Below are 144,179 nucleotides of genomic sequence, written 5' to 3'. Positions count from 1 at the left end.
TTTTACTTTACTTCCTCATCTCCTCCCCCTCTCTGTGCTATAAAAGAAACTGGCATCCAAACCCCGATAAGATGGTTTTTGGGGTCACTAGTCTGCCATCTTCTTTGTCTGCCAGCTTTCCAAATAAAGTCGTATTCCTTGCCTCAACACCTCGTCTCCGATTTATTGGCCTGTTGTGGGGCAAGCAGAGCGAGCTTGGACTTGGTAACACTGCCAGGTTCCTAGAGGCACTACTACTGAGGATCACTCCATTTAAATTAATATTCTTCTTCGGGTACTTTGAGGCATCCAAGTAGTATGGACACTGGCCTCTTACCAGCAGACAGCTAATTATTTTCAGGGGAGATTTTCTTTTTCTTGACCAAGAGATAAAGTAGGTAGGTAGTCTCACTTCCTTCCTCCTCTTCAAACAGTCTACTTGACCCTAAGGATATGCAAGGTATCACTTTTTAGGAGTTCTGGTTTTATGTCTGTGTGGGTATATTTGATTCAAACTTCCATGTCATCCAGGACCTCAGATTTTGACTTTTGTCTGCAAAAGTCCTTTCAGTCCCAGTGTGTAAGCCACCTCGGATGGGCACACACCTTCAAGGTAAATGCCAGAGTAGTAGTTGCTTGCTTCTATAGATTTTCTCTTTCTTGGACTTTTTAATAACCCATGAAACATTGACTGTGCCACCAATTCATTTAAAACCTCTAAGTGTCATATTTTTCATCTTAAAATAAAGGAAAGTTACAGTAGGTGATCTTCTATATTGTGACTCTGAAATATTTCAAAAATAATTTTAAGTATGGTTTTTCAATTACCTTCAAATTATATATTTTAGGGATGGATTAGCAGGTGACCTTAATTGTAAAGAGAGGAAGTTGGCTTGCCAGCCCTTATGAAGAGTGCTCTGGAGGACTTCAATGATAAAGTCCCAGTAAGGGGCTGACCTCACTGGCTAGTGCTCAATGCTTGAGAACAATTGCTTCATCCTGAACTGAGGAAGTATTCTCCATGGAATGACTTGCAGCTTTGTCATTTCATAAACAAACTCCATATGCTAGTGACAGCTACTGTGTCGCTTCTCCCAGGTAACACCTTGCATATTAAAAGAAATCAAGACAATGTTTTCACACAAAGTAGAGAGTTAAAATGTGGAAACGGCCAGCACTCCAGCAAAATTTTCATGCTGAGAAAGCTTATTTGATATTATTCCAGTTATGTCTATAGGGTAAAAACAGTCCATAGATATTAGTGCTGAGGCAGAGATGCCAATATGTCTTCATGTGGGGCCAAAAGATGTTGACCCACTGTTTCTAGAAAAAGAGCAGCTTCATTCTTTCAGCTGTCTCCAGGAATTAGTGACAGTAGTTAACAGGGTGTCAAAAAGTATACCCCCATATTGGTACATAAAAGAAAATTTAAATAAATTGAACGAAAGAATTGTCATTGTAATCATTTTATTATTCTCCCTTTATCAACCTTCAGTAAATGAAACTGCTTTCTTTGCTCTGTGAAGATAAGTGATTTCACTCCCCAGTCTGAATACCATGGCACTGATGAACAGCTGGGAATGAATCAAGTACAGGGTAAATATACAAGACAGCAAGTGATTTTTAAGCTCAACAGCCCATGAATAATAACTGTAATTAAACTCAATAAAGAACAAGAAAAGAGAAAAGAAGCAGAGTTAAAAAAAACCACCACCACAACTGTAAAACAGCCTGTAGTGATTGAGGGAAACCAGCAGAGCACCAGAGAATTGCTGAAGCCACTTTGCTTGGCATTCACCATAATTGATCATTTTATATGTCAAATATCATTTTCCCCAAGGGATCTAAAGGCCAAATTCAGGGTCAATATGTCCTTGAATATATTTACTGGATTTTGGAGTGTATAAAAAAATGACTGGGAGAGATAAAGCATACCTCAAATCCTCAAATTTCTTTCATCTCCTTCTTTTTGGTAGTCATTTTAGCAGGCAATTTTCTGCATTTAATAGAAACACAGCATCTGAAAGTGTCTTTACTAGGATAGTTTGTCATTTCCCTTGTTTGCTCCCAGCTTCTTCTTATTCAACACTTTTGACTGACATTATTTATCTGGTGTTTTTCTCCCTGGTCTCATTTTCTTGTCTTCCTCTTATTCTTTGTGGGATGGGCCTGACAGTTCATTGATGTTCTTATAGAACCTGACCATTGTATTTTCCAGAAGCAACATTTAGAGCATATTGAGAAGTCACAAGAAACATATGCACACAGCAGGGTAGTTTGTTCCATAAGATTGCATGGAAATAGAAGGTTAATATGCCAATTTAAATAGCCACCTCTGTCTTATTACTATGAAAGAAAAAGGTTTTCATGTTTCTTCTCTCTTTAAAAACATCTTGCCCAATATAAACTTGATCAATTTCAGGAAACTATAATAATCCAGCTGTAACTAATGGATTGTGTGAGAAAGATGTGACCAAAAATCAAATCAATGCACTGCAAAGGGTGATGACCCTATTTTGTTCATAAGCGATGGTAAATATAAAGCTGCTTTTCTCTTCTGTGAAGTAAATCAAATAAATCAAGTAAAGTCATTTTATATTAGTCAATGATAATCTCTTTCTGACATGGCCATGACATGAGCAGAAATGATAGAAAAAGGGATTCATCCAAATTCAAGACAGTCTGAACCAATGAGTATTTTATTGTCATTAAATTTTCTGTTTTGCAAGAGGCTGGCACACACCTCTGCAGTACACTGAAGGACTGCCACAGATTTTTGTCAGGGTTTTATCATCACTTTGGAGACAAGGTATCACAAAAAGGGACAAGTTTCTTGACACCCCTGATCCTAGATTCAAATTCCCATGGGACCTGTATGACTCTAGTCAAGCTATTTACAATCCCCGAGATTCCTGTTCCAAAAATGAGGCTGATAGTAACCATTTGAGAATGGTGCAGAGAATGCAAGATCATATGTATAGATCATCATACAGAGGATGCAAGAGCATATATAGTTTGTATAGCATATAATACATACAGCATGGTAAATTTTAAGAGCTCAGTATGTGTTTTAAACCCCAGTCCTACCCCCTCTTCCTACTTGCATACTAACAATAATAACTAATGTCAACCAAACAACTTTTATGTGCAAAGCATTGTACTCTCATTATCTCATTTATTTCTCAGAACATTTTTTATATCCATTTTAGATATTAAGCCACTTTGCTTTTCATTCATTACTTTGCATTCACTTTTATTGTAAAGTGATTTGCCCAGGGATGGACTGTTAGTAAGTGTCAGAGGGATTTGAATTCAGGTTTGTCTGACTTTGCAACCCTACCTTCTCAACCACGCTTAAGCTTCTCTGCTTCCATAGCATACTGAGGAGAAGCAGCAGGTTTGCTTCAGTCAAAACCATGCTTTTTATTCCTGCACAGTGTGTTTGCCTGATTCCTGGCCTCCATGGATGACCTACTGCTTTTCAGGACTCCTACTGCTCTGTATTAACTATCTATTGCATCTATTGCTGTCTAACGCCAAAACTGAGTGGTTTAAAACAATTTATTTATCATCTTGTAGTATCTGTTAAGTCAAGAATCTTGGCATGGTTTATATGCATCCTTTGTTTCACAGTTTCTCTCAACCCTGCAGTCAAGATGTTAACCCAGGGTCTGCAGTCTCACCTGAAGTCTCAACTGGGGAAGGATCTGATTCCAAGCTCCCTCATTGATTGTTGGTGGCATTCAGAGTTTCATTAGCTGTTGCACTGATGATCTCACATCCTCACTGGCTGTTTCCCTCTACCGACTCATATATTAAAGTTCTAACCCTGAATGTGCATTTGGAGATGGGACTTTTAAGGAGGTGATTAAAGTTAAGTGAGGCCATCAGGGTGGGGCTCTAATCCAATAGGACTGGTGTCCTTATAAGATGAGGAAGAAATGCCAGATCTCTCTCTCTCTCTTCACATAAGCACAGAGGAAAGGCCATGTGAGCCCAGTGAGAAGGAAACCATCAACAACACAAGGAGAGTAGTCTCACCAGAAACCAACCCTGATGGCATCTTGATCTTACATTTCCAGTCTCCAGAAGTGTGATAAGATAATTTTCTGTTATTTAAAGCACTCAGTCTGTGGCATTGTTATGACACCCGGGCAGACTACTACAGCTACCCTTTGCTTCCTGCCATGTGGGCTTCTTCTACATGGCAGTTTCCTTCATTAAAGTATAACACTGAGGCAACAATAGAGAGAATCTGCTACCAAGACAGAAGTCCCAGTATTGGAAACCTAATCACAGAATTGACATCCCCTTCAGGTTACTCCATTTGTTGGTTAGAAGCAAGTTATTCAAACAAGGAAGCTCCACACGGCTTTGAATACCAGGAGGTGGGGATCACTGGGCACATCTTAGAAGCTGTTGACTATACCCCCTCACTCTTATGAAGCATGCAAGACCTTCTGGTTATTTCCATCAGTTTAGAGCTAATGACCAATGGCAGCTCTTGAGTGCTGAATAATTTCCCCTTCAATCTGACTATGTTATCACTCCCTCTTTGTTTACTCTTTTGGATTATCTTATGAAGTTATAGGGAAACGCTTCCCAGGAGTCTCTTCCTTGCCTCCAAATGAGAAGTGATGTAGATGTTTGTTTTCTCTGAAGATTCCTTTCCACCTACCTCATATCATGTGCTTTCTTCTTTATGACCTTGACCTTGACCTTGACAGGCAAAATCCAGCATATTTCTCTTTCTCTCCCTTCCTTAGCTCTCCTCTTTCCCTCTTCTCAACCTGTCAGGACTGGAAATAGCTTCCCTTCTTTTTTCTTCCTATTTAGGAAAGAATTCCATTTTGTAACATTCTGTGACTACATTGACAAAGATTACCTCTCGATATTTCAAGTGGAAGAAAGATGATAAAAAAATCAACACAAGCCCTTTTTTAAAGACAATTCCTAGTTTTCACTATTGTCTTGCTGAAGACTTTAAAATTCAATTGAGATGGCAGGTGCCAAACCTTAACTGTTCATAGTCATGTTGTAACTGCTGTCTTTCTGTCTCTCTTGGTACATCCCCCACGCTTGGCCTTGAAGTAGGGACATACCTCAGCATGACAAGGAAAAAAGTCACCTATAAGGAAATACAAAGATTAAAAAACACATGAATATTTTTGAAAACATTTTTTGTTGCAAGGGTTTTCTTATCCAGAGAAGGTAGAAAAGATCTATAACCTAAGGAATTTATCTAATTTTTTGTGTACAAAGCTTTTCTCTAACAAAATTGGTATGTACGTAGGGCACAGTTTGAAGCAAAGCCAAACCACTCAGATTCTGGCAATTTGTAGCAGTACATCTGTTCCCAGGCTAATAGAGAGACTCGTGAAATCGGAATATCATGTTTGAATCAATTGCAGTTTCTTAATCAGTGATTAGGAGAAGAAGTGTCAGGATTTTAGCAGCACTATTTCAGAAAGTGTTGGAACACATCACCCTCCAGGCCACATGGACCTGAGCCAGAACCACCAAGCTGCTCATTACCTGGAACATTCACAATCACCTTGGAAGCACAGATGCTGGGGCACCTGACCAACGCAAACGACATTGCCTTCCAGTCTGCTTCCTTACAGATGCAGAGGCAGACTTGCATGCATTAGTCTGTAGTCTCCGGGGAGCATGACAGGTTCTTCTGTCCAGAAACAGGATCAAAATGGAAATTATGTCTTAGAAAGATCTTTGGAGGATTTGTATTAGAGACCTGATTTTCCACTATCTACTGAGTTTGTAAGTTCATTATCTGACTCAAAGCATCCAGAGTTCTTTTGAACCTTAGGAATACAATGGGGAAATGGCCCCTGGGGTCTGGGTTATGAGTATGACATGCAGCTCCATACAATAAAGATCAGAAATTATGAATCTAGCTGCACTATGCTATTGGAATGTCACATAAATTATTATTCTATGTTTGCATCTATGCAAATAGAATTCAGAATATATTTGTCCTTCCTAGGATCTGAGGAACACATTTCCCTGCTATTTCAGAGAGTGCCAATGTATAATGCATTCTTTCAAGCACTCAAGATTCAACAAAAATTTATTGAGTAGTAACTACATTACAGGCATTGTTGAAGGCAACAAAAACTCAGGCAGCTATGTACTAGATAGGAATTCTGAGACAATAATAGCAGAAATTTCTTACTTCATTTAAAACACGGTTTTCTGGGATTTCCCTGGTGGTCCAGTGGTTAAGACTCTGTCCTTCCAATGCAGGAAGCACGGGTTTGATCCCTATTGAGGGAACTAAAATCCCGTGTGCCATCCAGCATGGCCAAAAAAATCTAAAAAAATAAAAATAAAAATAAATAATTAAAACAATTTCCTACAGGGTGAATTCCTTAAATGATGAGCTAATTATTTCAAAAAGGAGAAGGTACCTCTGATACTATTTGATTTTTTTTTTTTAAACAGGAAAATTTATGTAATTATCTACACAACACATCATTGGAATGGATTTTAAAGGCTATTTACTTGAGCTCTGTAGAGGGCAGAGTTCAACAGATTCTATGAGGTTCAGAGAGAAAGGTTAGGCTCATTTTATTTAATTTTGTTATTGATTAGGTCCAGAATTGACATGGCGGGAAGAAAATCAACCTTGATCTATTATTTCCCACCCTAAATAATCCCCCTAATGCCAACAAGAGGAGATTAAAGGGAGGAAAGTCGGGCAATAGAACTGCCAAGAAAAACTTCACCTGATCTAATTCCATACAAAGGAGAGATGTCTTGGTAGATATTCTCCAAAGCTGACCACCACCAATCCCTTTCCTCCTTATGTGCACATTAAAAGATGGAGTCGAATTTTCCTTCCTTTGAATTTGGGGTGGATTTAGTAAGGTGATTGACCAACAGATGGTGATTAAATGATATCACAGTTTGTAGTACAGTAAGAAGCAAATTTGAGAACTGCAGAATATTATTGTACATGGACAATGATTTTTATTTATATTCAATTTCCACTACTAAATTCAGTATACCAAAATCTAGGATGTCAGTCATTTACGTATTGGTAGCTTTTCAGTCATCTTCTTTACTATAAGCTTGCTTGATTCTTTCCACCTTTAAACACACGTCATATACAAAAGAGACTTTAAAATAAAGACGATTACAAGAGACAAAGAAGGACACTACATAATGAACAAGGGATCAATCAAAGAAGAAGATATACAAACTGTAAATAATTATGCACCTAATACAGGAGCACCACAATACATAAGGCAAATGCTAATAGCCATAAAAGGGGAAATTGACAGTAACACAATAGAAGGGAACTCTACCACCCTACTTTCACCAATGGACAGATCATCCAAAATGAAAATAAATAAGGAAAAAAAGCTTTAAATGATATATTAAACATGATGGGCTTAATTGATATTTATGGGACATTCCATTCAAAAACAGCAGATTACATTTTATTCTCAAGTGCTCATGGAACATTCCCCATGATAGATCATACCTTGGGTCACAAAATAAGCCTTGGTAAATTTAAGAAAATTAAAATCATATCAAGTATCTTTTCCAACAACAATGCTATGAGACTAGATATCAATTATAGGAAAAAAACCTGTAAAAAATACAACATATGGTGGATAAACAACACACTAATAAATAACCAAGAGATCACTGAAGAAATTGAAGAGGAAATTAAAAAATACCTAGAAACAAATGACAAAGAAAACACAATGACCAAAAACCTATGGGATGCAGCAAAAGCAGTTCTAAGAGGGAAGTTTATACCAATACAATCCTACCTCAAGAAACAAGAAAAGTCTCAAAATAAACAACCTAAGCTTACACCTAAAGCAATTAGAGAAAGAAGAACCAAAAAAAAAAAACCCCAAAGTTAGCAGAAGGAAAGAAATCATAAGATCAGATCAGAAATAAATGAAAAAGAAATGAAGAAAATGATAGCAAAGATCAATAACACTAAAAGCTGGTTCTTTGAGGACATAAGCAAAATTGATAAACCATTAGTGAGACTCATCAAGAAGAAAGGGGAGAAGACTCAAATCAACAGAATTAGAAATGGAAAAGGAGAAGTAACAACTGACACTGCAGAAATACAAAGGATCATGAGAGATTACTACAAGCAACTCTACGCCCATAAAATGGACAACATGGAAGAAATGGAGAAATTCTTAGAAAAGCACAACCTTCCGACTGAACCAGGAAGAAACAAAAAATATAAACAGACCAATCAGAAGCACTGAAATTGAAACTGTGATAAAAATTCTTCCAACAAACAAAAGCCCAGGACCGTATGGCTTTACAGGTGAATTCTATCAATCATTTAGAGAAGAGCTAACCCCTATCCTGCTCAAAATCTTCCAAAATATAGCAGAGGGAGGAACACTCCCAAATGCATTCTAAGAGGCCATACATCACTCTGATACCAAAACCAGACAAAGATGTCACAAAGAAAGAAAACTACAGGCCAATATCACTGATGAACATAGATGCAAAAATCCTCAACAAAATACTAGCAAACAGAATCCAACAGCACATTAAAAGGATCATATATCATGATCAAGTGGGGTTTATCCCAGGAATGCAAGGATTCTTCAGTATAGGCAAATCAATCAATGTGATACAGCATAGTAACACACTGAAGGATAAAAACCGTATGATAATCTCAATAGATGCAGAAAAAGCTTTTCACAAAATTCAACACCCATTTATGATAAAAACCCTCCAGAGGGCAGACATAGAGGGAACTTACCTCAACATAATAAAGGCCTTATATAACAAACCCATAGCCAACATCATTCTCAATGGTGAAAGACTGAAACCATTTCCACTAAGATCAGGAACATACAAGGTTGCCCACTCTCACCACTATTATTCAACATAATTTTGGAAGTTTTAGCCACAACAATCAAAGAACAAAAAGAAATAAAAGGAATACAAAATGGAAAAGAAGAAATAAAACTGTCACTGTTTGCAGATGACATGATACTATACATAGAGAATCCTAAAGGTGCTACCAGAAAACTACTAGAGCTAATCAATGAATTTGGCAAAGTAGCAGGATACAAAATTAATGCACAGAAATCTCTTTCATTCCTATACACTTATGATGAAAAATCTGCAAGAGAAATTAAGGAAACACTCGCATTTACCATTGCAACAAAGAGAAAAAAATACCGAGGAATAAAGCTACATAAGGAGACAAAAGACCTGTATGCAGAAAACTGTAAGATACTGATGAAAGAAACTAAAGGTGATACACACAGATAGAGAGATATACCATGTCCTTGGATTGGAAGAATCAACATTGTGAAAATGACTATACTACCCAAAGCAATCTACAGATTCAATGCAATCCCTAACAAACTACCAATGGCATTTTTCACAAAAGTAGAACAAACAATTTGACCTTTTGTATGGAAACACAAAAGACCCCAAATAGCCAAAGCAATCTTGAGAAATAAAAACGGAGCTGGAGGAATCAGGCTCCCTGACTTCAGACTATAGTACAAAGCTACAGTAATCAAGACAGTATGGTATTGGCACAAAAACAGAAATATAGACCATTGGAACAGGATAGAAAGCACAGAGATAAACCAATGCACATATGGTCACCTTCTCTTTGATACAGGAGGCAAGAATATACAATAGAGAAAAGACAGCATGTTCAATAAGTGGTGCTGGGAAAACTGGACAGCTGTAAGTAACAGAATGAAATTAGAACACTCCCTAACACCACACACAAAAATAAACTCAAAATGAATTAAAGACCTAAATGTTAGACCAGACACTATAAAACTCTTAGAGGAAAACAGAACACTCTATGACATAAATCACAACAAGATCCTTTTTTACCCACCTCCTAGTAAATGGAAATAAAAACAAAAATAAACAAATGGGACATAATGAAACCTAAAACGTTTTGCACAGCAAATGAAACCATAAACAAGACAAAACACAACCCTCAGAATGGGAGAAAATATTTGCAAACGGAGCAAATGACAAAAAAGATTAACCTCCAAAATATACAAGCAGCTCATGCAGCTCAATATCAAAAAAGCTAACAATGCAATCCAAAAATGGGCAGAAGATCTAAATAGACATTTCTCCAAAGAAGATATAGAGATTGCCAACAAAGACATGAAAGGATGCTCAACATCACTAATCATTAGAGAAAATGCAAATCAAAACTACAATGTGGTATCACCTCATACCTGTCAGAATGGCCATCATTAAAAAAATCTACAAACAGCACTTCCCTGGTGGCACAGCAATTAAGAATCCACCTGCCAGTGCAGGGAACATGGGTTTGAGCCCTAGTCCAGGAAGATCCCATATGCTGCAGAGCAACTAAGCCCGTGTGCCAAAACTACTAAGCCTGCACTCTAGAGCCCTCCCTGCCGCAACTAGAGAAAAACAAATACCGTATGCTAACATATATATATGGAATCTAAAAGAAAAAAAAAAAAGGTTCTGAAGAACATAGGGGCAGGACAGGAATAAAGACACAGACTTAGAGAATGGACCTGAGGACATAGGAAGGGGGAAGGGCAAGCTGGGACGAAGTGAGAGAGTGACATGGACATATATACACTACCAAATGTAAAATAGATAGCTAGTGGGAAGCAGCTACATAGCACAGGGAGATCAGCTCAGTGCTTTGTGTCCACCTAGAGAGGTGGGATAGGGAGGGTGTTAGGGCGATGCAGGAAGGAGGAGATATGGGAACATATGTATATGTATAGCTGATTCACTTTGTTTTAAAGCAGAAACTAACACACCATTGTAAAGCAATTATACTCCAATAAAGATGCAAAAAAAAAGAGACGTTTTATATATATGTGTGTGTGTGTGTGTGTGTGTGTGTGTGTGTGTACTTTGTATTGATTTGGTTTAAAATTTTCCGTTTTACAACATCCTCAGTTCTATGATCTCAGGCAAATCCCTTTTTCTTCTTTTAATGTCATGTATTTCATCTAAGGTGGGAATGGCAAATTCCAACTCCAGTGCATTTTGTTAATTCTGATTTTTAGTTACTAACAGAGATATTTATCAGGTCATCTTATAAAATGGGGTCATTACTGTAAGATTATTAGGTGAATGAGATTGAGAATCCAACTGGAAATAACGCTGTCTCTTTGTATCCCTCAGAGACTTCATCTCATGATATCATTGTCAAAAATCATTATCACAGCTTTCTTTGTTAAATTTTATTCTCTCTACCTATTAGTTATTCTCGGCATAGTGTTCAAATCAAATTCCAGAGGAAGCTAGCATTATCGACTGAATCAATGATCATTTTGCCTTCTGGTAACTCTGGTTGTCATAATTTTTTCCTACTTCTGTGTTCTCAGAGCATACATGGTCCCAAGCTCAGAGGTGGTGTTCAATAGACATTTGTTGAATTACTGAATGAATAAAGAAATGAGATAGTGGGTGTGGTAGAAACAATGAGCACATTACCTAATATTTGTAAATCTTAATGAATTAAATGACATAATTTTATGAGAGAGTTCCAAGTCAAATTCTAGTACACAGTAAGAGTTCAAAAGGTAGTTTCCCTATTAATCTTTAGTTTTTTTTAATTTTTTGTTACTTTTTTTTAACATCTTTATTGGAGTATAATTTGTTTACAATGGTGTGTTAGTTTCTGCTTTAAAACAAAGTGAATCAGCTACACATATACATATATCCCCATATCTCCTCCCTACTGCATCTCTCTCCCACCCTCCGTATCCCACCCCTATAGGTGGTCACAAAGCACGGAGCTGATCTCCCTGTGCAGTGTGGCTGCTTCCCACTAGCTATCGGTTTTACATTTGGTAATGTATATATGTCCATGTCACTCTCTCACTTTGTTCCAGTTTACCCTTCCCTCCCCGCCGTGTCCTCAAGTCCATTCTCTAAGTCTGCGTCTTTATTCCTGTCCTGCCCCTAGGTTCTTCAGAACGTTTTTTTTTTTTTTTTTTTTTAGATTCCATATATATGTTAGCATACAGTATTTGTTTTTCTCTTTCTGACTTCCTCCACTCTCTATGAAAGACTCTAGGTCCATCCACCTCACTACAAATAACTCAATTTCATTTCTGTTTATGGCTGAGTAATATTCCATTGTATATATGTGCCACATCTTCTTGATCCATTCATCTGTAGATGGGCACTTAGGTTGCTTCCATGTCCTGGTTATTGTATATAGTGGTCCAATGAACATTGTGGTACATGACACTTTTTGAATTATGATTTTCTCAGGGTATATGCCAAGTAGTGGGATTGCTGAGTCGTATGGTGGTTCTAATTTTAGTTTCATAAGGAACCTCCATACTGTTCTCTATAGTGGCTGTATCAATTTACATTACCACCAAGAGTGCAAGAGGGTTCCCTTTTCTCCACATCCTCTCCAACATTTGTTTGTAGATTTTTGATGATGATCAATCTGACCAGTGTGAGGTGATACTTCATTGTAGTTTTGATTTGCTTTTCCCTAATGATTAGTGATGTTGAGCATCCTTTCATGTCTTTGTTGGCAATCTCTATATCTTCTTTGGAGAAATGTCTATTTAGATCTTTTGCCCATTTTTGGATTAGTTTGTTAGCTTTTTTTATATTGAGCTGCATGAGCTGCTTGTAAATTTTGGAGATTAGTCATCTGTCAGTTGCTTCATTTACAAATATTTTCTCCCATTCTGAGGGCTGTCTTTTTGTCATGTTTATGGTTTCCTTTGTTGTGCAAAAGCTCTTAAGTTTCATTAAGCCGCATTTTGTTTAGTTTTGTTTTTATTTCCATTTCTCTAGGAGGTGGGTCAAAAAGGAACTTACTGTGATTTATGTTATAGTGTGTTCTGCCTATGTTTTCCTCTAAGAGTTTTATAGTGTCTGGTCTTACATTTAGGTCTTTAATTCATTTTGAGTTTATTTTTGCGTGTGGTGTTAGGGAGCGTTCTAATTTCATTCTTTTCCATATAGCTGTCCAGTTTTCCCAGCACCACTTTTTAAACATGTTGTCTTTTCTCCATTGTATATTCTTTCTTCCTTTTTCAAAGAGAAGGTGACCATTGGTGTGTGGGCTTATCTCTGGGCTTTCTATTCTGTTCCAATGGTCTATATTTCTGTTTTTGTGCCAGTACCATACTGTCTTGATTACTGAAGCTTTGTACTATAGTCTGAAGTCAGGGAGCCTGATTCCTCCAGCTCTGTTTTTCTTTCTCAAGATTACTTTGGCTATTCAGGGTCTTTTGTGTTTCCATACAAATGGTGAAATTTTTTGTACTTGTTCTGTGAAAAATGCCATTGGTAGTTTGATACGGATTGTATTGAATCTGTAGATTGCTTTGGGTAGTATAGTCATTTCCACAATGTTGATTCTTCCAATCTAAGAACATGGCATATCTCTCCATCTGTTTGTATCATCTTTAATTTCTTTCATCAGTGTCTTATAGGTTTCTGCATACAGATCTTTGGTCTCCTTAGGTAGGTTTATTCCTTGATATTCTATTCTTTTTGTTGCAATGGTAAATGGGAATGTTTCCCTAATTTCTCTTTCAGATTTTTCATCATTACTGTATAGGAATGCAAGAGATTTCTGTGCATTAATTTTGTATCCTACAACTTTACCAAATTCATTGATTAGCTCCAGTAGTTTTCTGGTAGCATCTTTAAGATTCTCTATGTATAGAATTGTGTCAACTGCAAACAGTGACAATTTTACTTCTTCTTTTCCAATTTGGCTTCCCTTTATTTCTTTTTTTTCCTCTGATTGCTGTCACTAAACTTCCAAAAGTATGTTGAATAATAGTTGTGAGAGTGGGCAACCTCTCTTTGTTCCTCATCTTAGAAGAAAAGGTTTCAGTTTTTCACCATTGAGAATGATGTTGCCTGTAGGTTTGTCATATATGGCCTTTATTATATTGAGGTAGGTTCCCTCTATGCCTACTTTCTGGAGGGTTATTATCATAAATGGATGTTGAATTTTGTCAAAGGTTTTTCTGCACCTACTGAGATGATCATATGGTTTCTCTCCTTCAATTCTTTAATGTGGTTTATCACATTGATTGATTTGCATATATTAAAGAATCCTCATGGTGTATGATCCTTTTAATGTGCTGTTGGATTCTGCTTGCTAGTATTTTGTTGAGGATTTTGCATCTATGTTCATCAGTGATATTGGCCTGCTCTTTTCTTTTCTTGTGGCATCTTGTCTGGTTTTGGTATCAGGATGATGGTGGTCTTGTAGAATGAGTGTGGGAGTGTTCCTCCACCTGCTATATTTTGGAAGAGTTTGAGAAGTATAGGAGTAAGCTCTTCTCTAAATGTTTGATAGTATTCGCCAATGAAGCCATCTAGACTTGGACTTTTGTTTGTTGGACGATATTTACTCACGGTCTCAAAATCAGATCTGTTTATGTTTCCTATTTCTTCTTGGTTCAGTCTCAGAAGGTTGTGCTTTACTAATAATTTGTCCATTTCTTCCACGTTGTCCATTTTACTGGCATACAGTTGCTTGTAGTAATCTCTCATTACTACGAGGAATCTTAAGATCCTTTTTATTTCTGCAGTGTCAGTTGTTACTTCTCCTTTTAAATTTCTAATTCTATTGATTTGAGTCTTCTCCCTTTTTTTCTTGATGAGTGTGGCTAATGGTTTATCAATTTTGTTTATGTTCTCCAAGAACCAGCTTTTAGTTTTATTGATCTTTGCTATCGTTTCCTTCATTTCTTTTGCCTTCATTTCTCATCTTATCTTTATGATTTCTTTCCTTCTGCTCACTTTGTTGTTTTTTTTGTTTGTTTTTCTTTCTCTAATTGCCTTAAGTGTAAGGTTAGGTTGTTTATTTGAGATGTTTCTTGTTTCTTGAGGTAGGTTTGGATTGCTACAAACTTCCCTCTTAGAACTGCTTTTGCTGCATCCCATAGGTTTTGGGCCATCGTGTTTTCATTTCATTTCTTTCTAAGTATTTTTTTATTTCCTCTTTGATTTGTTCAGTGATCTCTTGGTTTTTTCGTATTGTATTGTTTGGCTTCCATTGGTTCGTATTTTTTACAGATTTATTTCCTGTAATTGATATCTAGCCTCATGGCATTGCGGTCGGAAAGGATACTTGATATGATTTCAATTTTCTTAAATTTAGCGAGCCTTGATCTTTCACCCAACGTATGATGTATCCTGGAGAATGTTCCATCAACACTTGAGAAGAAAGTGTATTCTGTTGTTTCTGGATGGAATGTCCTATAAATATTAATTAAATCCATCTTGTTCAATGTGGCATTTAAAGCTTGTGTTTCCTTATTTATTTTCATTTTGGATTATCAGTCCATTGGTGAAAGAGGGGTGTTAAAGTCCCCTACTATGTCTCTGTTACTGTCGATTTCCCCTTTTATGGCTGTTAGCATTTGCATTAAGCATTGAGGTGCTCCTATGTTGGGTGCATAAACATTTTCAATTGTTGTATCTTCTTCTTGGATTGATCCCTTGTTCATTATGTAGTGTCCTTCTTTGTCTCTTGCAATAGTCTTTATTTTAAAGTTTGTTTCATCTGGTATGAGAATTGCTACTCCAGCTTTATTTTGATTTTCATTTGCATGGAATATCTTTTTCCATCCCTTTACTTTCAGTCTGTATGTGTCCCTAGGTTTGCTGTTGGTCTCTTGCAGACAGCATATATACATGTCTTGTATTTGTATCTATTCAGCCAGTCTATGTCTTTTGGTGGAAGCATTTAATCCATTTACATTTAAGGTAGTTATCAATATTTATGTTCCTATTACATTTTCTTTATGTTTTGGGTTGGTTATTGTAGGTCTTTTCCTTCTCTTGTGTTTCCTGCCTAGAGAAGTTCCTTTAGCATTTGTTGTAAAGCTCATTTGTTGGTGCTGAATTCTCTTAACTTTGCTTGTCTGTAAAGATTTTAATTTCTCCCTTGACTCTGAATGAGATCCTTGCTGGTTAGACTAATCTTGGTTGTAGGTTTTTCCCTTTCATCACTTTAAATATGTCCTGCCACTCCCTTCTGGTTTGCAGCGTTTCTGCTGAAAGATAAGCTGTTAACCTTATGGCGATTCCCTTGTGTGTTATTTGTTGTTTTTCCCTTGCAGCTTTTAATATTTTTCCTTTGTATTTAATTTTTGATAGCTTGATTAATATGTTCTTGGTGTGTTTCTCCTTGGCTTTATCCTGTATGGGACTCTCTGTGCTTCCTGGACTTGATTGACTATTTCCTTTCACATATTAGGGAAATTTTCAACTACAATCTCTTCAAATATTTTCTCAGTCCCTTTCTTTTTCTCTTCTTTTTCTGGGACCCCTATAATTCGAATGTTTGTGCATTTAATGTTGTCTCAGAAGTCTCTGATACTGTCCTCAATTCTTTTCATTCTTTTTTCTTTATTCTGCTCTGCAGTAGTTATTCCCACTATTTTATCTTCCTGGTTACTCATCCGTTCTTCTGCCTCAGTTATTCTGCTATTGATTCCTGCTAGAGAAATATTAATTTCATTTATTGTGTTGTTAATCATTGTTTATTTGATCTTTAGTTCTTCTAAAAGTCCTTGTTAAACCTTTCTTCTATTTTCTCCATTCTATTTCCAAGATTTTGCATCATCTTTACTATCATTACTGTGAATTCTTTTTCAGGTAGACTGCCTATTTCCTCTTCATTTGTTTGTTCTGATGGGTTTTTACCTTGCTCCTTCATTTGGTGTGTTTCTCTGTCTTCTCATTTTGCTTACCATACTGTGTTTGGTGTCTCGTTTTCACAGGCTGCAGGTTTCTAGTTCCCATTGTTTTATTTTTTTTTTTTTGGTGGTCTTTTTCTTTCTTTTTTTTTTTAAATCAGTCATCAATTTTATACACATCAGTGTATACATGTCAATCCCAATCGCCCAATTCAGCACACCACCATCCCCACCCCACCGCGGTTTCCCCCATTGGTGTCCATATGTTTGTTCTCTACATCTGTGTCTCAACTTCTGCACTGCAAACCGGTTCATCTGTACCATTTTTCTAGGTTCCACATACATGTGTTAATATACGATATTTGCTTTTCTCTTTCTGACTTACTTCACTCTGTATGACAGTCTCTAGATCCATCCACGTCTCAACAAATGACTCAATTTCGTTCCTTTTTATGGCAGAGTAATATTCCATTGTATATATGTACCACAACTTCTTTATCCATTCATCTGTCAATGGGCATTTAGGTTGCTTCCATGTCCTGGCTTTTGTAAATAGTGCTGCAATGAACATTGGGGTGCATGTGTCTTTTTGAATTATGGTTTTATCTGGGTATATGCCCAGTAGTGGGATTGCTGGGTCATATGGTAATTCTATTTTTAGTTTTTTAAGGAACATCCATATTGTTCTCCATAGTGGCTGTATCAATTTACATTCCCACCAGCAGTGCAAGAGGGTTCCCTTTTCTCCACACCCTCTCCAGCATTTGTTGTTTGTAGATGTTCTGATGATGCCCATTCTAACTGGTGTGAGGTGATACCTCATTGTAGTTTTGATGTGCATGTCTCTAATAATTAGTGATATTGAGCAGCTTTTCTTGTGCTTCTTGGCCATCTGTATGTCTTCTCTGGAGAAATGTCTATTTAGGTCTTCAGCCAATTTTTGGATTAGGTTGTTTGTTTCATTAGTATTGAGCTGTATGAGTTGTTTATATATTTTGGAGATTAATCCTTTGTCCGTTGATTCGTTTGCAAATATTTTCTCCCATTCTGAGAGTTGTCTTTTCATCTTGTTTATGGTTTCCTTTGCTGTGCAAAAGCTTTGAAGTTTCATTAGGTCCCATTTGTTTATTTTTATTTATATTTCCATTACTCTAGGAGGTGGATCAAAAAAGGTCTTGCTGTGATTTATGTCAAAGAGTGTTCTTCCTATGTTTTCCTCTAAGAGTTTTATAGTGTCCAGTCTTACATTTCGGTCTCAAATCCATTTTGAGTTTATTTTTGTGTATGGTGTTAGGGAGTGTTCTAATTTTATTCTTTTACATGTAGCTGTCCAGTTTTCCCAGCACCACTTATTGAAAAGACTGTCTTTTCTCCATTGTATATCTTTGCCTCCTTTGTCATAGATTAGCTGACCATAGGTGGGTGGGTTTATCTCTGGGCTTTCTATCTTGTTCCATTGATCTATGTTTCTGTTTTTGTGCCAGTACCATATTGTCTTGGTTACTGTAGCTTTGTAGTAGAGTCTGAAGTCAGGGAGTCTGACTCCTCCAGCTCCGTTTTTTTCCCTCAAGACTGCTTTGGCTATTCGGGGTCTTTTGTGTCTCCATACAAATTTTAAGATGATTTGTTCTAGTTCCGTAAAAAATGCCATTGGTAATTTGATAGGGACTGCATTGAATCTGTAGATTGCTTTGGGTAGTATAGTCATTTTCACAATGTTGATTCTTCCAATCCAAGAACATGGTATATCTCTCCATCTGTTGGTATCATCTTTAATTTCTTTCACCAGTGTCTTATAGTTTTCTGCATCCAGGTCGTTTGTCTCCCTAGGTAGCTTTATTCCTAGGTATTTTATTCTTTTTGTTGCAATGGTAAATGGGAGTGTTTCCATAATTTCTCTTTCAGGTTTCTCATCATTAGTGTATAGGAATGCAAGAGATTTCTGTGCATTAGTTTTGTATCCTGCTACTTTACAAAATTCATTGGTTAGCTCTAGTAGTTTTCTGGTGGCATTTTTAGGATTCTCTATGTATAGTATCATGTCATCTGCAAACAGTGACAGTTTTACTTCTTCTTTTCCAATTTGTATTCCTTTTATTTCTTTTTCTTCTCTGATTGCCATGGCTAGGTCTTCCTAAACTATGTTGAATAATAGTGGTGAGAGTGGACATCCTTGTCTCGTTCCTGATTTTAGAGGAAATACTTTCAGTTTTTCACCATTGAGAATAATGTTTGCTGTGGGTTTGTCATATATGGCCTTTATTATGTGGAGGTAGATTCCCTCTATGCCCACTTTCTGGAGAGTTTTTATCATAGATTGGTGTTGAATTTTGTCAAAAGCTTTTTCTGCATGTATTGAGATGATCATATGGTTTTTATTCTTCAATTTGTTAATATGGTGTATCGCATTGATTGATTTGCGTATATTGAAGAATCCTTGCATCCCTGGGATAAATCCCACTTGATCATGGTGTATGATCCTTTTAATGTGTTGTTGGATTCTGTTTGCTAGTATTTTATTGAGGACTTTTGCATCTATATTCATCAGTGATATTGGTCTATAATTTTCTTTTTTTGTAGTATCTTTGTCTGGTTTTGGTATCAGGGTGATGGTGGCCTCATAGAATGAGTTTGGGAGTGTTCCTTCCTCTGCAATATTTTGGAAGAGTTTGAGAAGGATGGGTGTTAGCTCTTCTCTAAATGTTTGATAGAATTCACCTGTGAAGCCATCTGGTCCTGGACTTTTGTTTGTTGGAAGATTTTTAATCACAGTTTCAATTTCATTACTTGTGATTGGCCTGTTCATGTTTTCTGTTTCTTCCTGGTTCAGTCTTGGAAGGTAATACCTTTCTAAGAATTTGTCCATTTCTTCCAGGTTGTCCATTTTATTGGCATAGAGTTGCTTGTAGTAGTCTCTTAGGATGCTTTGTATTTCTGCGGTGTCTGTTGTAACTTCTGCTTTTTCATTTCTAATTTTATTGATTTGAGTCCTCTCCCTCTTTTTCTTGATGAGTCTGGCTAATGGCTTATCAATTTTGTTTATCTTCTCAAAAAACCAGCTTTTAGTTTTATTGATCTTTGCTATTGGTTTCTTTGTTTCTATTTCATTTATTTCTGCTCTGATCTTTATGATTTCTTTCCTTCTGCTAACTTTGGGTTTTGTTTGTTCTTCTTTCTCTAGTTTCTTTAGGTGTAAGGTTAGATTGTTTACTAGAGATTTTTCTTGTTTCTTTAGGTAAGCTTATATAGCTATAAACTTCCCTCTTATAACTGCTTTTGCTGCAACCCATAGGTGTTGGATCGTCGTGTTTTCATTGTCATTTGTCTCCAAGTATTTTTTGATTTCCTCTTTGATTTCTTCAGTGACCTCTTGGTTATTTAGTAACGTATTGTTTAGCCTCCATGTGTTTGTGTCTTTTACGTTTTTTTCCCTGTAATTCATTTCTAATCTCATAGCGTTGTGGTCAGAAAAGATGCTTGGTATGATTTCAATTTTCCTAAATTTACTGAGGTTTGATTTGTGACCCAAGATGTGATCTATCCTGGAGAATGTTCCGTGCGCACTTGAGAAGAACGTGTAATCTGCTGTTTTTGGATGGAATGTCCTATAAATATCAATTAAATCTATCTGGTCTATTGTATCATTTAAAGCTTCTATTTCCTTATTTATTTTCATTTGGGATAATCTGTCCATTGGTGTAAGTGAGGTGTTAAAGTCCCCCACTATTATTGTGTTACTGTCAATTTCCTCTTTTAGAGCTGTTAGCAGTTACCTTATGCACTGAGGTGCTCCTATGTTGGGTGCATATATATTTATAATTGTTATATCTTCTTCTTGGATTGATCCTTTGATCATTATGTAGTGTCCTTCCTTGTCTTTTGTAACATTCTTTATTTTAAAGTCTATTTTATCTGATATGAGTATAGCTACTTCAGCTTTCTTTTGATTTCCATTTGCATGGAATATGTTTTTCCAGCCCCTCACTTTCAGTCTGTATGTGTCCCTAGGTCTGAAGTGGGTCTATTGTAGACAGCATATATATGTGTCTTGTTTTTGTATCCATTCAGCAAGCCTGTGTCTTTTGGTTGGAGCATTTAATCCATTCACATTTAAGGTAATTATCGATATGTATGTTCCTATGACCATTTTCTAAATTGTTTTGGGTTTGTCTTTGTAGGTCCTTTTCTTCTCTTGTGTTTCCCATTTAGAGAAGTTCCTTTAGCATTTGTTGTAGAGCTGGGTTGGTGGTGCTGAATTCTCTTAGCTTTTGCTTGTCTGTAAAGCTTTAGATTTCTCCATAGAATCTGAATGATATCCTTACCGCGTAAAGTCATCTTGGTTGCAGGTTCTTCCCTTTCATCACTTTATAGTATATCATTCCCCTCCCTTCTGGCTTGTAGAGTTTCTGCTGAGAAATCAGGTGTTAACCTTATGGGAGTTCCCTTGTATGTTATTTGTTGTTTTTCGCTTGCTGCTTTCAATAATGTTTCTTTGTGTTTAATTTTTGCCAGTTTGATTACTATGTGTCTCAGCGTGTTTCTCCTTGGGTTTATCCTGTATGGGACTCTCTGCGTTTCCTGGACTTGGGTGGCTATTTCCTTCCCCATGTTATGGAAGTTTTCAACTATAATCTCTTCAAATATTTTCTCTGGTCCTTTCTCTCTCTCTTGTCCTTCTGAGACCCCTATAATGCTAATGTTGTTGCATTTAATGTTGTCCCAGAGGTCTCAGGCTGTCTTCATTTCTTTTCATTCTTTTTTCTTTGTTCTGTTCCGCAGAAGTGAATTCCACCATTCTGTCTTCCAGGTCACTTATCCATTCTTCTGTCTCAGTTATCGTGCTATTGATTCCTTCTAGGGTATTTTTCATTTCATTTATTGTATTGTTCATCTCTGTTTGTTTGTTCTTTAATTCTTCTAAATCTTTGTTAAACATTTCTTGCATCTTCTCAATCTTTGCCTCCATTCTTATTCCGAGGTCCTGGATCATCTTCACTATCATTATTCTGAATTCTTTTTCTGGAAGGTTGCCTATCTTCACTTCATTTAGTTGTTTTTCTGGGTTTTTTCTTGTTTCTTCATCTGGTATATAGCCCTCTGCCTTTTCATCTTGTCTATCTTTCTGTGAATGTGGTTTTTTTTCCACAGGCTGCAGGATTGTAGTTTTTCTTGCTTCTGCTGTCTGCCCTCTGGTGGTTGAGGCTATCTAAGAGGCTTGATGGGAGGCTCTGGTGGTGGGTAGAGCTGACTGCTGCTGTGGTGGTCAGAGCTCAGTAAAACTTTAATCCACTTGACTGTTGATGAGTGGGGGCTGGCTTCCCTCCGTGTTGGTAGTTTGGCCTGCGGCAACCCAACACTGGAGCCTACCTGGTCTCTTTGGTGGGGCTAATGACAGACTCTGGGAGGGCTCATGCCAAGGAGTACTTCCCAGAACTTCTGCTGCCAGTGTCCTTGTCCTCACGGTGAAACAGAGCCACCCCCCGCCTCTGCAGGAGACCTTCCAACATTAGCAGGTAGATCTGGTTCAGTCTCCCCTGGGCTCACTGCTTCTTCCCCTGGGTCCCAATGCACACACTATTTTGTGTGCGCCCTCCAAGAGTGGGCTCTCTGTTTCCCCCAGTCCTGTCAAAGTCCTGCAATCAATTCCCACTAGGCTTCAAAGTCTGATTCTCTATGAATTCCTCCTCCCATTGCCAGACCACCAGGTTGGGAAGCCTGACGTGGGGCTCAGAACCTTCACTCCAGTGGGTGGACTTCTGTGGTATAAGTGTTCGCTAGTCTGTGAGTCACCCATCCACCAGTTATGGGATTTGATTTTACTCTGATTGCGCCCCTCCTACCATCTCATTGTGGCTTCTCCTTTGTCTTTGGATGTGGGGTATCTTTTTTGGTGAGTTCCAGTGTCTTCCTTTCGATGATTGTCCAGCAGCTAGTTGTGATTCTGGTGTTCTCGCAAGAGGGAGTGAGAGCACGTCCTTCTACTCTGCCATCTTGGTTCCTCCCATTGTTTTTGTTGTCTGCCCTCACTTGCTAAGATTGGTTCAGTGGGTTCCCTAGTCTTCCTTGTGGAGAGGACTAGTGCCTGTGTTCTGGTGGATGAGTCTTGATCTTGTCTTTCTGGTGGGCAGGACCGCATCTGGTGGTGTGTTTTGGGGTGTCTGTGACCTTATTATGATTCTAGGCAGCCTCTCTCCTAATAGGTGATGCTGTGTTCCTGTCTTGCTAGTTGTTTGGTATAGGGTGTCCATCAGTGTAGCTTGCTGGTCATTGATTGGATCTGGGTCTTAGCATTGAGATGGAGATCTCTGGGAGAGCTTTTGCCATTTGATATTACATGGAGCCGGGAGGTCTCTGGTGGACCAATGTCATGAACTCGGCTTTCCCACCTCAGATGCCCAGGCCTGACATGTAGCTGGAGCATCAAGACCTTTTCAGCCACATGGCTCAGAAGAAAAGTGAGAGAAAAATAATAAAATGAAAGAAAGTATAGTTATTAAAATAAAAAATTTAAAAATATTAAAAATAAAAAAATTAAAAGTAATAAAAAAAAAAAAGAAAGAAGTGAGCAACCAAACCAAAAATCAAATCCTAAAACTATACTAAGAAAAAAAAAAACAAAAAACGGACAGACAGAACCCTAGGACAAATGGTAAAAGGAAAGCTCTACAGACAAAAATCACAGAAAGACGCATACACATACCCACTCAGAAAAAGAGAAAAGGGGAAAATATATATATCTATATGTAAAAATAAAAGGAAGAGAGCAACCAAATCAGTAAACAAATCTACCAATGGTAATAAATTCTAAATACTAAACTAAGATAAACATAAAACCAGAAACCAATTAGATGCAGAAAGCAAACCCTAAGTCTACAGTTGCTCCCAAAGTCAACCGCCTCAATTTTGGGATGATTCTTTGTCTAGTCAGGTATTCCACAGTGCAGGGTACATCACGTTGATTGTGGATATTTAATCCACTGCTCCTGAGGCTGTTGGGAGAAATTTCCCTTTCTTTTCTTTGTTCACACAGCTCCTGGGTTTCAGCTTTGGATTTGGCCCTGCCTCTGCGTGTTGGTCGCCTGAGGGCGTCTCAGGACGCGGTTGAAGGAGCGCCTGATTCTGGGGCTCTGGCTCACTCAGGGCAGGGGGAAGGAGGGGTATGGTATGCAGTGTGAGCCTGTGGCGGCAGAGACTGGCGTGACATTGCAACAGCCTGAGGCACACCGTGTGTTCTCCCTGGGAAGTTGTCCCTGGATCACGGGACCCTGGCACAGGCTCCCAGGAGAGGAGGTGTGGATAGTGACCTGTGCTTGCACACAGGCTTCTTGGTGGCTGCAGCAGCAGCCTTAACATTTCATGCCCGTCTCTGGTGTCTGCACTGATAGCCGTGGCTCGCACCTGTCGCTGAAGCTCCTTTAGGCAGTGCTCTGAATCCTCTCTCCTTGTGCACCCCAAAACAATGGTCTCTTGCCTCTTAGGCAGTTCCAGACTTTTTCCCGGACTTCCTCCTGGCTAGCTGTGGCACACTAGCCCCCTTCAGGCTGTGTTCACGCATCCAACCCCAGTCCTGTCCCTCGGGTCTGACCTCCGAAGCCCAAGCCTCAGCTCCCAGCCCACATCCACCTCAGCTGGTGAGCAGACAAGCCTCTCAGGTTGGTGAGTGCTGGTCGGCACCGATCCTCTGTGCGGGAGTCTCTCCACTTTGCCCTCTGCACCCCTGTTACTGCGCTCTCCTCCGTGGCTCTGAAGCTTCCCGCCTGCCCACCCCCTGTCTCCACCAGTGAAGGGTCTTGCTAGTGTTTGGAAATTTTTCCTCCTTCACAGCTCCCTTCCAGAGGTGCAGGTTCTGTCCCTATTCTTTTTTCTCTGTTTTTTCTTTTTTCTTTTGCCCTACCCAGGTATGTGGGGAGTTTCTTGCCTTTTGGAAGGTCTGAGGTCTTCTGCCAGCGTTCAGTAGGTGTTCTGTAGGAGTTGTTCCACATGTAGATGTATTTCTGATGTATTTGTGGGGAGGAAGGTGATCTCTACATTTTACTCGTCTGCCATCTTGAACGTCTCCCCCATTAGTTATTTTTAAATGAATTCTGTTTTTCTTTCAATTTAAGAAATCATAGCAATAATGAAAAAACGGTGTCTGGGGAAAAGGGGACTCTCCGATACTTCTGAAATAAACAATATGGGAAGTCATCTGTTTTTGCACAGAATTTTTTTTGAAAATGGAAATCTTCTGCTTGCAAGGCAACACTGTTTACTTTTGTTGGTAAAGAAGCTTGTGGGAATACAGAATTCTATGACACCATATTTCTTTTGGCACTTTTCTTGACATTCACTGATACTCTTCAGAGTAGTGTGTATTGTTCATATTCTATATTTTTCTTGCAAAAAGGAAAAATAATAGCAGCATGGCATTTCCAAATGTTTAGAATAAAGTGGTTGAACAATATTTTAAAATTGCATATTCTTGGGGTTGCAAATTTTCTTGTAATTTCTATCAGTGAGGTCTTTGGTGGGCTTTATGGTAAGGTCACACTGTTGGTAAGATCTTTGGTTCTTAAGGGCAGAGAATGCTGCAAAAGATGCTTTCTGTTCTGTTTCTTCTTTTTTTTTGCAGCCATAGTATGTCTCTGACAATCTTTGCCTTTAGAGAAGTCGTGTTCTTCCATACCAAAGGTCCTTCTGAGGAAAACTGGATTCTATTTTGCTTCTGGAATCTCTGCCAACAACAACAACAACTAAACATTTCTTGTTAAACCAGTGCCATTTGCATTTGGATTTTCTGCTTTGGTTACTACATCCTTCTTACAGAGCTTTGGAATTGACCTAATGTAGCTTGCAAAGAGTGACAATTATAACTGAATGATTCTTTGTAAGTTTGCCGTTCTGCTTGTCTTTACATTATTAGAGACCCAGATACAGAGAATTCAGTGAGACTTGGTAAGAAAAGTATATTTGTGTCTCTTTTTCAATATTTGGTTTCTAACACTGGGCATTTTTATTAATAAATATTTAGCCTATATAATAGCAGTTTATAGACTGAAATGAGATGGGTACATATGTCTTTGTTGTTTTAGCAGATCTATCCTGAAAGCCTGCTCATGATATGACAATGAGAACAGCCAATACTTCCCTCTTAAGCTTTCTATAAGCACAGTCTTGCTCAATTTGGAAAGGAATTTGAGGCAATCATTTCACAAGCTGATATTTGCTAGGATTCTGTCATCTAGGTAGAGACTCTTTGGAGAAATGGGCCCTGGAGTATTTATTTTGCAACACAGAAATATTAATATTATGTTCAATGTTCCTTTGTAGCCCATAATCTCTTCAGCAAGCTTATTCTCATAAATAGCTATCAGGAAGTATAGATGAGACCAAGTACACAAAGAATTTTAGATAAAGAATTATAGGGTCCCCCAAATAAAACAAATATTATTCATGTAGAGCAGGATTGCTGTTTAATAAGGATTACTGAGGCAGAAAATAAGCAAGGAGTCGGCATTTTTTCAAACTGGTTGATATGCTACTATATACCCTAATTACCACAAAGAAAGAGTAAAAGTTGATTTCCACTTTTGGCAGAGCATTGACCTCTTTTTATATCCAGCCCAGACCAGACACAGAAACTAGAAAGAATTATTTATAAAGATAAATATGACCTTTTGTCTTTCCGCTATTGGGCTGAGCCAGCAAGATAGAATGAAGAACATAATAAATTCAAAACATTTTCCCCCAAGAAAGTAGGGTTGGAGAGTAGAAATTGGTGGTGGTGTGAGTTCTGGATCAGTCTGTGTATATTAGATATAAGCACAGAAGATAATTCCAGTAAATACTGTTTTTAAAAAAAATCACTCTGTCATCCGTTGAGCTCCCTAGAAATAGACTCTTAGATTAAGGCATGTATGCCTGAGGTTTATTTGGGAGTACTTTCAGGAACAAAACTTATAGGAGTATAAAGGCGGCACAGGGAGAAACTGAACTGAAAAGCATTAGCAACAGGGCTACAACCAATCATATGGGTGCTCTGGAGCTGGGGTGACTTTTAAAAAGGACCCGAATTGAAGCAAGAGGAAAAGCCTTTGTGTCCCACCTCTGCCATTCTTGGTTGCCCCATTCACAGGGACAGGATGTGGCCTTGGTTGAGGCAAGTCCCTCCTGCAGAGGGGGACATATATCTGAGTAGTCATAGTCAAAATTCCTGACAGGTATCAAAAGTCTTGATTCTGAAGAGGGGAATCTGGGTGACACACCCCAGCATCCACTACACACATTATTAAATTCTAGCTCCATGGTCTCTTAAGAGACAGGTTGCCATTTTCATTGGTTTAGGATACGTTTATGGCTGGCTGTGAGTGTATGTCAGTGTCATTATTTTGATTCTGTATGCTTATCCTCCTTATCTGAGAAGAGATGGCTATTCACAGGGGTCTGTTCTTAACATAAATCTTCATCCCATACATTGGAACACTTCATAATCAGTTGAAGAGTGAATGAAATCGAGGCCGTTGTCTTCAAAGTTACTCAGACAAGGAACTTATTATAGAGATGCAGTCTGTTTCCGCATATATGGACAAAGATGGTGTTACCAAGGCTGTTGCCCCAGAATCATACCCCTGCCCCTCCCTCACATAGAAACCAATTACTCTTATCTAAGTTTCAGGAGGAAGCTGCAAAGACAAAAAAAAAAAAAAAAAAAGAACTGGTTAGAACATACTAGGCCCAAGATGACAGAGGATTTGACTTCCACTGGACCTTGAGCCTCATTATACACTCATTATAATTCATTAGCTAAACGACCCACCTACCAGTGTTATGACAGTTGACAGTTGCCATAACAACAACCAAAAAAGCCCATACAAGGACTGAAAAGGAGAGTTGCATCACTTCCGAGTCCAAACCACACCCCTGTTCTCAGATAACTCATGAATATTCCTCCCACTCTTTCCAAATCCTTCCCTTTTACTTCGACTCTCCTATAGATTTGGTGCCTGCATCCTCATTGGGTTGAGAAGTTGATTTGTGAACTAGGTTCCCACTTTTCCATTCTTTGACCATTGAATAAACCTTGTGCTGTTCCAGTCTCAGCATCGGTTTTGTTATTGGCTGCATGAATTGGATGAGAAAAAGAACCTCCCTGGCAGAGACAGGGGATCTCAGCCTGGGCTAGGACCCCGGCATGGGTCTGGTTGACCAATTTGATAACAGTTGGATGCCTTTGTTTTAACTCAATGATTTTTACCCTGCCCTTAATAATACATGGCTCTTTATCCTGCACAAATTTGACAAATCTGCCTTTGCTAAGTTCTAAGTATGATATGGATATAATTGAGACATTATGGAATTAGATATACACACTTATACATTGTCGACCCTTAAGTTGTGCAGTTGTTGTGTACATGAATTTTCTACCTGACTCAAAACACACATATGTCAGAAATATATATGTGAACCTGATATATAATTATGTCTACAAAGTTCATACTCTGTAATATAAATAAAATGACATCTACCTAGAATGTTGTCAATAAACATTACCATCTTTCTTTTAGTAATACATTCCATCTCTGCCTCTGGAACTCCACTGAAATGACTACACACTTTGAAGGTCAATGAGTAATGCACATGGAAAGTACTGTATTCCTGGCAGATCAAATACATATAACAATAAAACTAATGAGAAGGTCCTTGAAAGATAACTGGGTTTTGAGCCCACTGCAATTCCTCCTCAACAGAAGAGTTAGAGTCTTGTAAGATGCTGTGATTTGAGGGATAGTTTTTTTCTTTCTTTTCCGGACAGATCCTGATTGACAATTTTTTCTAAAAATTGTTTTTCTTTAAAAATTGATTTTTTCTAATCTTTTTCCAGGCTCATTGAAAATTTGTTCTGACAAAAACTGCCCCTCCTACAATAATAGGAGCCAACATTTTTATAGAGCCTTCCTCTGACTCTGCATCAGTAAAAGTTTTCATAAAAATATTGTGATAAAAACAAAAGACACAAAGATAAGAAATATACCTTTTGACAACATAGAAAGAGTAAAAGAAAGCCTTGGACTCCTTTTCTCTGTACACTGTTCCAAGTAAAGTGGGTTCTGCTTTCATACAGACAGCTAAATAATGACATATTCCTTCATTACAGACACTCATTATTTATCAGTGGGTTACTTGCAGAAGTAAGACCATAAGTAGCTAATGCACTACCTTACTCAGGAAACACTGAAATCCATATGCATGTGTGAGTGAATATATTAATCTGTCCAACTCTATCCTAAGGCTAAGAAGGAACACTGGCTTTTGTCCACACCAGAAAAGAAATATTAGGAAATTCATGAATTATAGTTCTAACTTCATCCCTTACCCATTCCAATAAAAACAAAAACAAAACCAAAAAATACTTGATTGAACATTTATGTGCCACGCAGTGTGCTAAGTGCTGGCGATTATCGTGGCCAGCAGAAGAAATCTCGTGTCTGTGTTCAGGAAGCTTATAAACAATGGTAATACATTCTTACTTTAAAGGATTATAACCTTATTAGAGTACTAATGGATCAAGAGAAAATGGAAATATTTCATAGTTAAAATATGCATTTGTATGAGAGGAATAATAATGTACCCTCTACCCTTCTGAGATCTTGGCTAAGACCCTGTCATAAGAGTTGACAAGAGAAAAACAAAGAGATGATTAACAGGTATGCCTCATGGGATACATGGGAGACACCCAGGAAAAATGAGCAAACTCCCTGAAGTGACCCAAGCCACCACCTTAAATAATGTCATCTTCACCTGAAGACAAAACATGTTGGTTGGGTGGGGGAAGCCAATAATGGAGAGGTTACCAGGAAAATCACAGGGGAATGGTAAGTTCTGTTATGCAACTGAAGTGGGTGCCTTCTCCATTGATAAGTTTCTTGTGACTTAGAGTCAGCCTCTCTTCTGGAAACAGCAAGGGAGACACCCTTACAAATGGAGGTTTCCTTTATAAATGTCAATTTCCCTTACAAACGAGTAACCGCCACTCTGTTTTCAGAGCCTCTCTTGCATCTGCAGTTTCTCAAAAAATAGCAGCTCAAAATAATCCTAATGTCAAAGAGCATATTTCGGGGTGGCATATTCTGCTCCCCTTCACACTCATCTCATCTTATAGCTTCACATGTGAGGTAGGCCACTTCTCCCATGTTTCAGCTGAAACAAACTTGGGCAGGTCAGTTGAAACCCCTCCGAGCCTCAGTTTACTTATCTGTATGGAACGGCTAATAGCATTCTCCCAGGAATGTTATTCTGAGAAAAAGCATGTGATAATGCATTTGAAAATTTAGGATCATTCCTTGAAGTATAAATATGCGTACGTTCAGTGTATTTCCTTCCTTTCTGCTGTTAAAAATGATTAAGGGGCTTCCCTGGTGGCACAGTGGTTGAGAATCTGCCTGCCAATGCAGGTGACATGGGTTTGAGCCCTGGTCTGGGAAGATCTCACACGCCGCGGAGCAACTAGGCCCGTGAGCCACAACTACTGAGCCTGCACGTCTTGAGCTTGTGCTCCGCAACAAGAGAGGCCGCGACAGTGAGAGGCCCGCGCACCACGATGAAGAGTGACCCCCACTTGCCGCAACTAGAGAAAGCCCTTGCACAGAAATGAAGACCCAACACAGCCATAAATAAATAAATAAATAAATAAATAAAATAAAATTTAAAAAAAGATTCCAGCGTAGGTAACAAACCAGCAGTCTTTCCACAATGAACATTTGAAAAATGCTTTCAAATATGGTTATAAAAAATATTTTTAAAAAAAGATTAAAGAAGACAGTTTAGTTGATACAAACAAAGTTTAACATTTCATGAAGCAGGCAGTCTTTGTTCCCAAGGGTCCAGAGAACAGCAAAATGTGGGGAAGGCAGGACGCTTTTATAGTTAAGGAACAAGAACGAGAAAAATAGAAAATACATAAGGAACAAAGAAGTGAGTACAGAGCCTGCAGTTGACGTGGCATTTGGGGATTGGATGACTAGGTTTACAGGGACAGAAAAGTTATCAAAGTTTTGGTTTGCAGATATGACACCTGGGCAGGAACAGCTCCATCTTGAGCCTAGAAATTTATTTCAACACTATTCTTTTTCTTTTTTTTTTTTTTTTTATTTATTTTTGGCTGCTTTGGGTCTTCATTGCTGTGTGTGGGCTTTCTCTAGTTATGGCGAGTGGGGGCTACTCTTCACTGCAGTGCGCGGGCTTCTCATTGCGGTGGCTTCTCTTTGCTGCAGAGCATGGAATCTAGGCATGCGGGCTTCAGTAATTGTGCTGTGCAAGCTCAGTAGTTATGGCTCATGGGCTCTAGAGCGCAGGCTCAGTAGTTGTGGTGCACAGGCTTAGTTGCTCCATGGCGTGTGGGATCTTCCCGGACCAGGGCTCGAACCTGTGTCCCCTGCATTGGCAGGCAGATTCTTAACCACTGTGCCACCAGGGAAGTCCTCAACACTATTCTGCCAGTGGTTGCTTGTGAGCCATTTTTCTTTTTAAGCCCACCTAGAGGCTGGAAGAAATGCTTAAAGAAATATTTGCCCTAAGGACTAAAAAGAAAGGCTTGAAATGAACATAAGGTTACAAAGTAAGTTTTTCTCTCTCAAAGGCTAGATAATACTGAAACTGAGAAAAGAGTTAGGAGCTGCAGATGAGGTCCAAAAGTGGAGCTGAGGGATCTGAGTCCTTGATGAGGGAAAGGCGGGAAGGACCTTTGTCAGGAGGTTAAGTGAAATAGTGGAAGGAAATCAGAGCCCCTAAGCTATCCGCAAGGTGGGATCCCCTCCCCCGACTTTCTGTGGACATCTTTGTGTCCACCTGTCCTAGACACCTGTAAACCCTCTTGGCAGACTGGAAGTTTTCTTGAGAAACAGGGACGTGAAAGGAAAACACTGATCTCCTGATCAAGGTGGAATTTGGACTTTCTCTCTGAACTGAGGCAGTGAGGGACACATTACAAGCATTATAACTAAGTTGATCAATATATATGTCAACTAAAAATATATGTATACACAACCTAAAATTTGAGAGTTATGTTTTATTTGGTGGGAATTTTTAGGACTTCAAGCCAGGGATGCAGCATCTCAGCTGACCCTGAGAGAACTGCTCCGAGGAAGTGATGGGGGGAGCTGGGATGTAAAGGAGTTTTGCAACAAAGAGCAGAAAGTAGGAACAAAAGATTACTGTTATTAAAAGAAAACCAAATATCCCAAGTTAAGGAGTTTAGCGCTTTTCTCTATATGGGAAGATGCAAGCTTCTGGGCTCACTGAAATTATTCCTTTGATATGCACCTCAGCTCTCTGGGGCCAGTATCCTGTGTTTTCACACCCTGGGCTTCTTCAGGGCTCACCGTGGGGAGTGGCTGCAGTCTGATGACTACTAGATGGCAGGTATTCTTTCCTTCCTGAGTTCCCTCCGGGCTCACCAGCTCACCATAGGCTGTGGCTGCAATCGCTGATGACCGTGACATCCTTTGTTTACTGAAATGGCAGGCAATATTTTATTTCTCACATATTACAATATAATGACTAGATTAATACTGTTCCAGAGTAACATGCTTCTCTGCCTGCTCCTTCCCAGCTCAACACTCTATTTGTTTACCCCAACCCCTCACTCGTCAAGTATGACCAGAAGCATCCGTAGCAAATACGCTGCTTGTTCTTTCCTGTTGAGGACATCTGCTGTGCATGCTCTTCTCCATGGCGTCAATGTTCTCACATGGATGGGCCACAGCATGGGTGAGCCATTTGGTGCTTCTTTTCTGGATGATCATGGGAGCTGTGCAGAACATTCAATTTAGCAATACCTGCTCCTGCCTCTACAGAGACTGCCAACATGAACAGATGGGCCATTCTACAACCCTGGTGGCCTGCCCTGCACAGATATAACTTAAAAGGTTTCCTCCCGGAAATGCTCGAACGCTGCTTTCTACAAAACTCAATTTTGGGGCCGGGAGGATACTGCTATTATCCAGAAGACAGAACTTCCAACAGAGCTGGTAACTGGTCACATTAATTCATCTTAGAGGAAGGACCCACTATCTGTTTCATGTAACAAATATAAGACAAAAAAGATAATACACAAAAGGGAAAAAATGTGTAGGTACACACACACACACATACACACACATACACACACACACACACACACACACACACACACACACACAAGTGCATAGCTTTAAGTACCCAGAGGTTTCAATCTCCCCCGAAGTGCTGCTATTCTTCAATGCCTTTGATTTAGCCTCTGTTTTGTAAGGTACTCATTTAAAACATTTTATTCTTATAAAGTCTAAGTTTAAATATCTTGTGCATCTTCCTTAAAAAGAAAGATGAGGAAAGAGACAGAGACAGAGAAAGGAAAGAGAGAGAGAGAGTGCAAAGAGAGAGCAAAGGTACAGAGCTCAGTGGGGAAATATTTTTTAGATGAAAATATTTCAGTGCTGAGATTTAGATTTTGGACTCCTCAGCATGGACTGGTCTGGATAAAGCACAAAGCTTTTGTTGACATCTATTTGCCAACTCACGTAAGGACTTTGTAATGACATTCTTTCAAACCCATCTGGTGATTTAGCCAAGGTTGCTGAAATTCTGAAGAAGAGCTATAAAGCTGAACTGTGTCAGAGGACCCTGGCAGTGACTTCATTTTTTGCTGGACTCTTTTGGGCAGAAATTTTATGATGCGACTTGCTAGAAATTGGATTGATTTTAAAAGTGGCTTTATAATTGCTTAAACTAGATGATCTTATTTCCTGCTTTTTGTTTCCAGTTCCTATCATAGCCCTAAAAAGACTTGTAGATATTTGATTAGTCCTTTCAGGGGTGAAATTTAAAGGAATGGGCTGGATTTACACAAACGAATAATGTTACAGAATTCTGTAATACAGCATCCTCTGAGTTTCATCTCAAAATAGAAGAGAGGACATAGTACTCCATTAAAGCAAACTATAAAGAATGAGCTACAATGGTATTCTCTCCAAATTTCCAGATTAAAGGACTGACAGTGCTAGTTATGAAACTGTCTCTGCCTCACAGCAGCTCTGTCATTTGGGGAAAGTCAACAGTTCTTCATACTCCTTATTGTCAAATTATGCAATGTATGAAATTCATAAAATGAGGAAAGAATCTAACTCATAGAATAATTAGAAGAAAAATTCAGTTTTCCTTTGCATGAAATCTGAAGATGTAAAGAATAGCCATTGAAGATCATGAACATTGGTATAAGTTTAGGATTATTTGATACCAATATGGAGAAGGATGTCTCACATTAACAAATTCAAATGGGCATTAAAATTTCCATTTTTACTTTAAAAATTTATCTTTTCTCTATAATCATAACTTTTAGTCCTTCTTCAACACTTCATGTTTTTATATGACATGTGCTTCTATTTGAGGAATAAATGTTGAGTATCTATAATATATTTCTCTTTAAGTGAGTTGATAACACTCCTAGGTCAGAAACCAAGACACATTTATCTTTATATCCTCAGTGACTAACACAGTATCTGATTGGTAGATAAGGGAATAACAGGCATTGAAAGATAGGGACCATCCCCTAAAGTAACTTACAGAATAAAACAAAACAAGATTTTTTAAAAACTACGTTGGAACCATAATTTGAACTTTTTTATGGTTTTAGCATTTTTATTATTCTCCTGTCTCTGTCATTATATAGATCACCTCTTAATATTTGGCAATGACATAAGTGCTGTTCCTGAGGTAGCATTCTGCTTTTCTCTTTTTCCTAGCATTTGCTTTATTTCTACTTTTTCCTTAATTCATTTTCCTATATGACTTCCTTTTTTCCCTCTTGAGTTCTTGCTGACTTGTCCAAACCTTATTAACTCCCTTCTTTATTCTTTTTCACTTATCTACTCTTCTCTCCTTATCTTTCTTCATTTCCACTCCCTTCCTCCCACCAAATACTAAAATTTTAAATTTATCTTAAAATCATTGCTGAAATTCTCTTCATGAAAATCTGCAGTTAAAACAACCACTAGGTATTAAGGAAAATACATTCATCACAGTAACTCTACTGTTAGAGTGAAGGTTTTAGGAATAAAGTCTACCTGAGTGACTTAGTAAGGTAATTAGAAGTCTCTGGGTTACAAATTTTAGTATTACCACTGCATTTTCCATCTCTTGTTACCCTTTGCTTATCTCTGCTAGTTTGCTGCTTCTGGTTACCCACTCCAGTTTCATAAAGTCTGTGTCTTTCTATTCTCTTATGGAACATATGTATCTTACTTCTAAAATATTATTCTTTTTCTTATTTTCATAATCAAAATTTTTCAGAGCTATGTCCTTGCTGTGGACCGAATTGTGTTTGCCTCAAAATTCATATGTCGAAGCCCGACTCCCATGACTTAGTATCTGCGCATACGGTTTTTAGGAGATAATTAACATTAAAAATGGTGATAAGGGTGAGATCCTAATTTCATAGGACTGGTGCCCTTATAAGTAGAGAGAGAGACACCAAAGTTCTCTCTCTATAATGTGAAGATACAACAAGAAGGTGATCATCTGCAAGCCAAGAAGAGAGACCTTACTAGTAGTCAGCTCTCACCTTGATATTGGACTTCTAGATATTGGCTTCTAGAACTGACTATTACATCCCTTTTACTGTATTTTATGAATAATATTGCCTTTTACTTTAACCTTACAATATTTATCTCACACGAATCATGTTGTTGTGGGATATATTATATTAAATATATAAAAAAACTAATCCTCATGTGGAGATTAATTGGCCTTGAGTAAGTTCATTGCTCCTTCTCTGATGCAGAAGTTGGAGAGGCTATATTAATATGCAGAATCCTTAGCCCATTATAGAGTGTCACCACTTGTGCTACTCAATCTAATTTCATCTGAAATGAAATTGGTGAATATCTTTCTGTACTCTCGGGATCCAGTTTCAGGGGGGATGAGTTAAGTTGAGAAACACACACATATCAGACTTACTGAGGTAAGACATAGAAAGGACAAGAGTCTGGCCTCCCCACAGAGATGCTAATCAATTTCAAAGTAGATTCATATATTTCTCTTTTCCTGAGCTCTTTCAAGTATTTTAATGGATAATTGGATGAAAACTAATTATAATGATGTTAATGTACATTGATGATTATCATTTGACAAGCACTGTGCTAAATACTTTATAAACCATACATCATTTAATCCTTAAAATAATAATATGTGTGGGACATATTCATACTATTATGACTAGTCCCATTTTAAAGATGAGGAGACTGAGGCAAAAAATGGTTAAGTAATTTGCCCTAATGCACAATTAGTATATGACAGAACTAGAATTCAACCCTCCTGAATCTGACTCCAGAGCTTGACATTTTAATCACTATATGAAAGAACAACAGACAGCATTTGCTTAACGCCAGTGCCAAGAAAATATTTAGACTATATACAACACTACAGACCCTTTCTCCCTGGAATTCCAATACCATTCAGAGAAAAAAAGTTTAAAGATGAAATATAACCAGGGGCTATTTTAGATAGAAACAACAATTGCATCTTCCCATGACATCATTAAGGTTAAGAAATACATGTAAAAAAACCAAAGCTGTAAAGTTACAACTGGCTAAGTTGACACAGGTTTCATTCAAAGGAACAAGCCAGTTTGTCCATGGTGCTAGTTTTGCTGGAATAATGGTTGACTCCTTGACACCAGCATTTAAAAGAAACTGAGGAAAATCACTTGGGCTTTTACTGATGTCATTCTTCTCTAATCAGTGGAAGGCAACTTATTTTCCTTTGAAAGATGATGGAAAGCTTCCATTTACTTCCATGTCTTACCTCTTAATTTTTATGTCTCTGTTGGTTGAAGAACTAAACCTATATAATCTTTGAGGTTTAACATGACTTTTTTCATTGCTAAGTATTTTCTAATGAAAGCAGCAAGAATACAATTTTTGCACATTGAAGAGATGAACCTTTTTTCCTACTTTTCTACGAAGATACCTACCTCTTTCTAGATTTTTTACTTTCATTATTTCTTTATAGATAAGAAAAAAATTTGAAAGAAATTTCAATTTGATTACTATGTGATCACCAAATGTGTGTCAAATGCTATGCTAAGTGGATAAGGCAGCAGTTTTGAGTAAAACACACCCAGTTCACCTCTAGATCTGACACTTACTAGTTGAGGGCTCTTGGCCTCACTGCTTAATCTCTCTAACTCTCCAATTATTTATTTCTAAAATGCAGACTAAAAGATCTACTTTTAAGTTTGCCTACAAATAAAACGAGATATGGGTAAAGATCTGAGCACATCATGGGAGCTCGGTAAATGCCATTTGTTTTTCTCCTCACTTCCATGCCTTGTGCTATTAGGGTATTTATAGTCAAAACACAAAATGTTCTAATACTAACATGTGAAAAATAAATGATGATTTTCATTCAGACACAAAAGCTGTATTTTCAAAACAAATGGGTTTTTCTATGGGATTACAAATGGAAAATATTCATTGTGCAATTTTGATAAAAAATACATTAAATATGTGAAATGTGAAAATATGCATGTTAGCATAAGAAAAGCAAAACTCACCTTAAAAATGCTGAGCTAGAGCAATTTTTAAGAGGACTATGTGGAGGTATCTTTCAATCGGAAGAGTTATGTAAGGCAAATGCCAATTTTGGGTTGTATCTTCATAGCAATTTCTTTTCTTTTTCTCCCTCACCTTTAAAATTTTATTCTTGTTTTCCCTGCTGTGTGGCTGAGCTGCAATATTTTTATAGCCCATTCAGTTCTTATAGGATTTCATCACATTCCAGTTGATGAATGTCAACTCTCCTGAGGAGTCCCAAGGGTTTACTTTGAGTCCCAATACATAACCTGATTTTGACAAGTCTCGTTTCACATTGTCCAGCTCAATCTAAGAATTAAAAGGAGGCTGAAGGTGTTAAATCAGCAGTAATTTTCACTTTGGCAAGGAGATGAAGATGGAATGAAAGGTAAAGCGCCCTGTGCTTTTCAAGGAGATGCAGTCAACCCCACAACAGAGCATTTCTGTCACATAGAATCCTAAGTGACCAAGTTATTCACCCTAGGGGAAGAGCATTGCAAGTTTCCATTAGGAGGATACATTTGCCATTGGCTAAGTTGCTGGAATTCTTACCTCCTCAGTGTAAGTTTTAGCTGGTGAAATACATGGCATAGTGGGAAGAGCTGGAAGAAAGTAATGACTCAAAATTTCTAGTTACATGTTTTTTCACTCACCATCTCATTCATAAACTTATTTTGACTCACTTTCCTTACCTGTAAATTGAACAAACTAAAACCAGTCCTTTCTACTCTGGCCCTATGAAGTTAAAAAACAATAATGAATTAGATAATTCATTGACTGTGTTTTAAGAATTTGGAGGTATTCTATAAATATGGCTTGTAATTTTTTTCTAACAAGAAAGTAAGTTTTGTATTCAGATAAATGTGGACAGTAGAAAATAAACTCCCATTCTCCTGGAGCAAATGCACAGCCAAAACAATATCATAAGACATGTTGAAAGTATGATGAATGGAAGAGTGTACATCGATGTACCCATGGAAGAGATGAACCAGTATTCTCTGGGCTGGACTAAAAGGTGTCTGAATGCTAGAAAAAGAGACTGGATTCTATGCTGTAGATGATGGGGTGTCATATGATGCTTTCAAACAAAGATTAATAAGAAGATAAAAACTTCATAAAGAAACAGTGCAGACAGTTGAATGGGTAAAAATAATGGAATATTACTCAGCCATAAAAAAGAGTGAAATAATGCCATTTGCAGCAACATGGATGGGCCTAGAGATTATCATATGAAATGAAGTAAGTCAGACAGAGGAAGACATTTGATATGATATCACTTACATGTGGAATCTAAAAAGATGATACAAACGAACTTACTTATAGGACAGAAACAGGCTCACAGACATAGAAAACAAACTTATGGCTACCAAAGGAGAAAGGTGGGGGTGGGGAGGGATAAATTAGGAGTTTGGGGTTAGCAGATACAAACTATTACATATAAAATAGATAAACAACAAGATCCTGCTGTATAGCACAGGGAACTATATTCAACGTGTCTTAATAAACTATAATGGGAAGGAATCTGAAAAAGCATATATATATATATATATATATATATATATATATATATGGATCACTTTGCTGTACACTAGAAACTAACACAACATTGTAAATCAACTATACTCCAATAAAAAAAAAATTTTTTTAGTAAAGAAACAGTGTGGAAGTATAGAAGGTGGATGAGAGTCCAGATGACAGCTAATAGCAATTGCCCAGATGCAGATAAATGATGATTCAAATTATGATTGTGTAGTACGGATGGGAAAAAATATATGGAAGCGATTCCAAAGGAAAGTCATTTTGTGTTTCTGGTCAACTTTGATGTAGGACTCTGTGTGTCTCCTTCACCACTGTATCCCCAGTGCCTAGATCAATACTCAACACGTCTCCACTCAGTGATTATGTGTTTAATAGTAAATATGGATGGAAAAGAGCATATGAGGAGGACAAAAGGCAGTCCTGAGACGTTCTTCTTGAGAAATTCAGAAAATACTCATACAATTGATAATCTGTACACATAGCCAGTAATTCTGAAAGAGAGACTAACTCTGGGGAAAGAAAGGTTTAATTTGAATCATGTTGTATTTTACATATGAATACGATGTCAGTGTAAACCTGTCAAGGAAGTAGCTGCAGGTGCAAAACAGAAGCTTGGGAATGAATTCTGTGAAGGACATTTGGTGAGATGCTAGATGTCATCCACAAAGTCTTTTTCAAATGCTTGGCATACACACGCACACACACACTTATGCACACGCACAAACACACTCACATCGAAAAGGCTGGTAGAAGCCTTAAAGCGATGAATAAAATTAGATCTTCTTGCTCCTGCCTTAGACCTACCTCAACCTTGTGAAAATCCTCCCAAAAGAAAAGCAATATTGACTTGAAATTTTCTTGAGCGGATGGTCAAAGGGGATTACATTTTCTATACACAACAAAATTTCCTCAAAACTTCTTTTCATCCATCTTTTCCCAGAGTCCCAAACAGCCCAGCAGTAGTTCCAGTTTCTTCTCTTTTACTCTTAAAAATGCTCTTCTCATGCCAACTCCTCCAGTTCCAGGGTCTTTCCTTTTCTCCTCTCTCCCCAACCCTATGCCCCTTATAAACATTTCTTCAGATCTTCAGAATTACTGAGTAGCAAAAAACACTCAGTGCCACAAACTCAGGACCCTTTCTCTTTAAGGAAATGGAAAAGTGAAAGGGTTTTAAATATTTACAGTTTAATGCATTTTTTTCCCATCATGTTTAAAACTCCTACCATGCACTTTTACCCTGTTCAATGCCATGGCAAGACAAGAGAACAATGAGAATAGTCAAAGTTCAAAGTTTTGTCAGGAACTTGAGGCCAAAGAGTCATGCATAATATGCTTTAACAAAAGATAGTGATATGACTGCTTTATGTCCTAGAACTACTTCATAATCTCACCTCTAATTTCTGGAATTCTGGAAGTGCCATTAATGACGTAATGGCTGAAGGAACACTAGACTTTATTTGCTGCCTCGAGTCCAGCCTATTGCTGGCAACTCCAACCTATCCTGATTGCTAAGGATTACAGAAACAATTCAACCATGTTTGGAAAATAAATATATATCGATAAATCAACACAGTATAATCAATCAATAAATAATAAGTGCTTTTTTTAATCGCTAACTTTCCATTGTTTGGAGTTACCAGGGTCAGATGCTAAGGATTATTGTTACCTCATTGTCAGTGCTCTGACCTTCGATTTAGGGATTCTTGGTTTTGTTTTATTTTTCCATTGTTCTTATTATGTTTGGCAGCCTGAAGTTTCTTTTCAAGAATAATACTTTTAACCCTCTTACACTGTTGGTGGGAATGTAAATTGATACAGCCACTGTGGAGAACAGTATGGAGGTTCCTTTAAAAACTAAAAATATAACTACAATATGATCCAGCAATCCCACTCCTAGGCATATTCCCAGAGAAAACCATAATTTGAAAAGATACATGCACCGCTATGTTCACGGCAGCACAATTTACAATAGCCAAGACAAGGAAGCAACCTAAATGTCCATCAACAGAGGAATGGATAAAGAAGATATGGTACATATATACAATGGACTATTACTCAGCTCTAAAAAAGAATGAAATAATGCCATCTGCAGCAATATGGATGGACCTAGGGATTATAATACTAAGGAAGCAATTCAGACAGAGAAAGACAAATATATGATATCATTTATATGTGGAATCTAAAAAAATGGTACAAATGGACTAACTTACAAAACAGAAGTAGAGTCACAGTTGTAGAAAACAAACTTATGGTTACCAGGGGATAAGGGTTCGGGGGGAGGGATAAACTGGGAGATTGGGACTGACATATACACACTACTAGGTATAAAATAAATAACTAATAAGAACCTACTGTATAGCACAGGGAACTCTACTCAATTCTCTGTAATGGCCTATATGGGAAAAGAATCTAAAAAAAGAGTGGATATATGTATATGTATAATTGACTCACTTTGTTGTACACCTGAAACTAACATAATATTTTAAATCAACTATACTCCAATAAAAATTTTTTAAAAATAATACTTTTAAATGCATACAATAAGATGCATAGCATTATAAAGGAAACCAATCATATTCAAATATAATTACATAAATATTTCAAAATTTTGTCCTAGTCTGATATATGTTCTTTTTTATTAGAGCATTAAATGAAAAGATTTACCAGTGGATCTAATAACTAATATAATTTTGAAGTAGTCAAAATGTAACATTTTGAGATGTATCTACAATGATTGTAAAGTGATATGAAGTATTTGAGACTCTGGTGACAAAGACACAGATACTATTTGACACCAACGTTGTTATTGTTATTATTATTTTTCCAACATAATTATAATTGAAGGACTTGCTATATATCAAATAGATCTAAAATTATCAAATGTTATATATCAAATATATAGCAGATTTAGCAAAAAGTAAGATGTATTTTTTTTCCATTCAATGAATTCTATGCAAGGATTATATGAACCCCAGGATAAGAGCCAACCTAAGTTTTGTTGTTGGCTACTTTCTAGAAGCTGGGGGCTAGAGTACTGATGACTGCAGAATTGGCAAGAATGGTGGGTACCTCTTGAGACCTTGATAGAAGAGATCACAATTTGGAACCCATGTTTGCTTGCCATATAGATTCTTTCTATAGCAACAAGTTACAGGTAGTAAAATCAACACTTTTACTTTGACCAGATTCAAAAAAAGGAAAAATTGACCTATGTAGTCTGGAGGGGAGGTGATATGGTATTTGTCAAGACTGGGATCTTTTCTTTCAATCACCTTTTAGATTGGCCTATGTTTACTCCATCTTACCCAGAACCAGAATCATGCAGTTTTGAAATAAATTCTGAGACACAAGAACTATATAATGTGACTTTGCGAGCAACATGGCAAAATGATACAAGCATGTATTTGTGAATTGCACATATGTGGGTTTGAATCGTGGCTTTCTGTAACCTTTGGAAAATTGCTTTATATCTCTTTGGGTGCCACAGTTTTTATTTCTTTACTGGAGACAATATCTAGTTTACAGGGTTGAGGGACGCCTAAAATGAGATACTCAAACATAGTGTTTGATGGTTGAAAGACACAATGTATTCTTATTGTCAAAGTTTACACAAGTAATTAGCCAACTATCATGTAGTGAGTCCTTGCTCTCTGTCAATTACCATGCCAAGCATCAAACTACTTCATTGTTTCAATAATCTTACCAAGTTGCCAACTAAAAATTGGCACTTGCCATCTACCTCTACAAGGATTACATCATGAGCAGCTGCAGCTGCTGACCTTCAACACCCGCTGAAAGGAGTTCAGGGTGGAGATCAGGAAGGAGGCACTCTGTGCTCTGGGAAAAACCGACAGAACAGGTCTTCAGATAATTAGATATTTTCAGGAGAAGATTTTATGAACCCAGTTCTTGTATCTCCTCATATCTAGTAAAGCACTAAAATCCTTCATGGTGATGCCTGCTCCTCGTGAGTAGCAGTAATCTTCTACAAAAAATATGTGCTTGATTGGATGTACTTCCCTTCACCAGTCACATATATACTGACCTCCCCACTGCTTCTACAGAGCAGTTTCTCAGAGCTATCTAAAATGCTGTCTCCTGGGCTATAGTCCTCATTTTTCCCCAAATAAAACGTAACTCACAACTCTCACGTTGTGCATTTTTTTTCAGTCAACAAAGTAGAATCTATAATTATCACTAAATTAGATATGAGGAATTTGAGATTTCTAGATGTAAAGTAATTTGCTTACATTTAAGTTGCATAACTGGGAGTCCTAGAGTTAGGATTTGAGCCCATGTTTTTGGATGCCACCCCCCAGCACGGAAATTGTATCCTACCAGCAAATTTGGGGGCAGTTCCCAGGAGAGAACTGGAGAGACTTCTAACTCTGAGACCAGTGTTGTTTTCCAGTGTCTCACGGATAGTTTAATTCTTCATCAGTTCTAACACTCTCCTCCAACAGTCCTTATTTCATTCTAAAGAACACTCTAGATCTGAACTACTTCTTGCTTATGTTATTGGAAGCTTTTTTTATTTTTTAATTTAGTTTTGAAGCTCATCCCACAAATGAATTCCATTTCTTAAAATGTAGAACAGGCTGTTCTTTTGGCTATTGGCATCCTATTTTGGATTCCACAAAGGACTTTTAACACAATCACTTTTACAAGTCTTTGATGCAAAGCAAGTGACTGCCTAATGGTATTAAGCAGCTGAAGGGCAGGTAAATTGGCTGTGTTTTCTAAAAATGACTTTAATTTCCATCTAGGACATGATTGCATATTGTAATATAGCACGATGAAGAGTTGAACGCTGAAAAGATAAGCTTTAAAACAGAATATAAATTCCTAACCCACAAAAGACATGGTTTTTAAAAAATGGAAACAAAAAATACATGTCAGAAGGACCTTTCTATCACAGCACTGAAAAGACCTTTGCATGTCTTTCAGGTGCTTTCAACTTTTTAAAGCTAGTTTAATCGCAGCATTATTTCTATTTAACAGTTTTCATTGAGTAGAGTTTTGAGCTTTAAAAAAATGTGCCCTACTCTGGGAAATGACAAGCTATGACAAAGAAAGCTTGGCTGGAGCTAGAGGTCATAAATGTTGTTCAGCTGTACGTTTCATATTTTCCACAACCTATAATTGATGAATGATAAAAATCATAAAAGGTTCTTACAAGGGTAGAAAGGTCGCTATTTTAAAAAATAGCTAAAACTTAATACTAATTTCTAAAAAATTCCTGGTTCTTTATCCTCTATGAGAAACTACTATAATTCCACAGCTTCAAACAAAAAGCTTATCTGTTAATCAAAAAGTCAAACGTTTTAAAGGAAGGTAGGAAAAATACAGGGTTTTTTTAACAAAGATATTCTTCTTATTATGATTATTCCCCCTTGCTGTTCTCATTCATTGAACCAAATTGGCAATACAATTCAACAGGTTTCCAAATTACTTTAAAGCTAAATTGGAAATATCAGTGAATCAAATAATTTTATTACTTGTGGTTGACCAACAATCAAATTTTATTTTACTGATCATTTTATCAGTAAAATGAGTATAACCAGTACATTTATTAAGGACCATTTTGAGCAGGGGCCACTGGGCTTGGTAAAAGCTGTTGTTCATTTCTGTTTTGTTTTGCTTTTTTAGTAGAAGTACATGTTTTGCTTCTTAAGAGAGTCCTAGGAAAACCTAGTGTTGGGGAGAAAGAATTTTTCCCTACCGTTCAAAGTTTCTTTTGGCTGGTCTAACAATCAAATCAACGCGAGACAGGTTAATGGGAGCAAAACCAAACTTAATTTCATATGCATAGGAACTCTACATGAGAGGTTCAAATACAGAGGGTAAAATGAGTTATATATGCCATTCCTAAGCTGAGAAATGGGAAAAGGGGCCTGGAGCTCTAAAAGGGGGGAGGGCAATTCACAGGGTGAAAAGAAGAGCAGAAGTTGGGTAATTATCCTTGTCATACAGGTGGGTCCCTCAGATAAAATTTGCCTCTGGATAATTCGAGCTCTGGGAAAGACCCTCAATTTAAATTCTTCTAGGTAGTTAAGAGGGGCAGATGTTTCTCTTGAGCCCAAAGGGTCTCAGTTGCCTTTAGCTCAGCTAATGCCTCATGCCAAAGTGGCACATTTCAGGGAGGCTCCTTCTGAACTTTTTCACTGGACTACCTCCTGTCTCCTCAAAGTTGAGGAAAATCTCTGTGATGCTCCTTGCCTACCCCACCTTGGTCTGCCAGTGGCTTTAATGGTTGTCAAAGACTGCTTGAGAAAGCTGCGTCTCAGGCCTGGCAGGGCTGGGATGTTTCTTCCCCCATTGTAGAGAAAATCATTCATTCATTATTTACTCACTCATTCAAAAAAATTTTACAGAATGACTTCTGTGTGGGAAGCACTGAGAATTTGCCTTCGTGGAAGCTAGAGGGGTGGGGAAGGTCTCAATTTTCTACCTCTTCCTGTAGCCACACACTTCACAACCTGTCTTGAGAGGTGAAATCTATTCACCTACTCTCTGAACCTGTGCTGGTCTTGTGACTTTGGGCAATAGAAGGTAGAAGTTCCCACGCCTGGACATGTACTGAGAGAAAACCATAATTCGAAAAGACACATGCACCCCAATGTTCATTGCAGCACTATTTACAATAACCAGGACATGGAAGCAACCTAAATGTCCATCAACAGATGAATGGATAAAGAAGATGTGGTACATATATACAATGGAATATTACTCAGCCATAAACAGGAATGAAATTATGTCATTTGTAGATACGTGGATGGACCTAGAGACTGTCATACAGAGTAAAGTTAAGTCAGAAAGAGAGAAACAAATATTGTATATTAATGCATATATGTGAAATCTAGAAAAATGGTATAGATGATCTTATCTGCAAAACAGAAATAGAGACACTGATGTAGAGAACAAGTGTATGGGTACCAAGGGGGAAAGGGGGAGGTAGAATGAATTGGGAGATTGGGATTGACATATATACACTATTGATACTATGTATAAAATTGATAACTAATGAGAACCTACTGTATAACACAGGGAACACTACTCCATGCTCTCTGGTAACGTAAATGGGAAGGAAATCCAAAAAAGAGAGGATATATGTATATGTATAGCTGATTCACTTTGCTGTACCATAGAAACTAACACAACATTGTAAAGCAACTATACTCCATTAAAAAAAAAAACAAAGAAAGTAGAAGTGACATTGTGACAATTCTGAACCTAGGCCTTGAGAGGCTATGTGAGATTCCCTTCTTTCTTGTCCCTCTGCCTTTATCATGAGAATATGCTTGAGCCAGTCTACTGGGCAAGCTATATGGAGCAAAGTGGAGTCAGCCCAGTCGTCCCAACTGAGACTCTGGACACAAGGCTGCCTAGTTAACTCACAGATGACCACAGACACATGAATGTGCCCAGCCAAGCTTATCTCTGATCAGCAGAATTGTCCTGCTCACCCAGAGGCTCATGAGCAAGAAATTAAATGTTCATGCTTGATGCCACTGTAGTTTCATGGTTGTTTGTCATGCAGCATTACCATGCAAATAGATCACTAGGGCTTTGCTATATTTGGTGAATTCAGGCCAGGCTTTCCTGGGGGAATTATTCTTTATTCTTCTGTGAAGAATATAAGTAAGGAATAAAGATTAATAGGGAAGATGAAAGAAGCAAAAACATTATAGGTAGACAAAACAGATGCACAATCCTACTGGTGACAGTTGTAAGGGGCTCGGGTAGCTAGACCACTAGTGTCAATGGGAGTGTGGTAGAAAAGCTGGAGATGAAGGTCACATCTGTAGGGTCTGATAGGTCTTCTATGTTGTTTTATATTTAATCTGAGAATGATGAAGAGCTTTAAGCAGAGAGAGAACATGACAAGATGTGTTCAGCTCCAGTGTACAGAACAGGGGTAAAAGTAAGACCTCCTAGGAGGGACTGTGAGAAAAGTGGTGATTTTTAGTTTAGGACAAGGCATCAAGTCATCAGCCCAAACCTGATGACTCATCATGATAAGGTTCTGATGAGTCTTCACATCTTTCTAAATTACTTTCCCTCCACCTTGAAAGGCAGCATGGGTGTGTTAATCCCATACTTTTAATTTATCCCTCCCCCTGTCTTTCCCCTTTGGTAACCATAAGTTTGTTTTCTATGTCTGTGACTCTATTTCTGTTTGTAAATAGGTTATTTTGTCCCATTTTTAAGATTCCACATATAAGTGATATCCTGTGGTATTTGTCTGTCTCTGTCTGACTTACTTCACGTAGTATGATCATCTGTAGGTCCACCTGTGTTGCTGCAAATGGCAACATTTTATTCTTTTCTATGGCTCAGTAATGGAAAATAATCTGAAAAAAAATATATATATATATAAATGAATTTCTTTGCTGTACACCTGAAACTAACACAATATTGTAAATCAACTATACTTAAATTAAAAAAAAAAAAAAAAAGCATGGATGTGGAATCAGATGTGCCTGGGTCTCCTTCTGTCTGCTCCACAGTTGAACTTCACTTCTTTAATGTAGCATACTCAAAACCCCTCTACATGCTAGTATTCTGTTGAGGATTTTTGCATCTATGTTCATCAGTGATATTGGCCTGTAGTTTTCATTTTTTTGTGACATCTTTGTCTGGTTTTGGTATTAGGGTGTTGGTGACCTTGTAGAATGAGTTTGGGAGTGTTCCTCCCTCTGGTATATTTTGGAAGAGTTTGAGAAGGATAGGTGTTAGCTCTTCTCTAAATTTTTAACAGAATTCGCCTGTGAAGCCATCTGTGGCTGGGCTTTTGTTTGTTGGAAGATTTTTAATCACAGTTTCAATTTCAGTGCTTGGATAGGTCTGTTTATATTTTCTATCTCTTCAGTCTCGGAAGGTTGTGCTTTTCTAAGAATTCGTCCATTTCTTCCAGGTTATCCATTTTATTGGCATAGAGTTACTTGTAGTAATCTCTCATGATCCTTTGTATTTCTGCAGTGTCACTTGTTACTTCTCCTTTTTCATTTCTAATTCTGTTGATTTGAGTCATCTCCCTTTTTTTCTTGATGAGTCTGGCTAATGGTTTATCAATTTCGTTTATCTTCTCAAAGAACCAGCTTTTAGTTTTATTGATCTTTGCTATTGTTTCCTTCATTTCTTTTTCATTTATTTCTGATCTGATCTTTATGATTTCTTTCCTTCTGCTAACTTTGGTTTCGTTTTTGTTGTTCTTTCTCTTATTGCCTTAGGTGTAAGGTTAGGTTGTTTATTTGAGATTTTTCTTGTTTCTTGAGGTAGGATTGGATTGCTATAAACTTCCCTCTTAGAAGTGCTTTTGCTGCATCCCTGCAGCAGAATGACTCTGCAGGTAAAAATGATGGGATGCTCAAAATCACTAATCATTAGAGAAATGCAAATCAAAACTACAACTTGGTATCACCTCACACCGGTCAGAATGGCCATAATCAAAAAATCTACAAACAATAAATGCTGGAGAGGTTGTGGGGAAAAGGGAACCCTCTGGCACTGTTGGTGGGAATGTAAATTGATACAGCCACTAAGGAGAACAGTATGGATGTTCCTTAAAAAACTAAAAATAGAACTACCATATGACCCAGCAATCCCACTACTGGGCATATATCCTGAGAAAACCATAATTGAAAAAGAGACATGTACCACAATGTTCATTGCAGCACTATTTACAATAGCCAGGACATGGAAGCAACCTAAATGTCCATCAACAGATGAATGGATAAAGAAGATGTGGCACATATATACAATGGAATATTACTCAGCCATTAAAAGAAACAAAATTGAGTTATTTGTAGTGAGGTGGATTGACCTAGAGTCTGTCATACAGAGTGAAGTAAGTCAGAAAGAGAAAAACAAATACCATATGTTAACACATACATATGGAATCTACAAAAAAAAAAGGTTCTGATGGACCTAGGGGCAGGACAGGAATAAAGATGCAAATGTAATGAATGGACTTGAGGACAAGGGGAGGGGGAAGGGTAAGCTGGGACGAAGTGAGAGTGGCATGGACATATATACACTACCCAATGTAAAATAGATAGCTAGTGGGAAGCAGCCGCATAGCACAGAGAGATCAGCTCTGTGCTTTGTGACCACCTAGAGGGGTGAGATAGGGAGGGTGGGAGGGAGATGCAAGAGGGAGGGGATATAGGGATATACGTATACATATAGCTGATTCACTTGGTTATACAGAAGAAACTAACACAACCTTGTAAAGCAATTATACTCCAATAATGATGTAAAAAAAAAAAAACCCTCTATAAATCCACTTTCCCAGCATACCTCTACATGGCTCCTCCAATCTGCTCGTTTCTTTATTTGAAATGACTCTTCTTTCTCCCATTTATGGTCATTTTGCTTTCCAGATAATGTAATACTTTGCTCACTGGTAAACTATAAGGTAAAGCAAGTCATTAGTTGTGAATACCCTGGCTGAAGCCACACCTTCTGTGCAAAGCCATTCCTGATTATTCCAAATCACTCTCCTCTAGCGTTCTATAGTTTGTCCCCACTAGACAATTAACACCGTAATGTGTTATGAGGATGCTTGTGGCTGCAAATAACAGATAACCTTTTAAAAGTAACTTAACAATACAGTGTTTTGTTATATCACTTAAGCAGAATATGGAAGTAGCCAGATTCATATTGGATCAACACAATCAAGTCTGTAGGTCAAGGTCTTTGTCATCGTTTTGGCCTCTCCTCTTAGTTGCAACATGTCTGCAACACTCTCTTATGATCTATTGGCCAAAACTGTGTCATATGCAAAACCACAGGTCAATATCTGGCAAGGGGAATGGAATTTCCCAGACTGGCTTAGTCCCACCATTACTCAATCCCCCAGCTGGATACACTGGGAATCTGTCAGAGGTAAATGGCTGATGAGTAGGCAGCCAGTAGTGACTACCGCTCATTGCTTAATGATCTTCTGTGTTCTGATTCTCATCTACCTGTGTGCTTCTCTGGAGTTTTAATCTCCAACCATGGCAATTTCCTATAGCTCTCTGATTATACACTGGTTTATTTCTTCGTATCTTAGTGCACACTCTTTTCTCTATTTGAAATATCAATCCTTGGTCCATTTCTAGACAAAGGTTTGACTTATAAAGCTTTCTAGAATCATCACTTTGTTGGTAAAGCTTTCACTGAACTCCACATCCATGTGCACAGTTAATCACTCTCTTCTTGGTCTTACTTCTTTTTCTTGTATATACTTGCATTTTTATATGTATTGTGCTGCATTATGATTTACTTATATGTCGATCCCCACTCCCCTCCACCAGGACTCATTGCCCTTGCTTAGCACATAGTATGGTTTAAATTAAAGGACACTACATGGTACTGAATCTAAAGTACCACAAAGTTTAGTCTTATAATGTGCCGGGGGACTTCATGCAGGTGTCCTTTCTACTTGCTGTCAAAGAACAAATGTTACAGTTATCCACAATTCAAAGCACTTGGTATGGTGTTAGAATATGCAGAACTTACCAGAATATACTTTTCCACTGATGGATGTTTAAATACCAAACAGGGAAAGAAAGATAACTACATAGAAAGCAAAATGGACAGTGTGCTTCCACACCAGCTGAGCATGTTATTATCATTATTATTTTTTTCTCATCTTTATTGGAGTATAATTGTTTCACAACCTTGTGTTACTTTCTGCTGTATAACAAAGTGAATCAGTTATATGTATACATATACCCCATATCTCTTCCCTCTTGCATCTCCCTCCCTACCACGCTCCCCGTCCCACCCCTCTAGGTGGTCACAAAGCACAGAGCTGATCTCCCTGTGCTATGTGGCTACTTCCTACTAGCTATCTATTTTACATTTGGTAGTGTATATATGTCCATGCCATTCTCTCACTTTGTCCCAGCTAACGCTTCTCCCTCCCCATGTTCTCAAGTCCATTCTCAAGTAGGTCTGTGTCTTTATTCCCATCCTGCCCCTAAGTTCTTAAAGACCATTTTTAAATTTTTTGATTCCATATATATGTGTTAGCATACGGTATTTGTTTTTCTCTTTCTGACTTACTTCACTCTGTATGACAGACTCTAGGTCCATCCACCTCACTACGAATAACTGCATTTCGTTTCTTTTTATGGCTGAGTAATATTCCATTGCATATATGTGCCACATCTTCTTTATCCATTCATCTGATGATGGACACTTAGGTTGCTTCCATGTCCTGGCTATTGCAAATAGAGCTGCAATGAACATTGTGGTACATGACTCTTTTTGAATTATGGTTTTCTCAGGGAATATGCCCAGTAGTGGGGTTGCAGGGTCATATGGTAGTTCTATTTTTAGTTTTTTAAGGAACCTCCATACTGTTCTCCACAGTGGCTGTATCAATTTACATTCTCACCAACAGTGCAAGAGGGTTCCCTTTTCCCCACACCCTCTCCAACATTTATGTTTGTAGATTTTTTGATTATGGCCATTCTGACCAGTGTGAGGTGATACCTCATTGTAGTTTTGATTTGCATTTCTCTAATGATTAATGATGTTAAGCATCCTTTCATGTGTTTGTTGGAAATCTTTATATCTTATTTGGTGGAATGTCTATTTAGATCTGCCCATTTTTGGATTGGGTTGTTTGTTTATTTGATATTGAACTGCATGAGCTGCTTGTATATTTTGGAGATTAATCCTTTGTCAGTTGCTTCATTTGCAAATATTTTCTCCTACTCTGAGGGTTGTCTTTTCATCTTGTTTATGGTTTCCTTTTTTGTGCAAAAGCTTTTAAGTTTCATTAGGTTCTATTTCTTTATTTTTGTTTTCATTTCCAATTCTCTAGGAGGTGGGTCAAAAAGAATCTTGCTGTGATTTATGTCATAGATTGTTCTGCCTATATTTTCCTCTAAGAGTTTTAAAGTGTCTGGCCTTACATTTAGGTCTTTAATCCACTTTGAGTTTATTTTTGTGTATGGTGTTAGGGAGTGTTCTAATTTCATTCTTTTCCATGTAGCTGTCCAGTTTTCCCAGTACCACTTTTTGAAGAGGCTGTCTTTTCTCCGCTGTATATTCTTACCTCCTTTATCAAAGATAAGGTGACCATATGTGCGTGGGTTTATCTCTGGGCTTTCTATCCTGTTCCATTGATCTATATTCCTGTTTTTGAGCCAATACCAAACTGTCTTGATTACTGTAGTTTGTAGTACAGTCTGATGTCCAGGAGCCTGATTCCTCCAGCTCCGTTTTCCTTTCTCAACATTGCTTTGGCTATTTGGGGTCTTTTGTGTTTCCATACATATTGCGAAATTTTTTGTTCTATTTTTGTGAAAAATGCCATTGGTAGTTTGATAGGGATTGCATTGAATCTGTAGATTGCTTTGGGTAGTAGAGTCATTTTCACATTGTTACTTCTTCCAGTCCAAGAACATGGTATATCTCTCCATCTGTTTGTATCATCTTTAATTTCTGTCATCAGTGTCTTATAGTTTTCTGCATACAGGTCTTTTGTCTCCTTAGGTAGGTTTATTCCTAGGTATTTTATTCTTTTTGTTGCAGTTGTAAATGAGAGTGTTTCTTTCATTTCTCTTTCAGATTTTTCATCATTAGTGTATAGGAATGCAAGAGATTTCTGTGCATTAATTTTGTATCCTACTACTTTACCAAATTCATTGAATAGCTGTAGTAGTTTTCTGGTAGCATCTTTAGATTCTCTATGTATAGTATCATGTCATCTGCAAACAGTGACAGTTTATTTCTTCTTTTCCATTTTGGATTCCTTTGATTTCTATTTCTTCTCTGATTGCTGTGGCTAAAACTTCCAAAACTATGTTGAATAATAGTGGTGAGAGTGGGCAACCTTGTCTTATTCCTGATCTTAGTGGAAATGGTTTCAGTTTTTCACCCTTGAGAATGATGCGGCTGTGGGTTTGTCATATATGGCCTTTATTATGTTGAGGTAAGTTCCCTCTATGGCTACTTTCTGAAGGGTTTTTATCATGAGTGGGTGCTGAATTTTGTCGAAAGCTTTTTCTGCATCTGTTGAAATGATCATATGGTTTTTATTCTTCAGTTTATTAATATGCTCTATCACATTGATTGATTTGCCTATACTGAAGAATCCTTGCATTCCTGGGATAAACCGCACTTTATCACGGTGTATGATCCTTTTAATGTGCTGTTGGATTATGTCTGCTAGAATTTTCTTGAGGATTTTTGCATCTATGTTCATCAGTGATATTGGCCTGTAGTTTTCTTTGTTTGTGACATCTTTGTTTGGTTTTGTATCAGGGTGATTGGGGTCTCAGAGAATGAGTTTGGGAGTGTTCCCCCCTCTGCTATATTTTGGAAGAGTTTGAGAAGGACAGGTTTTAGCTCTTCTCTAAATGTCTGAAGAATTTACCTGTGAAGCCATCTGGTCCTGGGCTTTTGTTTGCTGGAAGTTTTTTAATCACGGTTTCAATTTCAGTGCTTGTGATTGGTCTGATATATTTTGTATTTCTTCCTGCTTCAGTCTCAGAACGTTGTGCTTTTCTAAGAATTTGTCCATTTCTTCCAGGTTGTCCATTTTATGGGCATATAGTTGCTTGTAGTAATCTCTCATGATCCTTTTTATTTCCGCAGTGTCAGTTGTTACTTCTCCTTTTTCATTTCTAATTCTTTTGATCTGAATTGTCTCCCTTTTTTTCTTAATGAGTCTAGCTAATGGTTTATCAGTTTTGTTTATCTTCTCAAAGAACCAGCTTTAATTTTACTGATCTTTGCTATTGTTTCCTTCATTTCTTTTTCATTTATTTCTGATCTGATCTTTATGATTTCTTTCCTTCTGCTAACTTTGTTGTTTTTTTTCTTATTTCTCTCATTGCTTTAGGGGTAAGGTTAGGTTGTTTATTTGAGATGTTTCTTGTTTCTTGTGGTAGGATTGTATTTGGTATAAACTTCCCGCGTAAAATTGCTTTTGCCTCATTTCATAGGTTTTGGGTCATTGTGTTTTCATTGCCGTTTTTCTCTAGGTATTTTTTGATTTCCTCAGTGATCTCTTGGTTATTTAGTAGTGTATTATTTATCTTCCATGTGTTTGTAGTTTTTACAGCTTTTTTTCCCTGTAATTGATATCTCTTCTCATAGCATTGTGGTCAGAAAAGATACTTGATAAAATTTCAATTTTTAAAAATTTACCAAGTCTTGATTTGTGACCCAAGATATGATCTATCCTGGAGATAATTCCATGAGCCCTTGAGAAGAAAGTGAATTCTTTTGTTTTTGTTTGGAATGTCCTATAAATATCAATAAAGTCCATTTTGTTTAATGTGTCATTTAATGCTTATGTTTCCTTGTTTATTTTCATTTTGGATGATCTGTCCATTGGTGAAAGTGGGGTGTTAAAGTCCCCTACTATGATTGTGTTACTGTCGATTTTCCCTTTTATGGCTGTTAGTAATTGCCTTATGTATTGAAGTGCTCCTGTGTTGGGTGCATAAATATGTACAATTGCTATATCTTCTTCTTAGATTGACCTCTTGATCATTATGTAGTGTCCTTCTTTGTCTGTTGTAATATTCTTTATTTTAAAGTCAATTTTTTCTGGTATGAGAATTGGTACTCCAGCTTTCTTCTGATTTCCATTTGCAGGGAATAACATATTCCAAACCTTCACTTTCTGTCTGTATGTGTCCCTAGGTGTCAAGTGTGTTTCCTGTAGACAGCATATACACGGGTCTTATTTTTGTATTCATTCAGCCAGTCTATGTCTTTTAGTTGGAGCATTTAATCCATTTACATTTAAGGTAATTATCAATATGTATGTTCCTATTACCATTCTCTGAGTTGTTTTGGGTTTGTTATTGTAGGTCTTTTCCTTCTCTTGTGTTTCCTGCCTAGAGAAGTTCCTTTAGCATTTTTGTAAAGCTGGTTTGTTGGTGCTGAATTCTCTTAGCTTTTGCTAGTCTGTAAAGGTTTTAATTTCTCTGTCGAATCTGAATGAGATCCTTGCTGGGTAGAATAATCTTGGTTGTAGGTTTTTCTCTTTCATCACTTTAAATATATCCTGCCACTCCCTTCTGGCTTGGAGAGTTTCTGTTAAAAATCCAGCTGTTAACCTTATGAGGATTCCTTTGTATGTTATTTGTTGTTTTTCCCTTGCTTCTTTTAATATTTTTTCTTTTTACTTAATTGTTGATAGCTTGATTAATATGTGTCTTGGCATGCTTCTCCTAGTGTTTATCCTGTATGGGACTCTCTGCGCTTCCTGGACTTCATTGACTATTTCCTTGCCCATATTAGGGAAGTTTTCAAGTATAATCTTTTCAAATATTTTCTCAGTCCCTTTCTTTTTCTCTTCTTCTGGGAACCATATAATTCAAATGTTGGTTCATTTAATGTTGTCCCAGAGGACTCTGAGACTGTCCTCAAATCTTTTCAGTCTTTTTTTCTTTATTCTGCTCTGCAGTCGTTGTTTCCACTATTTTATCTTCCAGGTCACTTATCCGTTCTTCTGCCTCAGTTATTCTGCTATTGATCCTTTCTAGAGACTTTTTATTTCATTTATTGTGCTGTTCATCATTGTTTGTTTGCTCTTTAGTTCTTCTAGGTCCTTGTTAAATGTTTCTTTTATTTTCTCCATTCTATTTCCAAGATTTTGCATCATGTTTACTATCATTGCTATGAATTCTTTTTCAGGTAGACTGCCTATTTCCTCTTCATTTGTTTGGTTTGGTGGGGTTTTACCTTGCTCCTTCATCTGCTGTGTGTTTCTCTGTGTTCTCATTTTGCTTAACTTACTGTGTTTTGGGTCTCCTTTTCACAGGCTGCAGGTTCATAGCTTTCATTGTTTTTGGGGTCTGCCCCCAGTAGCCAAGTTTGGTTCAACGTGTTGTGTAAGCTTCCTGGTGGAGGGACTAGTACCTGTGTTCTGGTGGATGAGGCTGGATCTTGTCTTTCTGTTGGGCAAGACTGCTTCTGGGGGTGTGTTTTGGGGTGCCTGTGACCTTATTATGATTTTAGGCAGCCTCTCTGCTAATGGGTGGGGCTGTGTTCCTGTCTTGCTAGTTATTTCTCATAGATTGTGCAGCACTGTAGATTGGTGGTCGTTGAGTGGAGGTGGGTTTTAGCGTTGAGATGGAGATCTCTTGGAGAGCTTTCTCCATTTGATAATACGTGGAGCCAGGAAGTCTCTGGTGGACCAATGTCCTGAACTCGGCTGTCCCACCTCAGAGGCTCAGGCCTGACCCCCGATCAGAGCACCAATACCCTGTCAGTCACATGGCTCAGAAGAAAAGGGAGAAAAAAAGAAAGAAAGGAAGAAAAATAAAAAATAAAATAAAGTTATTAAAATAAAAAATATTATTAAAAATAAAAAATATTTAAAAGAAAAAAAAGAATAAAAAAAGAAGAGAGCAACCAAACCAAAAAACAAATCCATCAATGATAACAAGTACTAAAAACTATACTTAAAAAAAAAAAAAAATGGACAGATGGAACCCTAAGACAAATGGTAAAAAGCAAAGCTATACAGACAACATCACACAGAGAAGCATATACATACACACTCACAAAAAGAGAAAAAGGAAAAAATATATATATATATATCTTTTGGGAAGTCTGTGGTCTTCTGCCAACGTTCAGTTAGTGTTCTGTAGGAGTTATTCCACATGTATTTCTGATGTATTTGTGTGGAAGAAGGTGATCTTCAAGTCTTACTCCTCCACCATCTTGAAGGTCTCCTCGATGTGCTTGCTTTTTCAAGGACTGAAGGGAGACAAATTAAGCTGAAGTTTCAGAGAGCAAAAAAGAGCAGCAAAAGGGGGTACTGGAGAATATTCAAAGTCCAAGTGCTCACACAGCCTTCTGGGGGAAGGGGATTTTATTCTGAGCACCATGAATCTGTCTCTTCTGCAAATGAAGGAGAGTCACAATCTAGATTCAGTAATCTGTTAACATTTTGTGACATTTGCTCTGTATCTCTCTTTTGATGTAACCTTTTTTTTTTTTTTTTTTTTTTCCTGAATCATTTGAAAGCAAGATGTAGCCATTATGACATTTTCCCATTAAATCCTTTGGTGTGTATGTCACAGAGCAAAGGATATTATTCTTCTACATAAGCACAGTATTGCCATCATATGCAGTTGTTCCCCCAAATGTTCTTTATAGGTGTTCCCCTGCTCTCTATGATCATGCATTTCATTGGGTTTTCTAGTTTCAATCTTCTTTTAAAAAATCTTTTACAACACTGACATTTTCAAAGCCTCCGTTATGATTGTAATAGAATGTCCCATAGTCTAGATATTTCTAATGTTTCCTTATAATTAGCTCCAGATAAAACATTTTGGCAAGAATACTGCATAAATAATGTTATGGAAATTGGGATAGTTTGGAGAGTGGAATGTGCTCTATTGGTCATTATGCTGAGACAGCAGGTATAAACTGGGCTACTTGACCACACTAATCATAGAACCCCACCTGCAGTCAAAGTGGCTAGTCCAGATAATGATACATCATCTAAACTGGGCCAATCAGAATCCTCCTCTGAAATAGTTTATATTGATTGGAACAGAACAGGATAGAAAGCCCAGAGAAAAACCCACACACATATGGTCAGCTTGTTTTTGAGAAAGGAGGCAAGAATATAAAATGGAGAAAAGACAGCCTTTTCAATAAGTGGTGCTGGGAAAACTGGACAGCTACATGTAAAAGAATGAAATTAGAACAGTCCTTAACACCATACACAAAAATAAACTCAAAATGGATTAAAGATCTAAAGGTAATGCCAGACACTATAAAACTCTTAGAGGAAAACATAGGCAGAACACTCTTTGACCTAAATCACAGCAAGATCCTTTTTGACCCAACTCCTAGAAAATGGAAATGAAAACAAAAATAAACAAATGGGACCTAATGAAACTTAACAGCTTTTGCACAGCAAAGGAAAACATAAACAAGACGAAAAGACAACCCTCAGAATGGGAGAAAATATTTGCAAATGAAGCAACTGACAAAGGATTAATCTCCAGAATTTACAAACAGCTCATGCAGGTCAATATCAAAAAAAAAAAAAAACCCAATCCAAAAATGGGCAGAAGAACAAAATAGACATTTCTCCAAAGAAGATATACAGATTGCCAACAAACACATGAAAGGATGCTCAACATCACTAATCATTAGAGAAATGCAAGTCATAACTATGCTGAGGTATCACCTCACACTGGTCAGAATGGTCATCATCAAAAAATCTACAAACAATAAATGCTCGAGAGGGTGTGGAGAAAAGAGAACCCTCTTGCACTGTTGGTGGGAATGTAAATTGATACAGCCACTATGGAGAACAGTATGGAGGTTCCTTAAAAAACTAAAAATAGAGCTACCATATGACCCAGCAATCCCACTACTGGGCATATCCCCTGAGAAAACCATAATTCAAAAAGAGTCGTGTACCACAATGTTCATTGCAGCACTATTTACAATAGCCAGGACATGGAAGCAACTTAAGTGTCCATCAACAGATGAATGGATAAAGAAGATGTGGCACATTTATACAATGGAATATTACTCAGCCATAAAAAGAAATAAAATTGAGTTATTCGTAGTGAGGTTAATGGACCTAGAGTCTGTCATACAGAGTGCAGTAAGTCAGAAAGAGAAAAACAAATACTGTATGCTAACACATATATATGGAATCTTAAAAAAACAAAAAAGTTCTGAAGAACCGAGGGGCAGGACAGGAATAAAGATGCAGACGTAGAGAATGGACTTGAGGACATGGGGAAGGAGAAGGGGAAGTTGGGATGAAGTGAGAGAGTGGCATGGACTAATATATACTACCAAATGTAAAATAGATAGCTAGTGGGAAGCAGCCGCGTAGCATGGGGAGATCAGCTCAGTGCTTTGTGACCACCTAGAGGGGTGAGATAGGGAGGGTGGGAGCGAGACGCAAGAGGGAGGAGATATGGGGATGTATGTATATATATAGCTGATTCACTTTGCTATGAAGCAGAAACTAACACACCATTGTAAAGCAATTATACTCCAATAAAGTTGTTAAAAAAAATTTAGAGTGAATATTGAGTAAATATTTTTCAGTTCTTCTTCATGCATAAATGTAAGATTAATTATATAATTAAAGTAAGGAGGTAGTTATAGAAAAATGAAATAATAGTTTATATATGCTTTAATATTTTTAAACAAGAAAAAATACATACTTTGTCTCTTTTTGTCCTTCTAGTGAGATTTTTTTTTCAATAATATCATAGCCATTGCAATAGGAAACAAAAATTTCTCTCTCTTGTCAAAGATCTTACAATTCTTGGTATTAATGTTCCTTGTTGGGAGAATCTAAACCATATTCTGTTTATTTTTACAAGTAAAATAGATGACTAATAAGGACCTACTGTATAGGTACTCTACTCAATACTTTGTAATGACCTATATGGGAAAAGAATCTAAAAAAGAGGGGATATATGTGTACATATAACTGATACACTTTGCTGTACAGCAGAAACTGATACAACATTTTAAATCAAGTATACTCTAAAATAATTTCTTTTAACATTTTAATAGTTCATTTGAAAACTTTAATAATAATTTTATTGATATGGGAACTACTAATTTTCATATTTTTCCACATTGAACATTGTGTAAGCAAGGAAGATACAAGAGAGTCTTTGGGATTTGTTATTCTTTATTCTTTGTCAGTGTAGGTTCAGATCAATAGAATTACAATATTTTTTTCCTTAAGAAATGACTGATTTTTAATTTTTTCCAGCCTGAACTCTCACACTGACTCTTTAGTGGGCCATTTTCTTTCCTGTCCCTGGGCCATTGCATCCTCTTAATTTGTAATGCCCTTTCCCTACATCTTCCCATGACAAACACCTCATTGTTTAGCTCTCAGTTCAAATCTGACCCCCTCAAGGATTTACTTAACAAGCGTATCTAAAATACTCACCTCCGTAATTCTCTATCCCAACACCCTTTGATTTTCATTAGCTCAAATAATTTTTCACTATCTGAAATCACTTACTTATTGCCTGTTTACTATCTCTTTCCTTCCACTAGAATGTAATCTCCAAGAGGCAGGAATCACAATATCCTCGGCATGCTGAGCACATCATAGTAAGGCCATAAATATCTGCTGAATGAATTAATGGATTTTGAAATTTATTATATTATTTTAACTTACCACCAACATTGTATGAATCCATCATTCTACCTTTTCAAAGATCAACATTGAAAAAAGGCTAATATTTATAGGTGGTTATTTTTATTTGCTTTTGGGGATTATTGACCATGCAGAACATTTTTACACATTGTATTAGTGCTTATATTTACTCTTGCATGGTAAAGTGAAATGGAACCTGACCTTCTAGTCAAAACAGTGAGTTCAGGTTTTGGTTTTATCATTTACTAATTGTTCAAGCTTGCACAACCACTTAATCTTTCTGAACCCCAGTTTCCTCCTATGTAGGTTTTAGATAACAATGCTTGCTCTGCTCATTCCGTAAGTTTTTCTGTGAAATTCGATAATGTATTTATGAAAGCACTTTTAAATGGAATATGTAAGACCTTATTACAAATTTAATGTACTAATTTATTGCCTAATGGACAGAAAGAGTTAATTGTTCTTCCAAAATTATCTAATTTATTTTCAGGGTTGGGGAGAAATTTATGCAAGGTGCTGCTAATAGATAATAATAACTCATTTGTTCCTCTATCACACCTTTCCTTAGAGGACTCAGAGAGCTTTATTCTCTCTCATTAATCCTTAACAATGCCTCTGAATCATTGGACAACCTGATGATAAGCATTGTTCTCTTGATTTTTATAGCTGGAGCGAATGAGACACTGAGAGGTTGTGACTTTTTCAAAGTCACACAGACATCCATGAGGCTGCTGTGGGAAGGGGCTGAGAGCCCTGGCAGCATCCTGCCTGTAACCGACCTCAGTAGACAATGCCTAGCATGTATCATTACTAAGGACCAGTGGGAGTTACAAAGAACATGACAGGTATACTGTCCTCAATAAGCTTCAGTCTTGGAGGGAGAATAGGAACATAAAATGGCTAAGATGGAACAGAATCGAAATGTCATGAATTATTTTTTAAATTTGTTCTGAAGTTTCAGTGTGGGTAGATCTCATTAATTACATCAGAATAGACTTCATAGAAAAGATGACATTCCCCATAGGTCATAGAAAATTGATAAGTTTTGAAAGTAATAAAAATGGAAAGATATTAAGCAAATGAAACAGAATGAACAAAACATAAGAGAAATTATGGGACACACCTGAGGAAAAGTAACTTTCCATTCTGAATAACTGGATATATGCAAATAGCATAGTGCCAGCTAGATACATACCAAAAGCACCTCAAATATTATACACTTTATTATTATTATAAGTAGTTACAATAATTATTGATTCACAGTTATCATCATACTCAAAATCATTTTTATTATTAATAGTCATCAAAAATTAAAGGGGGTAGTAAGTAAATAAGGTGCTGTGATCCACTGAAGTGTTTGAATACCTCCCCTTCTCTCTTGTATCAGAGTATACTTCTCTACCCAGACCTCCAACTTAGGATTCAGCCATGGGGTTTTCTTTGGCAAATAGAACATGATCAGATATGACTGAAACTGTGGGTTTGAATATACTTACATGGTTTGGCTTGCCTCTTGCCATAAAACTGGCAAAAGAGAGAAAGCCCTGAGGGGAGCTTCTGTTCTAAGGATGAGGGACATTTTGAACAAATCTGGACTTAATGTAAAGCCTGAATTCAAAGCCAGCCAAACTCCCATCTGAAGAAGAAAACTATCCCAACTGACTCATAGACCTGTAAGTGAGGAAAATAAATGCTTATTTTTCTAAGTCATTGCACTTTGGAGAGATATGTAATGCAATCACAGTTGACTAATCTAGAGGATAATGTCTAGTGGGGGTACACTGTATAAAATCCTGAATTCTAAGATGTGCTGCTTCCCAGTTTAGTGATCATAAAAGGGCCTTCATAACCAGAGTCTTTACAAGCAGTTCACTGACAGTTAAGCCAATGGATGGGCTCCAGGCCCCATAAATGGAACAAAATGTTAATTTGAATGTAGACATATACATTTACCTGAGCCATCCCCAAGTGATAAGGACCATTATCCCGAGGTGTTTTGAACAAGAGAGTAACATAGCTAAAGCTTGACTTTAGTTAAGAATCATTTGGTTGAGTGTGTAGGGCAGACGCAGTGTTAGGAGTTCAGGCAGGAGTGTATTGCCAATGTCTAAGTGATAGAAAATGGTTAACTTCAGTGGAAGTAAAAAAAAAAAAAAATGACAGAAAGAAAATGCATGCAAGAAACTTTGCTGAGTTTCTATTGGATGTGACAGCTGAAGGGATGATGAAGATAGGAAATGTCAAAAATACTTGAGCCCCTGAGGCAATTGGCTGTAAGACTAGTGGTGTCATTCTCAGAAATGAAGAAATCAGAAGAGGATAAGTAGATGATTTGAATGGTGGAGAAATAATGAATTTTATTTTTGACATGTTGAGTTTGAAGTATAGACAGAGATTTAAGGAACTGGCATAAAATATAAGACCCCCGACTCCACTTACCTGGTTGTCAAATGTCTTTAAGTGGAGAAAGTCTTTCACGCCAATGTGGATAGAATTACACATATATTATATTTCAAGCTCCAGAGAGAAGTTTTAAGAAGCAAAACCAATGGGCTCTTCCCTGAAGCCAAGACTACTGGTTGAAGATTTTGTTTTTATTGAAATTCTATAGCCAGGAACATCAGCAATCTCTTCAAGACTGAGAGAAGAAAACTTATTTGGCTGTGCGGGTTGCCTTTGGGAGACATTGTAAGTGTGGGACTGATAGAAAAGACATAGAACTCATATGCTTCATCACAAAAAAGACAAACTTCAGTTTTATATTTAAATATGAAAATTCAATGTTCTACACCTGTTACAAGTAACTCCATGATAAAGACTTTTGTAGAGGGTTACTTTACTGGCCAGTCACTTGACACATTTTAACAAGTGATAATTTATGACCTACAGACTTGGTATAAGAACATCGCAGTTGAGAACACTGGCTTTGGAAGCAGCCCACTCTGGTTTGAATCTAGGCTCTGCCAGTTACAGCCTACAGATTCATTCATTTAACAAATAATTGTTGAATTTCTGTCATGTTCTCTATATGAGAACAAAAACATACGAAGAACACTGCTTTCTGAGTTTACATTTTAGTGGAGGGAGATATTCAACAAATAATAAACATAATAATGAATACATTGCAAAGAATATTAAAATGTTATGAATGGTATGGAGAAAAAAAGAAGAGGCATGTAAGGAGGACTGGGAGTTTGGGGCAGTGGGGGACAGATTGCATTATTAAATATGGTAGTCAAGATAGATCTCATTGAGATGATGATATTTGAATGAAAAGTCAAAGGAGTTGAGAGAGTTAGACAGAAATAAAAAAGCATATAGGGCTTCCCTGGTGGTGCAGTGGTTGAGAGTCTGCCTGCCAATGCAGGGGACACAGGTTCAAACCCTGGTCTGGGAGGATCCCACATGCCGCAGAGCAACTGGGCCCATGAGCCACAACTACTGAGCCTGTGCGTCTGGAGCCTGTGCTCCACAACAAGAAAGGCCGCGATAGTAAGAGGCCCGCGCACCGCGATGAAGAGTGGCCCCCGTTTGCCGCAACTAGAGAAAGCCCTCGCACAGAAACGGGGACCCAACACAGCCAAAAATAATTAATTAATTAATTAATTAATTTTTTTAAAAGGCATATAAAAGACCTACAGCACAAAGCCTAAGGTGGAAATGTGCCTAATACGTTTGTTTGAACAGCGGAGAGGCTGGAGTGGAATGAGCAATTTGTAGAGTAGTAGGAAATGAAGTCAAAGAGAAAACTGGAGGGCCAACCAGGAGTTTAGCTTTTATCCTGAGTTAAAAGGAAAGTCATTAGAGGATTATTTTTCTTTTCTCTTTACTACAGAAAATTTCAAAGACATATAAAAGTAGAGAGACTAGTACAATTGAGCCCCATCATCTAGCAAAAATGACTATTGATATAAGGCCAGTCTTATTCCATCTATATCCTTGCTCAGTCCCTCAATCCCTGATTATTTTAAAGCATATTCAAGACATATTATTTGACCTGTAAACCTTTTAGTAATATCTTCAAGCAATAGGAGTTTCATTGTCTTAAACACAACCACAAAACCATTATTACACCTAAAACTAAAGACCTTGATATTACCAAATGTCCAATCAGTGTTCACATTTTCCCCAATTATTTTAGAGACTTTTTTATTGTTATTATTTGTGTGAATTAGACATTTTAGATTGTTTTGAGCAAAGGGGTAATGGAAATGGTGTGGCTGATGTAGTAAGAACAGCCTGTAGGGTGGCAAGGAAAGAAGCAGGAAGAACGATTGGAAGCTTTAGTAGTCCTTTAGAGGACAAGTAATGGTGGCTTGAACCAAGATGGTAGCTGTGAAGATGGTGATACGTTTTTGATTTCTGAATATATTTTATAATGAGAGCCCATAGGTTTTCCAAAGGTATTGGACATGGAATGTGTGAGAGAAAGAAATCAAGAGTGACTATTGGGGTTTTGGATTAAGGAGATAAACAAGATTAAAGGGTTTGTGGGAGATAAAGAGTTATGCCTGAACATGAGGGGTTAAGATAATAGTAACTGGGCAGTTCAAGACTGTCCATAAAAATTTGAGTCACCAGCATATTGTTGATGAATAGAGATATGAGACTGGATGAAATCACCAGTGTAGACCGAAGGGAGAAGATGACCATGGAGACAGCCCTCAGACATTCCAAAGTTTTGAATAAGAGGGAAAACCAGCAAGGGATACCAAGGAGCAACCAATGAAGTATGTATTCTGGGAATCAAGTGGAGCAGGTGCCTTGTGGAGGAGACAGCCACCACCAGTGTCCAAAGACATTGTTATATCAGTTGAAATGAGAACTGCAGTATAGAATAAGATTGCTTATTAATTCATGGCATTTTGTTTATTTAAAAAATACTGGGTTTCCCTGGGGGTGCAGTGGTTAAGAACCTGCCTGCCAATGCAGGGGACACAGGTTCGAGCCCTGGTCCAGGAAGATCCCACATGCCACGGAGCAACTAAGCCCGTGTGCCACAACTCCTGAGCCTGCGCTCTAGAGCCCGTGAGCCGCAACTACTGAGCCTGTGTTCCACAACTACTGAGCCCGTGAGCCACAACTACTGAAGCCTGTGTGCCTAGAGCCCGTGCTCTGCAACAAGAGAAGCCACTGCAATGAGAAGCCCATGCACCACAACAAAGAGTAGCCCCTACTCGCTGCAACTAGAGAAAGCCCGCACACAGCAATGAAGACCCAACACAGCCAAAAATAAATTAATTAACAAAAAATAATAAATAAATAATTTTTAAAATACTTATGGTCCACCTACTGTACGATAGCCACTGATTAGATTCTGCAGATAAAAATGAGAGCCAGGCATAATTTCTACCTTTAAGAATCTGGTGGTGGTGGGATGAACTGGGAGATTGGGATTGACATATATACACTAATATGTATAAAATAGATAAGTAATAAGAACCTGCTGTATAAAAGAAAAGAAAAGGAAAGAATCTTTTATAAGCTTACATATCAGTGGGGATGCAGGCAATTAGAAGATATTATTATAAAACACAATTATAACTTGCTTACCCTCTTTATGCTCCATTTGTTTGCTTATAAAATAAGGCTAATTGTACTTCATCATCCGTTGTTGTGAGAATTAAACAATATTATTCTTCTATTAGGATGTGAAAAAATGATTCTCCCCTAGAATTATTTAGTTAATTTTCTACTTATTTCGAAGAAATATCAATACATCAATATTTGTGGTAGATGGTAAAACCCAGAAGTCGGGTTTACTTGACAAAAGATCATCTTTGAGTTGTGGGCTTAAGAAGAGGAGGAAAATGTGAGTATCTCTAAAAAGGACTTTGGAAGGAGAGTGAGGAGGCCCAAAATAAAAATAAGTGGATAGAAGATGAGGTCATGGATTGGAGAAGGGCCAGAAGGAAGAAGGCTCAGTAGTCTACAGTTGTGCAGGACTTGAGACAAACATGTAAGAGGGAATTGCAAATGGATCATTTTTAATATGTAGAATTGGACTGATATAAGTTGAATACTAGAACAGCTTGGAAAGGCACAGGACCAATTTCTCTCAAATTCATAAAAATCAAGAAGAGGGTGTAGGATTGTCCCAGGCTTTAGAGTGGGAATTCAGTTCAATCCAACAAAGCCTGTAAGAGCCAGAAAGAGCTTAGCTGACTCCGGTCTAAATATGTACAGCTTAGCATGGAGTAAGTGTTTAGTAAATGGCAGCATTTACTGTGGCAGAATATACCCATCCCGCATAAAAGGTCTATATTACCAAGGTGTTGGTAACAGCTATATCTCTTGATCAGTGGGATATGCTTGCTTGATTTTTATATTTTTGTGATTGTATTTTTTATTTTTCTGAAATAAGTCCAAATTACTTTTGTAATAAGAAAAACAATATTGGAAACTTTATTGGAAGAGAAATAAAAGTTAACCACATAGAGCTTACTAGTCTTTATGAAGCCAATCTGAAAGTGAGAATAAATCCACACCTGAAACGTGGATGGTGAAATCACCTTGAATAAAATGTTCTAATGTGAATGAGACCCTAAGGCCTTCCAGGTACGGTGGTACCACCAGCACTAATGATGTTACTGAGTCAGGTGTCCTGATGCTTTCTGTTTGCACCTAATTCTAAGAAAATAGGTGCATTTGTGAATATAGCAAAAACTTTCTCCTTTTGTCTATTTTAACAACTTTAATTTTGATTTATTAATTTTTTTTTTAATTCACCATCTACATACAAAGCAGGATGCACAGGGGAACGGTAAATAGAAATATACAATTTGAAAAATCCTTTCAAGAGGATTCTGAAATATATTATTTATAAAGACAATACTTGAAGAGATTATTCAATTAAATTTTAAAAAAATTTGCTTTGAACTGTGTTGAGTTCTGGGGATCCAGAAATGAATAAGACACAGGGGGCAGTCTCCTACCAGGGGGAAAAAGACATGTAAACAAATAATTGACAGTGTGGCAAATGAGGCAATAGAAGATCAGAGAAGTTACCTGGAAGGGCAAGGATAATAGCGATTCATTTTACCTGTAAGTTCAGGAAAAAATTTCTGAAGTGTGCAATCTATGGGCAGAGGACCGGAAGAATATCCACAGGCATCCAAAGTGGAAAACCTCTCTCTGAATAAGAAATCACACTTAATACTTGATGCGAAGTGTTAGAGCGAGCAGGGTATCAGCAGGTGAGATGAGTAAGTTTAACAGAGGGCAAACTCAAAGACCCTTGTGTGTTACACTAAGGATGCTGATGAGGTGCACTTGACAGCGTGGAGAGAAATGGGGAGAAAGATCCTCTGGGGGTGGCATGCTGTATGAACTGAGGAAGATAAGTTATGTAACGAGATGACCATCACCCATTAAAAACCTCTACACGAAGCAATAAGATGTGCACGTACGCTATGCTATGGAGACGGAGAAAGAGTGTAGAATTTGAGCAACTTTCAAGAGATGACAGATTTGCACGTAAAAAAGAGAAGATACAGGGAAATATGTGTATTGTGATATGTGACTGGAATAAGCTGTGAAACCCCGGGGGATTTTGGATGAGAGAAGATGTTCCAGAGGGCAAATAATGTAAGATTAAGAAAACTTTCAAAACTTGAACGTAGGGATTACATAAAGAAGTGACAACAAATCTGCAATGACAGATTCAGTGGGATTTAAGAATTTAAAAAGACTTCTCAAACAACAATTCATAACATCCTTAGTGTTTTTTTATAAATCAGAGGGGCCAAAAAGAGTCTCAAAAGAAAAAAAGCCAACAAGGATTCATTGGTTCTAAACAGATAATGCCATAAAACCTTCTTCAAAGGTTCAGCTCAAAAGACATTTTTCTGAGTGCCTAATACATGTTAGAAACTGCCAACTGTGGTGCCAGAGATATAAATTTGAGTAAGGTATTGTACTTCTTCCTAAGAAACTTACATTCTACTCTGGTTATCCAATTTATAAACAGTTCCACTAAAATATTCTCAGTGATAAGATACATAGAGAAAAAAATATAGCCAAACTCCATGGAATTGACTAGTTGAATTAGTGCAGTATACTAGTTAGCTGTAGCCATGTATTTCATCATTATGTAAATCAGTTTAACTGTGTCTCATGACCAGAAGGCACTCCTATCATCCAAACTAATATCCTTACAAAGATGGAATGTGTGATATGAGAGGAGCTAAAATCACATGGACCTGTCTCAATTACTAGAAAAGCAATTTAAAGCAAATTATCACATAGCTGGAATATAACGGATGATGATGTTAGTTGGTGAGCTAATAGCTATTGTTTATGGAGTGCTGTTGTATGGTTTTTACACGTATTTGCTCATTTAATTTGTATATAGCCCTCATCTAACTCTATGAAGTTAGTTAGTCAATGTTGCAAGTGATACATAATGGAGGTTGGATTTGAACCCAGGCAGTCTGGCTCTAGACTGTATATGCCTAACCGATATACTATGTTGCCTCTCAAAAATCATAAAAGACAATATATTATAGAAGATTATTTAGGATGAAGGAACATAGGAGAAGAATAAAAACTAATGCAAGGATGTTCCTGTGTGGCTTTTTGGATGGGGCAATTACTATCTTACATGGTAGTATGTCTCATTGGTTGTTTCAAATTGCTAATGTGCTCCTTCTGGCTTGGATGGAGAAGGCTATGTACGGCGTAAAAATGCATGAACCACTTTGTTGTGGGATTCTAGCGCTTGGCAGATTATTGTTCTAATTTTAAGACCATCCTGGGGACATCCCTGTGAGGAACAGAAGTGGGGGGCACCCACCGGTTGTCTATGCTATTGGTTCTCAAACTTTATGTCCTCAGAAGCACCTGGAGAACCTTAAAAACACATTTTTCTGGTCCCCACCCTAGAGTTTCTGATTGAGCAGGTCTGAACCAGAATTTTCTTTTGCATTTCTTACTAGTTTCTGGTTGATGCTGATGCCACTGGTTCAGACACCACACTTTTAGGACCAGTGGTCTCTACTGTCCTCGAGCCTTTTTTATGTTTAGAAAAGGTTGCGGTAGCCATCCCAGTCTCACCTGGTCCTCGCAGCAGTTTGACCCACTGAACTTAGCAACACTTTGGGCAATCTCAGTCTTTACTTCACAACTGAGGCACCAGCAGCCAGACTGATCTTCCTGCAGGGACAGCACCCCAGAGACCTGCATTTACCTGCCCTCCACCCAATGGAATAAAAAGACATGCCCAGCAGATTCTGCCCCCGACCCGTCCCACACAAAAGTAGCCCGGCAACACCAGGCAGACAAGATAAGCACTCTCGGTCCTGATAAATGACACCAGCTGGGATTGATCAAGAGCCCCAGCAGCACCAGATGAATGAGCCAGACCTAAACAGTATTGCAGGGCTCTAAAAACTAAACTGTCAGTGAAACTAAATCTCGCAAAGTAAGCCAGAATCCACCCACTAAACCTTAAAGGGCAAATGTCAGCTAAAATAGAAGATTCAAGTAAGACTAAGAGTCTCTTAATATAAAATCAAAATGTCCAGGATGAAATAGAAAATCATATGTCATACCAAAGACCAGGAAAGCCATAATCTGAATGAGGAAAACAATCAATACGGAATTGAATCAGATGTTAGAATTATCGAACAAGACCTAAAGCAGCTGTCATAAAAACACAGGTTATAAGAGCAACACATAAAAATAAATTGCATCTATATATACTGATAATGAACAAGTGGAAATCAAATTTTAAAATGCAATAATACCACTTACGATTTCTCCAAAGAATAAAATACTTGTTATAAATCTAACAACTCATGTCAGGCTTTCTATGCTGAAAACTGTAAATTGATGATAAAAGAAATCAAAAAGGACCTTAAATCTTTGAGCAACACACCATATTTTGGATTTAGAAGACTCAATATAGCAACAATATGTTAATTCTCCCTAAATGTATCTATCTATAGGCTTGATATAATTCCTATCACAACCTCAGAAGGTTTCTTTGCAGACACAGATAGACAAATTTATTCTAAAATTTATATGGAAAGATAAAGTCCCTAGAATAGCCAAAATAACTTTGAAAAAGAAGAAAAACAGTAGAAAAGTAGAAGGAATTGATACTGACCAGGGATCTTGGCCTTCCCCCAATCAATAGAAATTGATTAGAGGCCAGGCAAGAAATCCAGGCAAGGCTTTACTGGGGCCCCTGCTGCAGTAGGGAGGAGCGAGAACAAGTAACAGGTTCCCTTGCTCACTTGCCCCGCAAGGCAGGGGTGAGCTGGTTCCTTATATGGGGTGAGGGTAGGGGTGTGTCCAGGGGTCAGGCTGGAGGGCTGGCTGAGGTGTTTTGCTCACCCATTTGGTGGTATTATGTGTAGGGTACTCCAACACCCTATTTTTCCTCACCACTCTTCAGAAGTGGCAGTTGGGTTTTTTTTGGTCTTTTTGTATCTTGTCGTCCATAATCTGTCCCAACTGCACATGCATGCAGGTCTTTTTAGTCCCTTATAATTTCTTCGTATTTTGTTGCTTGAGGAGACGTTTGTCCAGGTGCAAGAACTGCAGCAAGGGGTCCCAGGTCCCAGGTCCCAGCTTGTCTCAGAATGATTACTTTCCCGATGTTAAAGCTTATAACATAGCTGCAGTAATCACAACGGTGTTTCATTGGAGGAGGGGAGACATACAGATAAATGGAACAGAATAGAGTGTGGACAAAGACGCAAACAAATGTGGCCACTGAACTTTTGACACAGGAGCACAATTAATAAACACTATGTTGGAGCAAGTGGATATTCATTGGCAAAAAATGACTCTCCACCTATACCTTATCCCTTATATAGAAATTAACTCAAAATGAATCATGCATGGACTTGCTTGTAAATCTTAGCATCTCAGGCTGAGGATATGACCAGAGACTTACATTCTTTGCAGAATACCAACATTATTCCTAACTCTTATGCATTTTCATCTCAATTTTTTAACTATCAAAAAATTTTAGCGTATTATCAATTACACTGAAATAAAATCATGACATTTTGTAAATATGCTCCCACAGCAATATATATAATACTAAGCAACTGTTTTCAAAAGCTTTTGTATTCAACAAGTTGGGCCATATTGTAGTGTAAAATCAGGTTTGTATTTCATATCTGGTCTTTCCATTAACTACGTGATTTTAGTTAAACTACATTTTTTTAAAAATTATTTATTTATTCTTTGTTTCTGTGCGAGGGCTTTCTCTAGTTGTGGCAAGCGGGGGCCACTCTTCATCATGGTGCGCGGGCCTCTCATTATCGCGGCCTCTCTTGTTGCGGAGCACAGACTCCAGACACGCAGGCTCAGTAGTTGTGGCTCACGGGCCTAGTCGCTCTGCGGCATGTGGGATCTTCCCAGACCAGGGCTTGAACCCGTGTCCCCTGCATTGGCAGGCAGACTCTCAACCACTGCGCCACCAGGGAAGCCCCTAAACTACGTTTTTAAAACATTTTTATTGGAGTATAATTGTTTTACAATTGCGTATTAGTTTCTGCTTTATAACAAAGTGAATCAGTTATACGTATACATATGTCCCCATATCTCTTCCCTCTTGCGTCTCCCTCCCTCCCACCCTCCCTATCCCACCCCTCTGGGTGGTCACAAAGCACCGAGCTGATCTCCCTGTGCTATGTGTCTGCTTCCCACTAGCTATCTATTTTACAACTGGTAGTGTATATATGTCCATGCCACTCTCTCACTTCGTCCCAGCTTACCCTTCCCCCTCCCCATGTCCTCAAGTCCATTCTCTACGTCTGGATCATTACTCCTGTCCTGCCCCTAGGTTCTTCATAACCATTTTTTTTTAATTTCATATATATGTGTTAGCATATGGTATTCATTTTTCTCTTTCTGACTTACTTCACTCTGTTTAACACACTCTAGGTCCATCCACCTCACTATAAATAACTCAATTTTGTTTCATTTTATGGCTGAATAATATTCCATTGTATATATGTGCCACATCTTCTTTATCCATTCATCTGTTAATGGACACTTAGGTTGCTTCCATGTCCTGGCTATTGTGAATAGTGCTGCAATGAACATTGTGGTACACGACTCTTTTTGAATTTTGGTTTTCTCACCTTATATGACCAGTACTGGGATTGCTGGGTCGAATGGTAGTGCTACTTTTAGTTTTTAAAGGAACCTTCATAGTGTTCTCCATAGTGGCTGTATCAACTTACATTCCCACCACAGTGCAAGAGGGTTCCCTTTTCTCCACACCCTCTCCAGCATTTATGGTTTGTAGATTTTTTGATGATGGCCATTCTGACTGGTGTGAGGTGATACCACATTGTAATTTTGATTTGCATTTCTCTAATGATTAGTGATGTTGAGCATCCTTTCATGTGTATCATGGCAATCTGTATATCTTCTTTAGAGAAATGTCTATTTAGATCTTCTGCCCATTTTTGGATTTGGTTGTTTGTTTTCTGATATTGAGCTGCATGAGCTGCTTGTATATTTTGGAGATAAATCCTTTGTCAGTTTCTTCATTTGCAAATATTTTCTCCCATTCTGAGGGTTTTCTTTTCATCTTGTTATGGTTTCCTTCTCTGTGCAAAAGCTTTTAAGTCTCATTAGGTCCCATTTGTTTATTTTTGTTTTTCTTTCCATTTATCTAGAAGGTGGGTCAAAAAAGATCTCACTGTGATTTATGTCATAAAGTGTTCTGCCTGCATTTTCCTCTAAGGGTTTTATTATGTTTGGCCTTACATTTAGGTCTTTAATCCATTTTGAGCTTATTTTTATGTATGGTGTTAGGGAGTGTTCTAATTTCATTCTTTTCCATATAGCTGTCCAGGTTTCCCAGCACCACTTATCAAAGAGGCTGTCTTTTCTCCATTGTGTATTCTTGCCTCCTTTATCAAAGATAAGGTGACCATATGTGCATGGGTTTATCTCTGGGCTTTCTGTCCTGTCCATTGATCTATATTTCTGTTTTTGTGCCAGTACCATACTGTCTTGATTACTGTAGTTTGTAGTTTAGTCTGAAGTCAGGGAGACTGATTCCTCCAGCTCCATTTTCCTTTCTCACTTTGCTTTGGCTACTCGGAGTCTTTTGTGTTTCCATGCAAATGGTGAAATTGTTTGTTCTAGTACTGTGAAAAATGCCATTGGTGGTTTGACAGGGATTGCATTGAATCTGTAGATTGCTTTCGGTAGTAGAGTCATTTTCACAATGTTACTTCTTCCAATCCTAGAACATGGTATATCTCTCCATCTGTTTGTATCATCTTTAATTTTTTCATCAGTGTTTTATAATTTTCTGCATACAGGTTTTGTCTCCTTAGGTAGGTTTATTCCTAGGTATTTTACTCTTTTTGTTGCAGTGGTAAAGGGGAGTGTTTCCTTTATTTCTCTTTCAGATTTTTCACCATTAGTGTATAGGAATTCATGAGATTTCTGTGCAAATTTTCTTATCCTGCTGCTCTACCAAATCCATTGATTAGCTCTGGTAGTTTTCTGGTAGAGTCTTTAGGATTCTCTATGTATAGTATCATGTCATCTGCAAACAGTGACAGCTTTACTTATTCTTTTCCAATTTGGATTCCTTTTATTTCCTTTTCTTCACTGATTGCTGTGGCTAACACTTCCAAAACTATGTTGAATAATAGTGGTGAGAGTGGGCAAACTTGTCTTGTTCCTCATCTTAGTGGAAATGGTTTCATTTTTTCACCATTGAGAACAATGTTGGCTGTGGGTTTGTCATATATGGCCTTTATTATGTTGAGGTAGGTTCCATTTATGCCTACTTTCTGGAGAGTTTTTATCATAAATGGGTGTTGAATTTTGTCGAAAGCTTTTTCTGCATCTATTGAGATGATCATATGGTTTTTATCCTTCAATTTGTTAATATGGTGTATCATATTGATTGATTTGCATATGTTGACGAATCCTTGCATTCCTGGGATAAACCCCATTTGATCATGGTGTATGATCCTTTTAATGTGATGTTGGATTCTGTTTGCTAGTATTTTGTTGAGGATTTTTGCATCAATGTTCATCATTGATATTGGCCTGTAGTTTTCTTTCTTTGTGACATCTTTGGTTTTGATATCAGGGTGATGGTGGTCTTGTAGAATGAGTTTGGGTGTGATCCTCCCTCTGCTATATATTGGAAGAGTTTGAGAAGGATAGGTGTTAGCTCTTCTGTAAATGTTGATAGAATTCTCCTGTGAAGCCATCTGGTCTTGGGCTTTTGTTTGCTGGAAGATTTTTAATCACAGTTTCAATTTCAGTGCTTGTGATTGGTCTGATATATTTTCTATTTCTTCCTGCTTCAGTCCCGGAAGGTTGTGCTTTTCTAAGAATTTTTCCATTTCCTCCAGGTTGTACATTTTATTGGCATATAGTTGCTAGTAGTAATCTCTCATGATCCTTTGTATTTCTGCAGTGTCAGGTGTAACTTCTCCTTTTTCATTTCTCATTCTTTTGATCTGAGTCATCTCCCTTTTTTTCTTAATGAGTCTGGCTAATGGTTTATCAATTTTGTTTATCTTCTCAAAGAACCAGCTTTTAGTTTTATTGATCTTTGCTACTGTTTCCTTCATTTCTTTTTCATTTATTTCTGATCAGATCTTTATGATTTCTTTCCTTCTGCTAACTTTGTGGGTTTTTTTTTCTTCTTTCTCTCATTGCTTTAGGTGTAAGGTTAGGTTTTTTATTTGAGATGTTCCTTGTTTCTTGAGGTAGGATTGTATTGCTATAAACTTCCCTCCTAGAACTGCTTTTGCTGCATCCCATAGGTTTTGGGTCATTGTGTTTTCATTGTCATTTGTTTCTTGGTATTTTTGATTTCCTCTTTGATTTCTTCAGTGATCTCTTGGTTATTTAGGAGCGTATAGTTTAGCCTCCATGTGTTTGTAATTTTTACAGCTTTTTCTTTTAATTGATATCTAGTCTCATAGTGTTGTGTTCAGAAAAGATACTTGATACTATTTCAATTTTCTTAAATTTACCAAGGCTTGATTTGTGACTCAAGATATGGTCTCTTCTGGAGAATGTTCCATGAGAACTTGAGAGGAAATTGTATTCTGTTGTTTTTGGATGAAATATCCTATAAATATCAATTAAGTCCATCTTGTTTAATGTGTCATTTAAAGCTTGTGTTTCCTTATTTATTTTCATTTTGTATGATCTGTGCATTTGTGAAAGTGAGGTGTTTCAGTCCCCTACTATGATTGTGTTACAGTCAATTTCCCCTTTTATGGCTGTTAGCATTTGCCTTATGTATTGTGGTGCTCCTATATTGGGTGGATATATATTTACAATCGTTATATATTCCTCTTGGATTGAGCCCTTGATCATTATGTAGTGTCCTTCTTTGTCTCTTGCAATAGTCTTTGTTTTAAAGTCTATTTTGTCTGATATGAGAATTGCTACTCCAGCCTTCTTTGATTTCCATTTGCATGAAATATCTTTTTCCATCCCCTCACTTTCAGTCTGTATGTATCCCTAGGTCTGAAGTGGGTGTCTTGGTAATCGCATATATATGGGTATTGTTTTTTTATCCATTCAACCAGTCTATATCTTTTGGTTGGAGCATTTAATCCATTTACATTTAAGGTAATTATTGATGTGTATGTTCCTATTACCATTTTGTTGATTGTTTGGGTTTCTTTTCGTAGGTCTTTTCCTTCTGTTGTGTTTCCTGCCTAGAGATGTTCCTTCAAATTTGTTGTAAAGCTGGTTTGGTGTGCTGAATTCTCTTAGCTTTTGCTTGTCTGTAAAGGTTTTAATTTCTCTGTCGAATCTGAATGAGATCCTTGCTGAGTAGAGTAATCCTGGTTGTAGCTTTCTCCCTTTCATCGCTCTAAATATGTCCTGCCACTCCCTTCTGGCTTGCAGAGTTTCTGATGAAAGATCAGCTGTTAACCTTATGGGGATTCCCTTGTATGTTATTTGTTGCTTTTCCCTTGCTGCTTTTAATATTTTTTCTTTGTATTTAATTTTTGATAGTTTGATTAATATGTGTCTTTGCATGCTTCTCCTTGGATTTATCCTGTATGGGACTCTCTTTGCTTCCTGGACTTGATTGACTATTTCCTTTCCCATTTTAGGGATGTTTTCAACTATAATCTCTTCAAATACTTTCTCATACCCTTTCTTTTTCTCTTCTTCTTCTGTGACCCCTATAATTCGAATGTTCTTGTGTTTAATGTTGTCCCAGAAGTCTCTGAGACTGTCCTCAATTCTTTTCATTCTTTTTTCTCTATTCTGCTCTCCAGTAATTATTTCCACTATTTTATCTTCCAGTTCACTTATCTGTTCTTCTGCCTCAGTTATTCTGCTCCTGATTCCTTCTAGAGAATTTTTAATTTCATTTATTGTGTTGTTCATCATTGTTTGTTTGCTCTTTAGTTCTTCTAGGTCCTTGTTAAATGTTTCTTGTATTTTCTTCATTCTATTTCCAAGATTTTGCATCATCTTTACTATCATTACTCTGAATTCCTTTTCAGGTAGAGTGCTTATTTACTCTTCATTTGTTTGGTCTGTTGGGATTTTACCCTGCTCCTTCAATTGCTGCATAATTCTCTGTTTCCCATTTTGCTTAACTTCCTGTGTTTGGGGTCTCCTTTTCGCAGGCTGCATATTCGTAGTTCCTGTTGTTTTTGGTGTTGGCCCCCGGTGGGTGAGGTTGGTTCAGTGGCTCGTGTAGGCTTCCTGGTGGAGGGGACTGGTGCCTGTGTTCTGGTTGGAGGGGCTGGATCTTGTTTTTCTGGTGGGCAGAGCCACATCTGGTGGTGTGTTTTCATGTGTCTGTGAACTTAGTGTGATTTTAGGCAGCCTCTCTGCTAATGGGTCAGGTTGTGTTCCTGTTTTGCTAGTTGTTTGGCATGGGGCTTCCAGCACTGGAGTTTGCTGGCCATTGGGTGAAACTGGGTCTTTGTGTTGAGATGGAGACCTCTGGGAGAGCTCTTGCTGACTCATATTACATGGGCCCAGGAGGTCTCTGGTGGTCCAGTTGTCCTGAACTTGGCTGTCCCATGTCAGAGGCTCAGGCATGACACCAGGCCAGAGTACCAAGACCCTGTCTGCCACACTGCTCAGAAGAAAAGGGAGAAAGAAAGAAAGAAAAAAAAGATAATAATAAATTTTTAAAAAGAAAAAAATATTAAAATAGAACAAAAAATAATAAAAAGAAAAGAGGAACTAAACCAATAAACAAATCCACCAGTGATAACAAGCGCTAAACACTAAACGAAGATAAATGTAAAAATCAGAGATAAATCAGTCGCAGACAGCAAACCCCAAGTCTACAGTTGCTCCTAAAGTCCTGCGCCACAATTTTGAGATGATTCGTTGTCTATTCAGGTATTCCACAGATGCAGGGTACATCAAGTTGATTGTGGGGATTTAATCTGTTGCTCCTGAGGCTGCACAGAGAAATTTCCCTTTCTCTTCTTTGTTTGCACAGCTCCTGGAGTTCAGCTTTGGTTTTGGCCCCATCTCTGTGTGTAGTAGGTCACCCTCAGGCATCTGTTTCCTGCTCAGAGAGGAAGGGGTTAAAGCAGTCGCTGATCAGGGCTCTCTTGCTCACTCAGGCCATGGGGAGGGAGGGGTACGGTAGTCATCATTGGAATGCAGAGCAAGCCTGTGGCAGTAGAGGCCAGCGTTACATTGCAACAGCCTGGGGCACACCATGATTTCTCCCAGGGAAGTTGTCCTTGGATCATGGGACCCTGGCAGTGGTGGGCTGCACAGGCTCCCAGGGGGTGGTGTGGATAGTGACCTGTGCTTCCATGCAGGATTCTTGGTGACTGCAGCAGCAGCGTTAAGGTTTCATGCCCATCTCTGGGGTCCGAGCTGATAGCCATGGCTTGCACCCATCTCTGAAGCTAGTTTAGGTGGTGCTCTGAATCCCCTCTCCTCATGCACCTTGAAACAATGGTCTCTTGCCTCTTAGGCAGGTCCAGACTTTTTCCCGGACTCCCTCCCAGCTAGCTGTGGTGCACTAGCCCCCTTCAGGCTGTCTTCATGCAGCCAACCCCAGTCCTCTCCCTGGGATCTGACCTCTGAAGCCCGAGCCTCAGCTCCCAGCCCCCACCCACCCTGGTGGGTGAGCAGACAAGCCTCTTAGGCTGGTGAGTGTTGGTCGGCACCGATCATCTGTGCAGGAATCTCACCGCTTTGCCCTCTGCACCCCTGTTGCTGTGTTGTCCTCCGTGGCTCCAAAGCTTCCCCCCCCCGCACCCCCCCCATCTCCATAGTGAAGGGTCTTCCTAGTGTGTGGAAACTTTTTCTCCTTCACAGCTCCCTCCCAGAGGTTCAGGTCCCATCCTTATTCTTTTGTCTCTGTTTTTTCTTTTTTCTTTTGCTCTACCCAGATACGTGGGGTTTTTCTTGCCTTTTGGGAAGTCTGAGGTCTTCTGCCAGCATTCAGTAGGTGTTCTGTAGGAGTTGTTCCACATGTAGATGTATTTTTTATGTATTTGTGGGAGGAAGGTGATTTCCACGTCTTACTCCTCTGCTATATTGAAGATACCGAAAGTTTATCTTTTTAAAAAAAAAAATGTGCTACAGAAGCCATGTGGTTGTTTTTGATTAAATATTAAAGTATTTTAGACTAAATTGTTAGTTTTATATTAAACAGCAATATTCTCCATGATATCAAGCACATGCTTGCCTCGGTTTTTTGACCATGTTTTTATATTTTTGTTCCAAAGATAAATTTTGATTTGTTTTTGACTACATCTAGAAAAAGGTGAACTGTTCCAGGCAATTCCACAAGTCTAGATTTAAAATTTCACAACAGAATGAGAAATTCTGCCAAAAGCCATTTGAAACATGATATTTGAGAATCTTTATCTTCATGACTAATTCACTGGAAAGGGAAGGGAATGGGGATTGGTGGAGAAAGGAAGAAAAAGAAAATTCAGGGGACCAGCAAAAATTAGTACTAGGATGACTCTTTGAAAAAATATTCAAAATCTTTCAATATTACCTTTTATTCTCTGTGAAGCCAAAATTTACACATCCATGTGGCCATTTTATTTTTAAATATATTTTAATTATTTCATTTTTTGTTGCTTGTACCAAAATATTTGGATTCTGTATCAATATATAATAAAAGTCAAGTGCCTTAATGCAATACATGAAAAACCTAAGAAAAACTTAAGAATCCAAGTGAAATAGATTTTAAAGACATAGCTGGTAGTAAAAGTCCTATTTTAAACTCCTATAAGCTTTACTCTATTTCTTATTTCAACATCTGCCTCTTGAATCCATTATTATTAAGACCTAGACTAGAGGTCAAATGATGGAGCACAGATCTTCAACTCTGTCATATCTTAGCTGCATGATTATTAGCCTGTTTCTTCATCAGTTTTGTTTTAGAGGAAAGAAAAATGAACATGAAAGCATTTTGTAATGCTGCAAAAAAGTAGGGCACTATTAGTCATAGCCTCTCAGCTTCTAGTAAATTGACCAGATTGACAGTACAGAGAAGAGAAAACAACTAAAATCTTCAGATTAAGCCACAGAATACTGTTAAGGACTTCAATAAGAGATCACCACGGTCCCAAAGATAAGTCTGCTTGTGGAGTGAAATTCTACTTGTTTCTCATGTAAGGAAGATATGAAAAAAGGATCTCATAGCCTGTAATATCACCTTTTCATGAAAGTTTTATGAGTATTGATAAGATAAAATATATGTAAAGAACTTATCACTGAAAAGAAAATTGAAATACAATAAAATTTAAAACATTGCCTTAATACATGGTTAAAAAAACAAAAAGATGACCAAGAATAGAATATGAAATCAATGCATTATATGTTCTATATGTAAATTGGTCCTTATGTATAGATTTGCTGTAAATTGGACATCAACAATTCATTTTTCTTACAGCTCTTTGTTTTTCTTGATTTTGAACTCTTTGTGCTGATAGTTCTCCTGTGAGGAGGTTTTAGTTGCTGTGGGTAAGAAGCTACCATGTTTATAAGCACGTTGATCTTATTGTATTAGCAAAAGATAACAATCAAGTGAATTGTTCTTTCAAACCCAGAAGTGGCAAAATACTAAACCACACCTTAAAGAAAGATAAATGGTGAGCTCTAAATATTTGGAGCAATGAGCAATTTCAGAGCAAGGAAAGGAGATGGTTTTGTGAGCCAAAGACTCACAAAGTTGTTCCAGTGTGCTTCAGCTCTGGTGAGAGACAAAAGAATTACCAGTTTCACAGATAGTCCAGCACTAGGCTATCAGTAGCTTATGGCCTCGCAAGGTCAAGACCCAGAACTGGGCCAGTGGTGCAGGATGGCTGTCAGAGTCATCATCTCAGAGAACCCAGATAGTAATTTACTAAAATAGGCCATTTAGAGAAATGGAGCCAGGATAGGCCATTTCCCAGAAATGGATAGCATGGCCGTTCTCTGTGTGGTTTTGCACATGAATAGCTTGAAAATTTAGAGGAGGATGGAGGGAAAGCCTGACAAAGCCATAAGGTCATAGAAATTGAAAGACATGATGGGGAAAAAATTTGAGAATCTCAGATTTAACAGAGGCATCAGGGGGCATTAGATGGAGCAATTCTAAGGCTTGTAGCCTATAGCACGTGATATCTCCTGTCTTACTGGCAAAGGATTCTGAAGAAAAAAATAAATAAAATGGAATTCGTTATCTGATATCATTTTACCTTATAGAAAGTTATTTAGATTTGAGATGGTCAAATTATTCTAGTACCAGGATCCCAGGTATAAGGTCACCCCATTCTTGTATCCCGAGGTCTGATGTTTCTTTGCTTCCTTACTTCCTTCCCCACAACCCTGTGATGAGCCTGAGGAAAAGAGAAGATACAAGATGTTTTATCTACATCCATTTGTTTTCTGGCTGATATTGGAAAGCCCTGTCCAGAGATCTAAGATTCAATGCAGATTTTTCTGGAGAATGAGAAAACATTGCTGCCTTATCATACCTCCACACAGCCATTCCTAATCTTGTTCAATCCATTCTCTCTCCCTGGAATGACATTGCCTCCCTCCCCTTGTTCAAATTTCCTTATCTTTCAAAGCCTAACTCAATCATCTCTTTTCTCCTATGAAGCCAACTCCAATCCTTTCTCTCCTCAAGCAATTAATTGTGCTTTTTGGAATTCCTTTAATAATCTGTTAATGCTTGGATAATATTGTCTTTATTATTGTGTTTTACTTATGCATGGCTCTCTTCCCCATGCGTCTAAAAAATAATCTCTGGCATTGAGATTGGAATTAAAATCCTGATTTGGCTACTTCTTAGCTGGATAATCTAAGACAAATCACTTGCAAAGTTTTCTGTGCCTCAGTATCTTCAAGTATAATGAAGATATAATAATAATAATAATAATAAAAACACCACACATGATATATTGACCAGATACTGTAAACTAATACAATTAAAATACTTCCAAAATACCTGGTAGGTAGTCAGTATTCAACAAATGTCAGCTATTGCTATTTTTATTATTTTCTTTGAGGACTTCCAGATTTCACCCTTACTGGCACATGATAAGTTCCCAATAATGTTTGCTTGTGACTGAGCAACCCTGATTTTCTCCTAATACATATCAGCACTTTCGATGCATCTTTGGTGAGACAAAAAATAATAATAATAATAAAACAATGGGCTTCTCTGATTGGTCAGCACCATATGATGGCTCATGGTTTGAAAATTTTGAAATACTAATTTAAAATGAGCAGTGCAGTTTTAAGGGTAGTGAGAGATTATGCCAGAAATTCCTTTTCCATGAAAAAGAACATGTGGTTGTCATGAATCTGAAGATAGTGCAAGAATCAGAGTTAAGGCATGATGTCAAATACTAGGGTATCATCAAAGTTTAGAATGAGCAAATGCACTGGCATGTGAATCCTAAAAGTCAAGATGGATGTGGACCAAGTATGGGGAATCCAAAAGGTGAAACAGAAAGGTGTGAGTTGAAGCATGGTTAGAATATCTAATAAGAGACAACAAGGAGAGCTCAGGTTTAGGAATGAGATACAGAACAACTGGATAACATTTGGGCTGAGCATCTAGGAACAGGGCCACAACAGACTGGAACACAGACTGTGGTTTGACACTTCAAGCTTAGCAATGCTCACTGGCCTTCTCCCCTGGCTTAAAGCAGCCTCCTGGTACATGCAGAAAAGAAATGGCAGGTGCAAGTTGCTTCCCTGGGTGAGGGAGTGTTTTTCAGATGCCAGTGCCTACAGGGAAGCTTCTTCTCACCAGGCAACTAACAACTATATTAAGTGCCCAAAGCTAATGAAGGATCCCTAAAGGAAAAGATACACTGTGCTAAAACATTTAGTCCAGGATTAAGTTCAATCATTCTAGCTAAATCCATCCTTAAAGACAGGGTACTTACATGAACTTGTTTAATCATGCTTCTATTTTCATGATTCTTTTCTTAAAGCATCTTCTTCCAAAAGTCAATCTATCTTCCATAGATAAAAACTCAAGTTTTTATTCTTCATTGCCTTAATATTTCCTACACTGTTTCTTTATACAATTGAGGGCACTTGCTATAAAATCATACTAGTCATTGCCTCATGTAAAGAGGTGATAATTATTTTTCTTTTTTCCTCAACCCATATTGTGGAAACTTCCCACATGCTCTTCTCAATATCTTCTTCCACAGCTGTGCTGCTTGAATACTGGACCATATGAACCACCTACCTGCCCACATTCACTTGATCCTAGAAGTCAGATTCTCTCTTCTAGGGTTTTGTAATTGAGATTCAGAGACTCTCATTACTTCCTGTGGAACCCTTGGATTGGCATGCTATTTAGGCTGTTATAGATCTTTCCTGCCATGTGCAAAGGGCAGTAAATAAAGCTGTTATATTAGGACTTTCCGTTGCAAGATAGAAATACAACTCATATTCGTTTGAGCAAAAGAGGACAGATATAACTTCACTGAACAATTCTGAGGTATGTAGTTTCATGGATGTCTGGAACAGTGTGTTTATACATATTTATAAAGAACTTTTCATCTTCCAACTCTGTTTTTTTCTATGTTTGTTTTATTCTTTGTTGGGAAAGATGGCTCCAACAGCTACTGTGTATGTGATTCTTAAACCTTTTGATCTTAGAACCAATGAGAGCCCCCATATCTAAAATATATAAGAACACTTACAACTTAACAATAAACCAGTTTTAAAAAAACAAAGGATTTGAAAATTTTACTAAAGAAGATATATGTATTGCAAATAAACATATAAAAAAGTGTTAAATATAATTAGTAATCATTAACTAGTAAGGCTAAAATTTAAAAGACTGACCATAGCAAGTGTTGGAAAGAATGTGGAATAACAGAAAAATGTGATACTTTGAGCAGTTTTACAAAATTAAATAATGTGTTAATAAGACTCAGCAAAAAAGAAATAAAGAGAAAGAAAAATATATATTTATTGGAAATATAGGAGGGAATAGGTATTACCATAGACCTTATGGACACTAAGAGGATAAAATTACCAAAATTGAAGAAATAGAAAATATGAATAGCTATATATTTTTAAAAGCGAATTAACTCATAATTGAAATTCTTACAAAGAAAATATCAGACTGGATTATTATAAACTTATCAAAGTTTTAAGGAAAAAATAGCACAAATTTTATAAAAGCTCTTTTAGAAAATAGAAGGAAAAGAATCTCACCTCTTTTATAAATCCAGAATAATCCTGATAAGAAATCATGACAAAGGTATTTTAAGAAAAAAATTATACAATAGTATCACCTATGGATATAGGTACAAAAGACCTTTGTAAAAATATTGGCATATGAAATGTAGAAATATATAGAAATGAGCAAATAAGATTTATTGGAGGAAGTCAAGTTTGTTTTAACAGTAAGAAAGAACAAAGCAACTTATGTACTTTACATAATAGAGGAAAATCATATACATAAGAATTTTAAAATGATGAAAACACAGTTGACTTTATTCAGCACTCATTTATGAGAAATAAAAATTTTCAGGAAACCACAAATGTAAGGGAACTTTTTCAATTTGGGAAAGAGTATCTACTAAAAACTACAGCTAAAATTTTCCATAATGGTGAAATAGTAAACGCTTTCTCCTGGTGGCAAACAAGGCAAGAATGTTGAATCTCACCACTTTTATTCAACCTTGTACTTGAAGTCCCATCTAGTGCAATAAGAAAAGAAAAAGAAATAAAAGCCATAAGAATTGAGGAAAAAAAGTAAAACTTTAAAAAAATTTTGCAGGTGATATAATATTTATTTTGAACATTCTAAGGCATCTTCCGCACAAATACTAGAACTAGTACATGAATTTATCATGGTTGCATGATACAAGATCAATATAATTATAATATATATGAGCAGCAAACAATTGGAAAATAACATCCAAACAATTCCATTTATAATTACATCAAAAGCATAAGATAATTAAGAACCAATTTAATGAAATATATACAAATGTAAACTGATAACTAAACACATTGCTGATAGAAATTAAAGTCCTACGTAAATGGAAATGAATTGCACATGGATTAAAAAACTCAATATTGTTAAAATGTCAACTCTTTCCAGATTGGTGAATATATCCCATGTGAACCCATTAAAAATTTCAAGACTTTTGCATAGAAATTGACAAACTGATTCTAAAATGTATTTGGAAGAGCAAAAGATCTAGAAAAGTGATAACACTGTTCAACATTGTAAAAAAAACAAAGATGGAAGGATTGATATTACCTGATTCCAAAACTTTGTACAAACCTACAGTAATCAACACAGAAAGATATTGGCATAAAGACTGACAAATATGTCAATGCGATAGAAGAGAGGGTCCCCAAATAGACCTGCATGTATATGGTAAATAGTTATTTGACAAAAGTGCCAGCTAATTTAATGGGGTAAGAAAAGTGTTGTCAAAAAAAAAAAAAAATCACGCTAGACCAAATATATACACATGGGGAGAAAATGAACTTCCATTTCTTCCTTGTACCACCTACAAAACTTAATTATATACATTGGTTATATACATTGCTGGTGGGAAAGTAACACAGCACAGCCACTTTGGAAAATATTTGGCATTTCCTCATAAAGTCGAAACATAAAAACCAAAGCTATAAAACCTCTAAAAGAAAATACTGAAAAATACCTTTACAGTCTTGGGGTAGGCAAAGATTTCTCAGAGAAGACACAAAAAGCACTGACTAAAGAGACATAATAAATTTGACTTCATTGAATTAAAAACACCTGTTCACCTTAAGCCACTATTACAAAAAGACAAGCCACAACCTGGGAGAGATTTTTCACAATAAATATTTTTGACAAAGCACTTATCTCCAGAATATATAAAGCACTTCTACCTATAAATTAAAAAGAAAAAACAACTCCATATGAAAATGAGCAAAAGATTGCTAGAGACATTTAACAGAAGACATATAAGTGGTCAACGAGCACATGATATCACTAGTCACTAGTGAAATGCAATAATACACCTGCAATGATGTACTGCTACACATATACTGGAATGGCTAATTAAGAAGACTGAAAACATCAATACTGGCAAGTGTGGTGAGACTAAAACTCTCATACATTGCTGGTGTGAGTGTAAAATTGTAAGGCCATTTAGGAAAACTGTTTTGGCAATTTCTCATGTAGTTAAAGACTCATTTGCTCTATAATCAGAAATTCCTCTCCTAGGTATTTACTCAAGGATATTAAAAGAAAGATATCCACAAAAAGAATGTTCGTAGCAACTTTAGTCACCAAAATAAAAAGCTGGAATAACCCAAATGTCTATTAATAGCTGAACACATTAACAAATTGTGGAGTAGTCATACAAATGGATATTACTTACCAATAAAAAAATTAACTACTTATACATGCAACGACATGGATGAATTTTAAAAAATATTAAGCAAAAGAAGCCAGACACACACAAAAAAACACATATCATTATTCTCTTTATAAAAGCTCAACAGCAGGCAAAATTAATTTATAATCATAGAAATCAGAACGTAGTTGCCTAGAGGATGGGACTGACTAGAAAAAAGCACAAGGTAATTTCCTGGGGTGATAAAAATGTTCTATGTCTTAAGTGTGGTTATATAGGTATGTGCAATTGTCCAAACACATCACATATGTTTTATTGTTTGTAAAGTATCCTTAAATTAATACCAAGGGGGAAAGGGGGCTAGAATGAATTGGGAGGTTGGGATTGACAGACATACATTACTATGTATAAAATAGATAACTAATGAGAACCGACTGTATAGCACAGGGAACTCTACTCAGTGCTCTGTGGTGACCTAAAAGAGAAGGAAATCCAAAAAAGAGGGGCTATATGCATACATATACCTGATTCACTCTGCTATACAGCAGAAACTAACACAACATTGTAAAGCAACTATACGCCACCAAAAATTAAAAAATAAAAAAGATTAAAAAAAAAGAATCTTAATTAAAAGCAAACCAAAAAGAAACAAGAGACATGTTTTAAAAGTAGAATTAGGAGGAGAAAGCAATCAACAGAGCCTCAGCTAAAGACAGTGATCTTTCAATTGGTTTGCAGTTCAAACTTTCAGGCAGCTCGGAAGAATTGGACTGAACTGCAGGCAGGTTGAATTTCAAATTCTCTTCTGCTTTTTGGCTGTGTGACCTTGGGCCAATATCTTAACCTTTCTTGACTTTAACGTGTAAAATGAAGAAATTGGATTAAATGCTGTTTCTTCCAAATGTAGTGAAATGCATATTAGGCATATGTTGCAAGTTCAATCTCCTTCAGTCATATGGCACTCAGCCAAGTTTCCAAATATCTTACTACTGCATAGCACTTGTCATCCAGACATTTGTTGTTTTAGCCCAGTGCTGGATCTGTGAAGAAACAGAACTAACATTGTGCCCCCAAGTGCAGAGTTGAGTACTTCCTACCTTGTGCCTTGAGATTCTTTCCTGAGGGGGGGATCTGGTCATAGGAAAAAACTGTGACTATGAAGCTTGTTTTGATTTTTAAACAGAAATCAGAGATAGCTGTTTGGAATTCCAGTTCTAGATCTGTGACTTTAATTATTTTAAAATACATTTAAATTATCATTTAAAAATAATCCACTGGGCCTTATTTTTATTATCTTCAAAATAAAAAGGTTTTCCTGGAGAATATCCAAAATTCATTACAGAAATAATGTCTCCTCTCACCTAGCGTCTCTGCACTTTAGTCTCTTAACACATTAGAATTATTTTTTCTAAAATGTCAAACTAATTTTACTCCTCCTGGGGTTAAATCTTTGACTTTCCGTCATCCCAATGCACCATGCAGAGGCTTGCACCTGCAGGTGTCAGGTGGGTTATCTCCAATTACACATCCGCCTGCAGTTGTTTGAACCATTGAACATTAGGTGTGTTACAGATGCACCAAAAAGTCAACTGTGTCCATAACATGGCTCATCTGCTCCTTCTGCCTGAGAAACTCATTCACAATTTACTGAGTTAGATTCAAGCTTCAGCTCGAAGTTTTCCTGTCTTTGAAGAATGATTTGACCATTTGCTTCCCTTCTGCTTAACTACCCTCCTCCCCACCCCTATGTGGAGTTAGAAGTCCCTTCTTAGTGGTCCATGTTCCATAGTATTCACATAACTTTGCATATCTTTATTAAGAAACAAAACCACACAAACCCTGCTCCCTCTCTAAACACTTACACTTACGTGAAACAAAGAAGCTGAATTTACTACCTGATAAGCAAGGGGTAACTGCTCCCCTAGAACACAGACTCTCTGAACAAAGCAAGAGCCAACCTTAGGTCAGGTTTGAAGTGTGCTGCTTACTGGCTGGCTGACTTTTAGAATGAAATAATGCCATTTGCAGCAAGGTGGATAGACCTAGAGATTATCATCTAAGTGAAATAAATCAGACAGAGAAAAACAAATATCATATGATATCGCTTATAGGTGGAATCTAAAAAGATGATACAAATGAACTTATTTACAAAACAGAAACAGACTCACAGACTTAGAAAACACACTTATGGTTACCAAAGGGGAAAGGTGGGGGGAGGGATAAAATAGGAGTTTGGGATTAACATATACCCACTACTGTACAGATAATAGATAACCAACAAGGATGTACTATTTAGCAAAGGGAACTCTACTCAATATTCTATAATAACCTATATGGGAAAAGAATCTGAAAAATAATGGATATATGTATATGAATAACTGAATCACTTTGTTGTACACCTGAAACTAACACAACATTGTAAATCAACTATACCCCAATATAAAATAAAAATTAAATTAAAAAAAGAAGGAATGGGGTTTAGGGAATGGCTGAATTTCCGAGGCATGGGCTTTGAAAGGAGGCTCCTACTGATGGGCTGCGATTAATACTGATTCTGTGATTACTTATTACAGTTTGAGACTAGAGCCAAAGAATAGATTTTTAAATTCCTACCTTAATCATAATACTTGACGTTTCATATATAAGCCATTGATTTTTTTGTCTCTCTTCTCACTAGACTTAAAGTCCTTGATGGCTGGAATGCTGTCAAGTTCATCTTTATATCTGATAGATGTTCAAATATGAATGAGTAAATATTTGAAAATATTTCATAATAAATAATTTTGAAATATATTATTTCATGTGTATTTACCAATGGAAGCACAAGTCTAACCCTGATATCATGATCCTAACTCAATGTTTGAAAGTACTTATGGTAGAGCCAAAAAAATAAATAAATGATAGTATGAAAAGTATCTCTAAAAAGTTAGCACCAGTTACAAAATCCTGATATTGGCAATTTGACAGATTTTTTTCTTGATTCCACCAGCAATTTTTTTGTAAAACTTATTTCTGATTTACACCAATTCATATCGGTTGTTTATCTGTTATTATCTGTTAATGTCTGTCTATTATTCCCATTGAGAACATGGTGTGTAGAGAAACAGGGGGAGACCCATAATTAGAGGACAATTAGCCTAAGGGTCAAGGAAGTATTAGATTTCTTTCCTTTATGCTTATGATTTTAAAATCCAAGAATAAATAAACCACAAGGAAGGGAGTGTAAGTTAGTTTGTCCTAGGATATTTTTCACATATGAAGATGTGGGAAAATGAAGGCATTCTATTCTTATCAGTGCCAGGGGCTGCTATTGGAGTATCTTACATGCACAAACTCATATTTGCTAAAAAACACCTTAATAGGTATTTTCAAGACTGCCTACAGAAGGTGATTTACCTGCTGTCTCCCACCTGAAGAGCTCTAGGAGCTGAAATTTATCTGGAAAAAATGTTGCTTAGAAACATATCACCCATCAGCACAGAATCACTTAGACACAGTATAAGCTCTACTGCAGTTATGAAATGAGAGACCATCCTTTATATAAAATAACGAGACTGAAGGAGTGGAAAGCTGGACTACTCATGTCAGCACTCAGCTTTACACCGGACTTTTTTATTCTGATAATTTTCCTAAAAGGGGTCTTACTTCTGCCACTTTTCATTCTGCTTACCTACAGAGTAGATTTAGACACGAAGTTTGTACTTCTATAAAAATGCGAATAGGACATGAATTACTGTGACCAAATGGTTTTCTCAGTCATGTTGGAAAACATGTTATACACAAATAAAATATTCCCTCAAGCACCATTGCCTTTATTTGAAATAACTTTAAGACATACCTTGAGAAGATGTAATTGTCCCACTGTCAGGATTTATGATTCCACAAAATGATGTCAAAAGGCATTTATGCCGCGGAGCAACTAAGCCCGTGTGCCACAACTACTGAGCCTGCGCTCTAGAGCCCACAAGCCACAACTACTAAGCCCACCTGCCAGAGCTACTGAAGCCCATGTGCCTAGAGTCCATGCCACGCAACAAGAGAAGCTACTGCAATGAGAAGCCTGTGCACCGCAACGAAGAGTAGCCCCCGCTCGCCGCAACTAGAGGAAGCCTATGAGCGGCACCGAAGACCCAACACAGCCAGAATGAATGAATGAATGAATGAATGAATCAATCAATCAATCAATCAATAAAAGAAAATTTTGTTAAAAAAAGGCATTTTGATGGTGTTCAGAGAACCCTTGATTTGGGGCATCATTTTTCGTGTTAACACCTTAGGGTCCAGCAGACATAATCCTTTAGAATTCAATATAGAATTGAACCTGAGTCTTGCTCTACTATGGGAAACATTTGTATGGATGGTGTTCAAGCTCCAAAAATGGGTCCAGATTTCCATATGTCCTTGGGGATTCGGTAATGGTGGGCTACCAAGGGTCCTATTTGCAATAAGAACTCTACTGGGCTTACCCATTTGAAGTTTTAAGGAAGTTCTAAGTAAGAATCATCATTGGGGTCAGAAATATCCACAGGAAGGTAACTAATACCTGAAACACTATTCTTGAGAAGGACAGCTTGTCAAAGTGCTATTGTCCTCAATAGGGTTCATGGGCATATAATCTGGGCAGTCACAAAGCCCCCAGACTTAATGTAATGTTCTGCTGTCCATTGTCTTGAATTTCTTAATTTCTTTTAACAAAAGACTTCACATTTTTATCTTGCACTGGTTCCACAAATTATAGAGCTGGTCTTGCTTCTTGAGCCAAGAAAAATCCAATGGCAGTCTGTCTTGCTCCAGGACAACAAAGGGATGTGAGGGAGAAGCATTTTTGTGTCATGCTTAGTAGATTTAGTAATCTGACACCATGAGGAGTTGTTTAACTTGCACAACATGGGGAGATATACAAAACCTAGCAAGGGAAGGGTAATCCCCTCTCAGCATTGCAGTAATGCTGACAGTGAAAAACAAGGTTACTGAAACCTTTTCTTTGGTTAGGTATCATGGTATCTGATGAAGAATTTCTTACCGGAGAAATTCTGCTCTGTCATGAGAATTCAGAAGAGAAATAGATGACAGTAATTAGCATATGTTCTCTATCTAACTGCTTTAAAAAATATATCATGTGGTACAAATGCTCATTTGTAAGAGATGGCTCCAGAATTCTGGGTGGTATCACTATTTGTCTACTGGCTCCAAATTTATCCATTGACTTCAGACATTCAGAAGGCTGAGAACTTCCTCAGCTTGCAAGGCAGCATGGTAAAGCAAAAACAACATGGAGCTTTGACAAAATAAACTTGGATTTGAATTATAGCCTCATCAATTACTAGCCTTGTTATATAAGCAATAATTTTTTTTCCCCCATGTTAGTGGACATTATATTATTCTTGATAGACCACATTATATTGTTACAACAAACAATCCCCAGACCTCAATGGCTTTACACAAAAATGTTTATTTCTTGTTTATAATACCTGTTCAACCTGGGTTGATGGGGCTCTGCATGCTGAAGTGACTTGAGGACCCAGGCTTATGGAGAGATGCTTCCATGAAATCAATTGAAAAAGTAAAATTCCATGTGTATTCTACACTAGACCTCACAGCTTTCACTTGGAAATGACACATGTCACTGTCAGTCACATTACATTGGTCAAACAAGTCACCTTGCCATGACAAACTTCAAAGCGGGTAGCTGGGTGCGTTCCCATCCTGTGCCCAGAAAAAGCGGAGAGTTTAAATATTTTTGAGCAACACCAATGACTACTACAGAAAAAATAGTGCCTTCTCCATAGGGTTATTGTTTAATAATGTATGAAGCATCTTGACAGTAGTAGAGGGTCAAAAAATGGAAGTTATTATCAGAAGTAGGTTTAATTAAATATTTATAATCATGATTTTCAGGTAAGTGTGGCAGATTAAATAATCATGGTTAACTGAAAACATTCCCCAAGTTTATCTGCAATTATAATTATAGTTTAACTATAATTAAAATTAAATAAAATATTTTAAAAGCTATAAACCAACAATAAGAAAAATGGGAGAGTAAATGATAGAAGAAGAAAAAGTGCCAAAGATTTTTAAAAGATGCCTCAAGGCGTATATCAAAGAGAACAATGAGGCCAAGTCAGGAAGTGAGTATGAATACTCTGGGATTTTAGGAATGTAAAGTTTTGGAATTATTAATCATGAGGGATTTGGAAGAGTAGGTCTTGGGAACATGCAGAGCTGGGGACTGGAATCTGAGATCCACATGTTTAGCTGGAAGTTTTGAGGAGCCAAGAGCTTCTGTGAAATATAGGTTGGAAAAAAAAAAAATTGTCTGACAGCAAAGTCCATAACGAAATCTATCAGGCCCTGCCACAGTTCTGAATGGAAAAACAACTAATAACAAAATATCCTTCTATAGAATGTTTAGAGATGATTTGTTCCTGAGCTGGTCTTGACTCTTAATTTATACTATTTTCTTAAGAGTCTGGGAAACAGAGCAGACATTAAATTAAAGAGCTTCCAAAAGAGATAAGTAGAAATTAACAGAAAATTTACAAAAAAATGAAGTTCTTCCAGGTTGCTGGCTCCCCCTCACGCCCAGTGGGAACAAATAACTGTCTGGAGGAAAACTTCTGGTTGCTAACATAAGTTAAATGGGTTAAATTCAGCCAAACAATGAACTCACTATAAAAAATTAACATACACACAGAGAAAAGTCGCCATGAATTATATTAAAACAGACAAACAGAAAACAAAATCTTCACATGATCTGGACTAGTGGTTGGCAAATTCATTCTGCTGCCTGTTCTTACAAATAAAGCTTTATTGGAACTCAGCCATGCTCATTTCTTTATGCATTGTCTATGGCTACTTGTACTCTATAATGGCAGAGGCGAGTAATTGTGAAAGAGATTCTATAGCCCACAGCCTAAAATATTTATTATATTTCCCTTAACAGAAAATTGACCTACCTCTGATTTAGATAGTCAAGGACTTCATATATTGGAATTATCACATAGAGAAAATAAAATATCTCTTTGAAGTGAATAAAGAAGTAAAAAATTGAATTTTTTTTAAAAAAGTGAGTAAAGAATAAGAGACTACTAAAAAAATGATAAGAGAACCCTTTTATACCACTGCTGGGAATGTAAATTACTGCAATTCCTTGGTAAAGCAATTTGGCACTATTTGTTCAACATGAAGATAGTATCTTTTGATCAAACACTTCATTTCTAGTAAAACCTTTGCATGTGTGACACATACAAAAGTATGCAGAGCAATATTTTCAATTGTGAAAACATAGGACTAACCCAATATTCACTGCCAGCATGATTAAATGATTTAGTATATAATTATATAGTAGAATATCATACAGTGTGAAAATGAGTGAACTTTAGCTATAAATATATATATTAATAAATCTTAAAAAATGTTGGATGGGAAAAATATAATGTCACATACAAATTTCAAAAACTTGGAAAATTATTATTATTCTATTTAGAAATCCACACATACGTATGTATGTATATATGTGAATGTACACATTTAATATAGATTTATCGTAACAAAACACAAATAATGAAAACACAACTTGGAATAGTGGTTACTCTTCATAGAAAGGCGATATCAAGTGTGACAAGAATTAAATTGGGACAAAGGCTTGAAAGTTACAAGTAATATTTTTATGTCTAAACTGGATGGTATAGTGCATAAATATATATATATATATATATATATATATATATATATATGATTACACCACCCAGCTTAGAAATAGAAACAATTGTGCTTATATATATGCACACATACATATTATTATTATATAATAACATATATTGTATGTATACACACATACACACATATACACATACCCACAATTTTATTACTGCTGTGTAACAAACCAGTTCAAATTTAACGGAATAAAATGACAAATATTTCATTATGCTTATAATGAAAGTATAAGCATAGTTAAAATTTTCAAAATTGTTTGAGTCAAGAATTTTGATAGGGCATAGGGGCATAGCTTGTCTCTACTCTATGATGTCTGGAGCCTCATCAGGGAAGACTTGAATGCTGGGGATGACTAAAAGGGCCAGGGGAGTGAGTCATCTGGTGGCTTCATAATTCATATATTTAATGCCTTGGCTAGAAAGATTTGAGAACAGAGCTCAGCTGGGGCCATCAGCTGGAATACCCACTTAAGATTTCTACATATGCCATAAGGTAGATGGGTTTCAAGGCAGAGCATTCCAAGGGAACCAGCTGGAAGCTGCATGGCCCTCTCTTACCTAGACTTGTAAGTAACACAACATCAATTCCATTAAGTTCACTGGTTACAAGCGTGTCATAAGGTCAGCCCAGGTTCAAGGGGAATTAGACTCTACTCCTTGATGGGAGAATGGCAAAGTCTCATTGTAGAAAAGCATGTGGAGTGGGACATTTTTTTTTTTTAATAAATTTATTTATTTATTTATTCATTTCTGGCTGTGTTGGGTCTTCGTTTCTGTGCGAGGGCTTTCTCTAGTTCTGGCAAGCGGGGGCCACTCTTCATCGCGGTGCGCGGGCCTCTCACCATCGCGGCCTCTCTTGTTGCGGAGCACAGGCTCCAGACGCACAGGCTCAGCAGTTGTGGCTCACGGGCCTAGTTGCTCCGCGGCACGTGGGATCTTCCCAGACCAGGGCTCGAGCCCGTCTCCTCTGCATTGGCAGGCGGACTCTCAACCACTGCGCCACCAGGGAAGCCCTGGGGCATATTTTTGTGACTGTTACAGACAATGCAATATGCTACCAATTAATTTTAGTTTTAATAAAATATTTATTAAATATACAATTTTATCATATAAAATTATATATGTATATATACATATATACATAGCATTGTATACATTGTAGCATTATATACATATATAAGTGTACACACGTACAATTTTACAAGTGTATGTAAAAATATAGCTTAATAAATATAATTATATACATATATAAATATTTAAATGCATGTGTGTATATATATATATAATTTTATTTGTTAAGATTTTTATGTAGTTTAATTCTTTTTTTTTAAAGGATTAGTTTTTTAAAAAATTTTATTTATTTATTTTTGGCTGCATTGGGTCTTCATTGCTGAGCATGGGTTTTCTCTAGTTGCGGCGAGCAGGGGCTACTCTTCATTGCAGTGCACGGGCTTCTCATTGTGGTGGCTTCTCTTGTTGTGGATCATGGGCTCTAGGTACCGGGCTTCAATAGTTGTGGCACACGGGCTCAGTAGTTGTGTCTTGCAGGCTCTAGAGCACAGGCTCAGTAGTTGTGGCGCACGGGCTTAGCTGCTCCATGGCATGTGGGATCTTCCTGGACCAGGGCTCGAACCTGTGTTCCCTGCATTGGCAGGCGGATTCTTAACCACTGCACCACCAGGAAAGTCCCTTATGTAGTCTAATTCTTATAAAAAAGTAAAAATTACAACCAAAAACTAAAATTTAAATTGAAAAATGTCAATAGTAGCATACTTGTGTCACTTCTGTAATGTTTGTGTTCAAAAGAATTCTCCATGCACCAAACATCTTTTTCTTTTTTTGGCTTTTAAATTTTTATTGGTGTACAGTTGATTTGCAATGTTGTGTTAGTTTCAGGTGTACAGCAAAGGAATCACTTATACATATACATATATACACCCTTTTTTAGATTCTTTTCCCATATAGGCGATTACAGAGTATTGAGTAGAGTTCCCTGTGCTACACAGTAGGTCCTTATTAGTTATCTATTTTATATAGTGTAGTGTGTAAACAACTTTTAAAAATAATTCATATATTTTATTCACTTTTCTTGAATCCCATGGAAAGAAAATATTAATCTCTAGGAATATCTTGAAAGTTTCTTCCTCTCCCTCACTGTTCTTTTTTTTTTTCCCTCCCTGATCAGTCTCCCACTGTGGTTTCCCTCCCCTCAGTGTGTAGCTCCTACTCTGTTATCACTTCCTTATCCTTGTTATATTTTTGTTGTTGTTTAGACAATAAGACATGGCAATGTATTCCTTACCATCCATCTCTATCATTTGATCTGAACTTTGTGGAATGGTAGTGGGTGGGGAGAATTATGGATTTTTATCTATTAAGAAGATTTGCCTCAGCACTCACTTTCCCACAAGTATGCTGTCATCACGTAAAATCCTCAAATGTGCTATTATTCAGATATATGCCCAGGAGTGGGATTGCAGGATCACATGATAAATCTATTTTTACTTTTTAAGGAACCTCCATGCTGTTCTCCACAGTGGCTGTACCAACTTACATTCCCACCAACAGTGCAGGAGGGTTCCCTTTTCTCCACACCCTCTCCAGCATTCATTATTTGTAGACTTTTTAATGATGGCCATTCTGATTGGAGTGAGGTGATACCTCATTTTAGTTTTGATTTTCATTTCTCTAATAATGAGCAATGTTTCATGTGCCAGTTGGACATCTGTATGTCTTCTCTGGAGAAATGTCTATTTAGGTCTCCTGCCCAGTTTTTGATTAGGTTGTTTGCTTTTTTGACATTAAGCTGTTTGAGATATTTGTATATTTTGGAAATTAATCCCTTGTCAGTAGCATCATTTGCAAATATTTTCTCCCATTCTGTGGGTTGTCATTTTGTTTTATTTATCATTTCCTTTCCTGTGCAAAAGCTTTTAAGTTTAAATAGGTCCCATTTGTTTATTTTTGTTTTTATTCCCATTAGTCTAGGAGATGGAGCCAAAAAAATATTGCTGCAATTTATGTCAAAGATTTTTCTGCCTATGTTTTCCTCTAGGAGTTTTATAGTATACAGTCTTACATTTAGGTCTTTAATCAATTTTGATTTTATTTTTGTGCACTGTGTTAGAGAATGATCTAATTTCATTCTTTTATATGTAGCTTTCCAATTTTACCAGCACCACTTATTGAAGAGACTGTCTTTTCTCCATTGTATATTCTTGCCTCCTTTATTGTAGATTAATTGATCATAGTTGTGTGGGATTATTTCTGGGCTTTCTATCCTATTCCATTGATCTATATGTCCTTTTTTGTGCCAGTACCACACTGTTTTTATTACTGTCACTTTGTAGTATAGTCTGAAGTCAGGGAATGTGATTCCTCCAGCTCCATTCTCCTTTCTCAAGATTGTTTTGGCATATAGCCAAATAAAACTCTAATTTAAAAAGATACATGCACCCCAATGTTCACAGCAACACTATTTATAATAGCTAAGACATAGAAGCAACCTACGTGTCCATTGACAGATGAATAGATAAAGAAGATGTGGTATATATACACAATGGAATATTACTCAGTCATTAAAGAGAGTGAAATAATGTCATTTGCAGTAACATAGACCTAGAGATTATGATATTAAGTGAAGTAAGTCAGACAAAGACAAATGATATCACTTATATGTGGAACCTAAAAAATGATATAAATGAATTTATTTACAAAACAGAAATCAACTCACAGACATAGAAAACAAACTTATGGTTACCAAAGTGGATAGGGTGGGGAGAGATAAATTAGGACTTTTGTATTAACATATACACACTACTATATATAAAACAGATAAACAGCAAGGACTTACTATATAGCACAGGAAACTATATCTAATGTCTTGTAATAACCTATAATGGAAAAGAATATGAAAAAGAATGCATATGTATACATAACTGAACCACTTTGCTGTACACCTGAAACTAACACAACATTGTAAGTTAAATATACTTTAATTTTTAAAAAGTTTTAAAAATGTGCTATCATCTTTCAATGTCATTTACAAGTTCTAGATATGTATTCCTTTCCTGAGCGTGAACGACATTCCATAAACTATTCAAATACCTTCCACTGTTATGGTCAATTCTCTATTGATATATTTCATTCCTTGCCACTTTGGGTTATTTCACATTATTCTACAAAAACAAAGATTTCTTACTCTTAAGTTTGGGTCTCCTTAAGTTCTATAAGCCCTTAATATTTCTCCTTGATAGATAACTAGTGATATAAATAGATAGATAGATACAGGTTGACCACCTTATGTTTTTTTTTTCTTTTAACATTTGCAAAGTCAGACATATCACTAGAAAGAGATAAAATCTGAAAAAAATTTTCTTGCTGTTGTTTTACTTCAAATTCATGTTTCTATTATTATAGCAAAGCTAGTCATTTTAGATATTAGCAAAAGGAGAGTTAGTAATTACCCTTCCACACAGGTTAATATTTTGCCCTAGGAGTGCAAATAAGATGATTTCTAGAAAATGAAGTCCCCGTTAAGGATTTTCTTTCTTCTGATGCTTTGATTCATAGCTTGTCAATGTCAAAACCTGACATGGATTTGAGGAGTCTAAGCCCTTCCACAGGGACTCATCTCCTTGTCTTCTCTTTGCACTGCAACTCTTTACCTAAGACTTCATTGCTCTAATTGTATTGTTTCTACTTAAAGATGTGGTGTCTTCATTTATTCTTTTACTCAACCATCATTTTGAAATTTTTTTTATTAAGGTATAATTTACATGCAGTAAAATTCACTCTTCATAGTCTATAAGTTATGAGGGTTTTAACAAACATATGCAATCGTGTAACTACCACCACAAACAAAATATAGAACAGTTTCATTACCCACACAGAATTTCCCTCATGCTCCTCATTTGTCAAACACTCCTGCCCTCACCCTCAGTCTTTGGCAACCACAGATGACTTTTCTGTCCCTATTGTTTTGTCTTTTCCAGAATGAGGTATAAAGGGACTCATAAATTGCGCAGGCTTTTGAGTTTGGCTTCTTTCATTTAGCATAAGGTATTCATTCCTGTAATTGTATCTGTACTTTGTTCCCCTTTGTTATTGAGTAGTATTCCATTGTATGGATGTATCACCATTGGTTTATCCATTCTCCAGTTGAAGGATATTTGGGAGTGTATACTCTGCTGGCACTGTTCTTGCCCTTATAAGTCTCATGGTTGGAAACACGGGTCTTTTCATTCTATTACTGATTAGTTAATAACAATAAATTAATGAGCTCTAGTACCATCTAGTTCTATAGAGTTGATGAAAGATAGATAAGAATAGCAAATTCCAGCCTCATATAGCTTATAATCAAAATGGGGAAACAGAACGAGAAAAGAACTATAGCATATAATATAATAGGAAGTTTATAATGGAGTTATTCAGGAGATATTATGAAGGCACAATCGAAATGCCTAATTTGCTTAAAAGGATCCAAAATTTTATTATATGTTGTATATAATAAAACACAGTAAGTTATAGCATATTAAAATTGCTTCTTGGGGTACTTATTTGTGAAGTGTCTCAGAGCTGAATTTTGTAATATTACTTGACAATCAAGGGTGAATGTAGTGGGTGCAGTGCAGTGAGGGATATTACAGATGGAGGGTTTCAGAGGAGAGGAGGAGCATAGCATTGGAACTGTGAAGTGAGAAAAGTAAATAGCTTACATATATACATTTTCTATATTTACACACACTTGATTCAGAAAGTAAAGATAAAAGAGCGAACAATGAGTTGAGGACTCTCTGTGAGCAGTAAGGTGTAGATGTCTTCTTCCCCTCACCCTGCACTCTGCAAACTTCCACAGTCACAGTGAAATTGGTCTCTGAAGCCAACAAGGGACCTGTAGTAGGTGCTGCCAAATTAGAGCAATGATCAGATAAGTATCCACAAAGGCTCCAGCATTAAGATGTACAAAGGAGCAATGCACCGGGGAGAAGTGTAGGGTTGTATTAGAAGAGAGAGAGGCTTTATGAGGCTGAATCTTGGCTAGGGGAATGAACATCTTTCCAAAGGTCACTTTTAAAACAGCTCTTCCTCATTGTAAAAGTAAATAAAAAGAACAGGAAATATAAAATATCAAAATCAGCAGCCCAAGAAAGTCAATTTTATGTCCACAGATGAGAAAATATGCCCAGGATAAACATAAACGTCAGGAAAGCAGTAAGCCTGGGAGCAGGGAAGAGAAATGAGAACGTATAGTATATTGAGTCATATAAGATAATGACTAAAATGAGATTTAAGGGGGCTGAAGAAAAATTCTAAAAGCTGTGAGTCCACTATATGGCTGCCATTAAAAATGGAAGAGGGAACAAAAGCAAACACTGGAACAGGATATGTCAACTCAAAGAAAGAAAACACAAAAACAAATCAAACCAGGCATTATCCTTTAGGGTATTTTATTTTAATTTTGCTGTACTGGCCTTGTCTAAAGTACTTGCATTGTTTAAAGATGGTAAGTACTGAAAAAGCCTTGATGGACTCTAAAAAAGTGGCTCTAGGGCTGTGTTAGTAATACACATATTTGAGAAAACAATTCTGAAGTCTCCGACAGCATTCAGTTTTTTATATATATTATATAGATATATGAGACAACTCTAAGCTCTAATCTAAGCTAAAATCTAAACTTAGTGGGACTTAAAGAGAACAATCATCTGTGGTGTCAGGCATACTTATTGGCTGTGAAGCTTTCTTTTCTAGGAAATAAGTCAAATCATGAAGAATCCCTCCTTGAAATCATTCAGTGTGTCAATGAGTTGCCATTTTCCACAGCAATAAATCCAGAACCTGGTCCTTGAACTCAAGGCTGGCTCTGACCTAGATTCTCAATTACAGTCTATGCAGAAGAGTTCATGTGCTTTTTATATACATCTTGAACTTAAGTATACAGAAAAAGATAAAAACCACTTTTAGAGCAATCACATTTTAAAAATTATAATGAGTAAGAACTAAAAGAATCTACCTCAAGGCCACCAAGACCTTTCTTATATAACTCCTTTCTTATGAAGATACAGGTCTATATAAATAAACTCACACAATTTTGCTATGGTTTACAAAGATGGAATTACTGTGTATGTTATAACATTACATATTATTGTATTACGGTTGTTCCTCAGTATCTGCAGGAGATTAGTTTCAAGACCCACCATGGATACCAAAATCCTCAGATGCTTAAGTCCCACATTTTATCCATGGATTCCACATTGGCAGATTCAACCAACCATGGATCGTAAACATAGTACCAATAATATGACAGAACCCATGGATATTGAGGGCTTACAGTATATTTACTGAAAAAAAATTCATCAGCAACTGAACCTATGCACTTCAGACCTCTGTTGTTGAAGGATCAATTATACATATAATATATATCATAGTATTATTATAATGTTATATGTTATATATTATTTTATAATATATTTATATGATATATAACTATATAATATATTGAAAAGTATAAAATATAATTTTTTAGTTTTTTTTTTTAAGGAGAGAAGACAAAGGGAGAGAAGAGGAGAAATAATAGAAAAGAAAAAAGAGAAACCCTTGTTAAGTATAATGTATTTTTATTTTTTGCTTCTCCATGACAAATAACTTTTTCAGTTGACTTTTATTTCTTTTCTTTTCTTTAATTGAAGTGACTTTTATTTCTTAACTGTCTATTTAAGCCATTCCTGAATTTTAAAGTTAGGCTGGTTTGTGTAAAGAAAAGGTTCTAATCATGTCTCAGGAGTGAGTTAGCTGTTAACCTTAAAAAGTGACTTTGACTTTCTGGGCCTTAGTCTCCTCATCTCTAAACTGACAATTTCTAAACTGTGTTACTGGTAATCTCGGCTGCTCCATGGAGGTGCTTGGGGGTCCATGCACAGTGATATCCACCAGAGTGGTTGTGTGTTTAGCTGTTATTATCTATTTTGCTTCTACATGAGAATTATTTTGGAGGAAAGTTTCCACCAGTAAAAACATGGGAAGACAAATCTCTAAGTGATCTCCAAGTTTTTTTTTTTTTTTTTTTCCTTTAACATCCTATGAGTCTATGAAAGCTACCAGCTCATTGGTTCTCATCAGAGGATCAAGTCACTGTTTTTCGAATCTATCTAGGGATCAAAATCATCTCTAGAGGTTGTTTATTTTTAATAGAGATCCCTGCCTTTCCTTTTGAATTACTAAATCAGAATTGTAAGGGAGGAAAAATAATTTTCCTTCTGTTAAATTAAATTCTAAGCCCAAGAATGAGTCACTCCTGCCTTGGATGCCAGGTCAGCAAACCAAAACTTAAATGAATTTTGTGTCCCTGTGAAATGCTCTGCTTGACCAGAAGTGCAGAATATCCAGTCAGCCAATCCCCAAACACCAAGCCAAATCTGGGCTCTATGCTTACTTCCTTGTTCCTTCTCACTCCAAACAAGGTCGACTGTGTGGTACACGCAATCAGATATTTTCTATATATCTTGTTCTTTATTCTTTATCCTGTAAAAGCTTCTTAATTTCACCCAGTTTTGCAGTTCTCTGAAAACAGACTGTCCACATCATGAATGTTAAATAAAGTTTGTTAATAGCCCTAAATTGTCTTTAATCATTTTTTAACAATTTTTGGCAACGAAGAATGGGACCTGATTACTAATGGCCTATGGGACAAATAGATGCACAGGCGAGGCACCCTTTTATTTTTTTAATTTTTAAAAAAATTTATTTATTTACTTATTTATTTATTTATTATTTTTGGCTGTGCGTGGGCTTTCTCTAGTTGCGGCTAGCAGGGGCTACTCTTCGTTGTGGTGCGCGGGCTTCTCATTGCGGTGGCTTCTCTTGCTGTGGAGCACGGGCTCTAGGCACGCAGGCTTCAGTAGCTGTGGCACACGGGCTCTAGAAGACAGGCTCAGTAGTTGTGGCACACGGGCTTAGTTGCTCCGCGGCATGTGGGTTCTTCCCAGACCAGGGCTCGAACCCATGTCCCCTGCATTGGCAGGCAGATTCTTAACCACTGCACCACCAGGGAAGCCCCCTGACCCTTTTTGAGTTCATCGTTCCTCTCGTTCTTACTGAGGATCCCTGGGTAATTCACTCTCGGATTTGCGTTCCACTCCCTTGTGTGCAGCTCCCTTATCCAAACAAACGTTATTTTAAAAATAATTACATATACGTATATTTAAAAATAATTATATATGTGTATATACAAAATAATTATGTATGTGTAATATATAAAAATAATTATATGTATGTATGTATTAAAATATATTTTCAGAAAAGTTCTGAAGTCCTGGAAAGGTTCCAGCATTTGTTAAAGTTCTCAGAAATGTTCTGGGATCCTGGATAGATTCCAGGATAGTGACTTTGGGAGTCACAACAGGTGGTAACCACTAGGGAATTCACAAAGCCTCAAGGTAAGTCCCTAGGATAAACTGCTGGAAAATCAGGGAAAATAAATTAAGACAAGAAAAGAAATTCAGACTGTTTACACCATCAAAATAAAAATCTAAGTTGGACCATTAAAAACCATTAGGACGTCCACCACCATAAAGACATCTCTTATGAAAGGACTAATAGCTCTATTGCTAATGGGACTCTCAGAAGCCAAAGCCATAAAGTGGGCGGATTGAACTTTTAAAAGCTGTTAGAGTGCTTGCCTCCTAACGCCAGTACTAGACTAAGTTGATCACAGAATGAATTAGATTGAATTTGGCTCTGAGAGACCAAAGTCTTAGCTAAAGAAATGTCACCCTCCAGCTTCAAATAATTGAGAATGCCACCGTCCTGCACAATTGCTTAGTTTATGTTTAAAGACTGTGGTCCCGGAAGTTGTAGATATCTAATCTACAAAAATGATAAAGATCTTACTAAGACAACCTAGAATTACAATGGCCGTTATGGGGAACATTCCAATTGGACAAGAACTTCATTTAAGTACACTTGGAAGTAAGGGTTCCCAAATAAAACAAACAGAATGGGCTACCTATTTTAATTGGCATGCCAAAGCCTCTAAAAGGCTTCAAGATTCCAAAATAGCTTGATTAAAAGATTCATTGCAAAAGGCCAGTGAAGAACTAAGGATACAAGAGGTACCTAAAACAAAAGACTTTAAGACTGACATATGTTGGGGGTTGGTAGCTGGTGTATTGAATTAAAACTTTGCAGATGATGACCAGTTGAATGAGGAGGTACAGCTACTGCACAGGGTCGGCAGGGAGTTCCCTCAGCACCCAAGCTCCTATTTTGGGGAAATGAAAACCCTGGGGTCATTTCAATTGAACATGCAGTTTCAGTACACTCATACAAAGGAAGTAAAGTCACAAGATTTATTATGCGCAGATCTCAGAAGCTGGGGGAAGGGAAGTCCTCTGTACCAAGTCACGATTGAGCAGGAGACAGAGAGCAGGGTAACAAGCACCGTGGCTTAGAAGATGGTCGGCATGGAAATCTCTAACTTTTCTCAGGCTCAACTCTAAGTGGTTATTTTAAAAGGAGTCCTTCTTTATCCATTCCTCAAGAAGATGGGTACATATATACAATGGGATACAACTCAGCCATAAAAAGGAATGAAATAATGCCATCTGCAGCAACATGGATGGACCTAGAGATGATCATACTGATTGAAGTAAGTCATACAGAGAAAGACAAATATCATATGATATCACTTATATGTGGAATCTAAAAAAAGGGTAAAAATGAACCTATTTACAAGACAGAAATAGAGTCACAGATGTAGAAAACAAACTTATGGATACCAAGGGGGAAAGGGGAGGAGGGATAAATTGGGAGATTGGTATTGACACATACACATTACTACATATAGAATAGATAACTAATAAGGACCTACTGTATAGCACAGGGAACTCTACTCAATACTCTGTAATGGGCTATATTGGAAAAGAATCTAAAAAAGAGTGGATATATGTATATGTGTAACTGATTCACATTGCTGTGCAGCAGAAACTAACACACCATTGTAAATCAACTGTACTCCAATAAAAATTAATTAAATTTTTTTTAAAAACCATTTTTTTAAATTAAAAGAAAAAAAAAAAGGAGTCCTGGGAAAAACAAAGCTGGAACTTGTGGTGGGAATTCTATGCTCCGGTTCTTATCTAAATGTCTTATGTAAATGTCCAGACTCTAGCTGGGAGTAGGGTTGTCATACTGTAAAATGCTAGGTGGGAACTCAAAGTGGCTATTTTCTCATCACATGATATGATTTCTACTACTCCCCTCTATCCTCTTTTACCTGTGTGTTCAGTCTACTCATCCTCTATCTAAATTGCCTTTCCACTCTGAAGAGACTATAAGACCATAAACAAAAGTCGGCCAAAGCAGTCGCCTTACTACTTTGGAGCTAGCTTTAGCTCCAAAGCCCTAAACCTAAAATATCTGGGCCTCCACCTTTGAACACTCTTAGGGGTCCATCATCACAAGACTGGCCCAGAAATTGGTGTCTGTTTTGTAATCAACTAGAACCCTAGAAAATAAAATTGTCTTTGAAGGTTTTGTCAAATTCTTCCATACCAACACTTCTACCCTCGAAGAAGGACCCCCATAAGGGCTCCTCTCAGGGTTGACAGGACTCTGAGGGATTCTCTGGTAAACTGTTACCAGTTATTCCTTTAAACAACCAAGGGGAAACTAAAATTAAAATTAATGGAAAACCTTGCTAAATTCTGGTAGCTACTGGGGCTACACCCTTTATTTTAAAACCCACCAGCTCCAGACCCTGAAGATGGGATATGGGGAAAACTGGCAGACGCTGGCAAAGGGTAAGAATTCTTATCAAAGTTAGCTTTCTTAGATTTCTGAAGTGCCCAGTCGAGAGAGGAAAATAAAATTTCACGTTGTCCTCTCCTTATGCAAATTCAGACTCTTGTGAATTTGGTTTGGAGTACCCACTGGTTATTGATCTTCTTTCTCCCAGGGACAACTACTGACTTGTTTGTCTTGTTTTGTGTCCTGAGGACTTGGCTTGGCAACTATCAGCTTAAGGCTCGCCAAGTTAGAGCCAGACAGAAATGTGGGTTGCACTCTGTTTGCGGCAGGGGTCCTCCAAACTGTTGCCAGCTCTCAAGAGAATCGTCTAAGCCTGTCTTTCTTGTGGCTGTCTCTGGGAGTGGCTCTAGATTTGGGGAGACTAGTATCTTTTGTACCCTCTTCCGTGGCACCTCTTGTGTCCAAGAGGTCGTTCAATACTTCCAGGAATATTTACTGTTTGTCCTGGCTGAAACCTGACAAGATATTTGAAAGGATTTCAATGATCTTTTATGAATACTACACTGAGACCCAAAGAGGCAACTGTGACTGAGAGTCACCCTAAGGCTGATATTTTTGATCAAAACTCTTGAATGGTCAAGAGGATGATCAAATGAGGGGAACTATGGGAATAAAATTCTAGGCCTAGGATGGGGCTGTTCCTGCTTGGGGTGCCATGTTAGCAAAACACAACGGAGATAACTTTCCTGTCCTGTAAATGTTCTACTTGACCAGAAATGCTGTATATCCAGTCATATTCTTCCCCAGGTCATTCACATATGCTCTGGTGGTTCACACTGGAACCACTATCAAAGGTACGAAGTGTGGGGCTGCCCTCCAGAAGTCAGATAAGCCATACCTATAACTTGATGTAACAACTAACAAGTTCTAAATGCTTTCCAAATATTAACTCTTAGACCTGAAGATTCTGATTTAGTAGGTATGGCATAGGCTCCAGAGAAGTTTGAAAAAGAGTCATTAGCATATAATTGTTTTTTTTAAACTCTTCTTTCTATAATGGGCTCTACATGTAAATAATGTTTTTTGTTTGTTTTTGCTTTTTATACATATTGAGCGTTCTTGGTAAGCTAACTAGTAAAGGTGATTTTTGGGTGATTCATAATTTAAATTGACTTAAGACTGATTACCAGGAGAAAAGCATACACATTTTTTATAAGTTTTAGGTGAGATGGGAACCTTCATTAGGAATGAAAACCCAAAGAAATAGGAGAACCTACATGCTTTTAGGGTAGGTTGAACAAACAGAGGCAGTTGTGGAAAAATAACTAAGCTATGTGTGGAGGCTAAAAAGAGATAATAATTATTTTAATAAGTTCTGTTTGTGTAGAATTCTCTTCATCTTCTTACCCTTGATTATAAAAATGTCATTTTCCTTCAGGTATAGGGAGGACATCTTTCACAGGGGAATTTCATCTCCTGCTTTTAAGAAAAAGAAAGAAATTCAGATTGGTGATTTTTTTGTTTTGTTTTTTTGGGTGGGTGGGGGGGGTGGTTTGCTGTTTTTCAAGTGCCTCTAAATCAAAGCAGTCCTTATGCCAAAGTGGTATATTTTGAGATAGCATATTCTGTCACCCTTCACTACATACCAGTGTTATAATTTTCTAATGTATTATTTTACAAGCATGCCAATCTTGAGAGTTAGATAATTATCATACCCATTTTACAGATGATGGAATGAAAGCACAAAGTGTACAGAGAATTAATGGAAAGTCGTAAAGCTGGTAAATGTCAGAGCTGGAATTCAAACCCAGACTCTGACATAACAGTATACCAACTCGAATGTATATTGCCTCACTTCAAAGCTACTTGGAAAGCACCCAACCCTGGCAGTGCTGCCACCATCTGGCAAAAGACTCCCTCCAGAAGGGAATAGAAGAAAAGAAGTAAAATTAGTAGCAATTGATTCAAGGGACTATATGTTACGGAAGACTTCTACAGAGACCCCTGAATTGAAGAGATCTTGGGTTCAGAGGCAGAGTTGGGGGTGGGAGTAGTAAGGGAAAATCATTGGCTGCAACACCCTGCCCTACTTACCATTTCCACTGAAGCTTGGAAATATGCTATGGTTGAAGAATATTTTTGCAGTAAGAAAGCTGACTTTGGTCTAAGGTTTCGCTTAGGGAGCAAATTTAGAGAAGTTTCTTCCATTCATATTATCATAATAAATGGGAAATTTAAAAACTTTATCTAGTTTTATAATTTTCCAGAACCATCTGGAGTTGAAATTAGATGATGGTGTGAAGATTTGCAAAACCACACTATGCAAACCTTTTCCCTACAAAATCTAAGCAGAAAATAGTATTTATTTTTAAAATGGAAATAAAATTATGAGAACCAATTACCTGGGCTTCAATCTTGCTTTTGGCTCCTGAGTTGGAAATTATACAATTAAATATTCTTTGAGTGCAGATTCATAGCTTGAAAATGTGCTTGCCCTGGACTTCCTGTAACTTCTTCCCTGTATATTAGAAGTCTTTAAAAACATTTTAAGAAAAAAAAAATATCAAGGTCATATCTAACGCTTGATTCTAATTGTCACAATTGTGTCTGTCCAACCTCGAGATCAGGGAAGAAGTTGACCTTCAATCAGATGCCTAGAAAAGCCCACCCATCCAACTTTGGCGACTTTATTAATTTCTAGCTCTAGATTTGAGAAGAACACTTTTAAAGTATATCTCCCTTTCCTTTGGAGAGAGTCGGTTTTAAACATTTTCTCGCTTCAGTAGACATGATCAGATAGGTGTCTATAACCTCTGTCCTCTGAAAGATCGTCTGATTGGCTTTTTCTATAAATTGGTTGTTGCGAATGTCCCTACAGTGGCTGTGTCATATCTTCTACTCTCCACTTCCTCCCACCCTTTCAGTCATGCTCTTTCCTTGGCTTATCTCTTGCAATGGTATCTGACTTGCTGTGAATGTACAATTGCCATCAAATGAATATGAAATGTCCAGCAATCCCTCTAATGCTTGCGTACAGAATACATTATGGCACTGAAACCCCTGTGCTATTGAAGGGAGTGGGCTTTGGGCTCTTTTCAAAGTCAGTCTGGGCAGGATTTATGATTCAGCTATTTTGACTCAAATCAGGATGAAAATTCCTGACACTCATACAATCTTAACTCAATTAAAATTTGGCTTAAATATGTCAGGCTGTTCTTTTGGAACAATAAATTACCAAAACAGGAAAGGAAATAAAAATTCCTGGGATTTTCTTGAGCTTGCTGAGTGGTGGGGTGTATAGTGTATATCTGTGTTTTCATGTGTATATGTTTCTTTCCCAATTAGTCTGTATAAATCTGATTGAAGTGCTATTAAAATGCCATGAGCATGTTCCTTATGATAACTGTTTATTTTGAATTATTTAATTCAATGAATGTAAACTGATGCATAAAATGAGTTACTTGTATGAAAGATAATTATGCCACTAAAAATACCAATTAATTGCATTATTGAATTCACATCAATACCAAATCTAAAATGTGGAACCATTTTATTCCATTTAAGTTGGGGAAAAAACTAGCACTGTTTTTTAAAAATGAGAGTTGAAGACAGGGCCTTTGTTGCTATGATTATGTTTGTGATTTTAATTGCTGAGATATTCATGTTTGAAAAGTATCTGCTGTCAAAGCAGAGAAGCAGTAAATGCTCATAACGCTTTTCGTACAATGGCCATTACATCGACAATCATTCTGAGAATAACCATAATGGTTCCATTTAGTGCGTGTTCTGTGAAGGACCATCAGGGTCAGTATAATGTCTATGAGAACGTCTGATATAACAGATACTTCTATTATGTCATTCCTATTGATGTTATGGAAGAGAAAGTGGAGACCTGAACCCTGAAATAATGGAGAAAAAAAGGGAGCCTTTATTATGCTACTATTATCACATCTGAGAGACACTCTCTTGGGAAGCCATGCAACAGATTTTTAATGTTGTTTTTCTTTAGAAAATTGAAAAAAAAAAAAAAGAAACTGATTTTTTAAAAAGACATGCAAAAACTCTGGGAAGTGTTGAGTTATAAAAACATATTAGTGACCCGCCTCTCTAATGTTTCTTAAATGAAGTCCTGCTTGGAAACTAGAGAAAGGCTAAAATGAACTTTCTGGCCCATTTTGATTCTCAAATGATGTGATACAGAGAAGCTTTTTGAAAACCTAGAGCAGTAAACATCATCCTTGAAATAAAAACTGAAACAAAACATTTGTAAAAACCCAGTCAATCCTAATTAGTTTACTGATTCCAAAATATCTCAAATATTTTACTTAATTTTGTCCTGCTCCTATTGAGAATGCTGAAAGAGAAAACTTTTAGAATGGAGGTCAAGAGAGGCAAGAAACATTTCTGGGCTTCTGCTGCTCCTTTCAGGGTAGACGGAGCAGGCCCCAAGGATAGGCTGGCTTGTACGTACCTACTGTGGCAGTGCTGGCAGCACAAGTACAGGAGGGGCAACTATTAATTTTCACAAATTTTGCAAATCAGTTGTTCAATGAAAGTATGATTTGGAAATAAACTGTATAAGCATAGAATTAAACTATATTAACAAGAAAAGTAATAAATATTCAAACTCATCAATTCCTAACTAGTTGACTACATTTTATTGTTATATGTGCTCTCAAGATCAATTTTTGTCTATCTTATCTGTATAATGAAAACACCATATAATGGTGTGCTACTGCACATTTCTTCCCAAAACTGTGTTGGTGACTTCTTGGTAGCTTGAAATCAGCTGTGGAGGGAGTATTTGAAAACAGTTGTGGTGGTAGTATTTATACTACAGATATCAGATATTGGCAAATGCTACAAACCAAGACTTGATTTATTGTCTTGTTGATGGTCTACACACAAGAAAGTGATGGAGAATATTAATAATTCAGATTGAACTTAAAAGTATGTAGTGTTGGTTAAAACATGGGCCTAAGACCTTAACAGACATGTCATCAAAGAAGATATACAGACTGGCAAATAAGGATATGAAAAATGCTCCACATCATATGTCATCAAAGAAATGCAAATTAAAACAACAATTAAATACGACTAAACACCTATTAGCATGGCCAAAATCCAAAACACTGACAACAGCAAATGTTGGTGAGGATGTGGAGCAATAGGAACTCTCATTCACTGCTGGTAGGAATGCAAAATGATTCAGACATTTTGGAAGAGAGTTTGGTGGTTTCTTTCAAAACTAAACATAGTCTTACCATATGATCCAGCAATCATACCCTTTGGTATTTACTCAAAGGATTTGAAAACTTACGTTCACGCAAAATCCTACACGCAGATGTCTATAGTAGCTCTATTCATAATTGCCAAAACTTGGAAACAACCCAGGTGTCCTTCAGTAAGTGAAGGGATAAATAAACTGTGGCACATTCAGGCAATGAAATATTATTCAGTGCTAAAAAATGAGCTATCAGACCATGAAAAGACATGGAGGAATATTAAATGCATATTACTAAGTGAAAGAAGCCAATCTGGAAAGGTTACATACTGTATGATTCCAGCTATATGACATTCTGGAAAAGGTGAAACTATGGACACAGTAAAAAATTAGTGGTTGCCAGGAGTCGGAGGGGAAAAGGATAAATAGGCAGAGCACAAAGGATTTTTAGGGCATTGAAAATTCTCTGCAGCATGATATTATAATGATGGATATATGTCACTATACATTTGTCCAAACCCATAGAATGTACAACACTGAGGATGAACTCTAATGTCAACTCTGGACTTAGGGTGATTATGATGTGTCATTGTAGTTTCCTCAGATGTAATAAATGTACCACTCAGGTGGGGGATGTTGATAATGGGGAGGCTGTGCCTGTGTGGACCAAGGAGTAACTGAGACATCTCTGTATCTTCCTCTCAATATTTTTGTGAATATAAAACTGTTCTAAAAGTAAAGTAACAAAAAAGTGTGGGTCTATAGGTATAATTTGCTACAAATTGTAACAATTTACAAGTTATTATAAATTAGAGGAATAGTCTTCCAGGATCTGAAACTATTATACCGTTCAGCAAAGAAATCACTAGTCATTGAAATACTAGTGAACATAGTAGTTTCCAACACACATCTTTATTGTTTCACTTTTATCTAACTAATTAACATAAACAAAAATACCAGTCAGCATTCATGTAGGGATTATACTTTTTCATCACTGTCTGTTTATGGATACAAACATTTCACCAAAATCAATGAAAGCCTTTTGTGAGAATCAATTGGCTATATAAATTTATAATAAAGAAGATTTTATATTGTATTATTTGTAAATAGCATGCTGCATATCTTTTTATCAGTGAATTTATAATACATATATGAGTGTGTGTGTTTACATGCATGCACATATTTTTTCAGAGAACATGTTGTTAAGCTAAACACACCACTGTGTACCTAAATGCTATAATTTCAAATAATCTAGCCTAGATTACCTCCCACTTACCTATTCTAGGCCTCAAATTACTCCATTAAAGATTATCCCATTAGCTTAAAATGTTGAGCCCTTTCAAAAGGCAACTATTTCTCAACAGGGTATTGAAGGAAGCTCAATTATATATACTTTAAATTGGAATTCATATATCAGATATGGGTTCATTTTAGTGCCTTATAAGATTTTTTGTATTGAGATTTTATGACTTTTGAATTATAGGAAGATAAAACTAAACCAAACTTGGAGAAAGAATCTAAGGCTCAGAGAGACAGATAATCAAAAAATCACAGAACTATTTAAATAATAAATATTAAGAGTTAATTTATTGAATCCACATTGTATGCTATGGTCTAAATGTTTGTGTACCCCTCAAATTAATATGTTGAAATCCTAACCCCAAAGGCAATGTCATAAGTAGGTAAGGCCTTTGGAAGGGAACTAGGCCATGAGAGTGGAGCCCTCATGAATAGTATCAGTGACTTTATAGAAGAGAGTCCACAGGGCTCCCTCGCCTCATCCGCATGTGAGGACACAATGAGGAGAGCGTGACCTGGAAGAGGGCCCTCCACCAACCATGCTTGCACTTTGATCTCAGACTTCCAGTTTCTAGAACTAGGAGCAATATGTTTCTGCTGTTCATAAGCCACCTTGTCTATGCTATTTTGTTACAGCAGCCTGAATGGACTAAGACACTATATGTCATTCAGTATACTAGGAACTTTATATGAATTATTTTATTTAATTCTCCCATTGGTCCTCTGTTGGTACTTCATTTTGTCCATTTTACAGATAAGGAAACTGAGATTAAAAGATTTTTTATGAAGTTTGTCCCCAAGTTCCCAGAGCTGGGTTATAGAACTAGGATAAGGTCCCAACTGTGTAATTAAAGACCCTATTTTCCCCCAGCTTCATTGAGATATCATTGACATATAGCATTGTATAAGTTTAAGGTGTACAACCTGTTGTTCTGATACACCTATATATTGCAAAATGATTATCACTGTAGCATTAGCTAGCACCTCTCTCATGTTACATCATTACATAACATCTTTGTTTTATGATGCAAATATTTAAGATTTACTCTCTCGGCAACTTTCAGGTAATAATACAGTGTTATTAACTATAATAACAATACTTTACATTTGATCCCTAGAACTTTTTTTATAACTGAAAGTTTGCACAACTTGACCAACATCTCTCCATTTGCCCCAGCTCCCAGATCCTGAGAACCATCATTCTTCTCTCTCTCTTTCTATAAGTTTGGCTTCCACATATAAGTAATATCCTACAGTACTTGTCTTTTTCCATCTGACTTATTTCACCTAGAATAACGCCCTTGAGATCCATCTGTGTTGTTGCAAATGATAGGGTTTCCTTCTTTCTCATAACTGAATAATATTCCTCTGTGTGTGTAGGTCATATTGTTTATTCATTCATCCATTGACAGACACTAAGGTTGTTTCCATATCTAGGCTATTGTGAATAATGCTGCCATGAGCATGGAAGTGTAGATATCTCTTTGAAATCCTGTTTTCATTTCCTTTGGATATATACCCAGAAGCTAGAATTCTAAATCAGATGATGATAGTTCTATTTTTAATTTTTTAAGGAATCTCCATAGTGTTTTCCATAGTGGCTGAACCAATTTGCAGCCCCACCAACAGTGAACAAAGGGTTCCCTTTTTTCCACATCCTGCCAACACTTTTGTCTTCTTGATGATAGCCATTCTAAAATGTGTGAGGTGATATTTCATTGTGGTTTTGATTTGCATTTCCCTGGTGATTGGTGATGCTGAGCATTTTCATTATCTGTTGGCCCCTTGTATGTCTTCTTCAGAGAAATGTTTATTCAGTTCCACTGTCCATTTTTACATTTGATTCACTGGGTTATTTTGTTGGTATTGACTTGTATGAGTTATTTGTATATTTTGGATATTAACAGATATATTATTTTTAAATATTTTCTCACATTTCTTAGGGTGATTTTTCACTTCATTGATTGTTTCTTTTGCTGTGCAGAAACTTTTTTGTTTAATGTAGTCTTATAATTTTTTTTTCTTTTGTTGCTTGCACTTTTGGCATCATATACAAAAAAGCATTGCCAAGATCAATGTCAAGGAATTTTTTTCCCTATGCTTCCTTCTAGGAGTTTTATAGTATCAGGTCTTACATTTAAATCTTTAATCTATCTTGAGTTAATTTTGTGCATGGTATAAGATAGGGGTCAAACTTCATTCTTCTGCATGTGGTTATCCAGTTTTTGCAACACCATTTGTTGAGGAGATTTTCCTTTCTGCATTGAGTATTCTTGGCTCACAGAGCCTATTCTTTACTCTTTACTTTATACCACTCTTAGAATCCAGAACTTTGATTACTGAATTAAGACTTATCATGCCATTGTATGCTATTTCCTGTACTATAAGTATTACTTAACATAAATAAAGGGAGAAAAAATGATGTCCTGGATTGTTAATGGATAGGAAGAGGTTCAAAGATTGAGATCCAGGTCACTCCAATGTTAAAGAGTTATGTAGAACAGGAGAAGCAAAGAAAGGAGACTACCTCTGTAACCAGGGCCGCAGTAGTGCTGCGTAAGAAAGAATCACAAAAATCTCAGTGGTATATAACAATAAGATTTTGTTTAGCTTACAAGTCTTAGAATTAGCTGCCCTAGGCTGGGCTCAGCCAATCTTGACTGGGCTCACCCATGTATATGCAGGTTGGTTAGAAGCTGTGTTATGGGCAGGGCTGGACAAAGGCAGTGTATCTGCAGCAGCTCTGTCACATGTCAGACCTTCTGTGACCACTGGACAAGTCCCAGCATGTCTTTCTTATGGGGATGGCCTTTTCAGGCCTCTGCTTGCAAAACATTTGTTAATAAACCATTGGCCAAAACAAGTCACATGCTTTAACCCAAACTCAGACAAAGGAGAAATAAGCTACACCCACAAGGGGAAGGCATTGTAAAGTTTTCCTGCAAAGATGTATGCATTGGGGAAGTGAATGATTGTGTCTATTAATACAATCTACCTCAGAAACTAAGGCTGAATGACCAATGACATTGGAAGGAAACAGAGTGTTTCACTGAAAGCCAAATGAAGAACATGTGTCAGGGAGAACACAATCGTCTATTCTGTGTCAAGTGTTGCTGATAGGTCAAGTAAGATGAGGACTGAGAATTGAATATTGGAGGTCATTAGTGGCTCTGAAAAGAGCAGTTTCAATACAGGGCTGGAGATAGATATCTGATTGGCAAAGATTTAGGAGAGAATTGGAAGAGAGAAATTGAAGAGACGGATTATAAATAATCCTTTCATAATTTTTTGCTGCAAAAGAACATTTAGTAATGGACTAGTATCTGACTGAGAAATGGGGTCAAAGAAGATTTTTAAATTATTTATTTTAATATGAGATAAGTAATAGCAGGTTTATATGCTGATGGGGGTCACTCAGTAGATGAGGAAAAATGTAGTACAAAGAACAGAGTTTGTTTGCATAATGTCTTTGAATAGGCAGGATGAGATAGAATCTAGCTCATAATTGGAAGGAGTGTCTTTACCTAGGAGCCTGGAGAATTTATAGAAGAGATGGTAGAATATATGCTGGTACTGACTGGGTAGCTGTGGTCATGCGGGTCTGTAGAAGTTCCCTAGTACACCACAGACTTCCATCTCTGGAATTCTGTAGTACGAAAGTGAGAGAGCCGTCAGCATAATCACCTACAGCTGAACATTTTCACTTTCTGTGACAGCTCTCAATTTTACTTCACATGACTTTCAACTAGCATATGTATGTATTGAAATAGTTAATAAAACATTCTTCCCTCCACTCCAATTACAAGAAGTCACATTAAAGCACATTCATTTCTCAACGTTGCTTTAGACCTGAGAGTTTAAAAGTCTTTTTATCCCAACTGAACCAGCTGCATGGTTAAAATTACTCTTGAAGTAGCTCTTACAGGATTAAACATCAGTAACATTTAGTGACAAGAATCAACCACTCCCTTTGTAGAGACTGGATATTAAGAGTTTTCTTTTTCCTGAAGCTACATCTTGATTGACGCAATGGATAAGAATCCCCAAGTACACTTATAGGAGTCAAAGAAGAAAAGCAAACTAAATTAGGAGAAAAATAAAAGATAACGATGAACAAAATATCCTGTAATATCCTAGGACCCAAGTGGAAATTGCCAAACAAGGCTATTTGCTCTCTTTATTATGGATTTTGATTTTAGAAAGCAGCAAAAGATGTGTCCTTCCTGAAGTACGTGTAGTCTTTAACTGGAGTCTCCCATATTCAGTCATAGAACCTCTGTTTTTTTTTTTTTTTAATCTTCTGCTGTCAATGAAAGCACACTCTTGCAATAGTCTGGGGTGACCTTGTTTTCACACCAGATTGCTTAGCCCGATGTTAGAATGAAAAAAGATAATGCTACAGTATAAATCTGTCCTTACAATAAAAAACTGGAGGTGGTGAATGGTGGCAGATGGATTCCAAACTGAAGGAATGCATCCTCCATATGTTTTGGCATTTAAAAACCCAATTCTATGCCAGGGACAAGATGGACATTTGGGACACATTTGGCCAAGGATCTTGTCCTCGTTGTTGTCATTGAGACCATCCTTGTAACCACAGGCTTCCACACATATGCTGCATGGTCTGACCTCAGCCTGCTTCCTTTGCCAGACCTGCTGTGAGGCTCTCGGTAATCAACATCACCATCATCATCATCATCATCTTCACCATCATCTTCATCACCATCATCATCCTCTTCACCAGCATCTTCATCACCATCATCATCATCATCATCATCATCACCATCATCATCATCATCTTCATGATTATCTGGGTATTTGTTTGGGTGGAAATGCTGCACTGTTTTCTAACTCTGTACTATAGCCTGGTGTGAGAAAAATATTTTAAATGATTGCTTTAAAGCTGAGCTATCTTGGATGAAATTTTGAAATTTATTTCCTTACTAAATCTACATACCCATTAAAACTTATCTTAACTTATCTCATAGATAAGTTAAAATGATTTTCTTTCCATTTTGACTAAAATAGATAACCAACAAGGACCTACTGTATAGCACAGAGAACTATACTTAATATTTTACAATAACCTATAAGGGAAAAGTATCTGAAAAGAATCTATCTATCTAATCTCAGCTCAAGAGCAGTTATCCCAGGCAAAATCATGTTTCTAGAATCCAGGACTGAGTGTTGACAAGAACCATAGGGAAAAGTGCTTGGTATCTCAGTGAACAGGTTAGACAGAGAAAATCTTGGTTTCAGATTTGAGATACTAGCTTATGCTGATTGTCTGGAATAGTTGTATGAGTGACTTTAAACTCAACTGGGAGAAATCTCTCCCAGTGAGAGGTGAATATTGACACCCTGTATTGGGGGAGGAGGTATGCATACTACCTTCCCTCTCTCTGGGAGTGGTATTTAAGATCCCACCACTTTCTTGCAAAGCTTAGAAATTTGCTCCAGTCTCTAGGTTATAAGTTTCTTTCTTTCCCATCTTTTATAGACAACCCCCCTTAATCACCATTCACCTTGGCACATTCTTTCTGACATCCCAGTGCTGCATTGAAAGTGACCTTAATCTTGTCAGTAATAATGACACTCGCACTGTGGTTCGCAACTTTGGCAACACATTTTATTGTCTGAGGAGCTTTAAACTACTGAGGAGCACATCTCCCCATAGGGGGTTTGCAGCCCAATTTGGGCAATGGGAGTTTTAATAGCTTCTCAGGTAACTAACTATAGCCAGGATAGAGAACACCTGCTTTACTTTGGTGAGCGAGTATAGTTACTTCAGGACCCTCTGGCAACTTCCATCACTTCTTGCTTTGGAATAGCTATGGTGGGTGAAACCTATTTCCTATGAATGTTTTCTCCCTGAACTCCATATTTGTTCTAACTAGAGAATCATTTTTTGTAGATGCCTAAATTGTAGCTGCTATTGGTGTTAATAAAACTTGTGGTTCTAGAAATACAGAATGTCAAATCTTTGAACAGCATTTTTACCTTTTTGCCATCAACAGTAGGATATGCCTCTAATATTTTATTTCTCTTTGCTGTTCTTCTGTTCTTTCAGCACATGTAAACCTAGCACTGTTTGATGGATTTTGGTGCAATATTTTTTTCTTTTCCTTTGATTTTTGGTCCAGATATTCATCTTTCTAACATAACTCTTCTAGATTTTGCTACCAAAGCATACTCTAAGTACTCTTGCAGTGAGATACAAAGTTCTGAGTCTACCAAAGGCATCTATTGTTTACCTAAATCTTGTCCAACTTCACCCCCCTGAGTTAGATAATTCTATCCAGAAGGAGATGCTCTCCCATTAAATCAACATCCAACTCAGGCTTGGACCAGCTCTATCATTGCCCTCCCTGACTGCCAGGAAAATATGCATCATCTTTGTTGGTATTTCTCTTAGAATCATAATTCTATAAATTTCTTGGGTGCTGTTCTCTTAAGACACAGGAAATGTAGCTTCATCTTGGTAATGGAAAAAATCTACCTATAGTGTTTTAAATATTCTATAATAATCTTTTATACTGCCCATTCAAATTCATCCGGAATTTCTGTAACCACTGCTTTTACTATCCAAACCTGTAAGAGATATTTCTCTAATTACTCTTACTATAAACTGCATATGGTATTAAGATATTGCTTCTCAGTGGATTTCTGGACTTGGCTGTTTTTGGTAAAGTCACGTCAGGCTGCTCTATGAAAATATTCCTATCTTTCTATTTTTCATTACTTTGGACCCTCGTCTAGTAATATTAAAATTTTCCCTTCATTGCTTTTCTTATGCACTCAGTTTTCCATTCCATTTATATCTGGTCAGCTGTTAATATTGTAGTCATCCTTCTAAGGAAATTTCTCTTTTCCTCTGGCTGAGAGTGATGGCAATAGAGGCCTTTGGAAAGGAAAAATGTATCAGTCTTGAAAAAAAAACACCCTGGGAACGGTTCCAAAAATTTTAAGGAAATTCCTGCTACCTACTCTGAGATTTCAATATTTGGAGTCCCATGGCAAAGAACATGACCCAACCTTAACGGCCTTTCTTACCACCTTTCTCCTGTTTGGCTTGCTGAATTCTGGAAGAAATCTGTGTCTCAGAGGGGTATTTGGTTTACACCTTAAACACACTGCAATGCACAGGGCAGCCTCTGGCAACAAAGCCTTCCAGAACAAACCCTGATAATAAATGAGGGAAGAAGGCAAAAAGAAATTAAGTAACATTCCCAGACCTACAGATCAAGTTAGTGATGGATTATGCTAGAGTCTGTGCTCTTCCACCATGTTGTACTTCACCTTGAAGGGCAACTTAAGAAAGGGATTCAGCAGGAACAAAATACTAAGGTAATAGAGAGAACAGTGTGTGTGTGTTGTGTGTGCGTGTGTGAGCATGAGCATGTGTGCACGTGATGGTCTTACTAGATAGAAAGCATTAAGTATTCAGCTAACAGATATATTTATCTAAAGACCAACAGAAAAAGTCTATACTTATTAACTAGATAGATATTTGGGAAAATAATTTTTTAAGTAGGTCAGAATGAGGTTAGGATGGTGTTCAGGTAGTGCTTGGATGCTAGGAGTAAAGGGAGCATGTTAATCCAAGAGAGATTGTAAAGGAAAACAATGAAAAGGGCTGGACTGATGAATGGCTATTCCAAGCAAAGGAAAGAGAAGAAGTGAAAAAAATGATTTCGTTATTGTAAACTATAAGGGCTAGGAGAATTATGGTACAATATACATAGATGGAAAATTGAGGAAATAATTTGGTTTGGGGAAAGAAACATTGTTTGATATGTAAATGGTACCCTGTAGCCATCTAGGGATATAGGTTGTAGGCTTCACATAGTTTGTTTCTAGACAATATATCCTGGTTTGCCTCAGAGAGTTACACTTTAAGCCTGTTGTTTCAGCATTATTTTTAATATTGCCCCTTTCACTTGCAAAAGTGTGCTATTTGGACAATAAATTATGCAGTTATCCTAACAGGAATCCAGTAAGGTGTGGAATCCTGTAACTCTCCAGTATTTCCAGATGAAGTCAAGTTTAAGAAATAATGCCAGAGAATTTTGATAAATACCAGCAGGGCACAGTGATATAAGTTGTTTAACAGCTAAACTGTACCTCAAAATGTGGAACATCTCTTCCAAGGTCACAGTGAAACAAAATCTGGAAGCTAAAATCTTAGGTGTTTTTTTGTTTTTGTTTTTTGCCCCAGAGACATGAAAACACCACACGTTACATGTAATTAGAGGGGGAGAAAGAAGAAAATAATACTAGGAATATATCCTCTATGATACATTTTTGTTGGGGGAGTTCAATTAACCAGACAGAGATAGGAACTGAAAACGAGGGGGCTGAGAATAGTTTTAATTTATATTATCTTTAACACTGAAACATAACATCTGTATGACACCTGGATGGAAAACTAATGTCTACCTGAGTTTGGGAAATGTTGACTCTCCTGACACAACTTTAAACTTTATTTGAACCCAAGTTGTTTAAAGTGTATCTAAAACACAGAAACGGATATATCCCACCTGGGTGCTGTCTGACTTAACCCATGGGCTTGGAACATTTTTGGTCAGGATGAATATTGGAAATAGGAGGAAACTAATTTTAGCTTGATTGATTATAATACTATCTCTTCAAATCTTGCTTATTCTCATGCATTTTAAATATTCATCTGTTTAGGAACCTTTCCTAATAAAGCAGTATATAAAACATATGCAGACTTCGGAGGATGGTAGAAGCACAGAAAAAGTCATATGGACTCCATTCAGTTGAGTACAAAATTCAGCATATGGCGGAGTTGAATTTTAATCCCAGTTCTGCTATCATCTTGCAATATCACTCACAGAAAAATTTCTTATTCCCTTTGGACTCCAATACCTTCTTATTAAGAATGAGAGGCATCCTGACATCAATTGTATGGATTAAATATGGAACTAACTAGTGCATTTCAATATGAGTTTGGAAACTTACAAAACAATGTAAACTACTATTAAATTTAGGTCAAGATACACATAATTCACCTTTAGAAATGCTGTTGACATCATGCTCTGCTTGATACTGGCAATCTGCAAATTCTGCTCTAGTTTTTCTTGGTTTTCATTTTATAAAATCTTTAGAGGATAAGTTGGGAAGATGCTCTTTCATGTAATTTCTTCACCTGAGTATTTGTGCTTCTGGGCTTAGCCAAATTATTGTCTCTGAATCATAAATTTGTACTGTCCCATGACTCTGTAAAACCCTGCCTCAATCCTTAAAAATCTGTTAGTAAAAGTCATACATTTTCATTTTAGGAAAAAAATGATAAACATGATATTTTTAAAATTAAATTACCTGTTATCTCATTTCTCAGGGATAACCTTTAAAAAATAACTGTATTGGGCTTCCCTGGTGGCACAGTGGTTGAAAGTCTGCCTGCCAATGCAGGGGACACGGGTTCAAGCCCTGGTCTGGGAAGGTCCCACATGCCGCGGAGCAACTGGGCCTGTGAGCCACAACTACTGAGCCTGCGCATCTGGAGCCTGTGCTCCGTCCGCAACGAGAGGCAGCAACAGTGAAAGGCCCGCGCACTGCGATGAAGAGTGGTCCCCGCTCGCCGCAACTGGAGAAAGCCCTCGCACAGAAATGAAGACCCAACACAGCCATAAACAATAAATAAATTAATTTTAAAAAAAAACTATTGTATATATTTGGTCTCACTTTTATTTGTGAGTAAATTTGTATTTATAAGTGAGATAGAAGAGTGTATACATGTGTGTAAATGTAAACGTGATTGTGAGTATCCAACATTTTTCTAATTAATGTACTCTTTAACTGTCTAAAACAGGCTTGATTCAAATCTTATCCATGCTCATTGCATTTTTAATGCTATGTCTGTCTCTTGGAAGACCCCCTCAGCAAATGGTCTCACCTCTATTTTTTTTAAACAACTTTATTGGAGTATAATTGCTTCACAACGTTGTGTTAGTTTCTGCTATACAACAAAGTGAATCAGCTATATGTATACACATATCCCCATATCCCCTCCCTCTTGCGTCTCCCTCCCACCACCCTCCCTATCCCACCCCTCTAAGTGGTCACAAAGCACAGAGCTGATCTCCCTGTGTGATGCAGCTGCTTCCCACTAGCTATCTATTTTCATTTGGTAGTGTATATATGTCAATGCTACTCTCTCACTTCATCCCAGCTTACACTTCCCCCTCCCCATGTCCTCAAGTCCATTCTCTATGTCTGTGTCTTTACTCCTGTCCTGCCCCTAGGTTTGTCAGAACCTTTTTTTTTTTTTTTTTTTTTTAGATTCCATATATATGTGTTAGCATACAGTACTTGTTTTTCTCTTTCTGACTTACTTCACTCTGTATGACAGACTCTAGGTCCATCCATCTCACAACAAATAACTCAATTTCATTTTTTTAATGGCTGAGCAATATTCCATTGTACATGTGTGCCACATCTTCTTTATCCATTCATCTGTCAATGGACACTTAGGTTACTTCCTGGCTATTGTAAATAGTTCTGCAATGAACATTGTGGTACATGACTGTTTTTGAATTATGGTTTTCTCAGGGTATATGCCCATTAGTGGGATTGCTGGGTCATATGGCAGTTCTATTTTTAGTTTTTTAAGGAACCTCCTTACTGTTCTCCATAGTGGCTGTATCAAAAGCCCATCAGTTGGGAATGATCTCAACTTCTTGCTACCAGACCTACAAATCTGACAACTATCATCTCCTTTGTCACCCACTTACAGTGGGGAACATGTTGTTTTTTCTTTCCACAGGCAGTGGATCCAATTGTGTATATTCTCAGGATTCTCATTATAACAATTATTCTTTCAGTCTTCTCTTTAGTTGGTTCACTCATGTTGACTGACATTTAACTTTTGTTTTTCAGATGTAGAGATTGTTATTTCTACATAATGATGGCTCTCAGGTGCATATTTGAATAACTCATACTCCTTAGCTCATGACTGGCAATGAACAATTTCACAATTTCTTTCTTTAACTCCAAGCCGGTATCCCTTCAACCAGAGGGACCCAATCCAAACCATTTATCCACACAAAGACAGTCTTATCCTTACATATTCATAATATATATAGTATACTTGTGTTGGAATTTTCTGTCTCATATAGAACCAAAAAATGTTATTATCAGATAGATATGTAAATATGTAAATATCAGTTTTATGACTAATAAAAAAGAGCTAGGTTGAGATTTTGGCCCTGGCATGAGGCCAAATAGATTTGCTGACAGTCTTCTCTACATACTTTTTTCTTTTCTTTTCTTGCCTTATTGCACAAGTTGGGACCGCCCAAAAAATCATGAAAGAACAACACAAATTACAATTAGGGAAAATCAGGAATGAAATTACAGAAATCAAGAAAGAATTAGAATAAAATAAAAATATTTCAGAAATTAGTATTAAAGTAGAAAAAGCATAAACAGGAATTAAAACAACAGATAATTCCTCAAGCTAAATAGAAGTTGAAAAGGAAGAATATTAAAAGTGGAAAAGAAATAACACATCTCAGGATTTGGAAGGAAATGGTAAATGTAAAACATATGCAAAGAAGATCTAACATATGTGACAGGAATTTCAAAAGAAGAAAAATTGAAGGACACAAATACTAATAACAAAGATTTAAGAAATCGAAAAGTCACTAGAATGATCAATTCTGAGACTTAGCCTAGTAAAATACAACAATAAAGCTTAAAATACTCTTCTGAAATAAAAATAAAGACCTCCAAATAAATCACTTATGAGAGAAAGATCATCATGTCATCAGAACTTTTTAATAACAACTCTTTACGTCAGTTGCCAATGCTTATTCAAGGAAAGAATGTGTGAATCAAGTATATTATATCTTGACAAACTGATTTTCAAAATAAAAGCAGAATTAAAGTTATCAAAATGCAAAATCCCAGAGAATTTTATTCTCATGAGACTTTTGTAAAAAATCCACTAAAAATGAGCTTTAGATTACCAAAATAATTGGAAGAATATAAATAAAAAGATCATGAGTATATAAAAACATTGCATTTGGAAGTAAGAATAAACTATGGTTATATGGGATAAATTGTGTATCATAGGGATATGCTTTGACAAAACATATGGTTAAATTATTGAAAAAATAAGAGGACAATGGAAAGAGCATGTCAAAATATATAATAACATTTATTACCTGAAAGTAAAATGATATTACTTAAAATTCTATGATATGGGAGAGGCTGGAGTAGGGGAAGAAAAGTTTATTAGATATTTTCAATCTTCTTAGCAAAGCACCAATAGAAAATAATTCTTGAAAGGATACCAGAAAATGATGTTAATATTAAAGTAAACATAGGAACAAAAATGCAAAACTCCCTAAAACAAACCATATACTAAAATATAATGTGTTACTCTCATCTAAAGAAGGATATTCCTAGAAAACAATGGAAGGATAAATCGTAAAATAATAAATGAATGAATGAACTTGTAAGAGAGGGAGGGAATAGAGTAGAGAGAACAGGGATAGAGTTTACTCTTCTTTAAATGTGACCTATTTCCAAGACTTAACTTGGAACTGTGTAAAAATTTTATGTAAGAATGAAATTATTAAAAATTTTTAAAATTTCTAAAATGACTCATTATGTGAACTAAACCAAGGCATGTACTTGGATGCATAGAAAGGGATTAGTCTAAGTCATTTGGAACACATTAATTTGATAATACTTACTAATGTCGTATGTTGAATTATAAGAAAGACTGCAAAATAAAAATTTATAGAGTTTTTGGTAATCATATTACTAGTGGTAGTTGTCATTATTACAATTTTGATTCACTGTGTGTAATGTGAGATAAAATTGATGGATAATTATGTAATATTTTAATTCTAGCATCTCCAGTGTCCTTGACAACTGGAATTTTTCAGCATTGAAGGGAGTAGATGAAAATGTAAGATAGAAGTTATGTAAAGATCTTATAAAGTAGCCACACGATTTCATTACTTATTGAGTCACAAATATAGCTCTTGATCTATCCAATGAAGAGGATGAAAAACAAGAAATAATTCAGAAGCAGTGAGTACGCTGAATTTCCAAATTGTGGTCACATCACAAGGAGCCAGGACAGTTGTAGAAATTGCTGATTTCAAATCTGATGAAATAAGTGTTTAAGTCTGGTCAAGCTTTACAAATCTGATAGCAAGGAAGTTATCAATGACCACTAGATTTGGGTCAAAGAGTTCAAAAGACAAATTTAAAGAGGCTCTTGTGGCCAAAATTAAGATAATTTGTAAACCAGAAATAGTAATAAGGCAAGAGATTCAGAGCATAAAGTATATTACATCCATGATTTGAAAATCATTCAAAAGAGATTGATCACCAGTGAAGAATGATAATTAATCAACTCATTAGTTTTAAGACTGTAAAAAAAAGGAAAAGAATAATGCATTTATCCTTCCCTTTCAATATGAACTGTGTCATGGAGTAAACAAATAAGAGGTTAAGAGTCTCTTTAAAGAATTATTTCAGCTAATAAATGAAAAAGTAATAATAGAAATAGCATATTTCAGTCTTGCAATGTATATGACATTGCATATGTATATGCCAATGTATGTGTATTTTATATGACATTTGACAATCTTTAATGACTTAACAGATATATAGCTGCTAATATCACAAAATGAGAGGTAACTAGACATTTATAGCCTTGATGAAAGAACTCAACATTATCTCGAAGGTAACAATGCCAAAAACCAAACCAAATCCAAAACAATTTTAAATTTGATCCACATTCTAAACTTAGCTGTCAAGTTATAGGATACACAGAGCACAGAGGACCATATTAAACACAATGAGAATGCAGTCAGCAAATATAAACCATGGTGAATCCATAGGACTACATTTCTTAAACAAGTAAATTCCAAGAAAAGAAAGAGGGAGAAAGAGACAGACACAGAAAGACAGAGGAAACACCTAGAAAGAAAAAAAAAGAGACTTGAAAGTATCAAACAATTGTACTGTATGGACATTATTTAGAGCCTGGTTCAAGCAAACAAAATGTAAACATAAAAGATCATTGACGTTTAATGATACAACTGAAAATTTCAAGTGTCTGCATATTTGATGATACTAAGAAACGGCTGTTAAATTTTAGATGTTATCACGATAATACGAGGCTACTTTAATGAGGTCTCATATAAAATGTTTTACAAATGAAACTATATACTGTTTGATATTTTACTTTAAAAAAGGAGGATGTGGAAAGTGGGTGGGAATGAGAATGGAACAAGTTTGGCCATGCACTGATAACAGCTGGTTGGTGGTATAGGTTCATTTTACCATTCTGTCTAGTTTTGTACATGCTTGAAGTGTTCCATAATTTAAAGTTAAAATAATAATAAGTAAATATGCTGTTCTTGGAGCCAGCAGAGTGCATAAATGACATCCATGGGAAACTTCCTATCTCCTCTTTTTCCTGGGCTTTCCCTGGGGATATTTTTATCTCTCTTTCTTCAGGAATATCTTTCCATTTTACATGCCATATTTGCTCAGAGCTACTCAGTCTCTTCTCATGAGGCATCAGTCTTAGATCTCATTTATTGCCTGTTATTTTCATCTGTCATTCATAGAGATTGTCAGCCTTTCCTTGTATTTATTATAATAGAAGAAACCCTTTCCCTGGGACCATCTGGAGCTCTTCTCCTTAATAACATTGCTTTCAACACCTGCCAGCCCTGAAGTGGTCGTGAGCGTGCTCCTAGGCTAAAATAGACATCTATTTCATGGCCAAAATGTAAAGTCTATTTATTTGAGCATTGTGAGATCAATTTGTTATGGGCTTTTGTTTACATCAGTGTATTTTAATATGCACTGGTTTTTAAATATGCCCTTGTCATCCCTAATTGCAATACCACTTATTGCCCTGTTCTGGTAAACACCTGTTTTAGAAGCAGTCATCGCATCCAAACTTCAGCTACCTCTGCCACGTGTTTCTAATAGACAACACCAGTCACTTGGCTATAACTGACAGTCATTTTAAGTCCTCTGTAATCACTGAGCCCCCAAGAATTTAAAAGCAAAAGTTAACTTATTCGGCAATACCTAAAATCATGAAGTTGTCTATTCTGAATGTGAGCTCAGTCCTACTAAGCCAAATGGACTGGTGAGCAAGAAAATAATTAACTTCTAGAAAACGGAGAGAATAGTGCCATAATTTACTAAGTTTTTGAACAAAGCTAGTGGTAAATTTTTGTTAGGTTTCAGAAGCAATTTGATTCTTTAACAGTGAGGATTTTATTCAATTTTGCTCTATTACACGTTTTTTGCCAAGATTACTCAACTTCAGGATCCAAAAAATTAGAAAATTAGATTTCCAGTTACATTAAACCATGAACTTAATCACTGTCCTCTAACTTGAGATGCACATTTCCTTTCAATTGATCCCTTCAGTAATTTTATTACATGTTCTTCCTCTCTTATGACCTTGGCAATTTTGAACATAGTCAAGGTCATGAAAATATTTACATGGAGTTGCTAAGTCCAAGGGGGCAACATTATATTGGATCCCTTAGACTACATAGAACACAGTGAAAATAGTGCTCCTTGGAGTTGAACAAAGTGGTGGCACTGTTATTAATATAGAAGCAAATAGCTCCCAAAATAGACTTAATTTTTGTGTCTCTCCAGAATTCATATGTTGAAGCTCCAACCCTCAGTGTGATGGTGTTAGGAGGTGGAACCTTTGGGAGGTGATTAGGCCATGAGGGTGAAGCCTTCATGAATGGGATTAATGCCTTTTTGAGAAGCTGAAGATACCAAAATTCTCCCCTTCACCACATGAGGACACAGTAAGAAGATGGCAGTCTATGTACCAGTAAGCAGGTCCTCATTAGAAACCAAATCTACCAACAACTTGATCTTGGACTTCCGGAGCTGTGAAACATACATTTCCATTGTTCATAAGCCATGTAGTCTATGATTTTTGTTAGAGCAGCCCAAATGGACTAAAACAGCTCCCCTAAAATGGAACAAGTCATTGTTCCAAGTTCTACAAAATCGCTAGAAAACATTATAAAGTGCACCACCTCCTCCAACAGTGAATTATGTTTGAACTTCACAGCACATTTTCTCTTTGATTGGAAACATGGATTTTGAAACAAACTTAATTAAAGGTAAAATGTTTCTATAACCAAATAAGAGATGTGATATTTAAACTATAATGATTCCTGTTTAAAAGTAATTGTTGGTTTGTTTCCAAGGCTGTGAGGGAAATAAGGTAGAAATTTAAATGGCAGGCTTGAGGAAAGAGGTCAAATGTTGCCACAGGCAAATGGAACGTGGAGTTTTTAAAAGCTTCCTTGCTACACTGAACTCTGAAGCTCTTATTTTTAAGAGGGTTCTAAAGTTGGCAGTCAAAATTCTCCCATCCTTAAATGAAAAGCAGTGAACTTAATAATGCTCTTAACAATAAATATACTGGAGTAGCTATTTTGTCTACTTTAGAGCTGGATAATCTGATCACAAACCCCCAGGAGAAAGAAGGAAAATGCATCTGGAAAAATGTTTTTGAAAGTGAGAACTTGGCTCTCCTCACACATATTTCCTTTAGATTCATCACAGAAAGCTGCAGTTACTTCAGATACTTAAAAAACATTCCTTTTGGCCAATGACTTTTCCCATTTCCCACATATGTTCACAAGTTTGTATATCTTCTGTTGGTCAAATCTCAGCTTCGTGGTTTTCTGTAGTTGGCTAAACCTGTCTAATACAAAAGTATCTTCAAAACATGATGTCTAGTATGATGAATCTGACAGATCTGTCACATACACCTCTGGAAAGGGGGAGAAATACACATTTCTTTTCTGTTTTCATTATCTTAATGATAATCAGAGCTTCTGCTTGCTGGTCAAGTGCAGGAGAGAATTCCTGCCTACTTACTATTCTAATAAGAGTTGCCTGTGTATGAGTGAAGACAAAATCTCACCAACCCTTAACACATCAATCATGTGACTACAGAGCTGTTCATCCACATTTTCTGTAAACTTTGGCTCTAAGAGTAAAACCAAATATAAGATTCTAAACTGCTATGTAAGAGTAAAAAATCCTAATGATTATCTTCAGGATCAGTGAAACTCTCAGTCTCCTCCTGCATAATTTACAATCAATGCCTCTGATCTTAAGATCCCAAAAATTAAAAAAGCAACTTTCTTGCCCCTCCTCTTGCCTTCAGATTCAAAGATAACACAAAGTTCTTGACATGGAATAAAAAAGCCTTTAACAATCTGGTTCTAATTTGTTTTGGTCCATGTTTCTGAAACTAAAGAGGAATAGATTTCGGCATAATGAACAAAAAGACTTTCAACACAAAATACACAAAATGGAACTGGTTCCTATACTAGATGGTGGGTTCGCTCTCAGTGAATAACTACTTGATTGTACAGTTTCAGATACGACGGACTTGCAAATGGAAAAATAACATAATAGTTAATAGTCAGATTTCCAAGGTTCACATCACAACTTCTCGACTTACTAGGTCCATGCACTGAAACACATTACTTCCCTGTATTTGTCTTCATCATGCTCACTTCATAAAATTGCATGAAGATAAAATCAGATACCATACATAAGTGGGGTAATCATAAAATTTACCATCCAAATTGAGTTACTTTTGAGACTGAAGAGGGGGTTACTAATAATTAGGTCAAGACAACAGGTGCTCTATCCTGGGCATTCTACATATAAAACATTTCAAAAATTCCCTGGGGAAGAGACATTCAAGATGGCAGAGGAGTAAGACGTGGAGATCACCTTCCTCCCCACAAATATATCAGAAATACATCTACATGTGGAACAACTCCTACAGGACACCTACTGAATGCTGGCAGAAGACCTCAGACTTCCCAAAAGGCAAGAAACTCCCCACGTACCTGGGTAGGACAAAAGAAAAAAGAAAAAAGAGAGACAAAAGAATAGGGATGGGACCTGCACCTCGGGGAGAGAGCTGTGAAGAAGGAAAAGTTTCCACACACTAGGAAGCCACTTCACTGACGGAGACAAGGGTGGATGGGGTGGAAGCTTCAGAGCCACGGAGGAGAGCACAGCAATGGGGGGGCAGAGGGTAAAGCAGAGAGATTCCTGCACAGAGGATCGGTGCCAGCCAGCACTCACCAGCCCGAGAAGCTTGTCTGCTCACCTGCCAGGGCTGGTGTGGACTGGGAGCTGAGGCTCGGGCTTCGGAGATCAGATCCCAGGGAGAAGACTGGGGTTGGCTGCGTGAACACAGCCTGAAGTGGGCTAGTGTGCCACAGCTAGCCAGGAGGGAGTCCAGGAAAAAGTCTGGACCTGCCTAAGAGGCAAGAGACCATTGTTTCATGGTGCACGAGAAGAGGGGATTCAGAGCACCGCCTAAACGAGCTCCAGAGACAGTTGCAAGCACAGCTATCAGTGCAGACCCCAGAGATGGGCATGAAATGCTAAGGCTGCTGCTGCTGCCGCCACCAAGAAGCCTGTGAGCAAGCACAGGTCACTATCCACACCTCCTCTCCTGGGAGCCTGTGCAGCCCGCCACAGCCAGGGTCCTGTGATCCAGGACAACTTCCCCGGGAGAACACACGGTGTGCCTCAGGCTGGTGCAACGTCACCCCAGCCTCTGCCGCCGCAGGCTCGCCCCGCATCCGTACCCCTCCCTCTCCCTGGCCTGAGTGAGCCAGAGTCCCCGAAGCAGCTGCTCCTTTAACCCCGTCCTGTCTGGGCAGGAACAAAAGTCTGAGGGTGACCTACACTCAGAGGCAGGGCCAAATCAAAAGCTGAACCCAGAAGATGTGTGAACAAAGAAGAGAAAGGGAAATCTCTCCCAGCCGCCTCAGGAGCAGCAGATTAAATCTCCACAATCAACCTGATGTACCCTGCATCTGTGGAACACCTGAATAGACAACGAATCATCCCAAAATTGAGGTGGTGAACTTTGGGAGCAACTGTAGACTTTGGGTTTGCTTTCTGCAACTAATTTGTTTCTGGTTTTAAGTTCATCTTAATTTAGTATTTAGTGTTTATTATCATGGGTAGATTTGTTTATTGATTTGGTTGCTCTCTTCCTCTTTTATATATATATATATATATATATTTTTTTTTTTTTTTTTTTTTTTTAGTGAGTGTGTATGTGTATGTTTCTTTTTGTGATTTTGTCAGTATAGTTTTGCTTTTACTATTTGTCCTAAGGTTCTGTCTGTACGTCTTTTTTTTTTTTTTTTTTAAGTATAATTTTTAGTGCTTGATATCATTGGTGGATTTCTTGTTTGGTTTGGTTGCTCTCTTCTTTCTTTCTTTTTTGTTTCTATTTTTTATTACTTTTTAATTTTTTTATTTGTAACAATTTTTTTATTTTTTATTTTAATAACTTTATTTTATTTATTTCTATCTTTCTTCCCTTTTTTTCTCCCTTTTCTTCTGAGCCATGTGGCTCACAAGGTCTTGCTTCTTTGGCCAGGTGTCAGGCCTGTGCCTCTTAGGTGGGAGAGCAGAGTTCAGGACATTGGTCCACCAGAGACCTCCTGGCTCCACATAATATCAAACAGCAAAAGCTTTCCCAGAAATCTCCATCTCAACACTAAGACCCAGCTGAACTCAACAACTACCAAGCTACAGCGCTGGACACCCTATGCCAAACAACTAGCAAGACAGGAACACAACCCCACCCATTAGCAGAGAGGCTGCCAAAAATCATAATAAGGTCACAGACACCTCAAAACACATCACCTGACGTGGTCCTGCCCACCAGAAACACAAGATCCAGCCTCATCAAGCAGAACACAGGCACTAGTCCTATCCACCAGGAGGCCTACACAACCCACTGAACCAACCTTAGCCACTGGGGGCGGACACCAAAAACAATGGGAACTACAAACCTGCAGCCTGCGAAAAGGAGACCACAAACACAGTAAGTTAAGCAAAATCTGAAGACAGAGAAACACACAGCAGATGAAGGAACAAGGTAAAAACCCACCAAACCAAACAAATAAAGAGGAAATAGGCAGTGTACCAGAAAAAGAGTTCAGAGTAATGATAGTAAAGATGATCCAAAATCTTGGAAACAGAATGGACAAAATACAAGAAACGTTTAACAAGGACTTAGAAGAACTAATGAGCAAACAAACAATGATGATTAACACAATAAATGAAATTAAAAATATTCTGGAAGGAATCAATAGCAGAATAACTGAGGTGGGAGAACGAATAAGTTACCTGGAAGACAAAATAGTAGAAATAATTACTGCACAGCAGAATAAAGAAAAAAGAATGAAAAGAATTGAGGACAGTCACAGAGACGTCTGGGACAATACTGAATGCACCAACATTAAAAATATAGGGGTCCCAGAAGAAGAAGAGAAAAAGAAAGGGACTGAGAAAATATCTCAAGAGATTATAGTTGAAAACTTCCCTAATATGGGAAAGGAAAGAGCCAATCAAGTCCATGAAGCACAGAGAGTCCATGCAGGATAAATCCTAGGAGAAACATGTCAAGAAACATAAAAATAAAACTATCAAAAATTAAATACAAAGAAAAAATATTAAAAGCAGCAAGGGAAAAACAACAAATAACATACAAGGGAATCCCCATAAGGTTAACAGCTGAACATTCAGCAGAAACTCTGCAAGCCAGAAAGCAGTGGCAGGACATATTTAAAATGATGAAAGGGAAAAACCTACAACCAAGATTACTCTACCAGCTAGGATCTCATTCAGATTTCACAGAGAAATTAAAACCTTTACAGACAAGCAAAAGCTAAGAGAATTCAGCACCATCAAACCAGCTTTACAACAAATGCTAAAGGAACTTCTCTAGGCAGGAAACACAAAAGAAGGAAAAGACCTACAAAAATAAATCCAAAACAATTAAGAAAATGGTAATAGGAGCATACATATCAATAACTACCTTAAATGTAAGTACATTAAATGCTCCAACCAAAGCACATGGACTGGCTAAATGGTTACAAAAACAAGACCTATATATATGCTGTCTACAAGAGACCCACATCAGACCTAGGGACACACACAGACTGAAAGTGAGGAGATAGAAAAAGATATTCCATGCAAATAGAAATCAAAAGAAAGCTGGAGCAGCAATTCTCATATCAGACAAAATAGATTTTAAAATAAAGACTATTACAAGAGACAAAGAAGGACACTACATAATGATCAAGGGATCAATCCAAGATGAAGTTATAACAATTGTAAATATATATGTACCCAACATAGGAGCACCTCAATACATAAGACAAATGTTAACAACCATAAAAGGGGAAATCGACAGTAACACAATCATAGTAGAAGACTATAACACCCCACTTTCACCAATGGACAGATTGTCAAAAATGAAAATAAATAATGAAACACAAGCTTTAAATGATACATTATACAAGATGGACTTCATTGATATTTATAGGACATTCCATCCATAAAAAACAGAATACACTTTCTTTTCAAGTGCTCATGGAACATTCTCCAGGAAAGATCATATCTTGGGTCACAAATCAAGCCTTGGTAAATTTAACAAAATCGAAATCATATCAAATATCTTTTCCAACCACACCTCTATGAGACTAGATATCAATTGCAAAAAAAAAACCTGTTAAAAATGCAAATACTTGGAGGCTAAACAATACAGCACTAAATAACCAAGAGATCACTGAAGAAATCAAAGAGGAAATCCAGAAATACCTAGAAAAAATTACAATGAAAACATGATGACCCAAAATCTATGGGATGCAGCAAAAGCAGTTCTAAGAGAGAAGTTTACAGCAATACACTCCTACCTCAAGAAACAAGAAACATCCCAAATAAACAACCTAATCTTACACCTAAAGCAATTAGAGAAAGAAGAACAAAAAGAACCCCAAAGTTAGCAGAAGGAAAGAAATCATAATATCATATCAGAAATAAATGAAAAAGAAATGAAGGAAACAATAGGAAAGATCAATCAATCTAAAAGCTGGTTCTTTGAGAAGGTAAACAAGATTGGTAAACCATTAGCCAGACTCATCAAGAAAAAAAAGTAGAAGACTCAAATCAATAGAATTAGAAATGAAAAAGGAGAAGTAACAACTGACATTGTAGAAATACAAAGGATCATGAGAGATTACTACAAGCAACTCTATGCAAATAAAAATGGACAACCTGGAAGAAATGGACAAATTCTTAGAAAAGCACAACATTCCAAGACTAAACCAGGAAGATATAAACAGACCAATCACAAGCACTGAAATTGAAACTGTGATTAAAAATCTTCCAACAAAAAAAATCCCAACAAAATCTTCACAGGTGAATTCTATCAAACATTTAGAGAAGAGTTAACACCTATCCTTCTCAAATTCTTCCAAAATATACCAGAGAGAGGAACACTCCCAAACTCATTCTACGAGGCCACCATCACCCTGATATGAAAACCAGACAAAGATGTCACAAAGAAAGAAAACTCCAGGCCAATATCACTGATGAACATAGATGCAAAAATCCTCAATAAAATACTAGCAAACAGAATCCAACAGCCCATTAAAAGGATCATACACCATGATCAAGTGGGGTTTATCCCAGGAATGCAAGGATTCCTCAATATACGCAAATCAATCACATTAACAAATTGAAGGAGGAAAACCGTATAATCATCTCAATAGATGCAGAAAAAGCTTTTGACAAAATTCAACACCCATTTATGATAAAAACTCTCCAGAAAGTAGGCATAGACAGAACCTACCTCAACATAATAAAGGCCATATATGACAAACCAACAGCCAACATCATTCTCAATGGTGAAAAACTGAAACCATTTCCACTAAGATCAGGAACAAGACAAGGTGTCCACTCTCACCACTATTATTCAACATTGTTTTGGAAGTTTTAGCCATTGCAATTAGAGAAGAAAAAGAAATACCAAGAATCCAAATTGGAAAAGAAGAAGTAAAGCTGTCACTGTTTGCAGATGACATGATACGATACATAGAGAATCCTTAAGATGCTGCCAGAAAACTACTAGAGCTAATCCATGACTTTGGTAAAATAGCAGTATACAAAATTAATGCACAGAAATCTCTTGCATTCCCATACACTAATGATGAAAACTCTGAAAGAGAAATTAAGGAAACAATCCCATTTACCATTGCAACAAAAAGGATAAAATACCTAGGAATAAACCTACCTAAGGAGACAAAAGACCTGTATGCAGAAAACTATAAGACACTGATGAAAGAAATTAAAGAGGATACAAACAGGTGCAGAGATATACCATGTTTATGGATTGGAAGAATCAACATTGTGAAATGACTATACTACCCAAAGCAATCTACAGATTCAATGCAATCCCTATCAAACTGCCAATGGCATTTTTCAGAGAACTAGAACAAAAGATTTCACAATCTGTATGGAAACACAAAAGACTCCGAATAGCCAAAGCAATCTTGACAATGAAAAACGGAGCTGGAGGAATCAGGCTCCCTGACTTCAGACTATACTACAAAGCTACAGTAATCAAGACAGTATGGTATTGGCACAAAAACAGGAATATAGGTCAATGGAACAGGATAGAAAGTCCAGAGATAAACCCACACACATATGGTCAACTTATTTTTGAGAAAGGAGGCAAGAATATACAATGGAGAAAAGACAGCCTCTTCAGTAAGTGGTGCTGGGAAAACTGGACAGCTACATGTAAAAGAATGAAATTAGAAAACTCCCTAACACCAGACACAAAAATAAACTCAAAATGGATTAAAGACATAAATGTAAGGCCAGACAGTATCAAACTCTTAGAGGAAAACATAGGCAGAACACTCTATGACATAAATCACAGCGAGATCCTTTTTGACCCACCTCCTAGAGAAATGGAAATAAAAACAAAAATAAACAAATGGGACCTAGTGAAACTTAAAAGGTTTTGCACAGCAAAGGAAAACATAAACAAGACAAAAAGACAACCCTCAGAATGGGAGAAAATATTTGCAAATGAAGCAACTGACAAAGGATTAATCTCCAAATTTTACAAGCAGCTCAAACAGCTCAATATGAAAAAAACAAGAAGCCCAATCCAAAATTGAGCAGAAGACCTAAATAGACATTTCTCCAAAGAAGATATACAGATTGCCAACAAACACATGAAAGGATGCTCAACATCACTAATCATTACAGAAATGCAAATCAAAACAACAATGTGGTATCTCCTCACACCAGTCAGAATGGCCGTCATAAAAAATCTACAAACAATAAATGCTGCAGAGAAGGGAACTCTCTTGCACTGTTGGTGGGAATGTAAATTGATACAGCCACTATGGAGAACAGTATGGAGGTTCCTTAAAAAACTAAAAATAGAACTATGAAATGACCCTGCAATCCCTCCACTGGGCATATACTCTGAGAAAACCATAATTCCAAAAGAGTCATGTTCCACAATATTCATTGGAGCTCTATTTACAATAGCCAGGACATGGAAGCAACCTAAGTGTCCATCTACAGATGAATGGATAAAGATGTGGCACATATATACAATGGAATATTACTCAACCATAAAAAGAAACAAAATTGAGTTGTTCGTAGTGAGGTCAATGGACCTAGAGTCTTTCATAGAGAGTGGAGTAAGTCAGAAAGAGAAAAACAAATACTGTATGCTAACACATATATATGGAATCAAAAAAAAATTAATGGTTCTGAAGAATCTAGGGGCAGGACAGGAATAAAGATGCAGACGTAGCGAATGGACTTCAGGACACGGGGAGGGGGAAGGGTAAGCTGGGACGAAGTGAGAGAGTGGCATGCACTTATATATACTATCAAATGTAAAATAGATAGCTAGTGGGAAGCAGCCGCATAGCACAGGGAGATCAGCTCCGTGCTTTGTGACCACCTAGAGGGGTGGGATAGGGAGGGTGAGAGGGAGACGCAAGAGGGAAGAGATATGGGGATATATGTATATGTATAACTGATTCACTTTGTTATAAAGCAGAAACTAACACACCATTGTAAAGCAATTATACTCCAATAAAGATGTTAAAAGAAAAAGAAAAAGATTGCCCGGCCCAAAAAAGTGATGAAAAAATCTTAGCTGTTATTATTGTTGTGATATTACTATTGTCTTTTTCATTGTTGTCATGAAAGTGATGACCCTTAATGTTTCTTCCCAACCTTGAGAAGCTAAGATTTGCTAATGAATAGTTGTCATTTGCAAACCCTGGTGAATCCAGTACTAAGTGATCCAGGTCAGGAGGGAGCTGAGAGAGGGAGAGGAGGATGGTAAGAGTGAAAAAATATGTTTATTTCCAGAGTCAGTTTGCTTTGTCTTTAGCACATCAGCTAAGCATAAAATGGAGAACACCTCTGTCAAATCTGTGAAGGAGACCACTTTATCACGTTGGCAACTTTCTTTCTTCCCGTTGTAAAAGACAAGTAAATTGTGTTGATGTTCTCTTATGACATGATGGAAAGGAAGCAAACTTCATGTTGCATAAGAGAAAAGAAAATAATGGCACCTCCCAGCCAGTAGAGAGTATCGGTTGATGGGATCTCTCTGAGTCTCTGCTGGGGCCCAGAAACAGATATGTTCTCATTTCTTCCGAAGCTAGGAGGAAAAATGATGAAGTCCCATTTTTACAAGGTAGGATGTAGAGAGGGAGTATGCTCATGCTTTTTAGTATACTGTTGTTAAAGGATAATTTTCATAAAAGGTAATATAAGAACTATCAGATATAAATTGAACATGTGTTAAAGATTTTATTTAATTCATTAATGAATAGGGGATTAGCAGATGTCAAACCTGTTCAAAGGAGAATCCAAAGGAACAGGCATATGTGCAGATCAGGATTGTTGAAATGAATGTGCAAGTGGAAGGCAAAACTGGCTCCTTCCACAGTGAGAGAGGAAAGTCAGTTGAATCTCTGACAAACAGAATTTACATGTCTATAAACACGAATTATTTTACATTGTTCTTGGTTATCTACAACTAACAGTGCTAGTTGTAAGACAGTGCCCAAAGGGTCAGGGTCAGTTAACTCAAAGTTAAGCTTTTGACTACTGGTTGGAAAACTCTAGCTGCAGCCAAGCCACCTGTTATTGTAAATAAAGTTTTATTGAAACACAACCATTTGTTAATATATTGCTTATCATGCCAAATGGCAAAGTTGGATAGATGTAACCTTATGGCCTATAAACCTACAATATTTGCAATTGGACCCTTTAAGGGAAAGTTTGCTGGCCCTTGCTATAAAAGATACATAAGCTTTCATTGAAGCACAAATCTTCTCCTATGTTCTGTAGTGATGAAAAAAGAATTTGGGAACAAGATAAATCTGGATCCAAATCTTAACTCTATTACTTAATAAATGTATCATTTAAAGCAAGTTATATAAATTTCCAGATATTCAGTTATTAAACAGTATAAAAACATGATTCTTTATTAAATAAGTATGATAATGCCTCTCTTGTATGGTTATCATGAGGGTGAACCAAAATAGAAGATATAAAGTGGTTAGTAGAATTTTTAGATAGAAAGTGGTAGAGGGTTCAAAAACTATTCGTTTCTATTCATCATCTTCTGTCCAAATTCATCCTTAGGGCCCAAACTACCGGCAAATTAATAGCCTTAAATGACTGGGCTTCTCATTGAAAGAGAGTTGGCCATTCACGCTGCCAGAAATAGAATCTAGCCACCATGCTATTCTTTGGGACAGTAAGGAGCAGACTAGTATATCAGCCAGCACAATGAAATGGGGTTAGAAGATTAGACACTCAGCCTGGTGAACCTGGAAAATGCTCACCTCTCTCTTGTTGTCAATTATTTTATCTCTAAAGTGAAAGGGTTGGGCTAGAGGCAGAGGACTGCTGGGATCCTTCAAGGCTCTGAAATTCTGTGACGTAATGCCACCATAGCTTCTTTCTTCTTTCATTTCACAGCTAAGAGAGTAAAGGTTTGGATAAAGAGAAAAAATGACAAGGAAACTGTGTCCATACAGAGGGTAATTCTTTCGCATAATGCTATTGTTTTTTTCTTATGTTTTGTAGCAGGTATTCTTTCAGGCTGCAGATGATGTCTGATATATTCTTTGTTATCCATCCACTCTGCATCTTAGAGAGCTAACAGAGTTTTGCATACCATGGTGCTTGATTAATATCCAGTGGAGATAGGAATACCTCTTTAATGATTATTATCATTGACTGTTCCTCATGGCATCCCTGGGAAGCCAGGTCAGTATAACTGCTTTGGTTTTACAGGTGAGAAATCTGAAGCCCAGGGAAGGTGAAGTCACATGCTAAAGCCACACAGTTAAGAATTAGCAGAGCTGGGAATAGAATTCAACATCTGAAATCTTGAGATTTTCTTCACATAAAATTATAACCAGATCCTGCCAAGGGACTAGGAGCTTTGGGGAAAGACATTCCCTTGAAAAGACCAGAGGCTTTATATTCAGCCAAAAACACTGAGCAGAGTGGGCTTCTGGGAAGCCACTTATTTCTCACACATTAATATATTTTCTCAATCCTTATGTTGTTCTCTTATACAAAAAATGTTTTTGTGATTCTAGATACCTTGTGAACATGACTTTCTAATTCTTGGGTGAAATGTCTAAGCTTAAAGGCATGCTCTAGCGATGAAGTTAGTGAGTTTAAAGTAATGGCAATTAAGAAAGCAGGTAGCACAGGAAGTATGATTTATTTCATTCACTTATCCAACAAATATTTATTGAATGCCTACTACCTGCCAGGCATTGATCTAGACATTGGGAATACAGTCATGGGCCAAACTTTCTCTTCTGATAGAAATTAGAGTCTGTTGAGATACAGAAAATAAGTAAAGATATAAGGTTAGTATTAACAAATGCAGTAGAGAATCATCAAATAAGCTTAGGAAAAGAAAAGAGACAGGGTTTAGGGAGTTTACTGTTTTTATATACGATTAACAGGAAAGCCCTTTCTAAGAAGGTGACATTTAAGAAGAAACCTAAATAAAGTTAGGAGGTGATGTTGTAACTGAGCGGGACCCTATGGGGCCTTCCTGGGACAGGCCTTCCCCCATATCCTCTGCTGTAGCTCCGCTCTGAAGTACCCAGATGACGGTATCAGAGGCACCTTTCCTGAGTTGTTTTACAGATGTGAAAACCCCCACTAAATGGAAGATATTAACTACTTGATGACCTTGGACACATACATAGCCCCCAGGCCTCCTGGAGTCTAAGGACTGATAATGTTAACCCCTGTGACACCACCCTGTTACCTCTCCATCAGCCAATCAGAGAATTGTGCAGGAGCTGATCACATCCCCTGTGACCGCTCTCCCTCACCTGGCTTTTAAAATTGCTTTGCTAGAACATGAACCACCAGTCTCCTAGCATGGCCCTGCACTAAACCTTTCTCTGCTCTAAACTCTGAAGATTCAGTTTGTTTGGCCTCCGTGTGCATAGGGCACACAAACTTGTGCTAACAATGCTGGAAAGAGAGTAGCTGGAGGATTTAGTGTGCCCCGAGGCCTCAAGATATCACATGCTCATGGGATGACAAAGAGACCAGTGAGGATGGAGCATGGTAAGGGGGAGAGTGTCAAAAAATCATGTTGGAGAGAAAGCTAAGCAAGTCCATAGGCCATGGTATGGAGTTTGAATTTTATTCTAGGTGAGAAGAGAAAGCACTGGAGATTTTAAGGCAGAGAGGGAACATGCTCTAGTTTATATTTTACATTGCCATTCCAATGGTGCTGGGCAGAAATGGCCATGGTGAGGACAGAGTGAGGGAGGTCAGCATTCAGAGGGCTTGGTAGTAACTGAGGTGAGGAATCGTTCGGTAGTTGTGGTGAAAGTGGTGAATAAAGTTTGGAGATGGGATATATTTTGAAGATACAGCCAACTTATTTTCTAATGGATCAGATGTAGTGTGTGAAAGAAAAGAGAAGGGTCAAAGATGATTGCAAGCTTTTTGGCTAAACACCTAAGTGACTGGTGATGGAATTTCCTGAGCAAGAGAACACAGATGAGGAAAACTTGGGAGAGGGTACAATATTTCAGTTTTGGATAAGTTAAATTTGAGATGTTTATTTGAAATTTGGCTGAAACTGTTCAGTAGGCAGTAGGATTTGGAGTTTGTAGTTCAGAGGAGAAGTTAAGACTAAATATGTTTTTGGAGTAATTAGTATGTAGATGGTGTTTAAAGCCATAGACTTGGTGAAGATCACACTTAGAGAGTAATTAAACATTGAGCCCTGGGCTTTGCAATATTTGGATACCAGGAAGTAGAGAAAGATCTGTACAGTAAACTGAGAGGGAGGAAAAGCCAGACGAGTATGGGATCCCAAGGAACAGGTAAAGAATATTTTTAAAAAGGCATGATTGCCTGTATCAAATGCTACTGAGAAACTGAATTAGAAGAGGACTTATCATTGACTGTTGAATTTGGTAATGTGGACTTTGGTAACAGGTCCTTTTTGACTGGACAAAAATGGTGTTAGTGGTAAGAATGAAAGGTGGGAAGGAAAAATTTATCAGAAGGCATTCAAGAGAGAATAATAGGAGAGATATTAGAAAATGACAAAAAAAAAATCAGATTTACTCAAAGAAGATCAGAGAAAGAAATAACTTATGTTTTAATGAGAAGATAGTGCATCCTGTTTGAATGCTAATGGGAATAATGCAATAAAGAGAGGCTTGCCAGGCAAAGGGACAAAGTTTTATTGGGGTGATAGGTAGTGAAAATTTATAGGGTCAATGGATTAGAAATTCCTGTGGATTTAAAAATTCATTGGATTTGTGTAACCAGAAGGAGTGAGTTGGAAATACAAGAGATAAGAAAGGGGGATGCTTGAAGCTGAGGTTTTGTTAATAGACAAGGTCCAAGGGAGGAGATGAGGTTATTGCCTTCTTGTATGTTATGCCTATTCCTTAAATGATCCCTAGAGGATAGTGTTAGTTCTTCTTTATTTTCACCACAAACACTCAGAAAGTATATATCTAGAATAAAATTTAAATATAACTACATTTTTCTCTATTTAGAGGTTGTTCTTATTTTATATATTCATAGCATTCTGCAATAGAAATGGATGAAGGGGAAGGTATAATTGCCTGAGTAAAGGCTGTGTGTAGGGTCCAGGGCACAGGTGGATGGACTGGCTTTAGAATTATAGACAATTCACCCATTCTAACAGAAAGGAAGGTGGAGTCTATGGAGAAATAAAGAGGCAGGTTGGTCAACTTAAAAGAAGCACGAGGATATGGGAGCTGTGTTCTACTTGCAATTTTATTAGTAAAATGAGGAGCAAGAGCTCCAAAAAAAGGAGAGTGAATTGAGTGTGGAAATAGAGGAGGATTGCTAGGCAGCCCTGAGGGCCCACTTGAAGTGTGTGGTCATAAACTTAAAGTAAGACCAGCCAGCACATTTATGTGTACCACAATATTGGGGGTTTTCTGTTGAAATAAATTTTTTTATTGAATTCTCACTTCATCTTTTCTTGTTTACTGCCATCCAACACGATATCTTCAGGCAATGAGGAAAGGATTTTACTTACATGAAGATTGGATGATAAAATTAGGCAGCCCCCATCTACTCTTCTTTCTGTAAGCAAATTGGCTCTGTACTTAAATTAATTTCTTTGCTTCAATTGAAGAATGTTTCAGATATGTTGCTTCTTCTAGAGATATGCGTGTTAACAGGCTTTCATTTTTTGTTTTGAGAAGAAATAACTTTTATGTTGTGTAATTCATATACTCATTATGTAAAATGGAGAATAGTCAGTTAAAAATATAAGGACATAAAAATCACCAGTGTTGCTATCAACCAGTGACTATCACTAGTAATGTTTTAGTATATTTCTTTCTAAAAGTGCCTAGATAAATAGATTTATTTCTCTCCCCTTGGGCACTATGATTTTAAAAGTTTTATCAATAATTTTTGTATGTAATAATATATATCCTAAATGTCTTTCAATGTCATTCTTTTAGCATTTGATTTTGAATGCATTCTTTTCTGTGATATTCCCAATCATATTGTGCACAGTTTTTTCATGGAACTGACAGATTAATTCTAAAGATCAAATGGAAGAGACAAAGTATAGGAATATCTAACAACATTTTGAAAAAAAGAAAAACAACAAAGAAGTGCATATTATTTAACCTAGCAATGCCATTTCTAAGGTGTGTGTTTTGTAGAAATATTAGTACTTCTACAAAATGATATTTGTATAGGAAAACTTACTGAAGCATTCCTTCTAATATTCAAATTTAGAAATCACTTAAACGTTTTTCAATAGGTGACTAGGTAAATAAATGATGATACATATAATTTAAAAGACAGGGTTTCCAAGACATATTGTCCAGTGAAAAAAATATAATCATATTATAGGAATATTCTTTTAATTAAGTAAGAGCAACAAAACTTTGTATATTTAAATGCATATAAAAGAAAATCTACAAGGCTATATGCCAAACCAATAACAATGATTATCTCTAGGGTAAAAAATGGGATTTGGGAGAGAACAAATAAAAAATTAAGTGGGAAATCTTTGCATTTTTACTCTGTATAATTGTCATTTTTTTTTATATTGAGACTGTGGTTATGTATCATTTATCAATTATTATTTTTGTAGATATTTATATAAATAGTATATAATATATATTATAAAGCATCAAAATAAAAGTATTAACAAAAGCAGGATTTATTGGCAAATTTTTGGAGCTTGTTGCAGCTAACTTCATCTGAGATAGGTGCATTTATGGATGGGGTCGTTGAGGTCTCATTAAATAACTCAAGCTCAAGTTAAGGTGCAAAGGATTAACAGATGTTAGGCAAAAATATCAGAGACATAGGAAATGACATGTGTAGAAGCTCAGAGGCAGGAGAAAGCATGGCATATTGGAGGAACAGAATGAAGAGTGGCTGAAGCATCAAGATCAATGGGGATAATAACACAGGGTAAGGATGGTGGGATTACCGTAGTTCAGATCGTGAAGGGCCTTGCAATCTGTGCTAAGATTTGGAGATCATATTAGAGAGCAGTAGTTAAAGAGTTCTTAAGTTCAGGGGTGACATGATCAGATTTTTACAATTTTAAATTTAAAATTTTTTTTAGATTTTAAAAATCTCATGTGTGCCTGGGAATGGAGACTGGATTGGAAGACAGCATATTTGGATAAGGAAGACCTGTCTGTGCATAGTGGTCCAGGTGAAACAAGACAATAAATGGACAAAGGTGGTAGCAATGGTTATGGAAACAGCTGGATTGATTCAAGGAATGTTCATGAAGGGGGGATTGACATAAATTGCTGGTAGGTTGGCAATGGAGGGAAAGTCAAAAGAGTGCAGTTTTATTCTTTAAAGAAGAGGCACATGTAAAACACACAGAAATGTTGAAAGTAAAACTATGAAAATATATTGATCAGGCAAGTACTAAGTTAGCCTCCAAATATTTAATAACTTCTACAAATGGATAGGAAAAAATGTCCAATTTATTTATTTATCTATCTCTTTATTT

Source organism: Balaenoptera physalus (assembly GCF_965194825.1).
Source record: "Balaenoptera physalus genome assembly, chromosome: 4".
Lineage (NCBI taxonomy): Eukaryota > Metazoa > Chordata > Mammalia > Artiodactyla > Balaenopteridae > Balaenoptera > Balaenoptera physalus.
The sequence above is the reverse complement of the archived record's forward strand: the minus strand, read 5'-3'. Positions refer to the sequence as shown.